At 37.1% G+C, this 144,179-nt stretch overlaps 3 pseudogenes; all 3 read left to right on the plus strand.

Moving 5' to 3' along the window:
* Positions 1–7,284: 7,284 nt before the first annotated feature.
* Positions 7,285–8,746, plus strand: LOC139039741 (rho GTPase-activating protein 17 pseudogene; annotated as a pseudogene).
* A 121-nt stretch (positions 8,747–8,867) lies between these two features.
* Positions 8,868–9,882, plus strand: LOC106834039 (rho GTPase-activating protein 17 pseudogene; annotated as a pseudogene).
* A 3,541-nt stretch (positions 9,883–13,423) lies between these two features.
* LOC106834040 (mitochondrial transcription rescue factor 1-like) lies at positions 13,424–98,935 on the plus strand (annotated as a pseudogene).
* Positions 98,936–144,179: the final 45,244 nt, after the last annotated feature.

The raw sequence follows: 144,179 nt of genomic DNA on the forward strand, positions 1-144,179 counted from the left end.
TTTTGTGAGAAGTAGCAGCGTAGTGATTAAGAGTAAGGAGCTAGATATCTAAAATTAACAACCCGGTTTGGCTGCATACAGCCTGGTAATCTGAAACTAGTTACTTAGGCTTTCTGTGCATCAGTTTTCCCTTCTGTGAAACTGAGTTGAAAATAATATTATTAAATTTATTTAGATTGTTGCAGGATTGCATGAAAGTTTAAATGGAGACATGATCAATGAATAGGTGACTGATATTGTCATCACAATAATCAAAGACACGGGAGGAAAAGCAGAAACCCTAAAGTGCGATTGTGGGATGAGGCGCAGGAATCAAAAGAAACAAATTGCTCACTTATTGACAGTAAGAGAGAAGACAAAATTGGGAACTGAATGAGGAAAAGTTTAATGCTGAGCCTTTGAGCTTTTAACTTAAAAGTTCCTTAGTAAATCTCTAACTGGAAAGATGAGTTCCAGAAGGCGAAATAAGTTTGAAATATATATTTGGATTTTGGTTGACTCTAATTGCAAAAAGCCAAAAAACTAGTCCACAGCGAATTCTCAGGAGCATAAAGCGTAAGACTAACCTTCATCAAGCACTTGATATATACTAGTCATTGTTAAAAGCTCTCTATGTACGTTATTTCATCTAATTCTCACTAACGTCATGTGAATTAATTATTTTTAAAAATACACATAGAAAATTTAATTAAGTCAGGGGAATATCGAATGGTAATAAGTGGTGATAATTATCATACTCTTGCAGCAATAAGTCACGGATGTGAGCTGGCCAGGAAAGTGTGTATGTGGTAATAGTATAATAATTCAAAGTGCTGAAATTTGAATTCAGATAGAGATGTATGTCATTTGAAAGCCTGTGCTGTTGTCGTTCACGTTGCATGTGTGCTAATATCGCTGCAGGTGGCCTCTGTAAGTAGGAAGGAGGACATATCTAAAGAAGAAGGAGAAATGAGAAAGAGAAGATACATAAGGGATACATTGGAACACGATTTTATTGACACCTCAAAGTAATTTACATATATAAAGTCATACGTAAATTATAGTACTAGTTAGAAATAAAAGTAAGTTTTGCGTATTTTCTGGTTTATTTTCTTAATTTCCATTAATTATTAATAAACTACATAGTGTTTATATGTGTATCTCAAAGTTCCTTTGACCTTACCTCACTAGACAGAAATGGTGGGGAATTTTCGCTGGCTGAGGCCCCACCCACAGTGAGCAGGATCTCGGCTCCCTAAGAAATCCCTTGAAGAATGCCTGTGCCTTTGTTGGTTCGGGTGTGTGTCCCGTGGGAATGGGCCCTGATAACTGCTATTCTTACAGCTTGTGCTACTAAGTGTGGTTGCAGCACTGTAGCAAAAAACAAAGCCAGAGTCACTTCTTCACTGGGCAGCTCAGTGCAGCCAGTCTCTGCTCAACAGGGCCACGGGACTCCTCCAGTCTTTCATTGGTTCTGCACGGTGACTCTCCTGCTCCGCCATGCAGCCCAGTCCTCATGCAGGCTGCTGCTGGCCTTCCTTTAAAGACCCGTGTGAGAGGATGGGGGGGACACTCCGCTACCTCCGGCTTGGGCTTCATTAGAGGATTCTCAAAGAAGGGCAACCTGTGCCCCAGTTCTCCTGGACTTTCTTATAAGACTCTCTTGTCCCGGGGCCCACACGGACTCCCAAGGTCCTGACCCTGGCAAGGACTGGTACGGCAGACAATATGCCCTATGACAAATCAGCACTTCCAATAATGAGTAAGGGCTCACACTGGGCTCAGTCTCCTATGCCTGGATGCTCCCCTCGGAGTGAGGAGTATCCTCAGTCTTCCTTCAAAAGGACCTGAGCCTCAATTCTCCCAGATTGAGCAAGAAATATGTCTAAACCCCAAGTCTGAACTGTCTGTGCTCGTGTGTGTGCATATGTATATAGTATAGTCAGCTGTCTTGTGATTCTCTTTTAATGTGAATAAAGAGATGCCTTGCTGTGGTTAAATTATAGAGATTCAACATTGCTATAAGCCTTTACCAGTCTAAAGTCATTTAAATTCTCCTGGATTCAGAACAGAGATTACAATTAGCATCACATTTGGGGTAATGGCATCCATAATGCTACAGTCACAGACATGCCACCAGAATGTGGGTGGCTTGATTGGAGCCGTTCATCGCCTGGCTCCATCTACACCCTGCGGAGCAATTTAGCTCCTTAAATAAGCATCCCCTACTGCTAAAAGCAAGGATGTGCAGTGCAAAGTAAATCAATATATAAATCATTTACTTATATCAACAAACCCTTAATTTGTCTCATCACAAGAAATTTCTAATAAATCTTAATTGAGATCTGCATATTAAGAAAGAATTTGATCTACCTTAAGATGAGAATATTCCCAAAGAAGATTTCATAAATGACATTAGGATAGCATCATAAAGTAGGAGTGCTAATTGAATTTTTGATAAAAGCTGCTTTTTAATCCATTTTAGAAGAAAAAAACTTCAATCAGGATCTAATTTATAAAGGTTTCCCTTGGAAGTCAGACTGAATAATTTATCTCCCTAGCTTACTCATGGAGGCTTCAAATCATTATTGTAATTTGTAAGGTATCTGGATTTACCCAGCTTTTTTGTGTTCATGGCTGAATTCAAATGCTTAAATTTGAGAACTTGGCTGTTAATTTACTGTCCATTCAAACATGAAGGCCGGAGTTAAAGTTTTAAATTTTGTAATTCAGTTACCCTTCATCTTCTCATATAAAATAAACTGACTCCATCATTCTTATATGTAAACAAATATGATAGCAATGCACATTGGTCTATACCAATAAGATAATCTCAGTAATTTATTAGCTTCAACTGCATCAGAGGTACAATATTATAAACAACTTAATCATATTTTATTTAGTAAATGGATTTCAAAAGTAGAAAATTGTGTAAAAATAATGTGTATATTAGGTTCTTCAACGAGACCCAGTGGATAGCTTCTCTTTTACACGGGATCTGAAAAAATTAAAAACAATACAAACAAGTGGTAGAGTGAGATCAACATAGCCAACGTTATTCGTACTAAATCTTAGGTTAGATGAAGTAGTAATTCTATCATCGAGCTCCAGAAACGAGCTAACTTACCCAGCTGACCTTGGGCAGTAGGATTTAGGGCGGGTCTCCCAGTTCTGGACAAGAAATTGTGACGATGAAGAAGAGGCTCTGTAGATTAAGTCCAGTGATTTTTTCCAGATTTAACGACTGGGTATATCATTCTCCTGTGGAATGAACAAAGAAGCTAAAAGATGTCACAATTTTTCTTAGAGAAAGTACCTCATCCTGATAACCAAGGGTAGAAAAAGGGCAATTCCTCTAAAAATTGGATTCCTAAGATGCGCTTTTCTCTTTAACAAAATAAAAATGACAATGGAGAATCACAACATTCACCATAGCGAAGTTTCTGCCTTTGTTCTTTCACAATCTAATCAATGTGATAATACTGAAATTCCTTGAAGAATCAGTCAAATAATCATTTCTCAAAATCTCTTTGTATCTGCCTAAAATAATTAATTTATTAAAATTGCATAACTTTAATTATTATCACATTATTGAGTCAACACTCAAGTATCAAGCTTGGAAATTCTGGTAGCTTATAGATAGAAACGAGAGTTGCTGCAATGGGGCCAGGATTAGCACCTGTCTCACAGAATGATTTTTTTTTTTGGTGAGGTAGATTGGCCCTGGGCTAACATCTGTTGTCAATCTCCCTTGTTTTGCTTAAGGAAGATTGGCCCTGAGATAACATCTGTGCCAATCTCCCCCTATTTTGCATGTGGGATGCCGCCACAGCATGGCTTGATGAGCGGTGTGTAAGTCCATGCCTGGGATCAGAACCTGCAAACCCCAGGCCACCAAAGCAGAGCGCGTGAACTTAATCACTATTCCACCAGCCCGGCCCCTCACCGAACGATTTTTGAGAAAGATAGAGTTCATCCATATAAAGTACTTAAACAGTGTCAGCTATGTAATAAGTAAATATTAAAATATTTTCTATAATTGTTACAAAATTATAATGATTAATAATCACATTACATTTGGGATCTATCATTTAAAGAAGATAATACAGACTATTATAAGACAACAGCACGAAATAAATGTTTTTATTATTCTATGAACTCTCAATTATTCATTCAAAAATAGAGAATCATTCAAGAGGCATTTATATTTTTCTTAAAAAATATTCTTGAAAATAAATCAGTTTGCTCTTTTTGTCATAAAACTCAGCACATTTGATGCATCCTTTTAATGACTGTCTTCTTCAGGAGACCATAAGCTCCAGGAAGACAGATCCTAGTCATCCCGGTGACCCAGCATTACATAGTGCAGGGCGACAGGAGGTATCTGACAAGTACCTGTTGAATGAATCAATGTTTTACCGAAAATAGTAGTAAAGTCAATTTTCTTTAGGTGAATTAAACCTAATATGCCACCTGAAATAAGGCACAGTCCTTTTCATGACCCTATCCATCTATGTAATCTTTGGAATGTAGGTGGGTTAGAAATGCAGATATGCATAAGAGCATGGCCAGCCAGAGAGGCTGAGTCCTTGACAGAAAAGCTCTCCAGAAACGGGGGTGGACTGGCTGTTCCCCAAGTCTGATGTAGGGCGGGCAGCTCCCCCAAGGGGCCTGCCAGGTAGAGCCTTTCTAACTGCCTATGGCCAGGCCTGAACAATCACACATGGGTTTTTGACTAGAACATGGACTCCTCACCCAACAGCGCTATATTTGAATCTGCATTCCCCTAGTAAGTAATAATGCTGACTGCTTCTATAAGTCTATAACTTATAGACTTATTGGCAAAATGTATAACTTCCTTTTTGAAGTCTTTATTAAATTACTTTGCCAATTGTATGATTTACTCATTGATTTGTGGGAAGTTTTCATATATTCTGGAAACGTAGTTGTGTTTAATGCCCATGGTAGACGAATAAAAAACTACTGAGCCCAAGAGAAGGAATAAATAACTACTTAAAAATAAAATATATTGCCATAGTGGGAAAGTAGCAGCAAGACCCAAGCTACCTTCCACACAAGATGTGTAACGGTCAAAACAACTGACATTTTAAAACATCAACGTAAAACGTGAGTCTCCAATGAAATCTACTTAAGCAGTGCCTGTAACTTTTCTCTACTGTTACATAAACTGTTTGCCCTATCAATCTAGTGTTTTTTATTCTATTTTATCATTTATCCCTGACTCATTCCAAATAGACGATTTATTATACACAATATTTCAAGTTGAAATCATTTGAATGAAAACAAGGAAGCAAAAGTTGAGTAAGTTTTGTGCACACTGTTTGTACACTGAGGTTCTGCACTTTCGTGGAAAGAGGTCCACTTTCAGTGCAAGTTAGCCAGCAGCTAAGAGCCAGACAATTATGTAGTTCAGTGAATTCACAAGAAAGAACACAAACAAGGATTTTTTTTTTTAAACTTTGAAAAGCATTGTGAGACTTAATAACAAAGAAAATAGCAATGTAAGATGAGCATATATTATAAATGTTTTTACATTACAATAATCGAAACAACGTGTCATGGAATGTGTGTCTAAGGTGCTCACAGCACACGAAAGCAGAGCTGAGTTGAGACACTCGATAGTGGCCCACTGTGATGAGAGGCAGCTACAGGATTCTGTTTGATTTATAGAGTTAAGCAGACTTGACTATCTCCTCATGCCTTTGAAGTTTTCCTCATGCATCTCCTATTAGAGATAGGATCAAAATCAAAAACCAGTGGCTGTACTTTGTCCTCAAACAATAGCATCTTTTTATTAAGGAGGACTATCGCGTTTCTTTATAGAAAACCAATTTATTTATGCTTTTTGACAAACAAAACATTATTTACACAACTGTAATATGTTTTTTTCCTCTGAAAAATTGATGTAAGGATGTAGTTGTTCATCTTATCTTTGATAAAATCCACCAAAGTTGCCTGTGATTTGAAAAAAATGACAAACTTTCGAGCTGATTTGACTATGTGAAAAGTGATGCCAAAATTTGTTCAGGAAAGACATTTAATAGAAAGGAAATACTCTATAAAACTCTGTCAGATGTGTAGGTTAAAAATGACAAATAATGAAATTAATGTGATTTTTGATAAAAATCTATACTATTGGTATGTGGTCTGTGAATCAACAATTAGCATGACTGTAAGAGAACCAGTGAAAATGCTGCCTAGAAAATATTTCCCGAGATCCCTCTCCTTTTTGGTGTGTGAATTAATAATTTATTCTTTTTTATGCAGACTTTGTCAATTTAACTGTCCATTCCTCATTCTTGAAGGACTGACTGATAAATTTTCCTCCAGTAACCTTCATTACTCAGCAATGCTGAACTTGCAAAATAGCAACAGACTCTAAATCTTTTCCCAGATTTGCATCCATATCATTTCCTTCTATACCAATTCAGTTTGTGTAAAGCATATTTACTACTCCACTGCATACGACCATTCAAATTCTGTGTCACATAAGGACTGAAACTAACCCTCATAAGTTCTCTTTGTTTTATGCATAAAGTAGTGGCATTGGTGGCAACAATAGAGTAATTACTAGAGACAGTATTAACTGAAAACTGTTTGGTTAGTATTGGATAGACTGCATAGAAGTTAGTTATATTTCAGACACAAAATCCCTTAACTTCCGCTTTAATATTGACTTTTTACTTTTATACTGTATATTGAGAGTCTGTATGGGAAGGTTTTGAGAAGGGGCTTTAAAAGAAGAGAGAGTAAATTTGTATTTTAGTAGCACATATCTCACCATTTCCTTTGCTAAAGAGACTAGTTGCTTTCAAGGTCACACTTCGGCAATAACCTACTTCAAATTAAAATTTTCATCCAGAAATGGCAATTAAGTGACTACAATTATTTCTTACAGGAAAGAACAATATACATCATAAAATGATTTTCTCCTACAAAGATTCAAACTCTATGAATAACAAATGTTTATATTTGAATTATGCAATCAATGTCAGACTAAAGTAATATCATATACATTCCGTAGGTTTCCATACTTCCACATTTCACCTGATAGAAGCACCATCTTCCATGAATTCCATGCAGCTAACGTGATGATTTAGCCAAATTCAACTTGGAGATCCTACCAGAGGTCAACTTGAGCTAAGATGGCAGAAACAGAAACATAAAAAGGAAGTAGGGATGTGTTACTGGAAGTGACACATGACACATGGTCTGAAGAGCCACTGTTGCTGCCCCTCCCTGTGGGGTCCCAGCCCCTAAGGGCAGGCTGCCACTGCTGCAGTGATGAAGTTCAACCACACGAGGCAGCTGGCCAAGCAAACCATGGGCAGATCTGAGAAAACAGAAGTCCTCCGTGAAGATGTTGCAGCTCAACCTGCACATAGACATGGTGCAGTCAACGTGCCACCATTCCCACGAGCGCCTGATGGTGTGCTTCCAGGGCCAGCACAGCACCGACGTCAGCAGAGGAGAGGAAACACTCTTTGACAACTCTTACTCAGAACATGCAGGAAGCATCAGCTCAGCTAGAAGACTTCCTCTTGAGGAAGATGCTGGACACATGGAGATGCTGAAAATCAACTGGTTCTAGAATTTTCTCAGCATGAAGTCTTTTGTTGAGAAAGAGGTTGTGGACTTTCTGTAGAGCATAGCAGAGGTAGAGATGCCTAATCATCCAGAAACGGAGAAAACAGCTCTTTAGATGGGTGTTAGACTGGAATTCGGTTAGAGCCAGGTGGAACTAAGCTCACAAATCTTCAGAAGTCAACTTTCAGGGGCTTCCATCAAAAATATATACATTAAAGAAGGAGACAGCTGAAGTAGGAAATAAAGTAGAACAGTGCCAGGATCAATTAGAAGCAGACATGTGCAACTGCACAGCCAAAGAAGAACAGTGCCTCAAACTTTGTCTCATTATTAGAGGCCATGCACATTACCGCGGAAGAGCATCAGCAGTCTCAGGAAGGGCCCTCCCTCACATGTGGTTGATCAAGGTGGGTGAGTAGAGCACCAGCTCGTGGGACCGCTCTGAAAGAATGAGTGAGTTCTGGTTGAGCCTGGGTCCGTTGCTGCTCGTGGAGACTAACATGAAGGAGAAGGGCATTTTTTATTTGGGGTTGGGGCCTCCAAGGTAAAGAAGTTGAGAGCTGCTTTCTACTGTTCTGCTTCTCACCTGGACGAGTTCTCATCAGACCCCCATGCTGTAGCAGTCGCTTTAACGAGAATCGCCTGAAATTTTCATATCTTTTAATCGGTAAGAATAATGGACACAAGTTGCAAGTGTGCAGGATTAAGAAAAAAACTTCAAGGTTTGTGGAGAACATGTCAGAAGTTGCCACCACAAAATTCTCTTAATTAGGTATTTAATCAAGTCCCTTGTGGAGCTTGCTTGTAGCAGCAGCATTAATAAAATGTTCCCATCAGCACTGCAATCATTTTAGCGCCTAACGTATGGGCTCCAAATGAAGGAATGCTTGCTGAAATGGTTGTAACCACATCCATTCACACGGTTGTAGTGATTGAACTGATCATTGAGCAGGCCAAGTGGTTCTTCTCTAAAAGGTGAAATTTAATGTCTCAGAAGCATTTGTACCTCTGCCGTCCAAATTACAGTCTCTCATCCCACACTGGAAATGACTCTAACTCAGAGACCATGGAGAAGGAGTGAACCAACATGGCAGTGATGAAAGGGGAGTTGGTTAAGAAGGAGCACTTTAGATGTGAAGTTAATGGCTTTCTAGGGTGACACTCAAAGAAAACACATGACCCTGCTTTCCAGGCACCACTACCACCCACAGTAGGTCACATCACCTTGGCTTCATTGGGCCAGAACACCCTCCCACAGCTCTAGGGCTGAAAGCGGTGCAATGGATAGGACCTTCCCTAACTCCATGGACACACTGGAGCAGTGGCCAAGCTTGGACTATGGCAGTCCTCTGAAACCCAGGGACTTGTATCTATAGCTGTACCCACACCAGAGAGACAGCCGAGTCAGATGACTATTGGTCAAAATCAGGCTCAGGTAGCTGGCGGCTCCCATCCTCTTTCTGTTAGCCCAGCACAAAATTTCTCTGGTCTTAGCATCCACACTTTGCTCTGAGCTATTAAAAATATGTTCCAGTCACCCTGAAACCAAGAAAACCCCCTTCTAGTTATGGTGGGGACCAGAGATGTTTGAGAATATCTTAGCAGCAGTTTCTCACCAAAAACATGCACTAGAAGTCCTCCCCTTGCATTCAGGAGAGGATTGGCTCTAGGCCAGCCCTCTGCTGCCTCCCAGCCCTCTGCACGCTGCAGGTACTCCAGCAGCCTGTTTCCTATCCAAGCTCACAATCACCCATGGACACAGCCCCAACCTAGGCCAGACTCCAATACATACCAAATTGGGTAGTCAGGGCCCTCCAACCCCTTGGCATTGCCCAGGGAGCATGGACTTAAGCAGCCTTCTCACACTTTTCCCCAAAGTCCAGTGCCCCCCATATCCTACCCAAAGAGGACAATCATGGACTTTGAGCTTCTTAGACCCAAGCTACAAGTATCCTTGAATCTGTGCAGCTACATAGTGGAACTTTACTAAGACTAAGACCAGTACCAAAGCCAAGACACTGATACGGTGTGCTCCACCCCCTCATCCTACTGATGCCCACTCAGCTGGGGTTGGCAACATCACCAACACAGCACTGACAGCTTTCCAAATAGTAATGGATATATGATCTTCCATATTTAGTAAGAACTGAAATTATAATAGTTGGTGACAATTCTAGGTTTTTAGAAGCACTTGGCAGCATCTTTCCTTGAAATGCACTCATACTCAGCAAGCAAAGATTGCCCATCTGCGTTTTGCTGGATATGGACAATGATACAGACAGGACAGCCTCATGAAGAAAGCCACCTACTAGCCCTTGACCTCTATCCTGGCAACTGGAACACAGGCAAGCAAACATTTATCTTCACAGACCAAACAATGAAAACCTTTCATTAAAGGGAAGAAGAAGACCTTACCATGAAGGAACTTGCCTTTTGCCCAGCTGGAGGAGAAAGCAGGGGCTGACTCTTAAAGCCAAATGACTTGTGTCTTGAAGAAGTTGATTTTCTTTAAGTGGGAAAGAAAGCATGCCAAAAACAAAAGCAAAACAAAATACCTCGACTGGAAAGAGCATTATTGCTGAGATGTGTTTAAGAATCTTTAGTCGCAGCTCTAAATGCAGGTAGAACCAACAGCTGAATTCAATTTGAAATGAATAAGAAACAATGTTAACTATTTATCTAATAAAATAAATTAATTGTAAGTTATCTACTTCCTTCTACTTGTGCTTTCATTCCTATATATTAGGAAGGAGGCTTCTCTCCTTCAGTCTTGCTGCAAAGTCATTTTGTATAGGCTGTTTCTCCCCAACCTCCTCAAACCGGAACCCTTGATGTTGACTTGGCTTTCACTAGTTGCTCCTCAGTTGGAAAGTGCGAAACAACCAGGAAGCCATACTATTCTGGGTCAATTTCTGCACAAGTTGTAGTTTGTCTTCCTGGACTAGTTCCTTCAGAGGTTGTGGGTCAGAGTTTCCATTGTCATATCTGATCCAGCCACTGTTTGTATGTGTATTCAGTCTCTCAGGCCCTTTTTTGATCATGCTGTCACTCGCAAAATGTTTACCAACTGGAGGAAGGCTAGATCCGGATCTTCACTGCTTGAGGATTGTACATTGTGTCCTTATGCAACTGTATGACAGGCTCTTCTTGGCCATTTTGTTGTTGTGTCGTCATGGTAATCATCTAACAAGAGGGAAGCTGCACAGAAGCATTTAAGATTCTGGATAGAATGCAATGAAACAGCATAATGACTGCTATAACAAAAACAATAATTAATAGTCTGTGTAAGACGCTTTGCAACCAGGAACCCAAACTTCCCAACCCAGGCCAAAAGAACACATCTCACAGGCCATGAGGATCAAACTTAGACATCCAAGCATTTTCTTCCTTAAGGCAATTTTAGCCTGTTCTACTTTGCTTGTTTCATTCATCCAAATTCAGCAAGAAGTATCAGCAATGGTGTAGATGTCATTATGATTTGCCAACAAGAAATCAAGTGCAATGCAATTGTCCATGTCATTAGTCATGTCAATGAGTTCAGACTGACCTATATTCCATCTAGGGCAGAGGTGACACCTTTAATAACTTCTGTCACAGTTACTGATAAGTTTCTTTCAGTATTTTCTATTTGTATGATTGGCACCAGTGAGGACAGTATTCTGATTGTTCATATTAAAAAATGAATTGGTAATTTGCACGAGTAGAATGTTTGAATAATCAAGAGCGACTTTGTTCCGAATATTGTGCCTGGGTCAGAATTGCTAGACTTGGTTATCTACAGAATTACGGTCACTGTGTATAGACAAGTCCTCAAATATTATTCCTAAATTTCATGAGGTACTTGTCTGAGGCAAACAGGGCCAGGAACTTGGCTACAAATGAAGTAGTGCTTACTGGGGGAACTTAGAGAGGCAGAAAAAAAGAAGCTGTTCACAACACAGTCAGAAGCAAAGACTTCGATTAGCTTTGTTACATATTTGGGTCTCTATTAGTCCCTTTAAGGTGGCAAACGCTTGGCTTATTGCCCTAATAACATTGTTGAATTCAAATTTACAATTGCCTATGATCTGATCACTAGATTTGTAATGATTCTTTTCTTTGTCCTGGAGGGAGTGGCACTAGAAAAGTCACAGGTTATTTATTTATGGTCATTTGTCCATATAGTTGCCAGGGAAACACTGTCCAGCTGTAATCATTTAATGAGAGCAGAATTGGCCAGAAATGTTTATCATGGGGATCTGGTAAAATTGAGGGCAGTAACTATGTTTGGGATAATCTAACAATTGTGTTAGAATGTGTATGCTTTGATCCAAAAATTATAAGAATGGAGAAAAAGTGTCATTATAGATGCACAAAAACCCGGGGTCTATAGAAAATGAGAAGAAGAATGATTATAAGCAAGAAAAGAAGAAACAAAACAGGACTAAGATGTTAGTCTAGGTTTGATGTCTTGAGGGGAAGCTCTCCACTATCTGGCATCATCTGCTTGTTCTGAACATCTTGGGTCAGCTGTACACTTTTGAAGATGAGTTGCTTCTTTAGGATAGCTGAAAATCCTCACTTTGAGGTCCCCTGTGGGAATACCCTTCCAGCGGTGTGCAATTCTAAATTGCTTCTGTAGTTGTGAAATGTAAACCCAAGGATTGACTCCCTGAAACTTGCTACACTGTTGTTAAAAGGATCTGACAAAGTTGCCCCCAAGAAAGCTTAAGGGCAGTTTTTCTCTGATGTCTCTTCCAATAAATGAAATGTCCTTGTTCAAGGACAAATATCCTTGTTCAAGATCGTGAACAAAGAAGGCAATCTTAACTTGCTGATGAGAGGATAGGGTATAGTTCATGAGTTCCTTTCAATAATTTGCCACGTCTGTATGTAGCAGCCCACAGTCTAGCATAAAAGATAAAAATCTCTAAATGCAGAGACATTTCAGTCGCCAATTCATAGAGGATGATGTTTGTGTCTGTGAGTGAGTGGACTGTATGGTCATTAGTGCTAACTGGAGCATCTTTGACCAAAGAAATTCAAGGGTTTCTGAAAGTTTTACTAACTTTAATTTAAGGATGTCATTGGGTCTTTCAACCTTTCCAGAAGATTGTGGGTGATGACAGTGTGGTTTTCAAGTAAGGGTAACATGTTGCAGAGTTCTTTTATAATGGTTTCCGTAAAGTGTGTGCCTTGATCACATAATATAAATGTTCAAATGTCCCCAGTTGCAACGTAAAATCAAGCAGTATTTTAACGACCTTTAGGGTTTCAACTTTTTAGCAAAATAATTCTTCAACCTATTCTGAAAATAGACGTAAAATGACTAAAACATATTCAAATCCTATGGAGAGGGGAAATTGGATAAAATCAGTGTCAAGATCCTCAAACAGTTCTTGTGGACTTGCTTCCTGGTCATGTCCCACATTTACATTTTTTCCAGGATTAAGTTGTTAACAGGTGATCCTTGACACAAAAATAACCTCAGCTGTCTTTTTAAAGTCTCCCATCAATGTTGATTTGAGATAATAACCAATATGTCTGTTCTATGATGAGTACTTTTATGGATAAATATTTCCAACATTTACTAGAACTCATCTGGTGCCAACAAGAGGTTGATTTGGGAGCACTAGAGATTATTCAGGGGAGGGTACAAGGTAAGTATGAGAAACTGCTGGAGGTCTCAGTCTCGCAGGGGGGTTGTGTCCTGTTTTAGGGGGACTCCACTCTTCTGTGAATTTTTCCTCTGAGAATCCCACCAGATTCATATAGTGAGGATTTGGGAAAGATCTCCTCGTGGCACTGGAAAGGGAAGGGAAAAGTAACCATCGTGAGAATGAGCTGAGCCTTAACAATGACGGAGACCTGTACTCCAAGGAAAGAACCTCACCGGAGTGCCACTCTGCAACCATATCCCACCTGGAGGAAGAGAATTTCTCCTAGTTACAGACTCTCCCGTCTTCCTGGAGGTAAAAAAACAAAACAACAACGACAGTCTCCTCAGGAGACAGGACTTTGAAGAAATAGATTGGGAATGCTACAGTTAGAGAAAGGAGGAGGACATGAGGAGAAAAATCTAAACCACTGGAGAAGGGGCAGAAACACTTATGAGAGCCACCGCCCTGAGACACAGGGCTGTTCAGAGATGGGTACATAACTTGAAGTTTACAGGACGCTCCTACTGACCAACACCACACCACCACTCCAACAGGACTCAGGTTTAATGACAGGGATTATGGCTGAAAGAGTTACAAGATGCGACTCTCCTCAGGAGCAGTGTATAGGGGAACCCCCGAATCAGAAAGGAGACAAAAGCAAAACACACTAGAGGAATAAGTTGAAGCTTCTTGTACCTAAAGCTGAAAGAACGATTAGACATGTTAACCATTAAACAACAAAAGCACTAGCCAAATTAGCATAAATTTTTACCAATGACTTATGTACCTCAGTTCTATTACCTGATACAACTTGTCCAGTTTTCAACCCAAAATTAAGAAGCATGCCAAAAGGCAAAGCAAAATACAGTCTGAACAGAAAAAACAAGCATCAGAACACATTTGGATATGAAATAGCTATTGGAATTGTGAAACCAGGAATTAAAAATACTCCAATTAATATGGTAAGGCACTAATGGAGAGAGAAGGCTGTGCAAGAAGAGGTGGGTGAGGTAAACAGAAAGAGGGAAAGCTATGAAGCGATGCAAAGGCAGTGCTCACACAATTAATTTTTTTTAAAGGCAATGGTAGAAATCAAATAAACAGTAATAGAAATGAAAAATGTCTTTAATGGGCTCTTGGTAAACTCAACATGGCCAAAAAGAATTAGTAAAGAGTAAGAAAGATCAACAAAAACGTTACAGACTGAAGTGCAGAGAAAAAAAAAAAAAGAATGATTTAAAAAAAAAAAAAGCAACAAAAGAAAAAATAACATCCATAATGGCTTAAAAATAGCAAAAGACGCAAACATACACATAAGTGGAATACAAGAAGAAGTATAAAGAGAGATGGAGCAGAAGAGATATTTAAAGAAATAATGCCCAAAAGCTTTCCAAAATTAACAACAGACAGCAAATCATCTATCAAGGAAGATCGGAGAATATCAAACAGGAGGAATATCAAAAAGATCCAAACCTAGCCATACTATATTCAAACTCGAGAAAACCAAATATAAAGAGAGAATCTTAAAAGAAGCCAGGGGAGGAGATGTGACACCTTACTTACAGGGGGAACAGGGTAAGAATTACAGTGGAATTCTCACACAAACTATGCAAGCAATGAGGGGAGAAAATGTGTTGAAAGAGAAAAAACAAACTTGAATTCTATCTCTAGAATTATCCTTCAGAAGTGAAAGAGAAATAAAGGCTTCCCCACATATGAATGAAAACTGAAGGAATTCATCACCAGCAGACCTGCCCTGCAAGATATGTTAAAAGAAGTTCTTCAGGGACAAGGAAAATTCCATTGATCCGGCGCTGGATCTGACTAAAGGAAGAGCACCAGAGGAGGAATAAATAAAAATGAAATAAATATTTCATTTCTCTTACTTTTAAATGTTCTAAAAGATAACTCTTTGTTAAAATAATAATGATACGCACGTATTGGGCGATTACCACATACAGATGCATGAAATGCAGGAAAGCAAGGCCACAAAGGATGGGAGCGAGAGGGGGAAGACTCTCTAATAAGGTTCTTGCTTTACCTGAGAGGCGCTGTGCAGGTATTCAACAGTGAAGTTCGGTTGTTTGAGATATACACTGTAAACGCTAAGGCAACCACTAAATATTTTTAAAAAGACATATAAATGATATGCTAAAGTAAGAGAGAAATGGGATAATATCAAATAGTTAAAATAGGAGAAGATAGAAAAAAGGGGAGAGGGAGAAGCAACAAAAAATGCAGTGAATAGAAACAGATAGAAATATGATAGGTATTAATCTATATTAATAACCTCTGCAAATAGGAATGTTCTAAACACATCAACTAAAAAACAGATGCTAAATGAATAGGTAAAACAGGACCCAATTGTATGTTGTAAGCAAGAAGCCCATTTTACATATGAAGACATAGATGAGTTAAGAATCAAAGGGCAGAGAATGATATACCATGATAATGCTAGTTAAAAAAACTAAAGTACCATCCTATTCAAAATGCTTTTATTTATTTATGTTTTCCTGAGAAAGATTTGCCCTGAGCTAACATCTGTGCCAATCTTCCTCTATTTGGTCTGTGGGTCACTACCACCACGTGGCTGCCGATGAGTGGTGTAGGCCCTCATCTGGAAACCAAACCCAGGCCGCCAAAGTAGAGCACACTGAACTTAACCACTAGGCCACGGGGTCAGCCCCAAAATGCTTTTAATATTTATGTTAAGGTTTAATGTTACAACAAAAATTCCTCTATTAATGCTATAGATTGCACATTCAGAAACTATAATTCCTACCTAGCAAATTTATGTAACTTTTACTGCTATTGAATATTTGTCTTGAGGTTTTGTACATTTTATTAAAAGCTTTGGAAACTTGAATAAAAAAAGTCAATAATACTTTTGGTATTGGTGCTACACTTTGAAAAAAACTACCTTAATGATTACTTTGGCTTTTGTTTAAAGACTAAAAGATACTGAATATTGCTTAAGACGATGTTTTAAGGAATATTTACTTTCAGATTTAACTTACCTGTTAATTCTTCTAGGATTATTTTGATTTAACAATGAAGATGATATTTCAAGAATATTGACAAGGCAAAAGAAACCTGTTTCTAATAAATGTAACTCAAAAAGCCATACATACAATTCGCTAAACACTAGTGTTCACGTTCTGCATGGATATATTTTAAATCAATTTTATGCTAATGACAGATTACATGCCTGGGGCAAAGTATAATGTTGTTTTATTCAAATAATGAATTAAAATGCACATCAGAGAAATATTCTTTTTCAATTTCAGAGATTGGTTCTACAAAGGAGGTTTTTGAATAAAGAGTGAAGGACAGCAAAGCAACTTTTATTAGAATTGGTTGATAATGTTTCTTTATTTTTTAATCTTCATAACTTTATCCATTTTTACATATTTTTGTGCAATCGATGACAACTACATTATTACGTTATACTGATTGAGCACTTGCCACGTGCCACGCTTTGTATGAACACTTAATATAGAGTTTTCCATTTAAAAATTTAAGCCATAATCTACATGCAGTAAAACTCACACTCTTAACTGCCCAGGTCTGTGAATCTTTACAAAAGTATACAGTCTTATAGTTACCACTAAAATCTGGATATGAGAAGTGTATCAGTCCAAAACATTTCTCATGTCTCTTTGCAGGCACTCCACCTTCCTCCGGACTCTGGCAATCGTTGATCTGTTATCTCTTCCTAAAGTTTGTCTTTGAAAGGGTGTCATATAAATGAAATCACACAATATGTAGCTTTTTGAGTCTGGATTCTTTCTCTTAGCGCAAAATATTTGAGATACAACTGTCTTGTCACATGTTGGTAGCCATCGTGCATTCCTTATTGTGGACGAATAGTAGTGTATTGTTGGGATTTAATGTATCATAGTTCATTTATTCATTTCACAGTTGAAGGACACGTGGTTGATCCCAGTAATTAGCAATTATTAATAAAGCCTTTACACACATTTGTGTAGAGGTTTGTGCGGACACAGGTTTTCATGTTACTTGGTCAAATTTCTGGAAGTGTGATTACTGCGTCATAAACTGACTGCATATCTAGCTTTATCAGTAACTGTCCCTAAGGGATGTATACTTTGGCACTCCCCTGTCAATATGCGAGTTCCAACTGTCCCATATCCTTTGTCAGTACTTAGTATTGCCTGTATTTTCAAAGACATTTTAATAAGTATATTTTATTTTGCATTTCATTAATGAATAATGACTTTGAGCATCATTTAATATGATCATTTGCCATGTATATTTCTTCTCTGGTAAAGTACCTCACCAAGTTTTTAATTGGGTTTGTTGTTTACTTATTACTGACTTTTGAGTATTTGTTATATGTTTGGTATGCAAGTTCTCTATAAGACAGGTCATTTACAATCATTTTCCCCCAGTCTGTGCTTCAATTGGCATTTTATTAAAAGTTTTAATTGCAGTGAAGTCCAGTTCATCAATTTTATATCTTATGGATCATGCTTTAAGTAAACTAATGTCATGCGAATTTCGCCATATTTTCTTTGGGAAATTTTACAGTTTTAGCTCCTACCTTTAGGTCTACGATACAATTTGAATTAATTTTCAAAAATATTTGTATGTAACTATGTTTATGTGAATGTCTCTTCAGAAAGATGTCATTGGTCAATTTTTTCTAAAAAGAGTGAACAAAACCAAAATTTTCAGATTTTCTATGGCATTGTCAGTAAATTTTACTGATTTTTAAATTTAATGAAATATGATCATGTATGTTTTCTGAAAGTGTATTTAAATTAAAATATTAAATGCAATTATGAATACAAATATTATATAATTATCTGGTGAATTCAGGAAGAATCTTCCGGCTGAAAATATGCTTCCTATTAACTATAAATGTATAAAAGTTTAAACATAAAAAATATAGTGATGTTTATAATGTAATTGGACACAGATATTACAATTTTTATGAAACACTAAAATGTAGATGTAAATAATATGTAAAATTGCATATCACAAAGTTAAGTTCTATGTAATTGTAAGCTTGAAGAAATTCACCAGGGTTAAACGTATGCACAGCACATGTATTCAATGAGTGAAAATGTTCTAAAGTTGTTTATCACAGCTAAAAGCATTTACTGTAGTTTTAAATAATATTCACTTATTTTCTCATTTGAATTTATTAAAATATAGAAACATATTAGAAATAATGTCTCTATGAAGTCCACAAAAATCATTTTAGTGAGATTTTTGTTTGTTTTTGTTTTTTTAGCTCCCATTTGCCTACTATGAGGAAAATTATTGCCAAATAAGCATACCAGTGATATTATATAAAGAAAGTGGAAAAATCAATAAGATGTGGATTATTAGAAAGTATTTTACATTCTCTTTTGACATTTTTTGAATGAGATTTTTCTTACTAATTTCCTTAAATGGTTACTTTGACTAAGATGAACATGAATTTGTATATTCACAGCAAATAAAAACTTTATGAATTCTATTTATTGTTACCCAATTAATTAAATGATAATATCCCTCTTCTTTTTCAAAAGATCTGTTTTACTCTCCAGCGCACTTACACATCCATTATTGTGTTGAAGACACCCACACAACTCCTCTGCTATTGGGACGTCCCGAGCGCGCGGCAGTTCCATAAATGCCAGGTTCCGAGCATTGCGTGGGAAAGTGCAGCGGCGCAGTAAAGCATCGCCTGGCCTTTTGGCAATCACCAGATTATTACATTTTAAAGGTCAGATGTACATGATTATTTTACCTGAGCCATTTTGTTGAGGGGGGAGGGGCTGAGTCACTCACGACTTGTTCAAATCTCCTTAATGGTTCAAGAGTTAAAGGTAAGAAACCTGGAAATATAAGGTGAAAACTCCAGACATCAAAAATGTAAAATGAATTATCACAAGACTGTAGATAATACATATGAGTACTTGGTATTAAAAATTGGAGATGATATTACAAATTTATGTTTAAAGTATATACATGATGTAGCTTTTTAAATTTTCTGTATTTATTCTAAATAACTGCCTGTGAAAATAATGGCATAAGTAATTGCTGTATATCTTATTCTATACCTCCATACTTTTACATACACTTGACTTTTACTTTCTATTCTTCCTTTGCATAGGATTCTGTCTGATGAATTTCAGCTTCCTCAGCTGTGTAAACTTGCCCCAATTCTCCTTCAAAAAATTCGTGGATGTGCATTTTGAGATTCACTTAACTGTGACAACATTAATTCTTTCAGGTCATCGTGAATAAGTGACACATGAATCCATTAGGCATCTATTTGCATGTACAGTATTCTTAGTATTGTAGTGAAATAGTTCCATTTCATTAGAAAAGATCCCTGAAAAACAATGGCATTATTACCTGTGAATATTTCTCACGTTACATGGTCCACAGTAGAGCTACAAGACTATAACCCCACACCAATACGCAGGACCCAGGATAAGTGGACAAGTAAGGTACAACACCGTATACTTATATGAATCATCATAGTTAGAGCTAATTTTTTTCTGGAATTTATTAGGGAATCCATATCATATGATTCATTTATATACTTTTCTTTAAATATTCAGGAAAACAAAGTCTAAATTCAAGTAAAAAATACTAATTCTAAACTCATATGAAAAATATCTTGACAGATTTTAACAAAAATAGTGTAGCTAATGAAGACCATGGCATCCACTTAAATGTATTAGAACACAATATTTATAGATTAATTAAATCTTCTATCTCTTTTAAACAATGAGATATTGATGTGCTCAATTTACCTTTTACCACTATCTCTAAATCTTCCTATGCATTATTTACACATATCTTCAATATACATGAAAATTTAGGTTTAGGACTAGTCTGAAAATAACCTAAGAAGAGCCTAAAATCTAAAAGGGGATGCAGATTGAAATTACCAATGTCCACTAAAAGTGAAAATTTTTTATGAGACATTTTGCTTTCAAAATAACATCCAAAAAGACACACTTCCAGAACGGCAGAATAAAACCTTCCAAAATTAGCTTCTCCATAAGCGTAACAAGATTACTGGCAAATATTGTCAAAATAAATTAGTAATCAAAAACCTTCCCATAGAGAAAAGTCCAGGTGCAGATGGCTTCACTTGCGAGTTCTAATAAAAGTTTTTAAAGAAGAATTAACATGTACTTTTCACAAACTAAACCAAAACATAGAAGAGGAGATAGCTCTGCCCAACTCATTCTCCGAGATCTGTATTACCCTGATACCAAATCCAGACAGATACCACAAGAGAGGAAAACTACAGGCAAATGTCCTGTGCAAATACAGATGTAAAAATCCTCAATAAGATGCTAGCAAACTGAATCAAGCAACATTTTAAAAGGATAATACACCATAGCCAAATGGCAGATAATACACCACGATCAAATTTATATCAGTAATGCAAGGTTGGCTTTAGATACAAAAATCAATCACTGTAATATGCCATATATATATATATATATATATACACACACATAGAAGAAAAGAAAAATTTATGGTCATCTCAATAGACCAAAAAAAAAAGCACTCGATAAAATCAAGCATCTTTCATGATAAAAATGTTCAAACCAATAAAAGGCATCCATGAAAAATCCTCATTTAACATGACACTTAATAGTGTTTTCCTTTTTTTTTTAAGATGTAATGCTTTATTATATCAACAAATGCAATACTTTATTTATTTATTTATTTATTTTTAAAGATTGGCACCTGAGCTAACAACTGTTGCCAATCTTTTTTTTTTTTCCTGCTTTATCTCCCCAAACCCCCCCATACATAGTTGTATCTCCTAGTTGTGGGTCCTTGCAGTTGTGGCATGTGGGACGCCGCCTCAACATGGCCTGACGAGCAGTGCCATGTCCAAGCCCAGGATCCGAACCCTGGGCCGCCGCAGCGGAGCGTGCGAACTTAACCACTTAGGTTCAGGGGCAAGACAAGGATGTCCACTTTGACCACAATTATTCAACAATGTCCCAGAGGTTCTGGGTGGGACAATCAGGCAAGAAAGTGAAACAAAAGGGAAAAAGATTAAAAAGAAGAACTAAAATTATCTCTACTACAGATGAAGTAAACTTAAATGCAGAAAACCCTAAGGCATCCATACACAAAAATGTATGAAAGCTAATAAAGGAATTCAGCAGCGTTGCAGAATATAAGGTCTATAGATAAAAATCAATTGTATTTCTATACACTGGCAATAAGCAATCCCAAAATATATTTATGAAAGAAATTCCATTATGATAACATTACGAAGAGTCAAGTAGAAATAAATTTTACAAAGAAAGTGTAAGAGTTCTACAAAGAAGATACTCAGGTAAAGAATTAAATTGGACCTCTACCTCAGACCATATGCAAAAATTAATCAAAGCAGGTCAAGTATCTAAATGTAAGAGCTATTCTTAAAAGAAAACTTGAATAAATTTTCAAGACCTTGGATTTGACAATATTTTATTAGATATGATATCAAAAGCATGAGCAACAAAAGAAAATATCTATAAATTGTAATTAGGATGTAAAATTTTGTATTTGAGAAAACACTATCAAGAAAAAAAAGGACAACTCAGAGATGGAAGAAAATTTTTGCAAATTATATATCTGATTGGGGCATAGTTTCCAAAGTATATAAAGAACTCTTATAACTCAACAATAAAAAGACCAAAAAAGAAAATTTTAAATGGGAAAATAATTTAAATAGACATTTACCCAAAGATACATAAACAACAATGAACACATGGAAAGAAGCTGAACATCATTAGTCATTGGGTCAATGCCAACCAAAACCACAATGAGATATTACCTGACACCCACTAGGATGGCTAGTCTGTAAAAGGTAAATAATAACACATGTTGGCAAGAATGTGGAGCAACTGGAACTCTCATATATTGGTTTCGAAGTTGTAAAATAAGGCAGTCACTTTAGGAAACATTTTGGCCGTACCTCAAAATGTTATACAGTTACCATATGACCCAAGTATTCAAGAAAAGTAAAATCATATGTTCACACAAAAACTTATACATAAATGTCTATAGACCTATTATTCATAATAGTCAAGAAGTGTAAACAATTGCGCATCAACTAAACAAAATGGCTAAATAAAATGTGGTATATCCATGTAAGGGAATACTATTTGGTAATAAAAAGGAATGAAGTACTGGTGTATGATACATCATGGATGAATCTTGAAAACATCATGGTAATTGAAAGACGCCAGTCACAAAAGTCCACATATTGTTGAGTCCATTTATATGAAATGTCCAGGATAGGAAACTTTATAGAAAGAGAAAACAGATTAGCAGTTGACAGAGGCTAAGAATAGGGAGAAATGGAGTGACTATTAAGGAGTCAGTGTTTCTTTGTGACATGATGAAAATATTCTGAAATCAGTGGTGATGGCTACAGAGCTCTGTGAATATACTAAAAACCACCCAGTTGTACACTTAAGTGGGTGAGTTGTGTTTTATGTGAAGTACATCTTAAAGCATTGCTTGAAAAACAAATCTAGGCAGATCATCTTAAATTTGGAGCTATATCAAAGACTCTCCTTCACGTAAAAAAGGAAGTTTAAATAAAATGAATAAAAGATGCTAACAGACTAAGTTTAAAAACAATGCAGAGGAAACAGTGCAAATAGTTCTACAGCGCAATTATCCAGGACTCTTCCAAATATCCACGTCCGGAAATAGCCAAAAATGTAGTAGAACTCTTCTGAGATTTAAAAGAGAATAAAGAGAACCACCAACCAAGTGCCAAATGAACAAGTGCCATCCGAATGGGTTGGGTCCCATTAGCCTACTCCATTTTTTTCCTCAATGTTTCAAAACTTAAAAGAAAGAAAAGTGAAAATACAAAGGGAGCTACCATGTATTAAAAAAAGTGGAAAAATAAGTAACAAAAATATTTCATACAATTATTATATATGATAAAAAATATCTGCCATTCTATATAAAATCAAGGTATTTACACGTGAGGTAAATGTGGTCATTTTTTATATGATAATAAAAGGGTTATACTTTCTGTAGCCCCAGGATAGAAAGAAATCTGTTTAAATAAGAAAAGGAAGAATAAACAATAATCTAACTCTCAACAAACAAGGCATAGACAAAATTGGTATAACTCAACTAGTCGGAAATGTCACATCACCAGATTACACAATCCTCACCAAAGACAGACATCTCACTGTTCTTTAGAAGATGCACCACGGACAGAAGCGCACCGCCTTCTGGCCAAATCTATTCAGTAGAGTCCATCTATCTGGAAATCAGCAGTTAACCCAAGAATTATAAATACGGATTGCAAACAAAAGCAGCACAATGTTTCTTAAATAAACATTGTTACTTATGTGGATACATTTGCTAATTTTATACAATCCGGCATTTCTTCTGTCTGGAGGAGGAGCTTGAAAAAATGAAGAATGAAAGAGATAATACATCATCCTTTCGCCATTATTACTGTTCAGATAGTTCTGGTCTTCTTTGGTTAGAGACTCTGACACTACACAAATTGGAAATTATTTGAATGTCCAGAATCCATATGTTTAGCATAATGGTTGGAATGCTCATGTTTTCTATTTATAATGGCAGAAGTCATTATAAAACTCTTCGAAGTTTAACAAAATTCTTCAATTTAAAAAAAATAATTCAGAGACTAATATAATGAGTATACTCATAGCTTTAAATAATGCTAAGATTTTGACAGATTTCATCACGTCTTTTAAATAAAAAGCTGTTACCTACAAGCTTGAAACCCTCACCCTGTCCAGTTTTCTCCTTTCTTACATTATATACAAATGTTTCTGCTATGATGCCACACACATGCACACATGCGCATTCGTTTCCTTTAATATCAACTAAATCAAGAAACTAATGAGAAAAGTGTGTTTAGGGAAAATCACTCAAAATCTTTATATCCAGAGGAAAAGTTAACAACCTTACTATAATATTAACATATTTAGAAAGACATATTAAATACCTCCAGGAATTGCTATAAGACTTACAGAAGCAAACGCTGTAGCAAAAGAATGTCTTATCCCACATTTGGTATATTTATTTTAGGAATAGTTTGGCTGGAAATATCAGAAAATCTAATTAACAGCGGCTTATAAATCAATATTGTTCATTTTTCTTATAAAACAAGACGAAGAAAGGCACTTCTTGGTTTTGTTTCAGCTGCTCAAAGACTAAGACCCCTTGAATCTTTCTCTTGGCATCTAGTCCATTATTAATCTTTCACATGTGCTCTGTAAAACAGGAATATGGGTGCGAGTTTCTATAAATGTGACTTTTTAATCATGTTGTTCAATTCCTTCATAGTTTGCTAATTATCTACCCGTCTCTTCGTTCCTGAGAAACAGAAATGACACCGAACTCTTTTTCAATAATGCATTATTTCATCCAAAGTTGCCTAATTTGGGAGTTTGGTTTGGGAGTCTGCCTGTAATTACTCTTGTAAAGAGTATATAGCGGCTGGATTTTGTACTCCAGTTATCATATATGTTGTCCAAACTGGGACTCTCTATCTTAACGAAAAATTTTTCTTTTATTTATCTTTACTGCTTTCCTTTCACTGATAAAAATAGAGAATGGTATTCTATATTCCGTATTTTTATTCCTTCAAAATGTTTCTTTGTTTCTTTTTCCTCTCCTTTACTCCTCTGGATTGATTTCCTTTATTCTATTCTTTTTTCTTTTTTTTACCTTTTTCATAGTTATCTATGAGTATTTTTAACTTGTGTTTTTAATCTGACAAAGCCAACTCAATCAAAATTCATATTTTCCTGGTAAACAGTGCAATTATAGTTAGCTCAAATAGAAGTTAGCTGCTGTTACAGAGATTAAAAAAATTTTTAAACATAACCATTCAGACACGTGGGATCACATCTGAGTGGTTAAAATGATGCTCTGCCACACACGTTTCCCAACTTTATGGGATCACAGAAGAACATGCCTCAGGGTCAGCAGTAACGGGAGCTTTCCTAGTGCACATCCTCATCTCTGAAACAGCTTCTTCTGAGAGATTTCTGTCATTTATAACACCATCAACAAATATACACAGCTGAATACACATAAATGCAAACACAAATATAGCATGATGAACAGATGTGCAGTTAAAGAAAAGACACAGAGAGTTCCACTTGGGGCTTCCCAGTTTGGAAATTTTTTTTATAAACCACAGCTTCCCTGTTTGCCTTCTCATTCTTTGTCTTCCTCTGCTCACCTCTTTCTGTGCATAGCCTCTTGATTTCATTCCCCAACACCTGAACTCAAGCCCCATCACATTATACTAATTTTCACACACACACACGCACACAGACACTACATCACACCGAAGGATTTAATGAGTTAGTAACTATCCTGAAAATTTGGTAGTCTACTTAGTCATAAAATATTAACATTGGATAATATTTGGTGAAAGTAAAAAAGCAGATCATTGAGCTAATTTCACATTTTCATAATTGTTTAGTAATTTTATTCTGTGTTAATGTGATGGTCCATCTGAGCAGCAGGGCTTGAAATATCTTATTTTGTATAACACGGAAGCTTAATTCCAGAATGTCTTCAAAATACAGTTGACTGCTTTTATCACTCTGTACAGCTGTAAAATTGTTTTAAGGTGGGTTCAAGAAGAATACAAAAATGTCTCAGTTTTCATTATTTCAAACTCTTTCTTTTGGAGGGTGATCCTGGGGGAGGAAGATAGGCTGGGAGCTAACATCTCTTGCCAATCTTTTTGTTTGAGGAAGATTTTCGCTGAGCTCACATCTGTGCCCATCTTCCTCTATTTTTTATGTGGGACTCTGCCACAGCATGGTTTGATGGGCAATGTGTAGGTTCATGCCCGGGATCCCACCCACGAACCCCAGACGCTGAAGCGGAGCATGCAAACTTAACTCCTGTGCCACCAGGCCAGCCCCACAAACTCTGTTTTTTTAAAGATTTCTAAGTAAAGTGAAAGTGTTGTGATCAAATGGTATTATACATTTGTACTTCTTAAATTCTGATACTAGAAAGTAACCTCTAAGAATCTCCAGAATAACAAATTATTTTACAGAGGTTAAGATCGCAAGTTATTGATATAAGCCTCTATTACTTTAGAATAAATGCTCTACCTGACACGGTCAATTATATTTCTTTAGCAAAAAATACACACATATATATTTATGTCTATATGTATACATGCACATACATATATGTCTATAATAATATAAAAATTAAGTATCTTGGGTAGTTCTTGACTTAAGCAAAATAAGAATATGATTCTGAGATTTTGCTTACACATATTTTTAATCTGAGTTCAATTTGCTTATGTTAGCAGAAAAGCTTGCTTTCGTGATATTCAAAGTGAAGAAAGATGTATCATTTGGTCTTAAGCATAACATTCATCCCCAAGGTTAGAGGAAAAGGTAATTGTGGGTCCTTGAATTTCTGCTCTGAATATATAAAATGTCATTCACAGAATTACGTGGTGTGGCACGATACTTAAATACTTCTGTCAATGGTCAATATTTTCCTAATTATTGTAAAGAAGTGATAATCTATTAAAAGTGTGAAAATTACCTTAAATTTTGTTATTTAAGAAGTATGGGGTAGTCCACAGGAATTAATATGTCTTTTACTTTTTCTACTATAATTAATCGACTTTTAAGATCATGAATTAGTCTCTGGATATCAATTGTTTCAATCTATTTGTAAGTGGACAATTGCTAGACATTAAAATATTTGGTTTTTCATACTAAAACATTACAATTTTTATACATTGGTAAAAATCTGCTTAACTATATATTGTGTCTGGGAGAAAATATTAGTATGTAAATAGCACAAAACTCCACTACAAGTTAAGGTCATTATATCAAGCAATTTTTTAACTTTCACAATTTAGAAGACTTCTGCAGAGTCACACAACAGAGATTGGCTGTAGTAATAATGACACAAAGTTACTGGTAAATGCAGGAAAGGTTCATACAAACTTTAGGATAAACCATATGTATCAAAGGACTGGCTAGCTCCTTGAACATTTCTGTGAAATGTCTACAAAACATGCAGTGCCTCTTTATTAGGCAAACTAATAGACAGGTGTTTACTTTGGCACCATAACATAATTCTGTGAGGTGATTAGCTATGAGTGCTAATAACCCTTAGAATTGTTTTAAAGTAAATCCAACTAGTAAAAGCCTTTGGCTAAAATGAGACCTATTATATGCTCCCAAGCAATAATGTTTAGAATTTTGCTCCAACACTAGTGAAAAATACAAGCTGTATGTGATGTCCTCAAACTTCATCACGTGAACTGTGCCAAGATATTTTTCCTTAAATGAAAATCTGATTACCCTAACTGCTCAATCTAAAATATTTTAATCTCTCCATCAATCAACAGGATAAAATCCAAATGCATTAGCGATCTTTGAGACTGTTCATGGTCTGACTGCACCTGATACCCAGGCCCTCATAACAGCGCCTCCATGCCAGTTGCATTGAACAGGCCTCCAACTGCATGATGAGCCCGATGCCTGTAAAAGTGGCATATTATGTCCTCTCTTTCAGATTCTTCTTCCAATACTCATTTCTATGCTGGAATACTTGAACAGTGTTCAGAGTTCAGCTGAAACCCTACTCTTTCTAGACATCTTCCCCGTATCCTAAACTTTGGTTACTTTCCTGCAACATGAATATTTTATGATAACGGTGCTGGCCAAATGCACTGTTGAGCTCTAAATTTGTGAATTTACTGTGGTAAACATTTTATATACATTATTGCAATTAATAATCACAAAGTTCTCATTTACAGATGATGAAATTCGGGCTTAGGGAGAATATAGAGATCAAACTGACTCAACTAACGTGATTCAATCGATGCTTGAATTAGACGTATCTGAAGTCAAATCTCTGTGCTAAAACCATTGCCTGGCTGTGGGGCACACACAGTGCTGCACACACTTAATGGAAACATCTCTCTACTCACATGTTTCTCACATCGTACTGCTTTAAGGCACAGTTTGTTCATACTTGTTTTCACAGATTCTGGAAAATAGTATATACTTAATAGATAAGAAACGTTTGATACTTTTATTGTCATTATTTCAATCTAAGCAAAAAGGTATTTTGTATTTATGTATTGTTATGCTATATTTTTTTTCACATAAATACATCAGCAAGAGTACTGCGTCCAAAGACAAATATATGAACCACCATAAAAACTACAGCTTGGACTCCCGGGATGATGGCTGATTAAACTGCGTCTTCCACTTCCCTTATTGGAAGTTACCCAAAAAAAGCAAAAATAAAAAATGATAATAATCATGATCTTAATAATATACACTCCATTTTCAGGAACTCTAAGAGAAAAGTATGATCTTAAGATGTCAAAACTCGCAAGTGCAGCTGAAGCTAAAGCCGTGACAGTAGGAAGAAGTGGAGAGAAGATGCACAGTGAGAGATCTAGTTGATGAAAAAGCTCAACAGGAGCAGAATTAAATATTTACCAACAAAAATGGAAAGCTCTGTCTGGCTATTGTTTACAAACCTCTATCAGATAAACTATCCACCAAGGACAAAGGCTGGAACAAAGACAGAAAAGAATGATGTCTTTTAGAACATTTGAGAATTACCCACAAAGCTAGGACATGATTGACCAAGGAAGTTGAAGAGATAAAACATATTGTGTCAAACCCAACACTGTGCCAAGCTTTTCTCCTCTAGCTATTTCAAAGACTGCTGCCTAGAAGCTAAGAAGCTGAGCACAAAGCCGTGGCTAACATGCTGGAAGCTGGATAGAGATTTTGGTGGTCTTAGGGAGCTAGAGAGACAAAAATCAGAACTGAGAGATCTCAAGACATGTAGGGACTTTTGAGGCCAATATCATGGGAAGACAGGAAGCAAGGAGAAGTGATCTTGACATTCAGTGTCAGTTTTCCCCTTGAGACATCTGACTACTCACAAGCAGCTGGCAAACTGCTGAGAAGCCAAGCAGAGCTTTTGACCGTCTTCTAGAGAGCGGTGGCAGAATTTGGATTTTTAAGGTACCTGAAAGAGTGTGTCAATGACTCTGGCAAAAACCGGGCTTTCACCTCAGAATCCTCAAGTACTATGCTACAGGAGTAATGGTTGAGTAGCTTTCATAAAGACTGAAACTTAGCTCTAAATCAGCTCAAATCTCATGCTAAGTTTATTTATCTTCCCTTACTCTCAATGCCTAATGTAGAAAAACAATACACAGTGTAGGAAGATAACACCAAGCAGAGCATCTATGATTTTTAATACAGAATGTCTAGCATTCAATAATAAATTATAAAGTATACATGGAGGCAGGAACAAGAGATATGAATAGAAATAAAACTACAGGTGATATAGATAATGAGGTTTTTAGACATGGACTTTAAAATAATTGTGACTAATATGTTCCGTAGGATAGATGACAAGATTTTTCTATTTCATCTGGCAACTGAAATATAACATATCAAGTGGAAATTATGGCACTAAGAAAATATTTTTCAAAATAAGAATTTAATAAATGGGTGTAATAAGCAAATGAGACTCAGAAGAAAGAGTTAATAAACTATTTGAAATGTAAGTCATTGCCAGATCAAATCAGGAAAAGAAAAATCGATAAAATACAGGAAAAAGGAAAAGAATCATATGAGGCAAAATTTTTAAAATTTCCCATAGAGACAGTAGAAGCCTCAGAAGAATAGGTGAAAGAGAATGGGAGGAAAGCAATTCTTGAAGAGATAATGACCAAGGATGATGAGGATAAGGGCTTCACATGGCTCAGTAACACAAACTTCCAAGACTGACCTTGCTAATGATACTGTTAAGTGGCTGTTCTATCAACAGAAGAGATCAACACCGAGCCCTGATATGGCACCATTCTCTTGGGAGATCTTCATCAGGCCTATTTTATCACAGAGCGGACTAAAATTCCTCCTCATGTGGATGGACACATATTCTGGATATGGATTTGTCTTCCCTCCCTGTATTGCTCCTGCCAACATTATCCATCATCCTGGTATCTGCCCTACCAATACCATCTGACAAGGAGCTCATTCACAACAAAATGATTAAAGCAATTAGCCCTTGGTCTTATTAAAATATGGCTTACTGAAAACTCTGGTATGTTGCCAGATGGGAGAAAATACCCTTAAAGGATAGAGTTCCCTCTTACAGGACAGAGTATACGCTTCAAATCAGAGACCATTACGTAGTGATATCTCCGCCACAGCCAGAATATGTGGGTTCACGGGTCAAGGAGTGGAAGGAGAAGTGGCTCTTCACTATTAAACTCAATTCCTCACAGAATTTTTGCCTCCCATCCAAGCAAAATTGAACTCTCATGGTTTGGGGTCATTAATCCCTGAGATGGTAATGCTTTAACAAGATGAGACTACCACCTGGCCTTTTGTGTTTCCTATGCCACTAAACCAACAGGCAGAAACAGGGGTTATTCTAAAGGTCAAGTGATTAATCCCAGCTATCAAGGGAAATTGGGTTGCTCCTATACAATGAGAGCAGAAAGGACTATTTCTGAAACTCAAAACTTCCAAGAAAACTTTTAGTACTTCCATAGCCTAGAGTTAATGGAAACCTACAGTTAAAAAAAAAAAAAAAGAAAAGAAATGTTGAGGATTCAGAGGCTTTGGGTCACTCTCTCAAGTAAGCAAACTGACCATCTGAGGTTCTGGCTGAGAGGAGAGAAGTATCAAATGGGTATTTGAGTAGAAGGAAGCCATAGATGTCAGTTACAGCCTGCGACCAATTACAAAACAAGGACTATAGTCGCTTAGCATAGTTTCTCTTTGCTTATTATATGTTTGTGTTTATTTGTCTGTACTAACCACTGTATTTTTCTGTTTCCTTCTTCCTTTTTTTAATATAGAAGTTGGAGGTTTAGTCTTTAGGGAACCCAATATTCATTGGGATTGCAGTGAATTTGACGCAAGATTAATTTAGAGTGTAATGGCTACAATGACTATTGGGATTGTGAACTTCCTCATTTGGGAGCTATAGTGAGAACTTCTTCACTTGTTAGAAGGAAAGCTGTATCTTATTGTGGAAATACAAAACTATTTTATTAATGTGTAGAAGTTCAAAAGTATGTAGAAATGTACATACAAAAGCTGGGTATCCAAATAGGTGGACAGTGTCATTTATCAGTTTTTTGATTCTCAACTCCAAATGCACCTTTCATTGTTTGCTTTGAAAAAATATGGAGCTATAAATGTTCCTACTTTGCTAGCTGGCACAATGTTCAATTTTGTCAACAGAGGGCACCGAGGGACAAGGACAGAGGACGAGATTTCTCTCCCTTGTTTCTGTGTGCTCCTCTCATCAGGCAGTGAGTAGTTTTCTTTTGTTTTGTTTTCTTCAGCAACCTGCAACCAGGAGAATGTAGCACCTTACAAAAGGCAGCTTCCCCCAGCACCCACTAAGACAGCCTCGTAACAGAGTGGCAGAGCCCTTCTCCATGCTGACATCTCTTGGTCTACCCTATTCAGGTAATTTGGTGGCTAGTGTCACTGGGTGGGGTACTTCCCTGTGAAAAGCTTCCCCAGGTCCTTTCTTAGGCAGCTTTGCAGCAAAGTGCCACCATGAGGATGCCTGGCTCAACAGCTATTCCTAATAATCCAGAGGGAAATTTTCCAATGAATCCTACCAACATAGAACCTCAGGAAACATCTTTCCTATCCCTTGAGCTGTGGCTGTGCCCTCTAACTAGACCTGTATTTTCGTTCTGGAGTCTGTTTGTGAGCTCTTTCTCACTCCTGGGGGTAGTGGCTGCTGCTTACATCTGCTACTTTGTATTCTTTAGACTTCTCTTTTCCTCTTAGCAGCCAGTGCCCCACTACTCCAGTCTTTTGCTGATAATACCTCTGGTACGTTGAATTATGGCCCCTGAAGAGAGCCACATTCTAGTCCCTGCAACCTGTGATTATGTTACCTTATTCAAAACTCATTATCTGAGTGAAATGGGACTCAGCAGATGTGATTAAGTTAAGATTCTTGAGAGGGAGAAATTATCCTGGATTATCTAGGTGGATCCTAAACATAATCACAAGTAGCCTATGAGAGGTAAACAAAAGGATATTTGACTACAGATGAGGATAAGATAGTGGGACCAGGGAACAGAGATTGGGGTGACCCAGTCACAAATCAAGGAATGCTGACAACCTCTAGAAGCTAAAAGAGGCGAAGAATGGGCTCTCTTCTGGAACCTCCAGAAGGAACCAACCCTGCCAGTAACTTGACTTTAGTCCAGTGAAATTGCATTCTGCTTCCCAGAACTTTAAGAGAATATATTTCTTTTGTTAGAGGCACTAAGTTTGTGACAATATGTTTCAGAAGCAATAGAAATCTAATATAATACTTTATATTAAACGTTTCTATTCGAATACTGTGTGGTCTCCGTTGCCTAACAGGACTCTGACTGATACACTCCTGCATGAATGTAACATGTTCCTGATCCTTCTCCTTGACAGGGATGGGAAAGAATGCAATTTACACATCAATGACTGCATATTGTGTATTGAAACTGTTAATCTGTTCTTCAGAAATGCCACATCTGGCTTGGAAGCTCCAGTGAGAGATACTTCTAAACTGATTTTGTGGCATACACTCTATATGGCAACATCCTTTTGGCTTTTGTAGGTTATGGACAGGTGAATTAAATGGGGTTATGATGGGACTACCATGCCTGTCTCCCTCAAAGATGGCACTGTTCTCTGCCATACCCCTGGGCTGTGACATTTTATTTGATTTACTATCTTGGTTAGAGTGAAGATCAAAATCAGAAGCTGCCATTTGACTTTCTCCACTAAAATAGTTCTTATCCCACATGCCAAGGACAGATATGAAGTTTTTGCTAACTAACAAGTATGTAAACTCTAATTTTACATTTTAAGAACAGGGGAAATGACCACTGTGTGGGTCTATGATCTCTACCAAGGCTCCAATTACCTGTTAGAGTCCATTTCACATATCCCTACTCTACTGGGGGGCGGCACACAACAATACATGATATCATGATAATACATGATAAAAATTCAGATCCCTGGGTATTAATGTTGACTCAAATCCTGTCTTGAATTCTCAGAATGTCTGGATATTCCCACTTGGCCAGATATGGTTACCTAAATAAATAGCCATTAAAGAATTGGAGATATAACCGTATACAAGGGCTTTCATATTGTAAATAAGGCTACTTCTTCAAAGGTTTACAGAACCGTAAACTGGTTAAACCACAAAAACCAAGTATGGGATGAAAACTTCAATGGTATAACTGTCCTAAGCTGGCTGATCATCCATTCTTGACTTCTTTTTATTCTGTAAATTAAATAATAGCCCTGTTGGGTGCCAATCTATTCTTTTCCTAAATTCATCATGTCTATTAACAATCTCCATAATTGTCTTACATCAGGCTTGTCTGGCTGCCATTTTGAACTTGAAATTCATTACAATAATTGCTCCTTCATACCCTCTGATGACTGAGCACCATGTCTTGACCTCTATTACTTCAGCATCCTGTTATCTCCATTACAAAAAGGGAGTCCAGTTGTACAATAGCACTTCTGATCATTAGCCCTGGCCTACACAGGGCAGTTACTACTGAGATTCTCATTGCTCCTGGTGCCCCTCACTAGCATATTCCTTTTCTCTTTGATGAATAGAGTCCTCTGTGCCCTTCCGTAGGACATTTTCCAATGGTAGTTTCCAGCTCTAAGTAATGTCTTCAGACTAATGTGCCTGAGTATCTAAGCCTTGTGATCTCTTACTCAATTCTCTGCTACTGCAGTTCTGGCATTTCTACATCTTTTAACGTGGGCCACCTTTCTTGCTTCACTTCTTCCTTCTCTTCCTGCCTCTTCCTTTTCATTTAGTGAGGACCATTATAGGATTCTCCAGAGAAACAGAACCAATAGGCGATTTATTTACATAGCTGTTTTTTTTATTTATTATAGGGAATTTATTATAGGGAATCACACTATTATGGAGATTGAGAAGTCTCAAGAGCTCTGTAGCCAGCAAGCTGGAAACCAGGAGAGCTGATGGTGTATTTCTAGTCTGAGTCGGAAGGCCTCAGAAACAGGAGAACTGGTGTAAATTCCAGTCTGAGTCCAAAAGCAGAAAAAGACCCATGTCCCAGCTCAGAGACAGTTGGGCAATGAGAGAGAATGAATTCTTCCTTCCTAAGCCTTATTGTTTTATTCAGGCCTTGGATGGATTGGATGAGGCCCATCCACACTGGGGGTGGAAGGTGCCAGCTGCTTTACTCAGGCTACTGAGTAAATGTTAATTAATAAATGTTAATTAACAAATGTTAATCTCATCCAGAAACACCCTCACAGACACCCAGAAAAATGTTTAACCAAATATCTGGGTACCTCATAGCCCAGACACGTAAAATTTACCTTCACAACAGTGTTTTCTGAGGATGCTGCTGAAGCACTAAATCGTGTGTCACAGGGGAGCACTTCCACGCTATTAAATATTCTCTGACTCAACTTCATATTCCACCTCTCTTGACTGAGCACCTTAGTCCCATGCATACTCTCTCAGCTCCTATTGGCTGATCCTGCAGCTACTTCAAAATTTATAGTTCCTTTCTTCTCTTAGCAAGCAGAAATCTTCCATAGTAGTGTTATGTTATGACCTAGCTTAAAAATTGACCGTTTGGCAGCTGGGAGATGGGAATTTAGACTAGGTTCTTAGGGAAGTGCATATTTTTCTTACAAGGAATAAGCTGCGGCATCATCTTCAAGCATGGAGGGCTAGCCTGTAAAAAGGAGGGAGAGAGATTTGTGCAGAGAGATCTTCAGAGAGATCTGGAGTTTTGAAGTGACTAAATGCATTGACTCATATTTCTGTATCCCACATCTCAGAAGCCCATTCTTCCCAGTCCAGGCCAGACTTCACTCCAGGAAATTTCCAAGACTGAGACTAGGAACTTCTGTGGTTCTCTGATACCGTTATAATTAATCCTAGTGCCAGAGTCTTAGCTTTTTTGGTCCTCTAACTGTAAGAGAGAAATTTTTTATATGCTTCTAAGTAGAGCCTCTGTCATACTTCTTAAATCGGTGAGTAATCACCCTCAGCCTCTCATCCGCTTTTTCCAATGCACCATTACAACCAGCATCAGCCACCAAATTCCTAAATACTTATTTTTACTTCCAAACTACTCCCAAAATGGTGAGATACAGCTCCACCAGTTTTTTCTACCCATCAATATCTCCCCTTGGTCCACCTCCAGTGAAAGTTCTAACCATTGCACCACTACAACTTTCTTGGTGCTATCAGTACTCCACCAACACCAGTTATGTGGTCTTTATTGACAGCTGATCAGCAGGTGATCCCATACTAAAATCTAAAATAAAATTTAAAGTCTTCTTCCAAGGATCATTCATGGCACCAACTGGTAATAGATTGGGATTTCTGGGGAAGAAGTTCTGAGATAAAACCTTCATGCAAGTGGGGGCATCGGGTAATAAGAGACTGAGAGAATCAGGATAGTCAGAGGTAGAAATTGAACTGGGAAGCCACTGCAACATAGGCCTTATTCAATCTCACGGAGAGCTCTGGCTGGTCTATCCACTCAGAGTTGTCCCTGATGTGAGATAACGGACACAGGCATTTGTATACTCCATATCAGCCAGCCATTGGGTGTAGGCTTCCCGTGGAGAAAGGATACTTCATTAAAAAGGATATTAAAATTAAACATGAAAAGGTTCTCAACTTTATTGGTCATAGGGTAGAACGCAATTAAACTTATAATGAGATAGCAGTACACGCTACAAGAATGCCTAAAATTAAAAAGGCTGAGACACCAAATGTTTTCAAGGATGTGAGCAATTAAGAAATCTTATTCACAGCAGATGTGAAGTAAATTTGTACAACTACTTTGAAATATTATTTGGCAATATCTACTAAAGTTGGATGAACGCATAGGGAATGACTCAACAGTTCTAGTCTAAAATATATACCTGATAGAACTGTTCTCATATATTTACCAAAAGACATATAAAAGAATTTGCCAGCTACACTATTTATAACAGCACCAAATTTCAAGGAATCCTAAAACCATTCCTCATTTGAATGGATAAATAGATGTTGGTACATTCATATTAATGAATATCTGGTTTAGATAAGTGAGAATCAATGATCTACAACCACACAAACAACATGGATGATTCACACAAACTTTATGTTGAACAAAATAAGTCAGACATCAACGTGTGCATAATGTATAATTCCACTTATATGAAATACAAATAAATCTATGCTGTTAGAATATGTAAAAGAACTATGAGCACTTTTTAAAGATGTGAAAAGATGTACAAATAAAAGTTAAAGTGACGTTTTCCATCTACCAAAAATCTCAAAGTTTGATAATACCTTGTATTATACAGGAAATGTATTATTGAAAAAATGTAAATTGGCGCCAACCTTCAAGAAGGAGATTTGCCCATAATGTATGGAAATATTTTATTTAGGTCAACATGCATAAGTATCACCTAAGGTGCTCATTTAATACAAATTCCAGAGTCCCACCTCTGGAAATTTGAATTCAGTAGGTTTGAGGTGGAAAGTAAGAATTTTCATTTCTAGCAACCTCCCAGATGTTACTAATATTGCCTCTTTGCAAACTACGCTTTAATAAATACTGCCTCAGGCTCAATTTCACTTATAAGAATTTATCCTATAGATATGCCCTTATGAATGATGTTTGTATCAGGGAAAAATTACACATGTTGAAGAAATCATACTTTTAAAAATGTCTTGTTTGAATGGGAAATAAAATCACAATCACAAAGTTTGAAAACATTAAAACATTATGAAAGACTGTGTATTGAAAACTTCCTCATACTGATCTCCACTAACTGTAGAGCCGCTAATCTCCCCACACACCCCTCAGCACAGCAAGTAACCTTCGGAATTAATTTCTTCTGTCTTTTTTCATATAGTTTTTTTTTTTAATTTTTTTTTTTAAAGATTTTATTTTTTCCTTTTTCTCCCCAAAGCCCCCCGGTACATAGTTGTATATTCTTCGTTGTGGGTCCTTCTAGTTGTGGTATGTGGGACGCTGGCTCAGTGTGGTTTGACGAGCAGTGTCATGTCTGCGCCCAGGATTCGAACCAACGAAACACTGGGCCGCCTGCAGCGGAGCGCGCAAACTTAACCACTCGGCCACTGGGCCAGCCCCCATATAGTTTATTTTTAATGAGAGCAAATATAAAAATATTTTCTTTTAATCCCTTTTATTAAGCAAATTTATGGACATTACAGAGAGTGGTTACCTGATTTATTTTAAACCTTATGAGTGTTTATATTTCCTCTCCAAAATATAAACTTTCCTAAAGGAGTGATTATTGTAATTTTCATAATTATTCCCTGACACTTCAAAATGTACCACAAATTTGTCAAAGTCAGCACGCTTTTTTTACTCAGTTGCCAGATATTATTTGTTGCTATTTGGTATCATCTACTACAGAAAAATAAATCTTTCAAGTTTATCACCCAGAGTTAGTTTCTAGTAGGATTTGAGTTCATTCTAGTCAATGAGAAGTATTCACAAGATATAGAAAATGGAAGAAACCATTGTTCTCCTAAGCACCTAAAACAAGGACATGGGTTTCAGCAAATGGACAATGAGAGCTTGTACCCAGAATCCTCAGGTTCTACAGGACCACTTTGGAATTACAGGCAACTGAGACAAGTGGCGGCCTGCCTGCAAGCATTGCTCTTCCATTCCCTTCAAAATTCCTGACTTAAGCTTCTCCAGTCTTCTAACAAGTATTAAACTATCATTTTCCTCCCCTAACTCACTTACTCTAAGTGACTTCTGTTTCTTGACTGAACCCTGAATGATTCCTGGAAATACTCAGATGCCATCTGTCTTTGTTCTACAAAATTAGAAGGAATTTTCAATTTCCACTCCAATGTTCTCCATCATTTGTCTCCCTGTGTTATATCGTTACTCCTACATAGCACAATGTGTGTGTCAGTGTGTGTGAGAGAAAGAAAAGGAGTTAAATATAAGATGAAATTTTGCATTGTCAAAAGTCACGCACGAGTAATTCTACAAAAGCTCAAGGAGTTTTTACCCCTGTGATCTCACTACTCTCACAGCTCTGGCAGGATAAAGGTGAGTGTGTTTTGCACTAGGTATTGTCAAGCTTTGGACTTGTCACATTATTCAAATCAGACAATAAGAATTACTAATGGGTTTCATGGAAGAATAGAACTTTAGAGAAAGATTATTTTTCAACCAGATAGTCTTTCCATTCTAATAAATTACACAATAGCCTCATGGCATGCGATAGCAGCAAGCTTTACCAGGGAACTGAGATAAACACGGTAGTACCTGGAGAAATGACAAATTATTATCTTGAAGTAAGAATGCAATTAATTGTATCCTTTATGCATTTATGCTACTCTTGAGCCTCTCTAGATGTGTGAGATAAACTTGAATTAATTTTATTAAAAAAGCATTGGATACTTATTTCTAAAAATATTAAGTCATTCTTTCTATCTCACCATGAATATGCATTTTATATCTAGGAGTCTTGTTAAGGTCAATGGGAATATGACCCATTTCAACCAACACAAATCAGGTAAGTATAAATAGCCATTAAAAATAAATAGTATTCAAAGGAAAAATTTTAATTTATATTCATTTAGTTAAAATCTTAAAAAAATTTTGGAGCCCATATTACCTGAGTCCTCCAGAATACTGTAGTCGTCATTTCATTAATATTTAAGGTCAGTATCTTCAGTCCTTTTAGGACAGCCACGTGTGACAGAGAGTGACTTTTTACCTTGCATACACAGGTTCTCAGAAAACTTATGGTTCTCCGAAAACTTATGGTTCTCCCAGAACTGTTATGTTCTATATTCTGTTTCCACAGAGTGCCACATCTCTGTTTTGGTCTCGCTTCTTATAAATGCATCATTTCCCCCAGGAGTTGTACCTCTTTTCTCCCTCTTCTACTTTATTTAAGCAATAAATTCAATTATGTTTGTTATTCCTGTTTGGAGAAACTCTGGAGGATTAGAGCATTGCATAGTACAGTCTTACTCATCCATGCTTTAAAAGTGTTCACCACAAAGACCTTCCAGCTGGCTGTGTACATCTTACTTCTGTGCCACTCTCTCTCTTTCTTGTTCCTTGTCTCTCACTGACTTTCTTTTTATCCCTCCACCCCCAAATACCTCAAAAGATCCTTCTCTGTTTCTCTTTCATGCAGTACGTCTTGAACTCTCACTAATTTCATGTCTAAAAGAGTGTCCATTTCTTCCCTAAGCCCCAAACTATTTCTTAGCCTATCAGAACATTGCAAAGCCATTAAGATGCTCTCCTTAACAAATCAAAATCTACTCGGGATATTTTCCGTTAGTATTAAGAGATTTTAATTTCTAGCCTTTTATCACTCCATCCCCAAGTGAACTATAAGGAAAAGCATCAACCACTCACTCACCAGAGGAAATTCCTAAGCTATCTGGAAAATTTATTCTCTGCCTTGTTGAATGTAGGACTGATCCTAAGCAAGGTTATTTAGGGTAATCAATTCTATTCCAAAGGTCTTCAAATGTTAACTTATCACAAATGTCTTCACCGTTTTTCTTTCATTGCAGAACTTGAAATTTGTATCATGACTGTTATTTCTCCTGAAGGCACTATATAAAATACAAAATGTACCCTATGAGAGCTTGTGCTTAACCTACTATCACTTTCCAAACGAAAGCATCTCAAGACCCACCAGAAAGGAAGGAGAAATGAAGGGGATGCTGCGCATCTTAAAATACACTGACTCTGTTTATATAGACGCATGCAGGTCATTTAGGGAGAAAGCGTGACTGTGATTGCATACAGCCTGGACACTCGCCCGTACGAGTGTTGACCATCTGCAGACAGCAGGGGAAACACCAAGCAAATCAACAGACATCCATCTAGGACTCCTGCTAATTTCTACAAACCTGGACAGATAAGTCAGATTTCACAGTCTTGCAAGGATCACAATCATCAGATTTCTTCATCAACCTTGACTATTAGACCATATGCTGAACCCCACTAAGAAAAAGCTTTTTTCCTTTCTGCTCCTATCTTTACGTTGCCTGCAAAACTATGAGATGAGAGTAGCTAAGACGCTTCAACATCTTAATATTCTCCCTAAAATGTTCTCTTTTGCGATGTCCTCAACGTCACTATGATGTTTCAAATGTCAAAGAGTTTTAAAAGAATGGTTTTGGTTTAATTAATTGATCATTTAGGAGGATGCTGGAAAGATTTCCTCCCATTATAGGCATGAAGATTTTATTTATCACTCATTTGGGTTTGTTTTTTTCAGACATATTAGAGTAAATTGAAAATATTTTCAAGAAATAAAGATTAGAAAGGAGTTTAAAAAAAATTGGTTGGGGCCGGCCCAGTGGCATAGCGGTTAAGTTTGTGCATTCTGCTTTAGTGGCCTGGGGTTCGCGGGTTTGGATCCCGGGCACAGACCTACACACTACTCATCAAGCTATGCTGCCGTGGTGTCCCACATGCAAAATTGAGGAAGATTGGCACAGATGTTAGCTCAGCAACAATCTTCCTCACCAAAAAAAAGAAAAAAAAAATCAAAAAACACCACTTAAATAGTCCTTAAGCAATGGTCCTGGGCGGCAATCTTAGGAGCTTTAAATAGCAGATTATTTTCAACTGCAATTGGCCTCATTAGTACAAAAGTACAACAAAGTTTAAATGTAACCATTTATCTTTGCTGGTGTCATTATTATTGCCACCGACTCTGGGATTTTTACTAATTTCATTACATTTTTATTTCGGTTGTCCTCTTTTTCACTTTCTTCCTTCCTTCATAATTCCATTTCCAAAAATCTATTTTGCCATATGCTTATATTCGTTTCCCTAGGTCTATAAAATACGTGCTGATATTGGTTTTTTTTTTCAGTTGCTTTTGGTTTACTGCTACCCATTTGAGAAAACCTTATCTTCTACTTAAAAAGAATAGGTGTCAACATTTTCCTATTTCTTCCCAATAGAATGTTCCCAATGTTTTCTACTAGAACATTTTTTAACCAGCTTCTGAAATATGGCTTCAGAATTTGATATTGAAAAGTATGACTTCAGCCTCAATGGCATGTTATAAACTATTCCTGGAACAAAAAACAATAAATTTTTTTCTTTGTTCTTTGTGACATATATAATAGCTAAACTGAGTCATATTCAATAAAGTTTAAGTAAAAAATTACTCACTTCTTTTTGTACCACTAAGTAGGCCTTGGTTCAATCAGATTTTATATAATTCTGACTTTTTTAGGATTTCTTACCAGTGGTTTAAAAAAGGCAATCCAGTGAGACATATTTAAGGGATATAATTTGAAGAGAGATAGTAACAAACTTTTCCTCAAGAATAAAGAATAACTAAGACAGTGTCTCTGTCTTGCTTTAGAAAAATCCTCTGTCTTTTATCATGGCTATCTTCGAATTGTAGAGGCATGCCTTCTGAATTTATGCATCATTCAGCTGTTGTTCAGGTATTTATTACTTAAGCATTTTTTCCCATTTGTGAACGTTTTTGGCCTGTCTTTGAATGATTCTCACTTTGCTTTGTTCTTCTTTTTCTGAGGGTCCTTCCCCCTTGGGTGGTTTTTGCATTTCATCCAGGACAGCACATGCCACTGTGTTTCACTTAAGTGAAAACCATTGAGATGGTAAAACTGGTTCAGTGAGCATTTAAGAAACTGAGTATTTATGGAGGCTGATAAAGAATGTTGGGATGAAATTGATAGCTAAGATACAAAAGAAGCTAACATAAATTAAACCATAAACATTATGATTATCTTTTCTACTGGACAAAAATCTACAATTAGCATCTAACTTCACGGAGACTGAGCTTAAAAAATAGTAAATATCAAGTTAAACAGAGGTCATAACCTAGAAGATTAAAATCTCTTTGGATAGGCTGAGTAGATAATGCCCTGACCACACCCAACACCACCAGAAGCCTGTGGATGGTAGAAGCATGGAAAGTCTATCAAATACCTTGACTTTCAGCCTAGTGCTTGGTGATATTTACTATAAAAGTCGCACTCTTAACAGACTGAAGACTGGAAAGCAGAAAACGAATGTTAACACAGGTTAGTTTCAAGAACCACAAGTATGTGGCCGGTGTTGATCAAGGAAAACTTCACTACAGTTCAAACAGCAGATATTTATTTGGGCAATGAGATTTGCACTTCAGGAGACACAGATTCAAGTAGAAACTCAAAGTGTTCTGAAGAAGAAAAAAGGGGCAAGGGTTTTAAAGGCAAGGAGATAAATTACAAAGGTTGTTTTGCAAGATTTGTGATGCGTGCTGGCAACAACTTTTACTTCTTAGCTATACATGATTGGTTGCTAAGGCCATCTCTAAGGATAAAGTTCTTATCTATGGGACTAGATACATTTTTTGAGAGAAGGCCAAGATGGCAGCAGTGAAGCCCGGTTCAGAAGTTACATTCCATATGGGTAGAGATATGATATGTGTGCATAAGCCCCATTTCCTTAATAGCCTCCCAGCTCCATTTTAGAAGCCTTGACATATGCATTTTATTATTGCTGTCCACATCAGAATCAGCTGACTGGACTGTAATAGCAACACCATAACTTGAACAAGTGTCAATAGCAAGCAGTATGACACCATCGATAACCTGGAGACTGGTTTAAAGGTTCAATGTAGTCAATCTGTCAGAGTGGGTAGGGTCCATGCCCAGTATAATGTGGCCTCCTTCACCACAAGACAAAACAAAGCCAAATTTGGCATAAGCCATAAGATTTTCATGTAGTCATAGCCTCTGCAACAGAAACATAGAGTCCTTTATTTTGTGTCCAGTCTACAATGGTGGATGCATTGCCAAATCTGGGGTGATGATGGATCCAGGCAGAAATACCTGCAATCTGCTGTGTACAAGCTCAATCAGCAGCTAGATTCCAGATGGCCTCATCAGAGAATGGGCCTGTACCAGGCATCTACATGAGTGCCCCAAATGATTAGATCAACAGCTGTGATATTTCTCCCCAGCATGTGGCCCCAAAAAAGAATGTCTTTAATGTGCTAGTCTGTAGTTTTCCAAGTGGCAGACTAGGCCATTGGTAACAACCCAAGAATCAGTAAAATTATGATAAGTTTCATAGAAGAATATTGGCCAGAGCAATAATAATCCCTTGAGTTCTGCCCAATGAGCAGAGCATTTACATCCATTTTCAGTTCTGCAAAGCTGGCACTGAGTTTGAATAGTCATACCAGTACAATGGATACCATCTGGTTTCAGCTTAGTTGAACCATCACTAGACCAGGACCAGGCACTTATGGGAATATCTGTGACTTGAAGAGCTCAATGAGCAGCCAGCTTTGCTTCACATGACAAACTGGGGGAGAAAGATTCCCCCAAAGGATATCTGTCACTTTGTTTGCTTTCTCATGTTTAGCAAAGATACCATTGAGACAAAGCTGGCAGATCCTTCACACATACCATTTATTTTCTACAAGCAAGACTTATTGGCTCCTACCCCCACCCTATTGGTCATTGATTCTAAGATGATCCACCCCATAATGGAAATATGAGACCAGAGGCTTAGCCTTCATGGAGTAGGCATTCAGGTTCAACGAGAGCCCAGTAGCAAGCTAATAACTGCTTTTAAAAACCAGTGTACCTAGTGGCTATGTCAGAAAGGTGATGAATCCAAAACCTCGCAGGGCATCCCTAGGGGAAGGCTGCCTCCCCCTTCCAGGGTCTCCAATCAGCAAAGTAAGCTGTCGTGGAAACTTGTATCTTGGAGGTGTCATTAGTGCTGTAGGGCCCAAGTGTGCTAGCACTTCTTTGTATGTGGATTTTCCAAATCAGGAGAATCTCTGCTGTCTTTTACAAGGCCCACAGTATAAGCTTAACACGTTAATTCCTACTATACACTCATATGTAGAAGAAATAAGAACAGCACATCAAATTGGCTTGTAAGACCACACTCACATTGTCATGCCAACTTCTCTTCTCCACTGAGAACCCTGCCTAAACATTACCAGATTAATTTTCATGCCCCTTGCTCTCCACAGGACCCGGTAAAATAGTGACTTGGATGTGTATATCAAACAGAGCCCTAAAAGTTTTATTGGCTTCTTTCCTCCAAATTCTTCTGCATACTCAAAAGGGTGCATATGGCCTCCAGTCCCCCTTGGGTTTTAGGAAACTTCAACCTCACATGTATTCAATTTCTTCCTTAAAACAGCTGAGTTAGGGATATTGGAGGAAGGAGGCATCAAAGGTTACAGAAGAGAAACTGTGGATTTGGGGCACTGCGGCGCCTGCTTGTGGCTCAACCACAGACTTGCTATGTTTTCAGTCCACCCAGACCTCTGTAGCTGGCCGAAATGTCACCGTTACTGAAAACTCTGGGGACTCTGTCACAGTAGACGTAGGTGCATTACGTTCTGGCTATAGCTCGGGATTTGTGCCCTTTGACACACACAGGCTTGACTTGCACAGTGGCTGCCTTGTTGGAGGAGTCCGTCTTACCCAGGCATTGGCTCCCTCTATTATCAAGATAATGTTTATTAGATTATCTCTCAGATTCAACACAAAGGCTGGCAGAGTTTCCCCAGATGTAGGACTAACTGCAAAAATTGGGTCAATTTCTCATTCTTCAATGATTTCCTCTCTTCATCATTGAAAACCGTATCCAGGGCAGTAAGAGTCTGAAGAGCAGCCATCGTTTTATTTCTGACTTCCCTGAGGCTTTACAGTCTCAAGGAAATCTCTCTCATAAAGCCAGAAACCACTGAAAAACACTCTTGGACTTTTTACTATCATCTCTGAACTGATCTAAGGTTAACACGATAGACTTCGGGAGGGGCTGGGCCTTAACACAGCGCGCCATTGCTATTTTTCTTAACAGTCGTTACATGCTTGCCCCTCATCTCCAAGTGAAGCGGCCAAAGTTCTAACGATTCTCTAGTTTTTGCCCATAGCACAAATTTCCCTCTTTGATGCTCAGTGTAGCAATGTAGGCGTGAGTATCTGTAAGTGTTGTTTGAAAGGGGCCAGAATCTTCTGCCTATCAAGGATGAATCTTAGTACTAGTTGTTACAATAAAGTGCACCTGAGGCTGATCACCAGCTGACCAGAGAGTTGCCTAGGTGAAGGGGAGAGTTAGCAACAAATTGGACACTTTTTGGGCAACTGCCTTTGAACCTACTTCCTAGGGCTCAGGAAGCAACCTCTCCCCTACTCATCCATATTAACAGACAATAGAGTGCAGGATCGTTTATTGCCCAATTGACCAGACAGTTTAGTTAATGTGTTCACTACAAATTCACGTGGGCTTCACTCAAATCCTTTTTAATATACTTTCACTTCCTTCCTCTTCCAGAAAATCTCCACTTAGCTAACAAGTTAGTCTGACACTATTTCTTAGAGTCTAGTAGAAGAAACAAGAATCTTGGGTCAGAGACAAATAAATTTATTATACTCACAGCAATAGCCAGAATAGCAGCATTTTCTTGTGCTGGTTCTCCAAAGCTCAATCCCCACAAGGTGACATAAAGAGGGCCAGGTAGCACCTGCACACACAGCAGTTTCTGTTACAAGAGAGGAACTCTGAGTTTAGGAAACCTGAATACTTTAAAATGGTAACTAAGCATTCCTGCCCTTTGTGCTAGAAGAAGACACTATCTCCACCTTCCAAGGCCATTTGCTATAAAAATATCCTTGAAAAGAAATCCAGAACAAAGGCAGCCGGTGCCTCTGCTCACAAGGCATGTGGAAATGTGACATCCGTGGAGATTATCCCCCAAAAAAACAATAGTCAGGATATGACTCTGGGAGTGAGTGATTGTGGTGAAGGCACAAAAGGTTTTCAGCTATTAGGAGCACAAGAAACTGGCAGACGCAGACACTGGATGGGTCATTTATATGGATGTTAGCTCATCACGGATAGCACGAGCTTGTGTGCAGTGAGAGGCTGATTGGATTCTGATATCTTCAGTGGATGAAGAAGAGTGACTGGGAGGATTGTAGGAATTTATTTCTAGTGGACTTGTTCCAAATCATTCACTTGATGGTATAGAAAATTCCAAGACATCTGTTCCCTTAGTTTGTCCATCATACTATAATACATAAGAAATAAATTACATTTTAATGGCTTCAACAAGTTGATTTCTGATTAAGGAAACATTAAGGTAAATTATAAATGGTTTTTAAGGTTTGAGGAAAATATGTTAAATGAGAAAGAAGAGTAGCATCTAATTTTATATGTGTGTATGTATGCATATGTATGTATATATGCATGTAGGTATATACACACAGAGTCTGTGTGTGCATGTGTGTATGGACATATGTATATATATCATATACACACATGCATAAATACGCCTGATGTTATATGTATGTATATGCACATAAAACAGGCAATAATATTTGGAATGATATAGTATGATATATTTTGTATACTATATTATAGTATAACATGTTTATGCAAATAAGAATGTTTTGGAGAAATACATTAATAGTATTTATAATATGGAGTGATTTTTAATATCTTCCTTATATGTCCACTTTGTTCCTTTCCACAATAAACATGAATTACATTTATGTAGCATCTCAGAAACGTTTCAAAATATGTTGCTTGGACAAATAGATAAGTAGATTTGCCTACCTTTCTTGGTGAGTCTCCCCAGTCCCAAGTAAGTTCTAATTTGAAAGTGTAATAAAAGATATAGAAATAAATGCTAAGGTATCAAGAGTATAGGAAGGCAAGCCGTCACTGACGGAGCCTTACTCAACCAAATTCTATCATATCTTTCACATTCGGGGGGAAAAAAAGAAATCCATAAGTAAATATACGTATATATATTCTCGGAATCTAGGATGAGTATCCATCAATTTCTATATTCCATGGAGAGGAATTTAAATGACAAGGTTCAGCCAACACAGAGTTAAGATTACCCACTTGAAGAAATGCAAATATTCCATTCTGAAGGATTATAATTTTGAGTGATTGCTACTTCGCAGGGAATGAGATACATAAATACTTTACTAAGAAAGACGTCTTTAAATTCTCATGACAAGTCAAAAGTAGCCATTAGCATCATTCCCACATTGATGAGGAGCCCAAGGGCCAGGGATTTGAAGCCGCTTGCCCTGGCGCACAGATTTGGCAGGTGGCAGAGCTATGGATGAAACCCTAGTGGCTCAAGACCGTGACCTGACTCTGCAGTGCCTCTCGAGGGTGTTAGGAACACTCCCACAGTGGCCCCGCAGTCCCCAGTGCAGCTGTACCCAAAATGTGGTCTGGGGATCAGTGGGGGCTCTTGCAACCCTTTGAGGAAGTTTGCAAGATCAGAACTATTTCATAAAAAATAGCAATATATATTTTTCTATCTTTTTCATTTCAATTCCGTCGCAAGTATAAAGTAAGAATTTTCAGAAGCTACATGGCATAATTTTGAAATCGTTTGGATGCAATGCTAGATATGAAAATCCAGATATTGTCTATTGAGCCAGATATTACATGTAAAATAGAGCTACTCGTTTCATTAATTTGCTGTTTGTTCTGGAAAATCTAATTATTTTTATATCATGTTTTAGGTTAAAACGTTTCTTACCAATATTTTTGAGTAGATTAAAAATTACAAAACAATAAATAAATATTTTGTATGCATAGATAGATGATAGATAGATTTGGTAGTTTTTCAATTTTAAGTTCTAAAGCAGTAAATACACATGGTAAAACCCCAATAGGCAAGGGTTATTTTGGGCCCTCAATTGTTTTTCAGAGTACAAAGGAGCCTGAGGCTGAAACGTTTCAAACCGCTGCCTTAATGTATCAAAGTAGATTCCTAAAAACAGACAGCATATTCTCCTCATACTCCCCGTCAGCACCTCTCAGTCAATAGCCACGTCACTTCTATAATCCCTAACACTGCAGCTGAGCTTGGAGCAGAAGAGAAGGACAATGGTGACTTGACTCCAGAGCCATCGCTTCCCAAGTGAGCAAAAGGGAAAGGCTGTGGGGAGTGTCTGCTCCAGTTCTGGCCAGGAGAGAACCACAGAGAGTTTCTGATAAATGATGACGAAACACCACTACAGTAACTAACAGGCCAGGTCCTAGGAGCAGGAGAGCCCCCCAGATTGTATTTTCAGAGAGATGATCAATGAACCCGAGAAATTCAAGTAGAGGCAACGGACAGCTAGGAGTGTGAAAGCTCAGCCACTGAGAAGGGATTCGCACAAAACAAAGTGACCATTTCCTTACGAACAAGCTCTGCAGCCCTCGTAGAAAATTAAGAGAATGGAGAGGAAAACCTAACCTAGGGCTTGTAAACATTTTCTGCTGCATTTATTCTGTAGCGCTGAAAAATAAAGAGAAAACATTCCTTTGAAAACGTTTTCCTCTAAGAAACAGGATAAAAAGAACATCGTTTTTGTTTACTCAGTGAAACTAGAAAATACAGACTAATGAATCATGAAAGGTGAGATTACATGACAAGAAAAGACGATTTTTAAAATTCTGGTTGAAAGAACAAACTAAAGCAGAGAAAAGGAGAGAGCATTAAAAAGTAGCATGCACTACGAAATGAAAACTTAGTATTAAATATTGTAATGTGCAGACTCATCAAGAAAAAGAAGTAAAAGTTATATGGACAGAAAGTTAGGAAGCTTGTTCACCAGAAGGATGAACGAAAGATGATAAAATAAAATTCACATAACAGGAGAAATCAAACAGTAGTTGTGAAAATGCCGTGGCGCTGTCAATGTGCTCAACAAATTGGCAATTTTTAAAAAAATGAACTAACCTCTGTATTTCCGAGAGAAATACCTGCATTTTAAAGAAAGAACCCATTATATAACATATCAGAGAAACAAAAAAGATAGCAAGATTCTTACAAAGGACGGTAATTCATGCTGATTGTACATTTCCTCTCCTCTACACGTGTTGTCAGAAAATAGTGGAGCATTATCTTTAAAGTACTAAGTAAAGAGTTTATAAAAATATTGTGAATGCACTACAATCTAGAAAGATAGAACCAATTTACCTTTCATGGAACAAATCTATTTCAGCTGATTAAAAATAAATCCAATAAAGAATGGAAGCACAGTTGCAGTGGAGAGGAAAAGACCCAAGAATACACTAAATAACATGAAAAATTCGCAATTCAATTATTTTCATTTAATGTATCAGGTAATGGAAACAAATATATACATACAAGAAACACGATTACTTCAAAAAGCACATAATAAAATATATTATTCCATTCCCTATAATAACTTGTAAAAAATAATCTCAGGATGAATTGACACCATAAATTCTGTTTTCTAAGGCTAAGTTGAGTCTTAAGAGTTGAGTATTAACAGAAGGGAAGGTGAAACGACATAGCAGACTTCAGAGAGTAAATATGTCTTTCTGTTTAATATTTCCCAGTAAGTTCTCTCACTCAAGGCCAAAAGAGGGCTTAACTTTCTATTTCTATATTCTCATGTTTAGATATAAATATTGAATGAGTGTTCTTGTAATTTCGACTTTATAATTTTTCATACAGATGGAATCTCAACACTACATCTGATGCCAAAAAACTGGTGACAATTATAGGAACTGCTAGATCTGCCTCAGAATTTAGAAGTTTGCAATTTGAATAATCATGTTGTCAACTACTATAGATATTAATTATAATTGCTTATATTTTTTATAAATAAATCTCAGGAAAATATTTATTTCTATACTCTAGTGGAAAAGATAATTGATAAACTGATAGTGCAAAATTCTGTATTGATTCCAGCCTTTGATGCCATTTGGCTGCATCATCTTGAATAAGTAGATCAGCCTTGCTGGCCTTGGTTCCCTGTTTCTTAAAATGAGGGTTTATTTAGTACATATCTAATGCCAGTTGCGGCATTAAAACTCAGTGATACTAGTAACACTGCCCTTTAGCCTCAAATACATTGAGTTATTCTTATTTAGTGTTTAGTGATACTTAGTATTGTTTAACAATATCACAGCTTGTGATCAAGTTTGCCTTTGTTCAGTGGAGAGATAGCGTTATTGAGAAAACAAAAATTTTCAATTCTGGGGCCAGCCCTGGTGGCCTAGTGGTTAGGCTTAGCACCCTCTGCTTTGGCAACCAGGGTTCAGTTCCTGGGTGTGGACCTACACTGCTCTGTTAGCAGCTATGCTGTGCTGGTGGCCCACATACTAAAAATCAAAAATAGAGGAAGCTTGGCATGGATGTCAGCTCAGGGTGAATCTCCCTCAGCCAAAAAAAAAAAAAAAAAAAAAGCAAAAAGAGAAAAAGAAAGAAATTCCAGATGTTACAATACGGACTGATACCAAATGTGCCAAATATTTTTCTCTTTTACCAATGGATAAATGCATGAAAGGGAAATTGCAAAAATTACTTCTAATTACATATTAGGACAGTATAGCCTTGGAACTAGAGCTCTAGGCTAGAAAAAACCTTGGACCATGTAGTCTATTTTTAAGAAAATAGAAAGGATAAGAAAATAAGCATTGAAGTGTGCAAAAGTGATCTCCATGAAAAACAAACACTGAAAAACCCCACAGTTGATCTTGCTATTCTGACATGGCTCAGAAATCCTTTGAGAAAATGTGATTTATGCCCCATAAGCATATTTTTAAATATAATTTTTTATAAATTCAGAGAAATATTAATAATAATTTTAAAGCAAGAAATTTTCAAATGTTCAAAATGTTATATTTCTTTTTGATTTATAAATGTCTAGGATTCTTCAATTGCTTTTTCTCAGTAAGAAAATCTTTGAAATCTCAACCCCATTTTTCTTTTTGTAACTTCCTTTTTGATTGAAGTATAATTCATATAAAGGAAAGTTAATTTATTTTGTTGGATAGTTTTATGAGTTTTGACAGAGTTAAGTAGCCTTATATCCATAATCAAGACAAAGATCAGTTCCATTATCACAAAAAATTCCTTTGTGTTCCTCTGTAGCCATTTCTCCTCTTCCCCAGACTCTGGCCAACTACTTTTTTTCTATCACAATAGTTTTGATTTTTCAAAATGCCATATAAATGAAGTGATTCACCCGGCAGACTTCTAGGTCTGGCAACTTTCATTTAGCGAAATGCACTTGAGACTCAAGCATACTGCTGCCTAGTTTGTTCCTTTATATAGCTGAGTATCATTCTGAAAGCTGGTTCTATCAAAGCTGAAAAAACATCAGGTTTTATTTGCTTTTTACTCTTTTTGGTGATTATAAATAAATATTTGCATATAGGTTTTTATATGAACATAGGTTTTTATTTCTCTTCAGTAAATACTCAAGAGCGGGATTGCTGGGTCATATGGTAAAGTAGAAAACAGTTAACATGGAAATGCCATACCATTTTCCAGAGTGGCTGCTCCTCAGTAACCTTAGTGAATTCAAGTAGTTCACTCCACTTAGATTTCTTTTCTTTTTTTTTTCTTTTTGGTGAGGAAGATTGTCCTTCAGCTAACATCTGTAGCCAATGTTCCTCTTTTTTTGCTTGAGGAAGACTGTCCTTAAGCTAACATCTCTGCCAACCTTCTTCCATTTTGTATGTAGGATGCCTCCACAGCATGGCCTGATGAGTATTGTGTAGGTCGACCAAAGCAGAGCATGTGAGCTTAGCCACTACGCCACCGGGCAGCTCCTGTACTTGGCATTTTTGATATTCTAGTATTTGTGCATTGTATCTTATTGTGGGATTAATTATATTTCCTTACTGACTAGTCATACTGAGCATCCTTCATGAACTATGTTACTATCCACATCTCTTCTTGGATACAGTATTTGTTCAAATCTTTTGCTCTCTTTTTAACTGGATTATTTTCTTATTATTGAGTTTATGCATGCTTTTTATATTCTGGACTCAAATCCTTTATCAGATATATGATTTGAAAATAATTTCCCCGGGCTGTGGCTTGTCTTTTCATTCTCTTAATGGTATCTTTTGGAGAGCAAGTTTTAAATTTTGATGAAGTCCAATTCATCATTTTTTTAAATGGATCATGCTTTTGGTGTTATATACATATATTTTTTTCTTATAGTCTCCTCCCTCTCTGTTTATTGGTGAGGAAGAGTAGCCCTGAGCTAACATCTATGCCAATCTTCCTCTATTTTGTATGTGGGATGCTGCCACAGCATGGCTTATGAGCAGTATGTAGGTCTGCACCCGGGATCCAAAGCCACAAACCCTGGGCTGCCACGGCAGAGCATGCAAACTTAACCACTACACCACCAGGACAGCCCCTGGTGTTGTATCTTAAAATATTTTTCAATTTCAAGATCACAAAAATTTTCTATATTTTTTTCTAGTATTTTATAATTTTAGCTCTTTTATTTAGGTCTCTGGTTCATTTTTAATTAATTTTGCATAAATGATTGATATGGGTCAAGATTCAGTGTTTAAAAAATATTTTACATTTAGTTGTCCAGTTGGCTTTGTTCCTAGGTCAAAAGTCAATTGGCTATATTTATGTGCATCTATTTCTGGCTTCTCCATTCTGCTCCATTTATCTATTTGTTTATAACTTCACCAAGCCAAACCAGCTCTTTCTCGACTCATCTTTAGGGTAGCCACATCATTTATGGTCAAAGTTTTGGGAACACACTGGGTTACTATTAATAAATACACATGAAGACAGTGAAAAACAAGATTGCCTCAAGAAATCCCAGGCAATCCTCACCGCAGGTCAGTGTTACTGTATGGAGGGTTCAGGGTTCTGTCCTTTGACTCTGTGGTTGGTGGATTAGGATCATAGCCCATACCCAGACTTGTGACGCCCCATCCCAATCCGGAAGTGGAAAAGTAAACTGGCACGGATGCAATGTGGCCTGTAGGGTGCGAAGGCCGTGCAGAGCCGAGACTTCAACTCCAACTGCAGGCCGTGTGGGGAGGCTTGCTGGGGTACCGGCAAAGGCCTGGGCCACACTGCCTAGGAGGCGGGCCGTGCCTGCGAGAAGAAGGGAGTCATCAAGGGGACCTGACGAAGTGCCCAAGGTTTGTGCCTAATATATCTCTGTTACTCAGGGGGTTGTGAAGCATGAAAATCTGTGTAATTATAACTGGAATAGCTAATCATTTATTGAATTATGGATTACTATGAGCCAGGTACAATTATAAATATTGTATGTGTATTTCCTTACTTAATTCCCCCAAAAATTATGAAGTGGAAACTATTTTAATTGATATTTTATAGACAACAAACCAAAACAAAAACATAGCCAGAACTTAAATCCACATACTTGGGTTCAAAAGCCTGTAGTTTTCATCATGATATTATTGAGATCTAACTTTGCTGTCCTACATGTAAAAAACCTTCATGAATTATCAAATATTACACAAGTATTAATACTTATGGTTGTTAACATAATAATTATTATCAACCCTGAACTCCCTAGACTGTTTTTTAAAGAAAGTTTTTCAACACTCATTTTTCTACTAAGAAGTCCCCAATATTTTTCTTTTTAATTGTCATTTATACTTCTCAAAAACCTACATCATTTGTGTATCCCTCTATTACTGTGAGGTTCAGGTCTTGGAAAATTCCTTAATTTCTTGGGAATCTCAGTTTTTAACACATAAGTTAGTTTTAAATGAGATATTTTAGTGATAATACCTTTTAGTGTAATAGGCACATTTTCATCCTCAATTAATTGCTATTGCTATCGTTATTTTTATTATCTTCTTTTGTGACTATTAACAAAAATAAGCCAACCTTAGTTGGCTAAGAATAAGATGAAAAAAAATTTCAAAGAATTGGCTTAATAGTGTTTATCAATAAGGAAAGAGACCATAACAAGACAGTAGAAATGTATTTAAAACAAAAACAACTGTTAGATAAAGTGCATTCATTGTTTTATCCAATTTTTTTCCTTTCTCATTTTATTAGCTATCACATAGGTCCAATCTGGACGTTAAGGTTTTCATTAAATTGAAAAACAAAGTGAGTGCTTTACAGTATTACGTTTTGATGTGGATTTTAACTGAAAACGTCTCCAAGATTTGTAAGATTGCCTCTGCTAGACTGAAAGAGAAAACTGCAGTGAATGGAAATGTTAACCTTCTTATTAATTGTAGACTACATTTGTAGAACAATAAACTTTATTTAATTTCCTTATTAGGATTTGAAAGTAATAGAAGTATGTGGTATAGAATATTCTACAGTGTCTTAAAAGGAACTGGAATCATTACAGGCAACTTCACACTTTCTTTTAATTCTTTTGCAATTTGAGGTTGTTTAACAGACTTGTTATGACTGGGGTTGTTTTTCACTTCCCTAGATTCTTTGCCTTAATGGATCCAAAAGCAGCACGTGCGCTGTACCTCACTTTATAACTAAAACTAGCTGGTGGACTATTTTGAGCTGGTTTTGGTAATGTCTCATTTTCTACTCCAGAACAAATTTTGGGGGGAGTGGGGTGGTTCGTTTACTATTAATATCATAGTTTCTATAATTCAGAACAAAGTATTATATTAAAGATATGCCGTCGATATGCCTCACTGACATGATAATATTTCAAAGCCTTTAACATAATATCATGCAAAAGAAGTAGAAAGAAACAAGAAGAAAAGAGGGAGACAGAAAGAGAGAGATGAATGGGATTAAAAACTGACGGGTGAAGTGTTTCTTAGAAGATTATAAAAAGTACACCGACAACTCTAGCATTAGAAGATAAATGGACAGACAGGAGAAAATACTTCTCAGAGAACTTTGGATCTGGTCCATTTGGAAGTGGCAAGCTTGAAACTTTTATCAACTCAATTGGCTATGTCTGTGGCCTGGGGAATTGATAGCAGATGTTTGAGATATTATTTCCAGTCTTATTATGCTCTGCCAAGCATGGGTTCTGTCCTTTTCAGTCTGTCTCAATGGGGCACTCCACTACCTTTCATTTTACGTTCATTTTGAGACGTCCAACTTGACAGATATTTCTTATTTAACAGGCCTAGAGAAAAAAAATCTTACACTTATCAAAGCCTTGCCAAGCATTACATATATCTTTACAGCAATCCAGGAGGCAAACAAGCACAATTTTTGTCTCCACCTTAAACATGGAGGAAATCAAACATAGAAATATAAAGTAGCAAGCCTAAGGTGACACCGCTAATAATAAGAATTAAAGGGAGAATTCAATCTGGGTAATCTTCCCTCAGCATATTCTTTAATTTCAGAATAACAGCTGAAATATTCAATTCTACTTTCATTAGGCAAATTGAAATGTATATTTTTATCCCATACATTTTGCCTAATACCAATAAATTCTTACTTGATAAATTTTCTCATATACAAATCCATAATCACATCACTTTCATATCAACTCTAAAGTTTAGATCATTGCGTTATATTGTGAAAACAATTTTTCAAACTCATTATTGTTGAAAATAAAACTATTCAGAAAATTTTCATACTATTTAAATTTTATTTTAAAATACACTTATACTTTTCTATTTGTAGGATAGGTGAGTATATGGATAAAAACTATTGCCAAACTCAATGCTTTCTAGCATTGTTTGTAGCTTTAATCAACAATTCAATATTAACTTGCAATATAAAATTCATTTAAAAAAGTCATAAAATTCAGGACTGTTTGGCAAACACTTTTGCCTAACAGTGAGGCTAACAAGTGCCAACATATTGAATGAATTTGGAAAATCCAAACAGCAAACTAAAAGTTTAAAAGCAGAACAGCAGATATTTGTATCAACCCATTTTGCCAATAATATTTTTATTTTGAATGTTTAATTCAATAATTTACTAAAATCACTACCGTGTGAACATTTAAACTTACAAAAAGAACAATCTTTTATCACGTCATTATTTCCATCTGCCTCCTGTATCACATCTTATGTTCTGCAATTTTAAGCCAAATAGTAAGAACTCCATGCCACGTTCACTTATGTAACAGCGCCTTTCATAAGTCTCACCTTGGGCCAAGTAAATGTCCACAGTTATAAAGTGGAGTATCTTCAGAGTGTGAATTTTCATAGAACATGGTAGGCAGCACTTCCATAACAGCACCTTTGAGTAACGAGGCACGAGGCTGGTATTTGCTGGCCAGTGCCAGGGCCAGGTGGATGAATTGGTTCAGGTGCAAAAGGGAGACGATCACTTATTTTATCCACCTGCTGGGGGAAAAGGAGAGAAGTCGATTGTGTGTTGGGTCACAGTTCAAATAGTACCTGGTAATCTGCCTTTGCTATAAAGGAATAAAGAGGAAAAATGGAGAGGCGCCTTGTCAACATCTGAATTAGAACTTTGTGTTTCTGGAAAGGATGGGAAATAGTACTGTATAGGGTAGCAGAGACACCAAGCTTGAGGGAAGAGGGATTTTTCATACTGGAGGTGTCAGGGAGGAACAAATTATGTCCCTATAGATTCTCGGCTGATGTTTTCTAGATCTAGTGCAATATCACTGCAAATAGAAGACACTTCTCCAGAAAGGAAAAATTATGTGTATGTGTGTGTGTGTGTGTGTATATATATATATATATATATATATATATTTTTTTTTTTTTTTTTTTGCTGAGGAAGATCAGCCTTGAGCTAACATCTGTGCCCATCTTTCTCCACTTTATATGTGGGTCGCCACTAAAGCATGGCAAGTGGTGTAGGTCTGTGCCCGGCATCCAAATGCAGGAACCCCGGCCACAGAGGTGGAACACACCAATGTTAACCACTATGCCATGAAGCCAGCCCTGAAAGACAATATTTTTGACAAAGTGCGAACATTGCTGGAAAAACCAATTATGGGATGGATTAGAGTTTTGTTTTTCCCAAAGTGATAAGTATTGGTTACTGCTACAAAAGAAGCCATAAAAATTGAAGTCTTTAGAAATTCATATGATTCAGCTATCCCACTGCTGGGTATTTATCCAAAGAACTTGAAAATGCAAAGGCATAAAGATACATGCACCCTTATGTTCATTGCAGCATTATACACAACAGCCAAGACTTGGAAGCAACCTAGGTGCCCATCAAGAGACAAATGGATAAAGAAGATGTGATATATTTACACAATGGAATACCACTCAGCCATAAAAAATGATGAAATCCAGCAATTTGTGACAAGATGGATGGAACTTGAGGGTATTATGCTAAGTGAAATAAGTCAGAGGGAGAAAGTCAAATACTGTATGATCTCACTCATAAATAGAAGATAAAAACAACAACAAACAAACACATAGCAACAGAGATTGGATTGGTGGTTACCAGAGGGGAATGGAGGAGGGGGGAGGGCAAAAGGGGTGATTAGGCTCACATGTGAGGTGATGGACTATAATTGGTTTTTGGGTGGTGAACATGATGTAATCTACACAGAATTCAAAATATATTACAATGTACATCTGAAAGCTATATAGTGCTATAATCCAATGTTACTGCAATAAAATTTTAAAAAAAAGACAGAATTTCATAGAAAACTTGGAGTACTTTGGAATATTCCAGACCAGAAAATTAGGAATTTGAGGCCATCTTTTCTAGGTCTCATGCAATAGGGAGGCCATAAATGCCCTTAGGCATACACACAAATGGTCTCCACTATATAATAAATTGTATTGGTATCAAAATGAAAGTTATACCTCCTCTCCCAAATTACCTTTTAAATAAAAGATCATAAGCATAATTTAATCTTTTCTGATACTTATTATCTAATCTTCTTTCCAATTATAAAGGGGGTACACTTATAAAATAAATGACTCAGTGGCCAGCTTGGTGTTTATTATTACTGATCCCTTATGTCACTGTACTGTTTTAAAAATACTATAAAGTCAAGGGCTTGTCCAACACAATTTATTCCTTTTTTCTCTTCAGCCTCTGTCTGTTTAAATAATAGGTTATGAATGAACTGAGAAGAAACTTAGATAAACTATTCTCCAACAAAAATATTCAGACTTTATTCCATATCTCACAGGGAAATTTACAACTGGAGAAAAGTATTTCTCAATTTCTTTCAGTTAGTTCACAGTTTACTCGTTAGGATGTGCATATCATTGGGCAAGGAAGAGGGTCGGGATGGAGATATCTTGTAGACTAAAGCCTGACTTTCCTAAAAGACATCAAGTCCTTTCTCACAAGCAGTTTCCAGAAGCGACATTCATTCTATATAAAAGAATCTAATGCTTGACCTAGAATAGGCAATGAAACCCCACAGGACATGCAAACCTACTTTGCAACCTTGAAAAGAGACAGTCTGCTTTGAGCTCTACTGCTTAGAAAATTAATGAGTGATTCATCCCAGTCAAGACGGAGTTAGAGTTTCTGCAACCCACTTTTCAGGCCCCGGTGGGGGTGTTATATATAAATAAGAGGTAAGAAGGGTTTTATGTTAATTATAACATTTAGCCTCTTAGCCCGAATTAAAATAAATAAATAATGAGTCATTGTAGGTCACTAAGTCAATCTATGTTTTACTTCAGAGACTGAATGTAGTCTTGGTAGATACAAAGTTTACCTGAAGGAATCTATTTTCTGTTAGATGTCTAGACATCCTATAAAGAGAAGATCTTGACTTTGATGGAAAATCAAATCGCTCAGTTGGCTTATACGCATCACGTTTCCATTTCTACCTTTATTTAACCAGTGAGCCAAGGCAGAGATGGAAGTCATTAGCTATGTACCAACCTGACTAAAGTTGTTCATTAGAGTTTTAATCAACCATCTGGGCATTTAAGTCAGGCTTACAAGCTTACATTTTATCTCGAGATGCCCAGAGCACATGAATTTTGGGAGTAAAATCGATTCAGTTTTAAGGAATAATTTAAAATCAATGAACATTTGAATAACATGCTTCATTTCTAAAAGTTGTGTTAGATGCCATGACAGCACGACCATGGAAGTGCAGGTTAAGTGTTTTCTTCCTGGGTTATTTACAAGAACACGTTTCCATCTTTCATGGCTTCTGCTACCGGTACAGTATTCATTGTTTGGGGAGAAACCACACCACTCCCCTGAATGCCAGCCAGCAGATGAATTACGATGAAGAATAACAAGTATCGTTTTAAAATTTATTGCTGACAAATTACAAATGTGAAAATGGACTTAGTTATTTTAGAGACTGCACTCATTCTCTGAGACCTAGATCATAAGTAAAAATTCTCAGGCTCCCCCTGTCGCCGGATTCAGCTTTGACTATGAGCTATCTGGAGTGGCATATTTTCTAAATGACACAATCCTTCGCTAATTCCCTTTTCTTCTGTGGCAAAGTTCTCATTCCTTGTAAAAAGACGACAGAGAAAAGGATTCTTAGATACATAATAGAGAAAAAAATCTGTGGGATTCAGACTTTGCCATTTTCTTCTTCCAGACCAGTGGTTTTTAACCTATTTTTCAACCATATATGCTACCACCAGACCCCGAATATGGTACATATTACCGACACAGTAGGAAACTTACTTCCCCTGTCCCCAGGCTCTGAATTATTGAGCTGAGGTAGTGGCCTCAGAGTTACAGAAGAGGGGAGACAAACTACTCCAGAGGATGTGCGAAGTAACATCAGAACTCCTCTATATATTGATTTTCAGAACTTTCTTTGAGGATGTTCACTTTTATAATTTACGCTGTGCATGTTATATTACATTAGTAAATGTGTGTATATATATTTTTTAATCAAAATTGGAGTGTTCATGTTAAAATAACTCCAATAAAAGTTTACATTAAAACTACCAGAGACCATGGGGACATATTTGACATACAAGGCATCTGTGCAGGTAGATTTCTGTAAGGACCTTTAACTAAAAACTGCCTGCATTGCCTTTCTAGGTTTCTTACAAGTGCTCTGCCAATGTCATGGATGGATCATTAGAAATAGGCGTGAAAGTTGTTCAAATTCATGTATATTGTATTGCTCACCATCATTATATGTCAATCTTGATAAGCAATTTGTGAAAATTAAGACATGTTTGCACTCAGATTACACAGCTGGTTTGGAAAAATGTACATTTATAAATATGTCCATGAGTGGAACACACTCACCCATGACCAAAAGCAATTCTTATTGACACCTGAAAGCCACATGGACTATATGTCATGGGTAAAATCTATAGAAAAAAGTGAATTAGGGCAGGTATATTAACATGAGAGGAACTGATATAAAAATATAAGGATAAAAAACATTGAAAATATATTTTAAACGTTATCTTGATATTTTGTAATAATCTGATGTATTAACCACTTAGTTCATTGTACTGTTTAAAATTATATTTTATTAATTTAAAATTTAATAATTTTCAGGCCTATGAAGTTTGTCATATATTTCTTCAATCTTCATATTTATAAAAATTTAAACTGAAAACATTATAATGATAATTGTTAATGTTAATATTATTTGCACTTAATTGTTGTCCTACATTAACAAATGCTTTATTATGAAAATGTAGGTTAACTTACATGACATGGCTTCACCTATACCCCAGGGATTTTAATATGAATTATTCCCAATATAATTGTAAGCACAAGAAAGTGCTTGCTTTGCATTATAACAAATGATGTTTTCTATGATTTCGTCTTCCTTCTGTCTCTTGGACTGAACTATAATGTTAATTTACCAACATTTGACTGCACCCTCCCCGTTCAGAAATAGTCTGTCTCTTCCTTTGCTATAAAAAAAGAACAAGCACCAAAATGAAGTTTCTATGAAGTACAGTGTTTGAAACATGGTAGGCACATCATGAATGTGAGTCTTGCAGTGACGGAACAATGTGGAAATGCAATTAACAGGAGCGGCTGTCAACAGGGAAGCTTCTATCATTCTCACGCTGCTCTAATTCTTATTTACATTATTGTGTACTAAACATTTTTTTAGTCTACTTGTGATTTTCCTTAAATTTACCTTTCCTTGTTATATGTGATAAAGTCGCAAAAGAAGTGAAAAAAGAAAGCAAGGTTTTACGTTCATTTTATGTTTCCACACAGAGTAAGGTCACTGGATTTCGGATGCATAGTAGGCTGCTTTTATTTAACTGAACATTTGTTTAGTTGAATGGATGAGGAGAGAAAAGAACGGTAATTTGGAGGAAAAGTACCTCTGAATAACAAACTTCCCCTCTAAGCTTTCCTTTCAAGTAAAATATTCAGATTATTTAAGTCACCCCTTTCTGTCCCTAAACGCACACAACAGAACACTTACCAGCCAATTCAGGTTGTAACTTGCAGATGGGCCGGCAGCCTCTAAGAAGCCATGTGATGAAGGAGAAAGGTAGAAATATTCTGTCAACTATCTCAGTACTAAACATTTCTGTGCTAGTGTCACCAGCCTGGTTAACAGTGATGTCATTGAATATTTTCTTTTTCACTTTAATGTCTATCATTTCTGCAAGTAAAAAATGAATTTGTCTTTAACTTCAAAATTCATTTCTTCTCTGGAGTTTGTATGCTTCTAAACAGTTTCAGATGGCAAAATGGCCATAAGTGTCATGTTCATGACTCAAATGTGTTTGAAAGTAGATTTGTTTGTTTACAATTTTCATATCAATCTCTAATTGATCTAGCTTCTCTCCTTTGAAATAATTTTGCTTATGAAATTTTTGCAGAGCTGCAATTTATTTTTGCTAGCTTGTTTAGGCTTGAATGTCTTTTTCCTCCCTATTGTGGACTCAACATTCAAAATCCTGTAATAAAATGGTAATTGCTAATATTTCATATGACTTCATTTTGCTCATATTTTTACCCCCAATATTGCTTAGTTTTCTTGATGCTTCTAGAGCCCATATACTTGTTAATTTGAATCCTCGTGAAGAGAAATATATTATGTCACCCTAAATGCAAATCCCTTTGCACACTAAACCCTGTAGAATGTAGATAATGTTGACATGTGCTTCAGGGGGAGAACACAATTCTCACTCGATGTGCATTTCTCTACAAGTATGAGAAAAACAATGTAGAGGAAATAATCTTCTAAATAATTATCATTTGTTTTAGATTTACCTGTAGCAAATAGTCTTATACTTAAGTATAATCTTAGAAATTATTTAGCCCAAGTATATCTGGGCCACGAGAGACCCAAAGAATCCAAGTGAATCACCTGTCTAGGATTTCATAAGGTTAAAGCTAGAAAAGCTATTTCTCAGTGTGTGCTAAAGTCCACTGTCTTTCTAGCTAAGGTCCAACGTCTTTAAACCATTTTAAACCGAGAACTTCCAATTTCAGGTGGAACAGGCATGAAAAGAGTCAACTCATCGATGTATGGTCATGTATTAAGAAAACTTGCATGTAAAGTAAAAGGATGACTGCGTGTCCGTTCTTTGTCATGACAGTCTAACACAGGGGTCAGCCAACTACAGCCTGCTCTCCACATCCGGCTTACCCCTGTTTTTATATGACCCACAGGCCAAGATTGTTTTTTAACATTTTTCAGTGATTGATAAGAAATCAAAAAAAGAATATTTGGTGACACATAAAAGTTATAGGAAATTCAAGGAATTTGAATCCACGAACCCATGAATAAAATTCATCCATGAATAAAGTTGTGTTGAAACCCAGCTATGCTCCTTTGTTCCTGATTGTCTATGTCTTTTTTGTGCTACAATGATAGAGTTGTGTGGTTGTATCAGACTGTATGTACCACAAAGCCTAAAATATTTATCATCTGGACTTTCACACACACAAATTGATGACCCCTCGTCTAACAGGCCTACTCAAGTATTATTTAATTTTCTATGGGATGTACCTTTGATTTACTATTGACTATTAGAGGCTGGTCTCTTGAAGTTATAGACTAAGATGTAGATTTTCATCAGGAGAGATGCAAATGATTTCTCTTGAGTAGACAAGGTAACACCAAAGGTTATGGTTTCAATGCCTACTGGACATTAATCAATTTGTTTTCCAACTTAAACTTTTCTCAAATGACTATAAAAATTTTCTCAGGTGATTTTTTTTGTGTGTGTGAGGAAGATTTGCCCTGTTCTAACATCCATTGCCAATCATCCTCTTTTCTTTTTTTTTGCTCCAGAAAGTTTAGCCCTGAACTACCTTCAGTGCCAGTCTTCCTGTACTTTGTATGTAGGATGTCTCCACAGCATGGTTGATAAGTAGGGTAGGTCCACGTCCAGGATGCAAACCCATGAACCCAGGCCACCAAAGTGGAGCACACAGAACTTTAACCACTCAGCCACGGGGCCAGCCCCTCAAATGATATTTTAAAGAGCTTCATATCTTACAAGTTCTCTCTTCAATGAGTTAAATAAAATTTTGATTAACATCCAGTTTATAATTGTATGAAAGGCATATTTAAACATTTTGAAAATGATGCTTTGACACATGACATTATTTTGCCTTTCCAGTAAAGCTAAAAGATATGCTCTATTAAAACAACTTTCCTTCTGAGTAATGACTTCCCTGAATAACAAGTTATTATTTGAGTAAACACCTATTACTAAGACTTAAACCTATCTATTTCAACATTTCAGTTTTATTTGATTCAAAATGCCACCCTCACTCACTATGAAATGGCAATGGCTCAGAGTCTTAGTGAGGAGAAATTTTGGAATATGCTTTCCCACACTCCCCCGACTTCCCTTGGTGTCTCAGGCTCCTGGCATTAGAGAATGGAAAATGGAAAAGTAAGGAGTTAAATGTAGTTACTTGTGCCCATGTGCATTGACAATGCTAGTTTTACACAGGTGGGATTATGAGCAGCTTCTGGTAAGTTGCGGCTAGGCTGCAGAGCTCATTCTCTTGGTCATCAACAGCAGAATGTGTGGCTCACGTGAACTTAGTTTTACAGACGTCCTCCACAGTCGTCAGCTGACCTCACCCCCCAGCTTCCTCTAGTTTTCCTGTCTCCTTTCTACCCCTACGCTTTATGTTGTCCCTTCCAAGCCCTCAGCACAGAATTTCTCGTCCATTTGAGGCCCATCAGCAGGGATATAGCTCACACCCTCATCTCACATATCTGTCTAGAACCAAGAACATGAGCAAGTAAGAATTATCTAATATCTGTGCACCAGTTCTCCTGGGAACACTTTCTATACCAGCCAGATAGCAAGTCTGATGGCTAAATGGTCAATAACCTAAGGCACAGAATAAGTCTTCTCTTCTTGAAAATACCCATGCCGAAACTCTTTTGTCTTTCCACTTTCAGCTCCAGCGAGAAGAACCAGTCTAATGCATCCATCCCTCCTCCAACACGGGGAAGGATGACATCCTACGGCAGACACTGAAACGCTGCTGCCAAGAGAAAACCTTCTTTCATGTTGACCCTCCCCCTCCCTGCCCCCACTCCACCAATCTCTGAAAGCACATATTGACAAAATTCAGTCCTTCAATGGTGATCACAAATGTCACATGTAGCTCTCAATTAAAGTTAAAAAATAAATTTACTTGTTTTGCAACCACAAACTGTTTCAGGTAAAGTTTAAATAAAAAGAATCACATGAGTAGAATTTAAATATTCCAAATCTGTTCAGCAAACACTTACAGAATACCTAAGTATGCTAAAAACAGTTACATATTTTAATATTTTAAGCATCCAGTACACAAAGCACAACCTTAGGTATTCTTCTTATACAGAACAATGATGCTTAATTTGGAAATTTCATTCACTATAACATTTTTAGAAAGATTATTATTATTTTTTGAAAAATAATATATCTATGTATTTGATGGGATAATATGCCCTTAAGGATTTTCTATATACTACAGGATAAAATACATTTTTCTATTAAAAATTATCATTTTAGTTTTTTTAGTTCACATTGCCTTCTAAAACATCCCTCAAATATAATAGTCAGATTAGACTATGAAGCGATTGAGTTAAAATTAGTTTTATTAAAAGGAATAATTGAATTAAATCATATACCAAATGAAGCTTATTCCACTTTCCAGCATTTATTTATTTATGGTCTTCCCTCTCAAGTCTGTTGTGTAAAATGAAATTATAGTCAAATATAACACATACAGAAGCTTCCATGGCACAGTGACCTTTCTAGGAACTTGACAGTCTGCAGTGACCACGGGACAGCGTCTATTACCTGTAATTGATCTTCTACACAGGGATTGCCATTTAGAAAGCTTCTGCCCTCATTACATGAAGAATTTTTAAATTAGCTTGATGAAATGCAACACAACAACATAATTCAAATGGGCAAATTCCTTATGTATGCCCAGTGGAGGTGGTTAAAAGAAGATTTTACTCTGAACCAGTTTATTGGTTTCTAGGAATCAATTTCACTAAGAGTTAAAAATACCTCTGCCCTGGGGTTGGCCCCGTGGCCGAGTGGTTAAGTTCGTGCGCCCTGCTGCAGGTGGCCCAGTGTTTCGTTGGTTCGAATCCTGGGCGCGGACATGGCACTGCTCATCAGACCACGCTGAGGCAGCGTCCCACATGTCACAACTGGAAGGACCCACAACGAAGAATATACAGCTATGTACTGGGGGTCTTTGGGGAGAAAAAGGAAAAAAAATAAAAATCTTTATTAAAAAAAAAAATACCTCTGCCCTGAAGCTAGAAAGAGAGTAGTTCCTCACAGGTTAATTTTATGCGTTTCACCAAATTGTTTCAGAAAGAACTTAGAGCTTAACTATTTAGGGTGTTTAAATGTATTTTTCTGTAATTAATGTATAGCTGAAAACATCATCTTCTTATAATGATATATTCAAAAATATGTATTTTAATGAGCATTAGTCTCTAGTGTTTTAATATTTTCACCTGAAAGATAAACCAAAATCTCTCTCAGAGGCCTCAATTAAAATAATTCCAATTCTCCTGGTGTAGTAAATACATTGAGGTCTTTTTGCTAACTCCCTCATGTCAGTTACACTGATTTTCAAGGTCTATTCTGACTTTAAGTAATTTTGTTTCTCCCTGCCCTTTCTTTTTTGACCCTTTCTCCTACTAAAATATTTGTTTTCACCTACCCTAGAGCACAGAGCAATCGAGAAGTCCTGGTGCGAAACCAATACAAACATTTGAAATTGACTTTTTATTCAGATCAGATCATGTATATCACAGTCTGTTGCCAATCTGTGTGAAGGGGACCTTTTTCCTAATAACTTGAGGTCACGCTGGCCTTGTGCTGGTTTTAGGAAGGGGGGACGTACGAGATGTCATGTTGTAGCTCTCTCCCCCTGGCTGAGAATCAAATCTCGGCAACTAGCTCGAAATGGATAGCAGCAAGGTTATAAATACACGCTAGAGACAAGCCCGTGGGTCGGCGTCAAAATGAGAAGGCTACACTGCTCACATAAAGAAGCCGACAGACACTTTTGAAAAATATCTATGTGTCAATGACAAAGGATATGGGAACGTCCCTAGATGTTCTCAAAGCCGGAGAAACCACAGCCTGTGACTCAGCTGAGCCATGCTGGGTTCTCAGAACTCCCCAAATCCTCACTGGGACGCACAGTAGCTGACAAGTTTGCAGACAGAATCTCCTCATGCCGCACAAACCCCCGAAACCCCTTGTCTCCTTTGGATGCTCTTTTTGATGCCCCCTGGACTGCTCCTGCCTTCTTTAATCTGGCCTGCTTTCCATGAGTAATTCTGTGTAGGTGAACTCCGAGTGTTTAATGAGAGACAGAGAGAATTTTTGAAAGATTTCCAAGGCCTTCATATATTTTTACTATTCCTTAGCAGAACCTAGCCTCAGTCCTGCTGGAAGCTATATAAAACTTTAAAAAGCACTGACATATTTTGATTTACTGGATAGGGTCTTTTGATATGGACCATAAAAATATTGTTTGCATGAAAATAATATTTTTAAAACTGAATTCGGTAAAAGCAAAATTGGATAGGGATACTTTTAATTGAAATTTAATTCATACAAACAGTGTCTCCTGTAAAAATGTACTCAAGTGGCATTTCTTCTCTGCCACTGCAAGCTCTTGGCATAGCCTAATTTGTGCAAATGCAATTAATCTTGAGAAAGAAATTAAACGTAGGAGTCTTATTGCCAAGCTGTCACTGTGCGCTTTGTACTGAACTTTTATAATGTTTTACCCCTTGTTTCTCTGCCTGATTGAGATAAGGGAGCACCAAGCACCCAAGCATGACTATGCATTTCGAGAGAGGAGTAGGGATTTCATGTTTGTGTTCAAAACCTGACCCAGCAAGTGACGGAAGGAGCACACAATGAACAGTCTCTTCACAGTCTGACCCATACGCCTAGAAGCCTGAGCTTGGCCTCTTTGCCTGATATTATGTAAATTAGGGCTGTCATTGTTTTTGCAAACAAGCAGGCATGGGAATCACAAAGGATGGCGAGGAAGAATAAACACAGATTTTAAAATTGTACTCAGGCGTCCTTTGAAAGGGGGAAGGCAGACGACCCAGAATGTGAGAGCATCTTAGGGCATGTGCTTTGGCACGAAGTTCTCTTAGACAGAGGCAAGCTCATCAACCCGGGCCCTGGGGAGATGTCAGTCAAAGCTTTAGTCTGTTTCAAATTTGTGCTTGCTTATTTAGTTTCCAGTATTCATGCTAAACTGCAGCAATGGGAACTCTCCAGAGTTAGGAAGGCAAGATATGTGTACCAGGACTTTGCCTCCTAATATTAAGATTTATTTGGGCAGAGAACCAGACACAAAAAATCAGTTGTTCCAGAAAAACAAAACTTATCAGCATGTATCTTATAAAACCGTGGTGGAAGTAGAGGCTGACAATTTTCTGTAGGTTAAGGCAGGGCACCCAGAAATGATCTGTAGAGTATTATTATTTTTTGTCAAGAGTAAAATTTTCATTAAATTTTGTCGCATTTGTGTTATGTTATTAATTTCCAGAACCTTCTAAGATCTGTCACAGTTTCGCTTCCACTTTGGTTTTGCAATCCTTGTGTTACAAGTAAGATATCTAGTCTGTCTACTGTGATTTCTCCTAACATATCAGGTACTGCTGAACCTCAGACATAACACTGGGAACACATCTCCCTCAGTGAAAGGACCGGAGCTTGGATCACTCCAGAAGACAAGGAGGGAGGGTGTCAGGATCTATTAGTTGGTTCTCTCTTTATGGGAAAGAACTGGACAAGTAGGTTCGAAAGGGAGTACCAGGAAAGAAACGGAATCCAACCGGGAAAGCGAGCCCAGCTGGAAAGAGAAAGAGGCTGGTAAGGCTGAGAGGATACAAAAGAAAGATCTGGACATTTTTTACAAATTTTGCTAAGGCTAACTCTGACCTTAGAGAGTGTTTGTAACCCAAAAAGAAGAAAATGTTGTCATTATTTTATTATAGCAAAAGTTACACTTTTATACTTTCTTCCTGAATTACCTTTATGGAAATGCCTGTAGGAAATGCCGCTAGTGCCTAGGCAAGCAGATTTCCACGTAGCTCTGCTTCTGCGGACGGCCGTTACATGTCAGCAGAAACCCACAGCCCGAGCAAGGTTCATTTTTAGGAACCTGCTAATGCAGAAACATGCGTAAAAGAACACGGAACACCATGCGGCATTATTTCCCAATGTGGCCCTGGAATTGAGAAACCCAAGCCTCTTACAAGGAAAACTTGCCATGGGAAATGTAAAATAGATTAATAGAGAAAGGAGATAAAAGAGAGGTAAGAAAAATACTCAGAATATCTTTGGAATAGTTTTGCTTTCAAGTATAAGAGGCAAAATTACGTAAAAGTTAGATTTGACAAAGCGTATATGGCAATACCTGCAAGTTTTCACATATGTTCCTAAAAAACCTCACATTATCAAAACAATTGTTGCATTAGACAAAATAGGTTGGTGGCCAGAAATATTAGTCTGATAATAAAGTTATTTTTCTGAAGGCATATTAAAATGATAAATTATTTGCTAGAGACTTTTAACTATAATGCCTAAACTCTACTATAAAAATTCTGGTTATGTTTACTCGCAGTTTTGGATAAGATAAGGAGACTTTCTTATCCTTATCCTCACAATGAGCCCAGCAGTTTTGGAAGAATCTTCCTCTCTTCTATAGTCTTGTGATATACAGAATCTAAGACTATTCAAAGTGACATGCTGAGTTTCTAGTACAATTTTCATGTTTTCTATATGTTTTACTATTTCCAAATCACTATTATATCATATAATAATCAATTCTTCTCTATCAAATTTGATTTGTGTTCTATAATTAATGGATTGGCTCCATTATGTCCATTTCCATAATGAAACACGTACTGTTTCACACGTCGAAATGATTGTACAAAAAACACTCTCTTGTTATCTTCCACAAGAACTGCAGTAGTTCGAGTTCTTGATTTCTTTCCTCTCTGACCAGAAAAGACGAGTGCAGGGGCTGTGCCAACAGACGGTTAGAGGAGAGGCCATGTTGTGAGGGGCCAGGAATAATACTTACAAGGGGGATAGAGTGTCATTTGAAATAGGAATGGTAATATGGAAAAGAAAGATATATTTTTTCAGGCAATGTGATAGGAGTGTGAATACCAATAATGTTTACAAGAAAGTACAGGGAAAGTTACACACCAGATTTTAAAAATGACTTATATAGATTCACATAAATATAATCAACTGATCTTTGACAAAAGAGCAAAGGCAGTTACAATTGGAGAAAAAACCAGTCTTTCCAACAAAGAACACTGGAAGAACTGGACATTGAAATGCAAAATAATGAATCTAGATACAGTTCTTACACCTTTCACAAATATTAACTAATAATGGATCAGATATAAATGTAAAACATAGCACTATAAAACTCCTAGGAGATAACGTAGGAAAAATCGAGATGACCTTGAATAAATATGGCAATGACTTTTTAGATAAGACACCAAAGGTACGATTCATGAAAGAAATAATCGATAAGCCAGGCTTCATTAAAATTGAAAACGTGCTGCCCTGCAAAAGATACTGTCAAGAGAATAAGCCAAGCCACAGATGAGAGAAAATACTTGAAACAATACACGCAATAAAGGACTCATACAAAATAGACAAACAACTCAAAATGCAAAAATAAGAAAACAAAAAACTTGATTAAAACCCATTTAAAAATGGGCAAAAACTTGACTAAACACCTCACCAAAGAAGACATATTGATAGTAAGTAACCATGTGAAAGATGGCCTGCATCACACGTCATTAGGAAAATGCAAATTAAAACAAAACTTCGATACCACTACACTCCTTTTTTTTTTTAAAGATTAACACCTAAGCTAACATCTGTCACTAATCTTTTTTGTTGTTGTTAATTCCTTTTCCCCAAAGCCCCCCATTACATAGGTGTATATTCCAGTTGTGAGTGCCTCTGGTTGTGCTATGTGGGATGCCACCTCAGCATGGCCTGACGGGTAGTGCCATGTCCATGCCCAGGATCCAAACCTGTGAAACCCTGGGCTGCCGAAGTGGAGCGCATAAACCCAACCACTGGGCCACAGAGCCGGCCTGTACATATCTTTTAGAAAAGCCAAAATCCAAAATACTGACAACATCAAATGCTGCTGAGGATGCAGAGCAGTAGGAACTCACAAAATGGAACAGCTGTTTTGGAAGACTGTCTAGCAGTTTCTTACAAAACTAAACACTCTTTTCATGTGATCCAGCAGTTGCACTCATTGCTATTTACTTACTCAAATGGGTAGAAAACTTATGTCCATACAAAAATTTGCACCTGCGGGTTTACAGCAGCTTCACTCATAATTGCCAAAACTTGGAAGCAACCCAGATGTCCTCCAGTAGGTGAATGATAAGTAAACTGTGATCTATCCAGACAATGGAATATTATTCAGCACTAAAAAGAAATGAGCTATCAAGCCATAAAAAGACCTGGAGGAAACGTAAATGCATAGCACTAACTGAAAGAAGCCAATCTGAAAAGGCTACATACTGTATGATTCCAACTGTATGATGTTCTGGAAAAGGCAAAGCTGTGGAGACAGAAAAAGATCAGTGGGTGCCAGGGGTTGAGGGAAGGGAGGCATGAACAGGCGGAGCACAGAGGATTCATAGGTCAGTGAATCTGCTGCGTATCAGACTGTAATGGTGGATGCGTGTCATTGTACATTTGTCCAAATCCATGGGATGCGCCACAGCAAGAGGGAATGTCAGGGTAAAGTGTGGTCTGTGGGTGATGACACTGTGTCCATTACATTCATCAGTTGTAACAAATGGACCACTGCTCTGGTGCACATGTTGATAGCGGTGGGGGCTGTGCACGTGTGAGGCAGGGGAGTATGCCACTGGCTGCTCAACTTTGCTGGAAACCTAAAGCTTCTCTAAAAAAAATAGTCTATTTAAAAGGAAAAAAAATAATTTACAAAATTCATCCAAGTCAAATACTAAATCTTGTTTATTAGATTTAAAATAAGAGACTTTTGAGTGTGAGCACATAATTACCAATATAAGTATTTTTCAATTAACAATTTTCTGACTTAATAAGGCATTCAGGTATATGAAATATGTTGGATTAATTAATATATATTTCTCTTATGACTGCATGCATTCTTAAATTTCACAACGTATTAGCTGTGAACCAAAGAAACACAATTAATATTCAGCATTTGTTCTTACTGGAATATGAAATTATATAGGATGTTACCCACACTTATTAGATGTCAGCATCTGAGAATTAAATTTTATAAGGTTGCAGATAATAAAATCAAATTTCAAACATATATTCCAGCCTGATTAATTAAATTATTTTAAGAATCAAGTCTTTCTTTTTGAAGACTCAGGCAGCTCTATTTCAAAATTTATACAAGTGAATATCCCAGGCTAAAGTAACATTTAGAACATGTCAACATAAAGCCAGACTGTTAAGCCAATATTGAAAATGCTATATTTTAAATTGCTAAAAATAGAACGGTAAATACATTTATCATTTCCATGTTTTATTATGTAAATTTAATTTTTGGAGGAAACTCTATTCAACATTGATTTTCATATTAGAATACCAATATCTATTGAAATATCTATAAATGGATCATATAACCTAATAACCTATCATCAACATGGAAGGAAAAATAGGAACAAATAGGAACACTTTTAATGTTTATCATTTGGAATTATTATAAATATCTTCTGCATGTTTCTAAATCAAACCTTAAAATGTCTTATTTTTGAATTATAAATATGAGATTCCAAACACCAGATAGTCAGATGTGCAGACACTATCACTAGCACGTCTGCTAAATGGGATATTTTTGTCTTCGTTGCTCATCAGTTTTATACATTACTGCATATCCCACAATTGGAATCAGGCTTGGTACATGGTAGACACCTGATATGTATTTGCTGGATTAATGTGTAAATGAATCCCTGAATAAATGAATGAATGTTTATATTTATAGTCAAAACAATCGACTTTAATATCTTGTCCAACTTCTAGAATATGAACTCCAAAGAAATTAAAATCATATTTAAACTTAGAATTTCTAGAAAGGCAATTTAATTCAAATGCTAGCAATATGGCATAGTGCACATTAAAGGAAAACTTTTGTTACCAAATACCTAGAAATGCTGGATGTAATAAAAACTCCTTTTAAATCTATAGGTAAGTCCATAATGAAATAAGGCTATCTCAGGAGCTATGATATAACGTAGCAGAGAGGATAGCTGAAGAAGTTAGAGATGTCCTCAGGGCCTTAGTCCATCCCATAACATACTATGTAAAGCCAACTGATGTTTTAAATTACGTGCATGTATAACTTTGATAAGATAAATGAAATTCAGTGTATTCAGAGTCAATATTTATTAAAAGGAACAGAAAAAGAAAGAAGGAAGGAAGGGAGGGAGGGATGGAGGAAGAAAGAGAGGAAAGGAGGGAGAGAGAAAGAAAGAAACAAACAAGGAGGTATAAAACGCTAAAGAAAGAACTGGCAAAAAAAAAAAGAGGAATATAGTGAGGATTATGAGAGGTTCTCAAGGTTTGGGGAAAAGTCCAACACCACATTCTGGTGTGGGATGAGCTGCCTGTAAAGAGTACAAATCAGGAACACCCTTTCCCAGGCCAAAATAAAGCTTGTTCCAGGCCAATCAGACCTACAGAGACACTGGGCTCGAAATCATGGAGGAGAGCTTGTAAATGGAGGGGAAATTTAGGGAGAAACTCCTGAGATAGAATGAGCATCAGTAAACTGTAATAGTCAGAGAGGGGGAACACCCACCAGTTACAGTGCAGTAACGTAGAAACCCCAGGTCTCGCAAATGGGCTGAACTGATACAGAGCAACAAAGGCTTCAGAAAATAAGTGAGAAAGGACTAAAGTGAGATCTTTGGATTATGTCATCAGTAGCCAATTGATTAGGAGGTTTGGAGAGAAATGTCAGTAGAGTGCAGAGGTAATACTGCAAGGAAATATTTAGTGAGTAATAATACTGTTGACATTTTATGCGTGTGGCATGCAAGGTGGCAGGCACTAATATAAGTTTGCTCTAGATACTAACTCATTTATCCTCCCAAGTATGCCATCAAGTAATCTATATTAGTTTCACCACTTTCTCAGTTCAAGAGATCAAGGTTTTGAGAGATGCTATGAAATTCAGATGCTACAAGGTGAACAAACAGAGATAATACCCAAACTGTTGCCATTATTAGCTTTGTCACTCATTCATTCTTTCAGCAACACTACACGTCTGAAACTGATCCTAAAGGCCACCATACACTACTGATTCAGCAATGCATACGACACAGTGTCCCTGCCTCAGATATAGAATGGGCTAACAGAGTCGAATATTTTATAAAGTATTTTAGAAATAAACATCTTATAAGATAAGTCCCAATGGCAAAGCTGTCTCTGGAACTGGTAAACTAAGAGTCTTTTCTGATTTGTCAGCGCCTGTTGATCCAATCATTTAAAAAACAGCTGAGCTTGTCTTACAGATTCTAGTGCTTCTACTCTAGAAGAGAGTGCTATCCTGGTTACTTTCATCCTGTATTGTATGTGTTAGAAATAAAGGTATCTTCATCATGTCTATATCCAGACTTATGAGTTTGGGACTACCTAAGATCATCTCTAACAATTATCATAGAACAAAGTCTAGGGAGAGGTTGGAAATGACGGACTTCGAGGCAATGGAATAGTGTTAGAAAATATAAAGCAAAATATCTTCTCAGAGTTTGGAGACAAACAAGAGCGAGGGTGAAAGTGTGGGGTGAGAGTCACAGAGGTCTGATGTTCTACTGGGGCCCTTCTTCAGACAGATGAGATGCTGCTCAGGTGACCTATGGAAAATGTGAACATTCAACAAAGTCACAAAAGGGGAGGTGAGAGGATGAGCATTACTCTACTGAGGGTGACTAGTGAGGAACAGGGTACTCAGCGTCAGCGGCAAATAAAATTTGTCAAATCGTGGTGAGAGATTAGATGAAATTGTATCGCATCTCTCTAATTCCAGAGACAATGCTGTGATTTTGCATGATGAAACAAAGAGTGGATGGAACAGACGGTGGACTCACCCAAGTCTAGCAACTGGAAAACATAAACTACAAGAAAAAGAGATGAAAAATATCTAGGATTATGTGTACCTTGCCGTGAAAGACTGTGGAGATTAGGTTTGGTGAAGCATGAATGGAAGCCACAATGAGATTAAGGACTGCTAATGTCGGTGACAGGCAAGTAAACAAGAGCCACCACGGACAAAATTATTGGGAATGAGAGTGGCAGAAAGACATGAGTGTATCGTGAGAAAAATTATTTCAGAATTGAAAATATAAGAAATAGAACATTTCTCATAAAGACATTTTAATGTTAGTTATTTGCTGGTTGCCTAAAGTACAGTGAAGTTTATGGTAATTAAAAAATTTAAGAAAGACCCGAATTTTAGAAGAGTCCTCACTGTGCCTTTTTAAGATTTCAAAAATGCTGTTAGAGGATGAGTTGATAAGAAAATTGTGATCCTTGAACTGAAATCATTGAAGGAAGTGGATGAGTGTCCTGGAGTTTGGCAGATGGCCCCAACGAGAAAGATTGTAAAAGTGGGGTCAGGACGCAAATCACATGCAAAGTGGTTATTGGGAGACAGAGGTTCCGGTGGGAGAGAGAGCCAGCACTTTTCAGTCCCTTTGCCAAAGCCATGAGTGTTAAAGAGATTGGAGGAAGAGCAGCTTTCTCTGGAGAGCATCTCAAAAGATAAAATAAGACTAGAAGAAATTACAACTGCTAAGAGATTGTATGGGAATAAAAAAGTCAAAATGATAAAGGAATTCGTTCAAAATAAAGGTATTATCAAGGAGTGATTCCAAAACTTAAGCATGAGACAATCACATTCTGAGGCACTTTATATTTATACTTCGATTTAGCACATCAAAACAAAGGAAAAGCCATTAAAATGTAGCAACTTGCTGTGCATGACAACAATATATTTATTTTTTATTCAAAGATAATAAGGGCATAGTATTCTGCCATGCTATTTGTAATGTCTATCAATCATTTGAACTTTGCCACTGGCAAAGTAAAAATTTAAATACACTCAAATAAATTCAAGGGTCCACAAAAAATAACACATGATTGTTTTTGAGGTTTGTGGATTAAACCTGCTTGGAATCACAATGATCTAAGTCTTGTTGTTATGAGATATTTACATTCAAGTCCATGTAAGTCATTAACAGAAGTAATCTCATTCAGTGTACTGTTATATAAACTTCAAATGCCATTCACCCGCATCTTGTGGTTCACTGACTGTCAAAATGACAAAAATAAAGTATTACTGTGATTGCTAATGAATGAATCATAATACAATGCTTAGTATGCTAGAAAATAGGTTTAATTACAAATAGCATTTATCCTCTTGTTCTGGAAGTAGTAGATTATATATTGCAAGGTTAATAAGTTAAAAATATGAGAATCTGAAGCAGCCTGATTGCATATTTACTTATAAGAACTAAAAAGAACGATCATAAAAGGTGTAAACTTATATTTTATTGAAAACATACGTTCAGTATCTTTCAGTAATAAGATATTACCTTTCTAGGAATCAAAGGCAAATTCATCAGTTCAAGTCAATCCATCTGTATTTCACACAACAATTCTATACATATGTAAGTGCTAACCCTGTTCCCGATCTTATCCTAATTGCCAGACATGTAAGAATAAAGAATAGTAAAGATGGTTTTTTGTAAATTATAAAAATTTTTAACCCTTTTTACATTAAAACATTTGCCAATATTAGTGCACTTAGAAAAGTTTAAATAAATGTTTATTAAATTGGCTTAGTGGGATTGTTTGATTCTTGCTTAAAGTAGTGGATATTAGCCCTTGAATATGCTGCCCCAGGTATAGATATTGGTTGCTTTTGGCGGTTATGATGCTACATGATGAACAGCCACAAAATCTCAGCGCTGTATAAGTTTTATGTACACTTATGGCTCTGTGCATTGACCAGGGTGACTCTGCTCTATACGTCTCATTCTAGGGCCTGGACTGGGGGCAGGAACAACCAGGGTTAAAGTCTTCTCGTGCAGGAGGCTGACGTGCGCATGTAACAGGTAGAACACACAACATCGCCGAAGACCCAGGCTGGGAATTGGCCCGCCATCACTTCTGACTACATTCTGTCGGCCCAGGTAAATAACACGGCCAAGCCCACCGTCAGTGGGCGGGGGCGTGAACATTACCCCTTGTGAAAGGAACCACAAAAGTCACAAGGCAAATACTGTAGGTGCAGAGAGAGGCAGAGAGATGGGGACGACAACACCATCCACCACACTCTGCTGGAACAATGTACAGATCAAGGTGGTGTACACTGTCTCTGCCTAGAGCATTCTCTGAAGCAGCTCAATTTAGTGAGAGAGAAAGCACAAAATTTAAAGACTGAATGATCGTGGAAAAAGATATATACACTTTAGATATTTATAAAACACTACCAGTTAGCTAGTTGAAGCTTCGGTGTAATCCTAAACCCCATACAGGATAATCTATAATAGCAATTTCCAAATTAGTTCGGGTCAGAATCACGGGAAGCCACGTTACATAAAATATTGATGTGCACACCTTTCCCTTGGGGATTTTTACTTAACAGGTGTTAGAGGACTCAGGTGTGTGCATTTTCAACAGATCCTCGTGTGATTCTGACGCGCTGCCCTGTTTCAAACTATTGGTCTGTGGTACACTTCACTCATGTTGTCATGAAATCTTATTAAAGTCAACTATTTTTCAAATATTTGTAAGAGAGTTCCCATGAAGTCTCATTTTAAATAAAAAATGATAATTTGATAATGGTTTTATATAATAATTTTTTATGGGATAGAATTTTCTATTGTATCTCCCAAAATAAAAAATATGCAAAATCTAGATGGAGTCAACTTAGAACCTTTAATATATTCAAAATATATTAAAACAATAAGAATTTTTAAAATAAATCATATACTGTAGATTGTATTATTTTCATAGACATGGTTAGTAAAACATTAATCATGTTGATAGTTTCCTATCAAAATGAGATTTAAGCTATGCAAATGCTTCACAAAGATTAATATATATTCTTTGTATTCTGAAAGCAACATATCAATTTCTATATTTCAGATAAAAAACAATCTGGGAAAATTATCTACATAAGTTAAGATGAAGAAAAATGATTTTGGCATAATTACTTACTGACCTTTTGGTTTCTTCAAAGAAACTACTATAACTTTTTCACATAATTATTTTAATCCACCACTTAATTGTGGTTTATTGGCCAGTTTCATAGAAACATTCATGAGCATGGGCTTACGAAGATATGTACAAAGATAGCAAGTTATGAAAAGGGAAAGCAGGAAGTGAGGTTAAAGTAACTGACATAAAATATCAGTGAATTTGGGAGTATGATACCATGTGCCTGGTGCTTTGCTGGATTCTGGTGATTCATTAATGTAAAGAGAGACATTGTTCTACCCTTTTCACGCTTTTGGGGGTGGGGACAGGAAGAAGATTGGCCCTGAGCCAACGTCTTTTGCCAATCCTCCTCTTTTTACTTGAGGAAGATTGTCACTGAGCCAACATCTGCGGTAATCTTCTTCTATTTTGCATGTGGGACACTGCCACAGCATGGCTTGACCAGTGGTGTGTGGGTCCACACCCGGAATCTGAACCAGAGAACACTGGGCCACCAAAGCAGAGTGCACAAACTTTAACACTGTGCCACTGGGCCGGCTGCTACCCTTTTCATTCTTTCTGGAAAAAAAGTATCATGTTGGGGATACATATTTAAGGGTCAAGTTCTCAAGTGTGAAGTATCCTGGATCCCAATTCTGCAAGTATTGAAGACTGTCTAATCCTAGGTACCTAAAACATGGGAGGTGTTGATCGTAATAAAGCTACACTAGCCTAATTCTTCCCACTGAATGTAGGTTTTTCATCTCGGCCTTTAGGACAATGAAAAGTCCTTCTTATGTCAGGATGATTTGGTGTTTTGAATAGTAGAGACATCTGTGTTTAAATGATCCGGACACAAACAACACAGTCAAACAGTTCTTACTCTGTGGAGAGTAAAGAAAAGCAAATTGCTTATTTGGGTTGTGAACACTGTGTCTTTTTTCAGCTTTCAGGGGTTTACCCATCAGCTTTGTCAAACATGATCTGGGCAACCGAGGCAGGTACTGCTTTGGCTGTACTCAAATGTGCTCTTAGAAACCGTAGGTTTTATATGAATTACAAAATGAAATGGCTTTTCCTGTGCGATGAAAATGGTATTTTCTTAAGTCACATCCAATCTTTTGTTTTCACTGAAATGACTTATTCTTTTTCTTATTTTTTTTTTTTTAGATTGGTGCCTGGGCTAACAACTGTTGCCATTCTTCCTTTTTTTCTTTAAGGATTGGCACCTGGGCTAACAACTGTTGCCAATCTTTTTTTTTTCTCTGCTTTATCTCCCCAAACGCCCCCTGTACACAGTTGTATATCTTAGTTGCAGGTCCCTCTAGTTGTGGGATGTGGGACGCCGCCTCAATATGGCCTGACGAGCGGTGCCATGTCTGCACCCAGGATCCGAACCCTGGGCTGCCCACAGCGGAGCGCGCAACCTTAACCACTCGGCCACGGAGCCGGCCCCGAAATGACTTATTCTTTATCCTAATATTCCAAATCCGTCCACTGTTTATTACAACAATATTGTTTTAAAAATTAATAATGTAAGAATTACAATTTACAAAACCCACGGGTGGTTTCCCTGGTCCTCAGAATAATTCTGTAACTTGCAGAGGAGGAAACTGAGGCTCGGAGAGGTTAACACACTGTCTAGGATCAGGGCTCAAATCCATGTCTGCCACATTGTTTCAGCGACATGAAGACAGAGCTTTCCCTGCCTGTACCTGGCTGAGGCGGTAAGAGCTCGTCGTTCAGGCAAGCAGGTTTGGGAGTGAAGTCTCAAGCTGTATGACCCTGAGAAGGTAACTTACCCCAACTTTTTCTTTCAATTTTCTCATCTGGAAAAATGGAAATTGCGGTAGTACCTACCTCATAGTATTGTGGTGAGTATAAATGAGACTATATATTCAAAAGCAATTAGAATACTAGAGAGTGGCCTGTGATAACTGGCAACAGTTATTTGGTACTTACTATAATCTCGTAGACTTTGAGGGAGAATTCAAGTGAGTGAACATAGGTAAATAGAGTCAAACTGCCCGGACATAAGAAAAGTTAATAAATCTAGCTCTACGCTTACTCCCAGAAAGAGCAATTGGATTCTTTTCACTGTTCCCTGCAAACTAAACATACATAAATTAAGCAATGATCATTAAGGAATCTAGTTATCAATACTAATATGACCTCACATACTTAAGGTGACTTTTATCATTAAGTTGTATTGGACTTTCCAGGAAAAGACAAATGCGCAGTAAAACATCAAAATTGTCAACTAGTGTTTAAGTGGAGGCTATCAATTGATTTAAAATATGCATATTTTCCCAAAAGTTAGGTTGTATAAACATCAAGACAAGAAATCCAGATCAGTACAAGAGGATACATAAATGCATAAAATATTAATAACGAGGTATGTAATTAACATCGTGTACAGAAAGGAGTAAAGAGCCAGAATAACTAAAATTTAAATCCAAAGTTAAGGTCTGCTAGTTGGATATGTCATGGGAACATTTGTGTACCTGCAATGAATACGTTTAAATGAATAGCTTCAACAGGAGTCACCGCGGCTTTCCCCTCTCTTTAGTTTTCAGAGTTGAATTGGTTTCTTTGAGAAATAATTTATTAAGGACCTAATCACTAATAATGGCTTACAATGGCTTCAAACTCTACCTTTTTTGTATCAAAGGAAAACAACTAAATTAATCAATTTGGTACATAAACACATAAGATGGCAAATACAGTGGTGAGACTGTTCAACAAATTATTATATTTCCTCATTTATGGTGTAAATGTGCATTACCAAATTGACTAGATTAAAAAGTCATTTGAGATTAGAAGAAAAAAGATACTGGATTTTTCAACTATGAGTTTATATTGGACTGGAAAATGTAAAGAAAATAAAAATTTAAGAAGAAGATTAGTGCCAGCCCTTCATTCATGTGTTTGCACATTCACTCAACAATTGTATCTAGTAAGGGTTGTAAATTAGGAGATGTCCAGGACACGGAGCAGTGAGTGAAACAGACACGGCTATTGTATCCGTGAATTTTTACTCCTTTACCAACCACCACAAAACGGAGGTGCTTAATAGTTCCCCTAAATCTTTACATTCGTTGCAGGTATGCAACGTGGCAGACATGGATTGAATCAAATTTAATTAAATAAGCACTTATTCATTTACAACTACATGAGAAACGCTGTTTTTCATCTTTAGATTTCATCCTGATGGTTACCTTTATCTTAGGAAATATTGTGTCATTGATATAAATTTCCATGGCTATCAATTATTAACTGATAGTTTTCATGGTTGCTAAGAAACTGAAAAACTGATTGGGAATTTTTATCTGAACCAAACACTATCCAGGAAATAGAATATGCAAATCTGGCAACAATGTAAAAGAATCCATGGTTAAAAAATACATAAAATTATTTCAGAAATACCATATACTTAGAACTCAACAAATATCTAGTGATATGAACGGTTTTTAATTGAGAAATAGTTTTTCATGGGAAATTAATATACATAGTCACTAAAACAGTTGCCGTTTTATTTCTTTCTTTCTTTTTTAAAATATGTAAAATCAGACAAAAGGGGGCGCCAGTCTGGTGGCATAGTAGTCAAGTTCACCAGCTCTGCTTCAGTGGTCTGGGGTTTGCAGGTTCAGATCCTGGGCACGGACCTACACACCACTCATTGAGCCCCGCATATAAAGTAGAAGAAGATGGGCACAGATGTTAGCTCAGGGCCAATGCTCCTTAGCAAAAACAGGAGGATTGGCAGCAGATGTTAGCTCATGGCTAATCTTCCTCAAAAAAAAAAAAAAGAAAGTCAGACAAGAGGGAGGATAAGCGATATGACATTTTCCTAGGAAAATCAAATACCAAGGTCTATTTTGTGCAAATATTCCAACTGGCATCTGTGAAATAATCTAGCTGAAGGATACCAGATCACCAGACTGAGCAGACAACTGGGAGATGAGTGACCTGAGTTTTATTACTGGCAGTGCCATTGTGTTATAGGGTAATGTCTGGCAGACCACTTATTTTTTCTTATTTTTATTTATTTTTTACTTCAGGTTAAAATACAATATTTTTCATTTTCATTAATTTGTTCTGAGGGAATATAACAAAAGTGATTACCAAATACAATTTTGCTAATGCAAAATGCTTCATAAGTAACACATTAATTATTGCTTTTGAACTGTGATTTGAAATCATATACTTCAAAAGCTATTATTGTGAGCACACATTTTAAAAGCTTGTGATTTTTTAAAATTAAATTTAAATTTCTTGTAGATTTTAAGGGGTGCTTTATAGAGGGGGAACGCTTAGTTTAATTCTCCAGAAATAATGCTTATATTATCGTTTTATGCAGAAAATGCTATTATGCCCATAGCTTCTCATTTGACTTTCTCAATTCTCAAAGATAAGAAAAGAACAAATGTAAAGAATTTAAAGTCACAGACAAGATTACTTCCGGATCTTCACATTTGCAAAAGCTTTAATTCCCATACACAATTGTTTCCCCTTTCGGTTTATATCCGCCTACACAATGGGGGGAACTGTTTGACGATGTACACAGAGCTGATGTCCACACCACCACCACCATCCCCCAGCACCGCACCTGCACTCAGAGACGCAACCTGAGTGGCTCTTCTCCCAAACACATGTTTAAAAACGCCTTTGGATGCCAAGGTCAGCTAGGACAATTTGATGATGGGGCTGATTATTGAGATCCTACTGATAGGTGGGGCTAAATAAGCAGGTAAACTCTGGCAATTTGTGTTCATAGGACATTGTTACTACCTGCAGACTGGGGTTACATAATTGGGTACTAAAATTTACTTATTTTTTTTCCTAAAGATCTCTCTACTTTATGACCACTAGTTTAAACAGAATATATTATATTATTATCAACATCATAGGGAGTTTTGGAGATTTGAATTAATCTACATAAAGTGCTTAGAACAGAGTTTGGAAAAGAGCTCAGTTACTATTATTACTATTATATAATCATTATTACTTTTATTTAATTTGGGCTCATGTTGCATATATTACTACCTAAGGAAGACAGTTATTATTTATTATTACGTTGATCTTGGACATTACCCATGTTTTGAGATAATAGAAATGTGTTTTATATGAATAATAGAAAATATATATTTAAGGCATTATTTTTCTTAAGATCATCAGTACATCTTTATTTTTATTTGAAGTCTATGTTTTTGGATGAAAAGGACAGTAGAGCAAGGAAGAACTTGTATTTACAGAAAGAGTCGAAGAACAGCTTCTCTTCTTTCTGGTCATTTCCTATGATCCCAGAAAAAAATAGCTGTCGAGAAGGAAAAAAACAAAAAACCATATCTCTAGGGAAATGTGGCACGTTTGGCAAGAGACTCAACTCAATTTGACTGATTCATGAGGCTAAGAAAACCGTGAAAGAAAATATTTTGGAGAACTGCTGCTTTGACATAGAAAGTATAATAGTGAGTGCATTGAAAAAAAAAATCAAGACAAATCACAGGGAAGCAAAAAGCAGTAGTTTCGAACTTACGTAGCTTTAGGCCAAAAACTGGATTTGAATAAAAAATGAGGCAGACTGGACATTTTAACACAAGAAGGTAAATATAACCTTACAGTTATACTAAGTATGATAGGATGGGATTTATAATTGAAGAATCCCATAGTAAGTCCAAACATTATAACAACAAATGGACAAATGAGGAGTAACTTGCTATGAAGGTACTACTTTTATGGAAAAAACATAAATCTGAGATTGCAGCGAGTAAAATACGCTGAAGCAAAGCCTGCCTTCCAATCCTATCTCCAGCACCTTCCAATCCTACCCCCGACACCCCATGGGCCAGTGACCAGGACCACTCCCTGTCCTCTGATCATGCCATAGGGTTTCACAGTGTCAAGCACTGCCATTGTATTTTTCTTCTAGAATGCACTGCAGCCAACAACTAGATGTCCATTCCTCTTTTACATTTGGGAGCTAACGCTCTGAAGGTTCTCTAAGGCCCTTTTCCTCCTCAAAACAAAACAAACAACCACCTTCCAGGGGATGTTATGTAGATTCTATTCCAATCTTTGATACATCCATAAGTCTGCCTCTCCTGCTCAATGGAGCTTCTAAGGGGCAATATTGTAGTCTGGCTATTTGCGTAGGTAGGTATCAGACACTCTGCTCGGCATGGAGGACACAGGAATGGGAAAGATCTTGGCACATGAGGCAAAGAGTAAGCCATTAAGCTAGCGGAAAAGAGAATACATAGGTTGGTGCTGGAAAATCATGGTAGGCTATGTTGAGGATTGGGAATTTTATCCTAGGTGAATGGAAATTTCTTGAAGTTTTCAAGATTTGAAATACTACAATCAGATTTGCATTGGATGATGAAAATTGGATTTAAGAAACGGAAGGGGAAAGCTCGATTATGGACAGATTAATTAAATGGTGATTTTTAAAAGGCTCTTAATTAAGAGGCTATTAGTTTAAAGAGCTGGGGCAGCATTGTGGCTGTATCAATGGAGAGACCTGGATGGATTCAAGAGTAATATAGTCATGTAGACCATGTGTTTTCTTATGACGTTCCCTCTGGTTGCATTTTCCCATGTCAGTTTGGTGAACATCTACTTATTCTTCAAGACCAACTTCAAGCAGCATGCACAAGATTCAGTTTACGCATTATTCCAGATCTGCACACTCACATTCTTGTCTGCTTAGATCTGCCCTAGCATAGGTTGGTGTGATTCCCAAGGTCATGTGAGTTATTGCTGCTTCTGCTACCAGCTGAGGAGTCTCTGAGGCCACTGCTCCTGATCCCTCTCCTTGCTTTTTATGCACACCCTACAGAGCCACACCTCACACAAATGCTCCTGCCACCTCTTGCCTCCAGATCTGGTGCATCCCTCCTACTGCTCTAACATGAAAAGTAGCAAGACCCAACAGGTGCTCAGTATGCGCATCTGGAAATGATTCAGAGTTATTACTCACGGTGGCAAATTTTGACCATTGGGAGCTAAGAGCAGTAGAAAAATACGTCTTCCTTTCTTCTCCCCCTGTTCCACTGACCTTTCATACGGCCTTTGTGAAGATGTCCTGGGAGAGAGAGAAAATGGCTTGTCGGGAAGGCGTGGTCAGCTTTTCCTCATTCTCCTGCCTTGCTTCACTCTCCCTTAGCTCCTTCCCAGGGACTTTGCTCCCTAAAAATGGTTTACCAATAAGCGTTTGCCCTTCTGTCTTTGTTTTCTGGGGATCTTAGTCTAAGTCCTCAACTCCTATTCACTGAAGTTCATCATGGCCTAACTCCAAGTAGCATGGCACATCTCTCCTTTGCTCTTCCTTCTACAGAACCCCACATGGATATCCAAGCAATACTTAGGAAATTGTGTTGTACCACTTTTTGATTAAATTACCTGGTTACTTATAATAAACTTACAGTTCTTTAAAGATGGAGACGCCTCTGACACCTATCACGGGATCCCCCAATACAGTAAAAATATTTAATCAATATTTGCAGTATAAAGAACAAATTCAAGAGCTAATACAGTCATAGAAAACATCACTCTGGGAGTTTAAGGTCTAATAATGTTTGTCTGACCTAAATAATCGTTATGCTTCTTAATATTGAAAACTCAAAACCATAAATTAATCATTCTCTTTTTTGTTTTCCCTTATTTTATCACCCCCCCCCACACACAATGCTTTCTTACTTTAAATTTCTGAACTTTCTTCAAACTTATAGCACCTTTAATCTTACTTTTCCTTATTTCCAATGCTTTTCTCCAATGCTTTTCTCATGTAGGGAAAGTAGAAATTATTAACATCGACCGTAACATTGACAAACTCAGGAGTCTCCTGGGATCATTAAATGTTGAAAAGGTCTGTAAAATAGGTCACATAAGGGACTGTTAAAAGCAATGAATATTTTCCCAACAATTGCTAAGATATGATACATTGTTTGTTGAAGAGAAATAAAGACATTAGTGTACTGTTCAAATAACAGAAAACACATAACATAATAACTATTTTTAACCTCAGGAAAAAAAACCCAAAGACGATATTAAAAATATTGCTGAGGTGTGTAAAGCCATTCTACCCAGTGTAGAAGCACATTTCATTCCATTTATAACATGGATGTTATTTTCTCCTTTATGATAATTTTGGCAATAGAGAACTTTCCACTATGCCCAGACTCAAAAATCAAAGAACCTGAAGCTCTTCAATATCTGTAATTATAATCATTAAATTTATTTTCTTTTTTTTATTAATGTTATGATAGATTACAACCTTGTGAGATTTCAGTTGTACATTTTTGTTAGTCATGTTGTGGGTACACCACTTCCCCCTTTGTGCCCTCCCCCCGCCCCCCCTTTTCCCTGGTAACCACCGATCAGATCTCCTTATCAATATACTAACTTCTACCTATGAGTGGAGTCATATAGAGTTCGTCTTTCTCTGACTGGCTTATTTCGCTTAACATAATACCCTCGAGGTCCATCCACGTTGCTGTGAATGGGCCAATTTTGTCTTTTTTATGGCTGAGTAGTATTCCATTGTGTATATATACCACATCTTCTTTATCCAATCATCAGTTTCTGGGCATGTAGGTTGGTTCCAAGTCTTGGCTATTGTAAATAATGCTGCGATGAACATAGGGGTGCAACGGACTCTTGAGATTTCTGATTTCAGGTTCTTAGGATAGATACCCAGTAATGGGATGGCTGGGTCATAGGGTATTTCTATTTTTAACTTTTTGAGAAATCTCCATACTGTTTTCCATAGTGGCTGTATCAGTTTGCATTCCCACCAACAGTGTATGAGGGTTCCTTTTTCTCCACAACCTCCCCAACATTTGCCACTCTTGGTTTTGGATGTTTTTGCCAATCTAACGGTTGTAAGGTGATATCTTAGTGTAGTTTTGATTTGCATTTCCCTGATGATTAGCAATGATGAACATCTTTTCATGTGTCTATTGGCCATGTTCATATCTTCTTTTGAGAAATGTCTGTTCATGTCCTCTGCCCATTTTTTGATCGGGTTGTTTGTTTTTTTGTTGTTAAGCAGTGTGAGTTCTTTGTACATTATGGAGATTAACCCTTTGTCGGATAAGTGGCTTGTAAATATTTTTTCCCAATTAGTGAGCTGTTTTTTTGTTTCAATCCTGTTTTCCCTTGCCTTGAAGAAGCTCTTTAGTCTGATGAAGTCCCATTTGTTTATTCTTTCTATTGTTTCCCTCAACTGAGGAGTTATAATGTCCGAAAAGATTCTTTTGAAACTGATGTCAAAGAGTGTACTGCCTATATTCTCTTCCAAAAGACTTATTGTCTCAGGCCTAATCTTTAGGTCTTTGATCCATTTTGAGTTTATTTTGGTGTGTGGTGAAAAAGAATGGTCAATTTTCAATCTTTTGCATGTGGCTGTCCAGTTTTCCCAGCACCATTTGTTGAAGAGACTTTCTTTTCTCCATTGTAGGCCCTCTGATCCTTTGTCGAAGATTAGCTGTCCATAGATGTGTGGTTTTATCTCTGGGCTTTCAATTCTGTTCCATTGATCTGTGGACCTGTTTTTGTACCAGTACCATGCTGTTTTGATCACTGTAGCTTTGTAGTATGTTTTGAAATCGGGGATTGTGATTCCGCTGGCTTTGTTTTTCTTGCTCAGGATTGCTTTAGCAATTCGCGGTCTTTTGTTGCCCCATATGAATTTTAGGATTGTTTGTTCAATTTCTGTGAAGAATGGTCTTGGGATTCTGATTGGGATAGCATTGAATCTGTAGATTGCTTTATGTAGTATGGACATTTTAACTATGTTTATTCTTCCAATCCATGTGCATGGAATGTCTTTCCATCTCTTTATGTCATCCTCAATTTCTTTCAAGAAAGTCTTGTAGTTTTCATTGTATAGATCCTTCACTTCCTTGGTTAAGTTTATCCCAAGGTATTTTATTCTTTTCGTTGCGATTGTGAATGGGATTGAGTTCTTGAGTTCTTTTTCTGTTAGTTCATTGTTAGTGTATAGAAATGCTACTGATTTATGCACGTTAATTTTATACCCTGCTACTTTGCTGTAGTTGTTGATTATTTCTAATAGTTTTTCTATGGATTCTTTGGGGTTTTTTATATATAAGATCATGTCATCTGCAAACAGCGAGAGTTTTACTTCTTCGTTACCTATTTGGATTCCTATTATTTCTTTTTCCTGCCGAATTGCTCTGGCCAGCACCTCCAGTACTATGTTGAATAGGAGTGGTGAAAGTGGGAACCCTTGTCTTGTTCCTGTCCTCAGAGGGATGGCTTTCAGTTTTTGTCCATTGAGTATGATGTTGGCTGTGGGTCTGTCATATATGGCCTTTATTATGTTGAGGTACTTTCCTTCTATACCCATTTTATTGAGGGTTTTTATCATAAATGGGTGTTGGATCTTGTTGAATGCTTTCTCTGCATCTATTGAGACGATCATGTGATTTTTGTTTTTCATTTTGTTGATGTAGTGTATCACGTTGATTGACTTGCGGATGTTGAACCATCCCTGTGTCCCTGGTATAAATCCTACTTGATCATGGTGTATAATCTTTTTGATGTGTTGCTGTATTCGGTTTGCCAAAATTTTATTGAGGATTTTTGTATCTATGTTCATCAGTGATATCGGCTAAATTTATTTTCTTTTATAAGCAGCTTTGAAAATAACTTTGGGCTGATTTATGCATTTAATTTCTATCCCACACTTTCAGGATTTTCCTTATCCTGTGTGACACTGTGAAAGTGTGAGATTACGGACATCGTCAGCAGGGTTCGTTACATTCTCTTAGTTCTCTGTCAGAGAATTTACGACCCACATAATTAAGGCTGATGGATATGGCTTATGTGTGGTAATAGGTCTTCAAAGAAAGGTTAAGAATTAAAATAATGGTACATTTTAAAATGGGAGAACAGACCATGCAATTATTTCCAATATTTCAATAAAAATGAGCAAATACATCTTTGCCATTGTGTTACTCTACTCACGAGTGGTCACCACATAATTCAAATAGTGGTTAGAATTTAGCATTAACCAAGTTGATAATTCACAATTAGGTCTGAGTCACTAAGACTCTTTCTTCTTAAGTTTCTTTGTTTCAAAAATAAATATGGTTGTTATAGTTTGACACCTCAGGATAAATAAGTAAAAATAAAAAATATTTTAATTGTGTTAAGCTTGTTCTTACGGTTGCCACTGAAACTTAATCATTGGCAATGATTTGCTAAATTAGTACAAATGGCCCTACATTTTCTGGCATTTTCCCCATCTCGCTAAAAATAAATTTTCCAGTCACCGAATTATTTCAAAATGAGGGAAAAATAAATAAATCAACGAATCAAAAGAATCTTTGATGCCTTACATAATACCTGGTTCAGTCTGAACTGGCTTTATTTTCAGTAAATTTGATTCCTTCAAAGCAACTAATTTTTTTCTTTGCCTCTGGACTCTCATTTGTTACCTTCTTAGCTAGCACATGACAATCCTGGTGGTGCAGCAGTTAAGTTCGCACGTTCCGCTTCTCAGAGGCCCGGCATTCGCCAGTTTGGATCCTGGGTGTGGACATGGCACTGCTTGGCAAGCCATGCTGTGGTAGGCGTCTCATATATAAAGTGGAAGAAGATGGGCATGGATGTTGGCTCAGGGCCAGTCTTCCTCAAGCAAAAAGAGGAGGATTGGCAGCAGTTAGCTCAGGGCTAATCTTGCACAAAAAATTAAATAAAATAAAATAAAAAATAAATAAAATAGATCATGAGAACCCAAATGTCTATATTGAAATGTCCACAGGACACTAGGCGCTAGTGGATCTGTCTCTAAACCAAGACATTATACTTGTTAGTTCAGATGTTTTCTCCTGGTGATGCTCCATTGAGATCACGTTCCTTCTATCTTCCATCTAGCACAAGTTAAAATGGATTTCTTGTTTTGAAATTACATTTGTTTGTTTTCATTTGGCAGTGCAGTTATTAGTGTTCATTTTATCAATTTAAATAAAGTCAGACAGTACTTGATAGCATGGTTAGACTTGATAGCCTGATAATTAAATCTTGATGAAGAATCATGCCTATATAAATGTGGAAAACATTAATTATTGCCCCTTGAGTGATTTTCACTGAATACAACTTCTCGTTTCTCTTAATAATCTTTTTCCTTTCCCATTTCCTTTATTCTTGATTTTTTAAATGGCATATAAAGGCAGATTGTAATAACTTCAATTACACTACACATGTACTTAAAGATCTTTTCCAAAAAACTTGCTCCCCTCCCAATCGTCTACCATTTCCACTGTATTCGATCAATTATTGATGTAAATTATTTTAAAAATCTGCTATTTACAAGCAGACTGCTGTTTTGGACTATGTGAAATTGATTTTGGTGAAAGTCTTTTGTGAAAAGAAGACACTCAACATTCCATGTTGATGTCCATAGACAAAATTTATGGTCAGATCAATATCTTCTTCAGAGCACGCTCTGGGACAGCACCTGCACCCACACAGAAGAGTTGCGATTGTAGCTCTAAGCATTCTCTTTCAGAGCAGCAACACTGTTTAGAGAGCATGAGACTTGCCAAGGTTACTTACTAATTACCCCCCATAGCCACAGAAATCCTTAACAAAAAACAGCAAAAATAACAAATATCTAATTTTACGAAATGTAATTATATCAGCTGTACTAAATAGTTACCACACAGTTTCAAAACTGCCTAAACTCTTTCTTCTTGAACCCGAATCCCACTAGTCTGTCTATACCCTAGAAGAGAGATCATAATTTTGCCCTGGTCATTCTCATTCAGAAATTTTTATAGACCAGCACTTACTAAAATATCACTAACCATCTAGTTTATAATCTCAATATCAAAAATTCCACATTACATTGAAAGTGACTTAAAGGCTTCTCCAAATGCAGGAAATTGTGTATAAATCTCAGAGATCGGGTTTGCTCCATGACCCCCCTCTTTAGAATTCAGATGTCACTTGATTTTACACTTCTTTGCGGCACATTAGGTGATTTTTGGGTGACCAGGGATATGTCTCCACAATTCCATTTGATTGAATCATCTTGACGCAACATGTCCCTTTCATAGCCCTCATCACAACAGTGAGAGTCTATATCATATCCTCTTGCTACTTTGGGCCATTTGTTTATTTGATATAACATGCTCAGGGCTGGGCATGCAAGCAAGATGGCAGAAGTTCAACCCCCTTCTTTGGAGTTTGTGCAACCTGGAGGAAACCCTCTCGTCCTTTCAGCTCAAAAAGGGAAAGCAGAGGCTGCCCCCACTGCTCTCTATCAGTTTTGCTATTTCTGCCATATTTCCACATCCTGGCATTATTATACCTATCCCATCAGTTTAGTTGCTCAACAAAGTCCCGATGAGAGATGATCACTTTTCCATTTTGTGAAGGGAAATACTTGGCTATTCATAATGAAAGGAATGGATCTACCATCATCATTATCATTTCAAGCAAGGGGGGAGGAAAGGCAGAGGACAATAAATATTTCTTATTGTGTATTTGTTTAAGTCAAATTCCGTGAAAACTCATAAGGAAGAATGTGTTAAGGGTATATTGAGCAAAAACTGTAATCTGTCTTGCACTCCCCCTTAAGTAGCAGTTGTCTAGAGGTAAATATGCCCTGGTTAAAGGTCTTCTTATTTTACCAAATTAAGTAATGTCCTACACTCAGCCATGGAGTGCAGACCTTCACAATTGTACGTTATATGAATACTTTTGATCTTTCTTGCAGCTGATATTTAAGAATGATAAGATTTCAGGGTTTTATCTGAAGTTTGGCAGGGGTGAAGGATGTAAACATCAAATCGTCATTCTAAATATCACAGAATCTAAACATTCTTCACGATAAGAAATCTAGAGACATACCAGGACAAATATCTTTGAAACAAGGGCCCAGTTTGTAGTGATAAACTGACTGTTTCCTGATAATAGTCTGATTGTCATGGTATTTGGAGAGACTTAAACTGGAAAGGGAATGAAACACTGCAATGAGGGAAAGGAGTCACACTGAATTACATAAGCCTCTTCAAAATAAACAACTTATGGTTAAGTAGGAAATCTTCATACTTGTGCTTTCAAAGATCTAACAGGTAAAGACGACACAAATAAATCTGACTTCAAAGATATCATTTCCCCTCTTTTTGCAGATGTGGTGGCATAGCGTACACTGTCTTCTGCAATATATAAAGATACATATTGGGGATAATGTCCAACAAATATATAAAACTCTTTCTCATGTTGCATAACATTATGTTATACTTTTGGTCTCTAAGTTCTTTAACTAAACCCCTATTGGGACACGTTTATGCTGTTTTCAATCTTCAGGTGTTATAAACAATGTTATAATGAATAGAGAATATAGTCTTGTGTTGCTTAACAATGAGGATATGTTCTGAGACATGCATTGCTAGGTGATTTTGTTGTTGTGCCAACAACAAAAAAAAGTATTATAGAGTCCACTTACACAAGCCGAGATGGTATAGCCTACTACACACTTAGGCTAGATGGCACTAACCTTACAGGAGCGCCGTCAGATATGTGGACTGTCAACTGAAATGTCATTGTGTGGCAGGTGACTGCATAAAAATTCCAAGAAGTAGAAGCTCTGATTAAAGAAATGCACAGTTATAATTTGAGTTGATTTTCCAAAATGTCCTACAAAGAAATAATATTAATTTATACTCCCACCAATGACATTTGAGAGTGACTTTTCTCCCACAAACTCAACAAAGAGGAGTGTTATCAAACTTCTTGATCCCTGCCAATCTGATAAGTTAAAACATGATATTTCAATGAAATTTTGATATGCATTTTCTTAAATTAAAGTGATATTGAGTGTCTTATCATATTTATAATATTTTCTGTGAATTCTTTATTAATATTCTTTGATGTGGTCATCTTTGGTGCTTATATTTTTTAATCTTTATTTACTTGAAGAAATGCTTTATGGATTGAGAAAACTGGCCTTTTTTCTGTGATATAAACTTCAAAATCTATTCTCCTATAGTCATTCATATTTACTTGCAATAGCTTTTGCTTTTCAGAATGTGTGTTGATGTAGTTTAAGATATTAATTTTTATGTCTTCTGGGATTTCATTAGTTATAAAGACTTTGCACATCATAATATTTAAAAGAATTAAAAAATAATTTTCTTACAGATTTTCTTAGTGCGTTCCTGGTTTTAGTTTTCACATTTATATTTGATTGATATGGTATATATTCCAATATAAGATGAGAGCTATGGGTCCAACCACATTTACTCTTCCACAAGGCTACCCAATTCTCACAAAAACACTTATAGGAAAAAACAGTAATGTGGTTGTTTATAAAACTAGCTAGTTAAAACAATAAATTTTGCATATAAAAAAGGCATATATTTTAAAAGAAAGATTCCCTTTACAACAGGAACCCCGAAATAAAGTATCTTCATATTAACAAGAACTAAGTGAATTCTATATAAAGATAGCTATATGTTCCTAAATCTATAAGAAGATGTGAGTAAATGGGAAAGTGTACCTTGTTCTGGACAAATAAACATTGAAAAGATACCAATTTCCACCTAACTAATACTAATAAATAAACATAATATCAAGATAATTAACTATAGGATATCTTTACAACTAGATAAATTTCTATGGAAAAATAAGCAAGCAAGTATAGCTAGAACAAAAATCTGAAAAAGAAGAGTGATAGAATAACCAAGATAACAAAGCATGCTGGAGCTATGCTGTGGAGCTGAAATAAACAAAACTGTGGCGTGGTCACATAACCTGACAGTTCAATGGAACAAACGCAGAAAGTAGAATTGCCCCAGAATCCCCTACAGGATTTTAAAATGAGAAAAGTGACTACTTGATTTGTGAGTAAAAACATGGACTACTCAATGTCAGGCTCCATTTCAGAGGCATATCATTTCAGAACTTTTGTATTAGTATATTTTTATGAATTTTAAAACTGATTTTTCTCTTCTGGTGAGTATCACTTCTATAGCTAATTTTGAGCTCCAACTAAGTACACTGCATTGTGTAGAAATTATCGGGGACCCAAGGAATTGGATAAACTATCTATTGAATGAAAACATCTGAGGTAGCCAAGAATTGCACAAATTCAGGAATTTAAAGATAAATTTACATGTTTAAATCCAATGCCATGAAAATATTACTGAACATGCTATTGTCAGAATCCCAAATTTCTTCATTTCACCAAATCCAATGGCTGTTTACATATAACTAGAATGGAATTTCTGGGTCATATGATAATATGTTTAATTTTTTGAGAAACCACTGTATTGTTTTCCATGGTAACTGCACTATTATACATTCCTACTAGCAATGCATAAGGGTTCCAATTTCTCCACATCCTTGTCAGCACTTGCTATTTTCTGGGTTTTGATAATAGCCATCATAAGGGGTATAAAGTAGTATCTCAGTGTGGTTTTGATTTGCATTTCTTTAATGATTAGAGATGTTGGCCATCTTTTCTTGTGCTTATTGGCTATTTGTATACCTCTGTGGAGAAATGGCTGTTTGTATCCTTTGCGCATTTTTTAATTGTGTTGTTCTTTTTTGTTCTTGTGTGCTAGGAGTTCTTTACTTTTCTGGAGATGAGTTCCTTATTAGATATATGATTTGCAAGTATTGTCTCCTATTCCGTGAGCTGCTTTTTTACTCTGTTGATAGTATCCTTTGATGCACAAAAGTTTTCAATTTTGATGAAGTCCAATTTATCTATTTTTTTCTTTTGTTACCTCTGCTATTGGTGTCATATCCAGTAATCATTGCCAAATCCAATGTCGTAGAGCTTTCCTCCTATATTTTCTTCTGAGTTTTATGGTTTTAGCTCTAAAGTTTAGGTCGTTAAGTATTGTAACATTTTGAATTTTTAATTTCTCATTATTTAATAATCTTTTAAATATCTTGTAGTGCTTCTTGCCATTAGAATTAATTGAATCTATTGTCAATAATGATACAACATCCCTCTTTAAGTTGTATTTGCTTGATAAATATTTTCCACTTTATTAATTTTAACTCTTCTGTGTTGCAATTTTTACATTTTTTACAAGAAAAACTAAAGTTATCTGGATTTTAGTCCATATTTTTGGTTTGCATTTTTTTTAAAGATTTTTTTTCCTGTTTCTCCCCAAAGCCCCCTAGTACATACTTGTATATTCTTTGTTGTGGGTCCTTCTAGTTGTGGCATGTGGGATGCTGCCTCAGCATGGTTTGATGAGCAGTGCCATGTCTGCGCCCAGGATTGAACCAATGAAACACCGGGCCGCCTGCAGCAGAGTGCACGGACTTAACCACTTGGCCACAGGACCAGCTCCTGGTTTGCAGTTTTTATATTCAATCTATTAAATTCCTCTCATTTTCAGCAGGGATTTTTTTCTATATTGGTTTGAAATTACGCATTGTATTTCTACTTTCAATACTTACCTTTAAACCTCCATGCATCAATCATTCTATAACATTATCCAGAAATATTTATGGAGCTCTTAGCATTTGGTGGCACCTTTATAGATGCTGAGTATGCAGTAGTAAATAAACCAGAAACAAATATCAGTACAAAACAGACCATTTCTTAGAAAAAAAAAAATGCAAAGATCATTTACTACGAGAGGGATAGGTGCTAAGGAGAGAAAAACAAGGCAGAAAATAGTGATATGACGTGTCAGTGGTGTGTGTGTATCTGCCATTGGTCCAGGGCCGGAGCAGCGCAGATCTAAGAAATGATCGGATTGTGGATACACTTTGATGGTAAAGCAGAGACAAGGCCAAGAGATTGAGAGCAGGTTGTGAGAAAAAGAGAAAAGATAATCCGGGTTTTAAGAATTATGGTCTGAGCAACTGTAAAAATAAAATTGTCATTAACTGATATAGGAAAGAATGCTAAGTTTGAGATGTCGATTAAATACTGAAATGGGCATGTCAAGTAAATACATGGCTATATGTTTCTGAGATTGAGGAGAGGAATCCAGGCTAGAAATACATATTTTTAGAAACATCAGTATATAGACTATTATTAAGAGTCATCATACTTGATAATATTACCAAGGGGATTAGTGTAGATAGGAAAGAGTAGAGATCCAAAAATTGAACCCTGGGGCCGTGCACTATTTAGACGTTGGAGAGATGAGGGGGCATATACAAAGAAAACTCAGGATATATAGCAGGTAGAATGAAAAATAAATGAGTATGGAGTCTTAGTAGATGAGAAAGGAGACATTTAGGAGAGAGTGACTAACTCTGTCAAGTGTTCCCAATTCATAAAGTAAGATGTGGACTGGGAATTGTGTATTTGATTAAGAAATGCGGAGGTCATTGTCTTGGATGAGAGAAGTTTCAGAGAATGGTGAAGTTGACTGAATGATTTTAACGAATGTAAGAAAGTATGAGAAGGGGGAAATTGGAGACAATGGGTATACTCAATTATTCTAACTGAATTCATAAAGTTTAAAAGTTATCAATGTATCTATTCTCTTCCAAATGTAAGAACCTTAGAGTCTCTTAAACATTTAACCAATCATTCTTTCCACTGTCTATGCTCCACTTTCTTAATTGTTTAAATTAGTCCGTATATGACTGTGTACCTACTAGTTAATTATATTTATTTTCCTTTATGTTGCTTCTTGCTTTGCATTTTGTCTTCTAGAGTTCAATTGTCTATTTACTTAAGATACATTTTAAAAATAATTTTCAGGACAATTAAACATAAAATCTGTCATTCTTTCTTATTTGAAAACAACCCTATTTTATCTTCAATCCTAATAGATAATTTAAGATGGTGTAGAATTCTAAGTTGGCAATTATTTTCCTTGGTTATTTGAAATGTCATTTCATTAACTTCTTGCATTTGCAATTACTGTTTTGAAGTCAGCTATCATTCTAGTTGCCTATATTAATTTCTCCTTTCCTGAGGACTTCCGCAAATTTATCACAGGGTCTATGAGTAGACTTCTTGGGTTGAGGTGGGTTTTGCAATCTGAGGATTCTCACTTTCTTCAATCCTGGAAAAATATCACTCGTTATCCTTTAAAGTATTGCCTCTTTTCTCTTATCTATTCTTTCCCCTTCTGGAATTGCTATTCAGACAATGTTGACCCTAGCATTCTCTTTCATATATACATATGGATACAAGGTAACCTTGTAATGTTTCTATTTTTATTTCTATTCAAGTTGTTATTTTTTTTCTATTTTATTTGGATCTCTTCAAATTTGTTATCTGTTTCGAGGGGTGTCTTACTCTTTTGTTCTGGCTTATGTTCCTTCTTTTATCTCATTTATTTTCACTGTATTTATGTTATGCTATTTCTGTTGGGTAAGAAATAGTTTAAGCTGCTTTTAAAAAGAGACTCACAATTACAGCTTTTCATATAACATAAAGCTGTATTTCCTTCTCACATAATAGGTCAGGCAGGGAGCGTAGGCAGCTGTATCCACAAGGTTGTCACAGATGACGCTGTTTTCTTCTTCTTGCTCTCTGCCACTGACTACCACGTTATTCTTGTTGGCATGTCTGGAGGGTCATTGCTGGCTCATCAGCACCGTGTCTTTGTTCTGGCTTATGGGAAGAGGTAAGAAAGTGCTGGAGAATAAGTACATTCCTTTCAAGGAAGTCATAGGGAAGATACACAAACACACCCATTCAAAACCATAGACACATTGCCAGAGCTATTTTCCCAACTAAAACTCATTGTGTGTGTGTGCTTGTGCATGCATGTATGCATGTGTGACTGTCATTAGAAAGGAGAAGGGAGAAAGAATGGGGAGGGAGGTGATTCCCAGAGCCGTAGTCTCTGCAGAATCTTCAATTATCTCAAGTTCCTAGTTTTTTTTGTTTTGTCTTTTTTCTGCATCAGCTTAATCTCCTTCATTGTATCATTCTCTCCTGTGACAATTATTTTTAGTGTGTTCTCATCTTTAACAAAAATTTTCCCCTTCTGTGGAGGTGTCTGGCACCCCCTGTTCTAGAAGTGTCTCTGAAGGTGGTAGGGTTTTGCTACTATTACGGGGCCCAGAGAAGCATCAGTATCACTCCAAACCTGCACACTTAGAGTATTGGGGCGTTGGGTGGATCCTGTCTCCTCCCCTGAGCTCCAGGAAGAGAAAAGATCATGTGCTGCTCTGCTGGACCAGTGAGCACAGCTTTTCTATCCCCTTGTTATGTGGATGAAGATACAATTAATTTTAAAAATAGGGACAATTATGCTTGGATAATAGGTGTAAATTGGAACCTGTCCTGGGAAAGCCACTATATATGATCACCCTGGGGCCCTCTTAAAGCCCCAGATCTTTAAAAGTTCTCAGTTCCATCTCCTTACCTTGCATATACCCGAACCTTTCAAAATTGTATCTGAGGGACAGGTGTGGCCCCGAGGTCAGCAGTGCTCAGGGGTGAAGGCGGGGAGGGGCAGGAGGCCCTGTCCTCAAGCTTATTATATGCATTGTATTTGGCTAGTGTCAGGCTGCCTGGTTTTAAGAAAGCCAGACTCTGGAGCGGACTCTGGGGAGTGCTCTGAGGGACACTTCCTTCCCACACACTCTGTGCCGCCTGGAATCCACACTTACATTTTTCTACTATCATGTTAATTGCATCAAATTATAAAACGCTGTGATATTTTCTTGTTGAACCTCCTAGGGCTTTTAATATCTCCAGAATATATTTTTCCATTTTCCAGAAGACTCAAAAGTACTATAAGCTCTAAAATTATCCACTAAAAGGATTCCGCAAGAGGGAGAAGATGAAGAGGACTCTGATGAAGAGTGATGGAAAGGAGACGAGCGAGCAGGAAGAGGAGACGCAGTACCACCCAGCGCAGGTGGAGATATGAAGACGTGGAAACAGCAGTGCAGCCTTTCCCGTGGGATGCTACCTTGAAGACGGGCCTAGACGTTGGGAGAAAATGAGAAAAGCAATTCCCGAAAAAGTCAAGCGACTGCCTACAAATCCCATGTGTCGTATTTTCTTGATTCTAAGACCCAGTAATATAAGATGAACCATGGATTCAATCACAGCTTCTTAAGGAGAAAAGGAATCACTATATTAGATGGCTATAGCAAGTGTGAAATGCACCTGATTTCACAAATGCTACAAGGTGAGAGGCAGAGCGGAAGATGCATTCTACAGAGACGAACTCAGGCTGAACCGGCAAAACTATGGAAGAAAAGCAGAAGGGCAAAAACGGGAGCTACGCTGGATCTTCTCACCGGAGAAGATAAAGAAGCAGGAACAGAGTGATAAGGATTATCCTGAAAAAGAAAGTGTTTGAAAAATGTATTTGTACCTAGAAATGACGATGTAATTTTCAAAAGTCAGAACATAATTTAAGAAATTTTTTATAGAGGGAAAACCCTATAATTCAGAGATATTGAAATATAACTGTAGCATCTACATGTAAAATAGTTTAAAACAATGCAGCTTTATTAATTCCAGATATGTGCAATATAATACATTTTTAATAAAATATTGCATGTAATGTCTTCAGCACGTGGGCCAACCAAAAGTCCTACTTAGAAAAAACTATCATTTGTATCAATGAAAGGCAAGACAAAGAATTCCAATTACATATATTGGAAAATATACATGAAGAGATCTAATGCATTTTCAGGCCTGAAGATACAAAATCTGTTTGATTATACTTCTGAGCTATTTTTGAACAAGATAAGATGCTTTTGGTAATCCGAGTTTGATGTTGGTAGCGTGTGTTTGATGTGTAGTATACACCTTGGTATAATACTTAACTCAAAATTTTTGAAAATTAGGAAAAATTTAAAGAGGTTCTGCTCAGATATTTCAAGTATGAACCAGAAAGATCAGTTTTTGTTTCAATTTATGTAATTTGGGTTTAGACAACTCTCTTTTCCTTTAGACTCATGCGGTTTCACTTTCATCATGTCAGTCGGCTGAATGGGGTGCACCGAGCTCCTGCCTCGCTTTTTCTTACAGCCAATTCTGTGGCCCATGTAGAACATGGTGAAATATGTATTTTCTCCCAAACATTTTATTTATAAGGAAACATGATAAAAAGCACCATATTCCCTAACGCAAAAATACCAATGACTATATTACTTTTTGTCCTGAGGTGTGGAAATATGTGTTAATTTGTTGTAAATTATAGATTGCACTTTGAACTTTTGCCTGCAAAAAATTTCTTGTAATCTCTCTTGAATAAGAATAATTCCAGATAAAGTTTGATGGTACCCTCTTGACTTTTTAAAAGAAATAGTGATATAAAATATATGCATAGGCACTTTCTGTTCCACTTCCCCTGAGCCCTTGATTCCATTATCACATAGGCATTGTATTCACTCAACTTCTCTCCAAGGATATTTGGCTCACAAACTAACGGGGGTCCCAGCATTGTTCCTTTCCTTCCTGAAATAAGTGAGAGACGTTGATCCTGGAGACAACAATCGAGATAAGCAGCACTGGGTGGGGTGTGTTCATGCGTGTGTGCGTGTGTGTGTACGCATTTATGTTAGAGACGGGATCAATGTTGAGATTCATTGAGTGTTTCTAGGTCCCTACTTGGTGAGGTAGCTGTGCAGTTGGGTGTGGTGCATTGGCACTGCTGACTTTTTGAGCGTGAGCATATTTGGCCTTGCAGATTGAGACATTAGCCTGGGAATACGTAAGAGATGCAGATAATAAGTGAGGATAGGTATGCAGCAACAGAGAAGGAACATGGAGAAGGTGGGAACCATAAGAGACAGGCTAGTTAAAAAGATAACGTCTCTCTGAGACAACGTGAGTGGCAAGTAATGGTATGTCAGAGGGAATTAGGGTATGACAGAGAAGTGCACAGAAGAATCAGGCTGCAGATGTCAGAAAGCCCATGTGCACAGGAAAAAGGTGAGAAGAAATAAGGTGAGAGCAGAAAAGAGGCATGTTTTATGGTAAAAGAAGAAGATAGGAACTAGAAGGGAAATCTAACTTCAGGAAATTCATTTTTATTATCATGACTTTTCAGATTAAAAAGAAGGACAAACAAAAAAAGATTTGTTTTTTGATGATAAGGGTAATTGATCTAAATTGCATGGGGAATTTTCAGGAAACAAAATTTTAGAAGTGGTAAACACAATGACAGAAGTCATGTACAATGTTTTACTATCTCTAATCATTTCCAATCACCCTGCCTGATGGGAAGGTGTCATGGAAGCCAGAAAAACTGAATTTCTGTCCAGTATTTACACATAAAGGTGTAATGTTTGATTTTGGAAACACAGCATTCTGCCTTAGCCTTTCAGAGTGAAACAGATTTGCTGCCTTGTTTCACTGGCCAAGGAAATCAACGTCTATAAAAGCTGGTGCCCTTTGTCAGTGCTCCTCAAAATTGTGTCTTTACATCCACTCCAGCTCAACACACATGCTCAACACAACTGTCCATGTGCTTTCTTTTCTCTGTTCTCCACTTTACCTTCCACTACTCCAGACCGAGGACTGTGACTTATTCACTATTAGATCCTTGGAGCCTCGGAACTGATGAACGGAAGAGGGGAAACCCCATTAGGTCCTGGAGCTGAAGATTTTGCCTTGACTGTGAGACAGACCCTGCCCAGAGAGTGTGGGTCCACATCGGATTTCCTGCATACAAAATCATTGCTCCCGGATGTCTGTTCACATCTGCCCTGTAAACTGGTGGCTCTGAGGGGCGTTCGCTCTTTTGGACTAGTCCTCTGTTCACAGCACACTCAAATGTGGAAGGCTTCCCTTTCAGAATTTCAGAAATTGTGTTATAACATATTCAATCTGTAATTTTCCAGGACTTATAACTGAACTTGTTTACAATAAAAAATAAGTAAAGCTGAGAGTGAATCTAATTGAATTAGTGAGACATAAACTCCTCATCTTTCCCCCATGATTTTTACATGTAGATAAAGGGAAATATATGCCATTGATTTATTAACTTGGAGCCACTATGAAATATTACATATTCACACATCCAAAAAGTTATTTTTTGACAGCATATTATGTGCCAGGTAATCTTCTAGGAGCTTTGGGTATACAGCAATGAAAGGCTAAGTTGCTCCTCTGTAGAGAAAATAAAAAGGTAGACATTTAGCAGACTATTATATTTTTGCTTAGATTGAGAGATACTGTTTGTAATGTCCTATAATTACAGACTTTAAAATTTATTTTCACTATGTATAGAATAAAAGAAAAAATTTCAAGTGCTTTCAACAATTTTTGCTTTTTGCAAGTGGCATAGTACTTAAACTAACAGGATTTTCAGAGAACAAGGTCATGATTTTTAAATGACTTAAAAAAGGTTTAATTCAAGAGGTTTGGGAAGGTACCCAGGAGACAGGAAGCGAGGTCACTAGGCTACTTTGATGCCCGGGAAGCAATGAAAACATCAAGACCTTTTTCATTATATGGTCTCATATTTCAGGTTGAACCACTGCAAAAACAATTACAGATCACTAAGAAAGGAAAAAGGCAAGACAAGAAAAATAATTTGGTTATTGCTCTCAATTTTGCAGAGTAATTATCGTATTTAAAATATAGTATCCTCAGGCAATACTGCTAAAGCAAATCACTGCTAAAAGCATCTTTGGTATCACAAAATCGAATCTCAGCCCAGTTTTAAATTTATATGTAGTGCAGTGGCTGCACAATGGATTTCCCTGTGCTGTGTGGTGTAGTGATTGCCCGGGCTGTGCACTAAATAACGTGCTAATCGATTTCATCTGAATGCCACTACTTTTCTTCATTTTGTCAGTTTCCTGCTTGGTATTACTTCTTAAGCTTATTCTGGAATGCGGTCATGTCAGTAATATTTGATGGCACAAGGAGTTTATTTCATTATTTAAAAAAATATGTGTCCCTTTTAAAGGCAAACATATTCTTCGGAAAATATTTGACTTTAGGACATTTCTCTTTTCCTTTCACCTCTTTGCTTTCTTCTTTCTTTTCTCTCTCTTTCTCCCTCCTTTTATCTTCTATCTCTCTGTCCTTCTTGGCTTCTTCCCTCTTCTTTTCTTTTTTTCCTTAGCATTTTCAATGCCATTCTTATTGATCACTCTATCTTGACTTTACCATCTCACTTGTGGTTTAGCTTTATTATCATACCCCTCAAAGATTTTCTGCTCTTACTTTGTCTACTGCTGTATTACAATACACCTTTTCTATGTGTATACCTGGTAACTTTTCACTTTAATTTTTCACTCTGTTTACTACAACAAACAAAGCATCTTTGTGTGTGTGTGAGGAAGATTGGCCCTGAGCTAACATCTGTTGCTAATCTTCTTTTTGCTCAAGGAAGATGGTCACGAAACTAACAACTGTGCCAGTCTTCCTCTGTTTTACATGGGATGTCTCCACAGCACGGCTTGACAAGCGGTATGTAGGTCCATGCCCGGGATCCGAACCCGCAAACCTGGGGCTGCCGAAGAGGAGCACGCAAACCCAACCACTATGCCACCAGGCTGGCCCTTCAAAGCATCCTTTATGCCTCCACTATTCCCTGCAATGAATAAAATATTCAGTCCCAGAGAAAAGAACTAGCGTGCGCAGGTGCAGAGTTAGTTTCCGAAGCGCGCACGTCATGGATATGACATAAGAATAAAGGCAATGGAGATAAATCCTCTACTCTATCTCCTCCTCCTCCACACATAGTAGAAAACAGTCAAGGGCAAGAAATTTTGAAAGGCATCAGAAGAAAGGAGAAAAATGGAAAGTAAGAAAAGAAGAGGAAACTCAAGGAAAGAAATATTGGAAATCTTCCTTTCAGATGTCTTCCTTCCCAGAACAATAACTGTCTTGTTGTTCTAAAGCCAAGTGCTTCTAACCACCCTGGGTTAAGGGGCCATGGAGGACACACCCAACACCACATTTGGTCTTTGAGTTTTAAGATTAACTCTGTTGAAGAATTAAGCTCGCGTTAGCAGGACAGGGGAAGGAGAAGAGAGGCCGGTAACTTGACTGGAAGAGGAGGAGTAGTCAGCCCCTCGGGGAAGATTCCTTAGAATGGACACTAGAGGACCAGACAATTCCAAGACTAGGATGAGCCTCCCATGATTCTGCCCTTGGTAGGAACTGAGACACTAGCACAAAGTGCCCCAAAGGCGGGGCCTCTCACACAGGGAGAGGATGTGTGCATGCACGCTGAAGCAGGTCCTAAAGCCCAATGACCGTGGGTACGTGGGTACGTCTGTGAGGGAGTAAGTGGAGAGCACAGAGTCCAACAGATGGAAAACATTCTCAAATGGCAGAAGCAATGCTGGTTAATACCAGCAACTGCTGTACCTAAATACTAAACCCTTCTAGTCTGAGTGAGATCCATAGACCCTTCCCCAAAATGCCCCTATGCAGATTCCTAGGACCCATGAATATGTACGTGGCACAGGGGAGTTAAGGTTGCAGATAGAATTAAAGGTTATTAATCAGTTGAATTTATAATAAGGAGATTATCCTGGATTATCCAGCTGGGCCCAGTGTAATCACAAGGCTTCTTAAAAGTAGAAGACAGAAGAGGTCAGGGTGATGGGATGTGAAAAAGAACTCAACCTGCCATTGATTTTGAAAATGGAAGAAAACGTTTATGAGCCAAAGACTGCCAGCAGCCTCCAGAAGCTGGAAAAGGCAAGGAAACGGACCCTCCCAACAGCCTCCAGAAAGGAGAGCAGCCCTGTCAGCAACCTGATTTTAGACCCATAAACCTGCATGGGACATCTGACCTACAAAACGGTGAGATGACATTTTATTTCTTGTTTTAAATGACTAAGTTTGTGGTAAATTATTACAGCAGAAATAGAAAACTAACACCTCAAAATGGAAAAGAGAATGCTGACAATTTACTGTTAGCCTTCACCATCCAATTTAATTTGACTCATAAAAATAAGAGAAGTAGTATTACACGTGTGTAAGCATCATGGAGCAAAACTCACACCTGTTTTACAAATTCTCGTCAAAAAGAGGCAGCCACATGTAAAAGCCTCACTTAATGTAAGGTCATATGAATACACCGCCTTAGGACCATCAACTCAGATGTTTAGGTTAAAGGTGTGTGTGGATCTAACAGAGAGAAAAAAATTGTCGACAGCAAATGAAAGGCTGCATGCGTATGATGTGTCCTGGAGGGAGCTGCACTGGCAGGTTAAACCTCCCGAAGCCGAGGCCGCGTGTAATGGAGCCCAGGAGAGCGCTCAGCCTGACTCAGCTCACCAGGTCCGTGGCAGGACTGACCCCAGTCAATTCTGCAAGCAAGCCCTGGGGAGCCATTGGATCGTTCAACCATCGACTGCAGAGAGCTGAGCAATATCCCGTAAATGCCAGATAATGAGGAGATTTTGTTCTAGAGGGTGCCTATTACATGGACAAGAACTACAGAAATCCTGTGTTTATATTGGAGGTCAAATTCTCAGCAAGTAAAGCTTTTAGTTACCACCTTCCTAAGCGTGAAAAAAGGGAAATACTCTGCACTTCCTGCAATACATTTTTCCCTCTTGTCAGGTTTCTGCCTGAAATACAGCTGAGTGGCTGACATTAAACCACATCCAGGTGCTAATACTGGCAGAGGGCTAAAGGTAATAAAGAAAGTTCCACCTGGAGCAGAGCCGCGGGGCAGCAGATGGAGAATGATTCCATGCAGCTCCTGGCACAGGCCCCTTTATATACAGCACAGCACAGCACATCCCAGAGGGATGAGCCAGAAGAGTGAGAAATATTTGCTTAGGTCCAAATGTACTTGCCCATAAACTGATGCTTAATAAGAAAAAAAAAATTCTGTGATGGGAGAAAAAGTCTGTGATATAATTCTATCACATACATGATGGAAAATTTATAATGCACTATACACAATTTTCCTCTTATTTCATTTTTCTATGAAAAATGTTTTAACATTTACCTTACCGAAATCCATTTGATGTTTCACTTTAATCAAACTTGGTGGCTGATGGAGTCACATCCTTAAGGGCTGCAAAGGGCCACTCCATGTCAAGAGTTTCACTCTGCTGATCCTCTCCAGCAAGACACAGTTGAACTACTTTTTCAAAAATAGAAAAAGAGGGTCATAGTAATGTTTTTCTTTGCAAGGGGGAAATAGAAGTATTCCTCCCCTGGGGAAAACTCATATTGCTAATCCCCCTCACATAAGAACACATATCCTTTATTCTTTGAAGTTAATACTAGATAATGGCTTAAGTTTAGATATTCATTCTATACCATTTATGAGTCCACATGGGGCCCTGAAGACCAATTCCAATTTCATGTGAGGAAGATGTAACCTTGCAGACTCTGTTAGCTCAGCAGCCTTTCTAAGTGGCCCCAGGGGTTCACCAATCTATGCACTCTTCATATCAAAGCTCGTGTCAACATAACAGTTATTACTCTGTACCAATGGGGGTAATTCCTTCTTATCTGAAAATTTTGTTTCGGGTGACTAGGAAATGAAAAATTTGTTGACACATTCACAGGGAAGGTATATGATAGAATTCCCTCAAAATAAGATTACAATTTAGAGATACATTATTTAATGAGGAAGGGTTAGCCTTCAAGATGCAGTGGAATTAAACATCTATTAGTAATCATTTTTCACTAGTGCAATTAGACAAACATGAAATCTGTAACCTGCTGAAAATAAAATATATAAACAGTTATACTGCAATGCCCAACACCAGTGAATTATTGCAGAAAGCAACTCACAACATGAAAGAAAATATATCATTTCATAGGAAATTGATCTTTAGCTAATGATACAACCAAAGGCCAGGCTATCTTTGTATGCACATATGTAAGCAATCATTCTCTTCGATACTTTTTTTCATTAATCAATGTTAGTAGAAAACATTATTGCGTTTCAGTTTATTTTCCTAATCTATCTAAGTTTTAGCCAAACTTAGCACAAAAATAAATAAAACCTAATTATTTAATATTAAAATGATACATGTATCAATGGATAAAAACACAGATATGTAGATTGCTAAGGAAAATGATCCAATGGAATTATTTGTTCCTTTTGTCTACAGAGAGCTTGCATGAAATAAAGATGGGAAAAAGGCCTACCAAATATATAGTTTTAAAGGCTTTATATGTTTGGAGCAGTTTTAGGTTCACAGCAAATTTGAGAGGAAGGCAAATATTTTGATGATAATGATGAGTATATGAAAAAGCAAACAAATAAATAAACGCACACAATAATGCCTTCTCGACTATGGCTTCCCACGTTTCAGAAAATCAAATCTACTTGGACTCATTAATATACGACTTGTGGCACACAAAATAGTTTTAGTTTCAATATATGAAAACAAGCTGAGTCACTGCATTGATTTACTGTGCATCTAATGTAGCCTATTGGAAAGTTTGTGTGTGTGTATGTGTATGGTGGATTTGTTTCCCCTATCACACAAACATCAGGAAGAAACATGGTTAGAAGGAGCCCTAGTGCTCACACTTAGGAGAGAACACTGGAGTCAACACAGACACACTCTGTGTGGAAAGGCCTTGCTTCTCTAGACAGGAACCTGAACCAGGAGAGCTCACGACCCTATGGTCATGGGTGAGGGGGAAGGGGTGCATTCATCACAAGGTCTTCATCAGCAGCTGGAGCTCTGGAGGCCTCTTTCTATGATTTCTAATCACCTGCCCTGCCCAGCTTTTACTCCAAGATCCGAGAGATGAAGAATGGACTTTCAACCCATCTGGGTGTTAGTGCTAGAGCCTTACACTAAATTACGAAATGTGGCATTATTTGCACTCCAAGGGCAAAGGATCAAGCAATTCTTGCCTCCTAACCTTACTTGTGCTTCTTAATTCCCTTCTGGAGAGCCCCAGCAAGAGTCCTGCCAGAGGCTGTCCAGCACGTCATTCGTCATCTTCTTCTTTTTATATAAAAAAATTTCTCCCCTTTACCCACTTTCATGACAGGCAGAACTTTTAGAGGAATTTTATGAAAGACTCTTAGCTAAAACGTCATTCATGCTTTTTTATCACTTTACTAGTTTGGAGATAGGAAAGCAGGGTCTCTGTCAATGAAAGGAATGACGTACTTGGCGTGTTTTTAAAAATATACAGAGATCTCTCTATCTATCCAGCCAGCTCCTGGGGTCTAGGAGGGACTCGTGGTTTGCAGACAAGGAGATAAAGAGAAACTCACATTTGGAGAAAACACGATCTGGACAAGAACTAGAAAAGACACTGCCTCCTCACATCCTGTCTTCCGCTCTGTGACTCTTAATTTTGTGTGTCAGCTGGACTAGGCTGAGGGATGCCCAGAGAGCCGAGAAAGCATTTCCGGGTTTGTCTGTGAGAATATCTCTGGAAAAGATGAACATTTACATTTGTAGACTGAGCAAAGAAGATCACTTTCACCTATGCGAGTGGGCGTCATCCTCTCCACAGAGGGCCTGAATAAAACAAACAGCTGCAGGAAGGGCAAATTCACTCTCTCCCTTTGAGTTGAGTCATCCATTTTCTCCTGACCTGGGACATTGGCACCCCTGGTTCTTGGACCTTCTGATATAGACCAGGATTGACACCATTGGTGCCCCATTCGTGGGCCTTAACACTTGGACTCACACCTTTGGCTTCCCTAGATCTTAGGCCTTTGGAATCAGGCTGAATTACACCACCAGCTTTCCTGGTCTCCAGATCACAGACAAAAGGTTGTGAAACCTCTTGACCTCTATAATTGCAGGAGCCAATTCTTATTTTATGTCTATAGATAGATAAGTAGATATGTTACATCTCTCTCTATATATGTATCTCCTGTAGCCTATATCCTGTTGTTTCTGTTTCTCTGAAGAGCCCTGACTAGTACACCCTCAATGTGACTTTATTTTGTTCTTCTCCACCCCCACTTATTTACAGGCAAAAACAGAGAGCTCTGCCGAGGGAGCAGGGGAATTTGGTACCACCTGGGAATTTTTTGCAAGGTAGAATAATTCATCCCGCCAGCTAAAATTGATAAAATATACATTCTCTGATATTTTTGAAGTTTAATGATCTTTGATAAGAACGTGTTTTTCCCTTGTCATACATATATATATACAAACACGTACACACACACACACACACACACACAGAGGACATAAAATGTAGGCAGTTTGACATACTAATGTTAGATTTAAAATATTATATTAGATGCTAGAAAGCGTTATGCATTCATGTCATCATCCTGATTTCTTTATTGGCGGTGCTACACTTCATGGAATATTAAAAATAAGAAGATACTTGTAAAGACAAAAATTTTGTGAAATGACAGTTGGATTGTTCACTGTGGGGTCTAGGTTGTTTGTGATATGATGGAAGGAGATTGGGAAGAGATGGGAGATGGTGTAATGACGGCCGAGCATTCATTCTTAAAAAGTGAGTTAAAAGTTTCTTCTTTGAAACAAGTTTAAATGTGGTATATTTTTGATTCATCCAGCAGATAAAACAAAAGTTTCTACAATTTTTATTTATTTATTTATTTTGTGAAGAAGATTCATACTAAGCTAACCTCCATTGCCAATCTTCCTCTTTTATTGATTTTTTTTTTGTTTTTGCTTGAGGAAGATTCGCCCTGAGCTAACATCTGTGCCAGTCTTCCTCTACTTTCTCTGTGGGATGACTCCACAGCATGGCTAATGAGTGGAGCAGGTCCACACCTGGGATCCAAACCCATGAACCCAGGCATCCAAAGCAGAGTGCATGAACTTTAACCACCCAGCCACAGGGCCAGCCCCACGTACCACTTTTTCAGATTCCTCACCCAGGCCAAATGGAGCTTCTCTGCATCCCTCCAGCACTCTAAATGGATGGTGTTCTGGTTCTGATTAGCGGTACTCGCTGTTCGTTCTTTAACAATGTGTTATGATCAAATAAAACACTTTCCATATTAATAAACAATATATTGTTGAGAATGAAAGCCTCCAGATGCTGTAGACTTCTCCTTGAGGAATACAGTAACAAAAATAATGCCTATTTCCACAAGTGATTTGGCTGAATAAGAATGACACAACAATGAGCCAGGTCAATTTACATCCTCCAATATTGTCAGTGATGACGGTCATTAGACGATGGAGGTGGGTCCTGGATTGTAGCCACAGAAGGGGTCCAAGATCTCTTCTTCTGAGTTAAAACACATCTTCCTTTTTTTTCCCTTTCAATACTATTTTTATTCAAAATGAATATAGGCCTGGATATACTGAAGTTTTAGAAACATAAATGAAGAGAAACATGTTGAACTCAGCTGAAGGATACAGCTTGCAGTATTGTAGACGATGAATGTCGGCGGGCGGGTGGGAGAGAAATGCAGGGATTGGAGGAGATATGAGTAATGCCTCTACCACACTCCTGAGATTCTCTAAGGAGAGGAAGCTGCCTTAGTGTAACAATACTGACTCAGGTCCCTCCTTTCACCTGCAGCACAGCAGGAAAAATAAAACGGCTCATGTTGTTGGTGAGTTTAAAAGGAAAGGAAGGGCATCTATTGACTAGACACTTCCTCATCGCTCTCAGTAGTGGGGTCACCCACATGGAACATGCTTCTGCTCTTCTCCTCCGGATTAGGCTCTGTCCTTAAAAGGAGATGCCTGTACCAGTCTGACCCTGGAGGAAGTGCAAGTCTCAACCGAGGACTCAGTATGGGGAAACCAGTTGCTAATATCTGGTTTGTCTTTAACACGCATTTTTTGTCGTTATGTTTCAACTAGTTGAGCACTTGAATGCGGGAGAGTAGTGCTCTGAATTGAGCCTCTCACACCCCAGCAAGCGGCGTACGGCTGCCAACTTTGAGAAACGCTGTGTATAGGGAGTTGAACAAGGAGGAGCAAAATGAAGATTGTAGAGAGATTATTGTTGGGATTAGGGCACGTGTGTGGTGCCTAGAGCTTTTTATTTGGGCACGCCATTTTCAACTTGCTGTTTGAAGACGCCTCTTTTGAGCCATGAGACTGTTTTTCACAATTGTATAAATGTAGAGTTGTTACAATTTGGCTTTTACACGTTAGCCTGGGCAGGAGGTATGAAGCCTTAGGCTTCTTCATGTTTTTTTGCAGCTTTATCCCCAAATGAGTGGCTATTTCTAGGGTCATCAAGAGTTTCTTCATATGTAGGCTGAACATGTCAGACCCGAAATAAATGGCCGTGGGTCTCAGCAACTGGAGAGACCTATAGACTTCCACAGAGGCAAAAGCGTACAGGCTGTTTGAATGTGGGTAGGGGTTGGTTCAATCAAATCTGAAGAGCAAGTGTGACCTCAACAAGTGCCACCCCAGGAGGCTTGGCAATTTACTGGCATCTAGGCGGGCCTCAGCTGAGGGGTGGCCTTTAGCAGGTCAAATAGCTTCAGGGTACAGACGACTGGTGCTTGATCATAAATGAATTACACAGTTACAGCTTTTCCTGTTGCAGTTATAAGGAACAGAATCTTCTGCATAGAAGCCTTTCATATACTGGGAGCTAAACATACTTGCTGCTTTAAAACTTTAAGGCACCTAAGTTCGGAGTGCACTATAGAATACCTAAGAGATCCTAGCTTTTAATGGTTAATATCATGCCTTGCTAAGCATTTATAGATTGGTTATCTCCAAAATCCATTCTCCATTTAAGCCATGCAGGATTTTTGAACATGTAGCTTACCTACATGCTCAAAAGTCAAAAGAAATTCAATTCAAAGAATTGAACAGCAAGTTCCAGGGCCACACAGGTATTTTAAATGAGTACAGCAATTTCTTGTTCCCTAAGAAAAACCATAAACGTAATTCCTGAAATTAATAATCTAAAAGAAAAGAACGAAGGGGAAGCCCATGAAAGGAGAATATGGAAGTATCTTAATATATTGAGTCTAGATCTCAATTCAATGCTCGTTGAGATTTCTCCCCTCATGAAACTGAAAGTAGATAAGATTCATTGTCAGTAGTAACTATTTTGTGCAGATCCCCTGAGACAAAATCTAGGATGTTATGTTAGTGGTATAGGTCAGTAAGAAAAGGAAAAGTAAAATAGAAAATCATTTTGTAAATGTTACTAGCTTTATATATGTCATGGAAGGTAAAGGACAAAATTAAGAAATGTATTAAACTGCTATTCAGGAAGTCTTTCTGAAATGCATGAATGAACTGTAGAAAGAAATAAAATATGACACATATACCACACTGCTGCCAAAAGAGAAGTAACTAATAGAAATGCAGCTTTTTGCATTTCATAAAATAAAGAAGTGTTTTAAATACTGCTATGATATAATGAAAGTGGACAAAAGAAAAGTATACAGGAGTGTGAATAGTAGCCCAATATATCAATTGCTCGTATATTTAAGAAATATCTTTGGGGCAGTGCACAAGAAATTGATAACCTAGACAAGGAAAATGAATGCCTGAAGGAAAAGGAAGGGAATGAGTCTTTTCACTGTGTATACTTTTGTACCCTTTGCTTTACATAAGAATGTTTATTGAAAATAAATAAATACCCTAAAGAACCCATGCAAAAATCTGTTAGAATTAATAAACAAACTTAGCAAATTTGCGAGATCCAAAATCAACACCCAAAAGACGGTTGCATTTTCATACGCTAACAATGAATAATTTGAAAAGGAAATTAAGAAATCTATTCCACTTCCAATAATATCAAGAAGGATAAAATATTTAGGAATAAACTGAGCTAAGGAGGTAAAATACACATGTATTGAAAACTAAAAATATTGCTGAGAGAAATTAAAGAACATGCAAATAAATGAAGATATCCTGTGTTCATACATTGGAAGATTAATATTGTTAAGATCTAAGTACTATTCAAAGTAATCTACAGATTCGATTCAATCTCTACCAAAGTTCCAATGATGTTTTTTAAAGAAATAGAAAAATACATCCTAAAATGTATTTGGAATATCAAGAGAATCTGAGTAGCCAAAACAATCTTGAAAGAGAGTAACAAAGTTTAAGGACTCACACTTTCTGATTTCAAAACTTGCTACAAAGAGACATTAATTAAAACAGTGTGGTACTGGCATAAAGATGCACAGCCCAAACGAGTGCAATAGAGATCCCAGAAATAAAAGCTTGTGTATTGTGTATATGTGTATTTTGACAAGAGTGTTAAGATCATTCAATGGGGAAAGGACAGTCTTTTCAAAAAACAATGTCAGGAAAATTGGATAGCCACATGCAGAAAAATGCAGTGGATCCTTTACCTATCACCATCTACGAAAATTAACTCAAAATAGATCAAATACCTAAACATAAGAGCTAAAACTATAAAACTCTTAGAAAAAACAGCGGAAAAGCTTCATGACATTGAGTTTGGCAATAACTTCTTAGATATGGCACCAAAAGGACAGGCAACAAAAGAAAAAAATAGATAAATTGGGCTTCGTCAAAACTGGAAACTTCTATGCATCAAAGAACACTAACAACAGAGTGAAAAGGCAGCCTGGGATAAAATACTTCACATCACACATCTGAAAAAGAAGTAGTATCCAACATATATAAAGAAATCCCAAAACTCAACCTCAAAAATACAAACAACTCAATTAGTAAATTGGTAAGGAACTTGAATAGATATTCCACCAAAAACAGTGGCCAATAAGCAGAAGAGAAGAAGCTCAAGATCACTAATCATTAGGGAAATACAAGTCAAAACCAAAACAAGATACCACTTCACACCCATTAGGATGGCTATTATCACAAAAAGGGAAAACATCAAAGGTTGGCAAGGATATGGAGAAATATGAACCCTTGTGTATTTCTAGTGGGATTGTGAAATGGTACAGTTGCTGTGGAAAATAGTATGGAAAATAATACTCAAAAAATTAAGCATAGAATTACCACATGATCCAGCAATTCTGCTTTTATATGCACAATAGAATTGAAATCAGAAACTCGAACAGATATTTGTACATCCATGTTCGTAGCAGTATTTATTCACAATAGCCAAAAGATGGAAACAACTGAAGTGTCCATTGATGGATGAATGGATAAACAAAATGTGGTATTTACAGATGATGAAATATTGTTCAACCGTAAAAAGGAAGGAAATTCTGACGTGCTGCAACATGGATGAATCTTAAAACATTATGCTAAGTGAAATAATCCAATCACAAAAGGGCAAATATTGTATGATTTCACTTATTGAGGGACTTAGAAGAGTCAAATTTATAGAGAAAGAAAGTTGAAACCATACAGTTATGGTTACCAGGGGATTTTGGAAGGTAAGAATGGGTAGTCATTGCTTAATGGGTATAGAGGTTCACTTAGGATGTTAAAAGTTCTGGAGATGAATAGTGATGATGGTTACTCAACAATGCATACTTAAAAATGGTTAAAATGCTAAAATTTATGCTATTTTGCCACAAAATAAACAAATAATAAATAAAATTTACATTTAAGAAAGGAAAAAAATCTATGAAGCCTTCTCAATACTGGGTTTTTTATTTTTTTTGGTTTGTTTGTTTGTTTTTGCTGAGGAAGATTCACTCTAAACTAACATCTGTGCCGGTCTTCCTCTATTTTGCGTGTGGGTTGCCACCACAGCATGGCTGCTGATGAGTGGTGTAGGTCCGTGCCTGGGAACCGAATCCAGGCCACTGAAGTGGAGTGTGCTGAATCAAGCCCCATGCCATGGGGCTGGCCCCCTAAATCCTCTGTTTTTAATACCCAATCCAACTTCTTTCTTCTGAGGTAACTACTGATAACCTTTTCTTGGATGATTTTTCAGACATCTTTTCTGTGTGTCTATTTCTGTGTGTATTTAAGAGACAATGAGTGACAATTATCGAATTCCAAAGAGTGAATCTCCCTCCCTGAGTAAGGGAGGACATCAAAATCAGCCCTTCAAATATCCATTCTCAACACCAAAGTCCAGTCTACACGAGAAGTTCATTGAGGAGAGTCTCAGGATCCTGGAGAGTGCTGTGATGTCTCCTATAAAATGACCTTAAACAAATGGGTATTTGCAGGAGGACAGTGAGGGAAATATAGTTTAAAACAAAATTTCCTCCAAATTCAGCCAACCTCTCCAGAGAGGTAGAAGACAAAGAACACAATTCTGTATTGAATATGCGTTAAACCAGACCGTCATGAGCATCACAGGCATCTGCCAAGAGATGGCAAAGGCAGGCTTTTCCCATAGAGGGTAGTTCTGCAACTTGGAGCTCCACACCCTGAGGAAGTTAGGCTTCTACTTTCTCACAGCAACTGGAAGATACAGCACTGTCTCCTTTGATGTTTACATTTAAAAGAGATGGTAACCCGGTCCTTGAGAAGGGCATCCCCAGGTCATAAAGCTGGCGAGAGGCTTATTTACATTTTTAAAAGTTTTACCCACATTTCAAAGATTGAGATAAAGAACTTACAATTGCACCTTTTCTAAAGTAAATGCTCTAAAAAGGGGGAGGGGGAAATCTTGTCCATTACTTTGCCTTATTTTCAACTGGTTGAAAAGGCCTTTTAGTTTTAATTTGTATTTACCCTTACAGCTGGCATCAGAATCTGAGGGCGAACTCTTACCGAATCTCAAAAATTGGTAGGCCAGCACCATACTGGTCTGGAAGCAGAGCACCAGAGATTTCTTGACTTTCGTATCTTGAGAGACAAGGTGCTGGACTCTCACTTAGAAAAATCCAAAGGCAGGAGGGTGGAGAGAGTAATCTTCAATGACAATGTAAAAACATACAGGGCTATAGTGGTATAATGCATGTTTTCACGTGGATGCCATTGTGAAATGCTAAATGCTAGGAAAAGTAGATGCCGGGCAGGTAACAACCAAGTGAGCCAGAAGAGAGACCTCTGAAGTGGTCCAGCGGAGGAGGCAGCACTCAGGGATGGTGCAGCTTGGAGACTGAGTGTTGGTGGAGTCCTCCAAAGAACCCATTGGCGCACCTCATTGAAAAGCTTGCATTTAGATGCCTCTCACAAAAGAGAGAATTCAAACGCAAGATAAAATTACTAACAGCTAAATAAAAAACTAACAAACTACGCAAAAAAACCTTTCCCTGTGGAAGTTTTATCCCTCCCATTTTCATCCTGGGAGTTGAGTGGCAGAAGCAAGGGAAGAAGGAGACAGAGCAAAGGAGGTGAAAACCATCATCTCCTTCCTTCTTCCTGGTCTTCTATCCACTGTCTGAGGGAAGGAGGGGAATGTTGAATTGGACATAAGATTAAAGACTGATATAAATTGTGTGAAATGTTTTAATGCCTCAAAATGGCTAGAAAGCCATAAAATCTTGCCAAGAATTAGGTGAAAGGGAGTTACAAATGTTGGCAGAAAGAAATCCAACAAAACGTCTGAGAGGAGGTAAAGGGTTCGTCTGTTTTCCAACAATACCATACGAAGTCCAACCCATTTATTAAACCATGGCCTATGCTATATGTCTACATCCAAAGCACATACACAGATTTTACAGTAGGAGAAATGCCAGTATAAACTCTTCCTGATATTTCCTTTGTTTCTTTGGTTATATAATCCATTTTCTTTGTTTTGTTTTGGGGACATATGTGGATGTGTTTTGCCATCTGTAAAGTATACAGATGTCTCTTAGTCCTTTTTTAAGTTATATTCATAACATAAATCATACAATTTAATTTGCACACTACTTTATCCCATTTTATCTATTTTTGTTATTACATAACAACATAACATTGTATTGTCATGGGTTGTAACAATTTATTCCCTTGTATGCCATGACTCTCGCAGTTGCAGGACTTTTCCACATTTAAATGGGTTCATTGCTCAACAGCAGCTATTCCATGACATGGTTTCTGTATTTCTGAATTTTTTATTTCCCTGCATCTATTTGTGGGCAGAATTTCATCTTCAAGTCATACCTTTTCAGAGTCTATGGGCGCTATGCTCTCTGAGCTCTGGCATTATTTGTAAAGGTCTTACTTCTGCCTCTCTACATGAGTGACAGCTTGCTTGCATTTAATATTTGATTCACCCTTTGCATCACTTAGAATTCAGTTGCCACTGCATAACTGTAAATTGAAACTGACTGTATCTATTGAGACTTCTGAGCGAAACCTGATTCTTTCCTTTTTATTAGTTGGCTTACTTAAATGTTTTTTCTGCCTGAAAGAAACGTGGAAGATAGTTCTTCTAGTTGACATAAGAGAAGACTAAGTAACAACGTGAAAACATGTAAAAGTATAAAACTCACTGGTAAAGGTAAATATATAGTCAAATTCAGAACACCCTAAGACTGTAATGGTAATGTGTAAATCACTTTTATCTCTAGTATAAAAATTAAAAATCAATAATAGTAGAAATAAATATAGTGACACTAATTTGTTAACGGACACAATATAAAAAGATGTAGAGAGTGATATAAATAGCATAAAATGTTGGGGGAGGAGAAGTAAAAGTGTAGAGTTTTGTTTTCAATTGCAGGTAAGTTGTTATCATGTTAAAATAGACTGTCATATATATAAAATGTTTTGTGTAAGCCTTACGGTAACTGCAAAGAAAAAATCTGTAATAGTTAAACAAAAGATAAACAGAAAGGAACTAAAGCATACCACACAAAAAATAAATTACAAGGGAAGACAGTAAGAGAGAAAGGAATAAACAAAGGAAAATTTTTTTAAAGGCAGAAAACAATTAAAATAGCAATAGTAAGTCCTTCCCCATCAATAATTACTTTAAACATAAATAGACTAAATTATCCAATCAAAAGACACAAAGTGGCTGAATGGATAAAAAAACAAGATCCAACAATATGCTGCTTACAAGAGGCTCACTTTATCTTTAAGGACACACACAGGTTGAAAGTGAAGAGGTGGAAAAAGAAATTCCAAGCAAACGGTGATGAAAAGAGAGCAGGAAGGGGTATACTTACATTAGATAAAATAGACATTCAGTAAAATTGGTCATAAGAGACAAAGAAGGTCATCACATAGTGATAAAGGGGTCAATTTATCAAGAGGATGTAACAACTGTAAATATATACACACCCAACATCAAAACACTTAAATATTTAAAGTAAATATTTACAGACCTAGAAATAGACAGCAATACAAGAATAGGAGAGGACTTCAGTACCCACTCTCTCACTGGGTGGATCATCCAGAGAGAATATTAATAAGGAAACAAATGACACTATAGGCTGAATGGACCCAAGAAACATATAAAGAATATTTCATTCAATAGCGCCAGAATACACATTCTTCTCAAGTGCACATGGAACATTCTCCCAGGTAGATCATATGTTAGGTCACAAAACAAGTCTTAACAAATTTAAGAAGATGGAAAGCATCTCAAATATCTTTTCTGAATACAATGATATAAAACCAGATATTAATAACAGGAGGAAAACTGAAAAATGCAAAAATAAACAAGTGGGACTAAATTTAATTAAAAATGTTTCTGCATAGCAAAGGAAACAATCAACAAAATGAAAAGACAACCAATAAAATGGGAGACAGTATTTGCAAACCATATATCTGATAAAAAGTTAATATCTAAAATATATAAGGAACTCAATTCAATAGGAAAATAAAAACAAAAACACAAATAATCCAGTTGAAAAATAGGCAAAGGACCTGAATAGAGACATACAAATGGCTATCAGACACATTAAAAGGTGCTTGACATCACTAATTATCAGAGAAATGCAAATCAAAGCCACGATGAGATATCATCATTCCTGTTAGAATGGTGGTTATCAAAAAAATGAGAGATAACAAGTGTTGACAAGAGTGTTGAGAAAAGGGAACATTTGTACACTGTTATTGGACTATAAATTGAATAGATAAAGAAAATGTGGTAAAAATATATACAACGAAGTGTTATTCAGTCTTAAGGAAAAAGGAAATCCTGCCATTTGGTGCAGCATGGATGAACCTGTAGGGAATTATGCTAAGTGAAATGAGCCAGAAGGAGAAAGATAAATACATATGGTTTCACTTACATGTGGAATCTAAAAAAAATTAAAACAAACTCAGGAAAGCAGAGAAGAGAATGGTGGTTGACAGGTGTTGGAGGCTGGGGGAATGGAAGATGATCACAGGGTACACATTTTCAGTTATGAGACACAGAAGTTCTGAGGATCTAATATATAGCATAGTGACTACAGTTAATACTATCATATTGTATACTTGACGTGCTAAGAGAGTAAATCTTAAGCATTCTCATCACACATGCGAAAATGTATGCTATGTCTGTTCAAACTGTGTTTCTCCTTTAGTAAATCTTCTAATTTTTTTCTTGCGAGCTGAACATGACATACTGGGTAAAATGAGCTGCTGTAAACAAGCCTTTAGTGTTACAGGGGTAAGGTGTGAGGGGAGGGGAAGCATTCTGTCCATGTCTTATTGGCTCTCAGTCTTCAGTGAACTCGTGCCTCTGGACTATGAACTTAACTGTGCCTCTGAGTGCACCCTCCCCCGAGGGAGACAGGGTGTCCAGGGTGGGCTGGATTTGGGCATGTCCCTTCCTCCATGTGGAAGGCTAGAGCCTCTGGAATTGGTTATTTCTCTTCCCTCAAGTCAGTTAGGTTCTGATAAAATCCACAGTAGTCAGGATGTAGTTAAACGCTTTCTCCTGAGGGCATGCCTTGTTAAGGAGAACAGCTTGCTCTAGCAAACTTCAAAATGGTTCGTTTTCCCCTCTTCCTGGTGGCAGCAGGAAGGAATTTTTCTCCACTGTTCACTGTGAGAACCTGAGAAAACTGCAGGAGGTGAAACTCAAAAATGTGTGAGCCCCACCCCCATGGCTTGACCCCCCTGGAATTTTTAATTCTCTGAGCTGTCCCCACTGAGCCTCCAGAAATTCGTGATTGCAGTTCAGGCTTCTCTCTCCCGACGCTGGGTCCCATGGGGGCTTCGGCCTGTGGGCGTCTGCTCAGGTGAGCTGTGAGCCTCTGTACCCGCTTGTCAGTCACTCCACTTTGGGGGGCAGCGTTTGCCTGTAACCTTACTTCTCTCTTGGCTCTAAGAAGAGTCGTTGATTTTTCAGTTTGTTTAGCTTTTTACTTGTTAGGACAGAGAGATGATTTCCAGGCTTCTTCTATGCCTGACTGGAAACCAGTAGTCCCTGCTGTCAGCTTTTGAGGTGATTCTATGATGTTACTTTACTTTTAATAATAAGTTAAAGTAACTAAGGGGATCTCACTTAAAAAAAATAAAAGCAAAAAGCTAGGCCATTCAAAGAATGTTTTTTCTTTTAATTTTCTAGTATTAAAAGATCACATTTTATGTAAAAATCTCTTTTCACTTCTCTTCCTGTCCCCAGAAATGAAGGCAAGCCTTTGGCCATGCTAATCTTCATATTATTTTTCTTTTTTTTTGGATTTTTTTTGAGGAAGATTGGCGCTGAGCTAACATCTGTGCCCATCTTCCTCTATTTTGTACGTAGGATGCCACCACAGCGTGGCTTAATGAGTGGTGTGTACATCTGCGCCTGGGATCCGAACCCACAACCCCTGGACTGCTGAAGTGGAGCGTGTGAAGTGTGTGAACTTAACCACTGTGCCACCGGGCCAGCCCCTTCAAGCCATTTTTGATCAACCCTCCAGACTGTCATGACTGTTTCTGATCCCTCCACAACCGCAAAGCATATCTGCCAATCCCTTATTACCAGCTGATAACTATTCTGCGTCATCTTTAGCATTTCCTTGAAGGTGTTCCAAACTATTGTAAACCTTACACTGCAATATCCAGCAGGACACCCCTTATTTCTCTAAAACAAGTCCAGCACGATCACGTGCAAGTCTTTTATAGTTATTATGGGTCAAAACTGTTAGCCCAAAGGCACAGTTATGGAAAGAGTGAAAGTCGGTGACGTAAGGAACACAGGTTTTAGAACACATTGCAGTCAGACTAGTGTAGAAGAGTGCGGAGATCAATGTCACACACATGCACGAGAAAGATACAATCTAAATGGCAAATGCAAACAAATGATGCATTGGGTAGCGTTAAATTTTATAAGTGTGGAGTGTTTTCTTATTACACTTATTTAGCTGAGACACCGCCTCTGAAAATTTCCTGGAAACCTCCTTTCACAGTCCTGGTGTGGGCTCTGAAGCCGAATTCCTCAGTCTCAGGTCCTGATCCTCACTTGCTTTTGTGATTTTGGTAAGTTATTAATTTCTTTCTTCCTCAGTCTCCTCATCTATGTAATGAGGGTCAGAAATTTTTATGGTGATTGAATAAGGCAAAGTAAAGAGAGTGTGATCTCTTCCAGGCAGAGGAAAGAACAATGAGGAAAATGAAGACTCAGTGAGTTAAAAGTACTGAGAAACGATCAGCAGAGTCAGAGCTTAGATGCTGAGGGCAGGGCTGTGGAAGGAGGTGGCAGAGGGAGCTGACGTTTGAGATTATAATGAGCCCGGTAACCTACCATTTAAAAGTAGTACTTCTTTGTGGGAGCAAAGGAAGGCCACTGAAGTTTTTGAAAGATCAGATCAAATATTTTAGTTTAGAGAGATTTTTATAACTGAATTCTGGAGGGTGAATGTGAAAGGATCAAGAATGGAGGCAGAGAAACCAGGTGAGAGAGCAGAGATGCTGGTGGGTATATACGGAAAACGAGACGGGAGGTATTTGAGTAGAAAATAACAGGGGATGCTTTTTGTTTTATATAAGGTTTCATTAATCATATATTCAATTAAGTAAATTGGAACACACTAATGATACTTATGAAAATAAATAGTAAATAAAATATCCCCTCTCTACTTAAAGCCATTTAACGTTACTTCATTTTCTGCAGCAAATACAACAAAGCACATTTACGAAGCTGGTACAGCGCTTCATAATCTGCTCTAATTTAGCTTCTTGCGTTTATTAACTATAGTTTTCCTTCTGTAACCCTTATATTTAACTACCTTGTTCTGTTTACAAGCTTTAAATCACCAAAAGTTTCCAGTCCTCTGTTGCTAATGTTATCTCCTGAGTCTAAAGTTAATCTTTTCTATTTTCATTTTTAAACTCTATAAATTACAACTTAAGTATGTTCTCTTTCCTTCCTTTCTTGCTTCCTCCATCCCTTCCTCTCTCTCATTTCTTTTTTTTTTTTTTTTTTGAGGAAGATTAGTCCTGAGCTAACATCTGCCACCAATCCTCCTCTGTTTTTGCTGAGGAAGATTGGCCCTGTGCTAACATCCATGCCCATCTTCCTCTACTTTATATGCAGGACACCTGCCACAGCATGGCTTGAAAAGTGGGGCATATGTCTGCACCCAGGATCTAAACTGGTGAACCCCAGGCCACCAAAGTGGAATGTGCGAACTTAACTGCTACACCACCGGGCCGGCCAGTCTCTCGTTTCTTCTTTCCTTTTTTCTTAAAATTTATTTTATGTTTGTACTGATTATTTTTATACCTACCCTCCCCCCAATTTAACAGTCGCGTCTCTTAATAGAGTGCCTATCCCAGTGTGACATGCGATCATTTGTCACTCTTGTTTTACTAACATATTAGAAGAGTCTCAAGTTTAGGGCTGAAAGTTGCCTCAGGCTGCCATTCAAAGGGTTATTAAAAGTGTTTACTTCTTCAGCCTTGTTCTTTTCCTATTTGAAAAAGATTAAAACACAGGCAATGTCAGCACTGACTCTGCTAAGACCTTTTTAGTTTGTGTTTCTACATTTCTACAGCTCTATCATTATTGAACTCCTTGGGACTTGTATTGTAATTAACCAGATAATTCAGAGAAAACTAATGCACGTGTATGATTTCCCCCACCTGGTCAAATGGCTATTGGGTAATCCTACAACTAAGCATTTGGAAATACTTGGACTAGGTATAGTGTGCTGTCTCAGTGAAGAAGCTTAGAAAGGCTCGAGCAATGGTGTCCTGATATGGACCCATAAATCATGGCCTTCTCCATCGGCGGGTGTCCTCCCTTCTCAGCCCTTAGAGCCCAGTTCATTAACAAACTCCATTCTTTCCAAGACCTGCAGCCCTTGCACATTGTAGTGCTTGCCTGGTGGGAGGTTGTTCTGCTCAGCAGAAATCTCAACATCCCGCAAAATCCCATTACATGAAGTTATTGTGATTGACATTTGACTGTAAAAAGCTGGTTAATTTTCAAATCAACAGAATTAAAAAATCGGTACATGTTAGATTATATAATGTTTGTGCCAGTGTTATACATATATCTATATAATGTTTGTGTCAGCTCCAATGGGAGAGGGACATAGACAGAGGCACACACACACAGAGAATGAAAGACAGAGAGAAAAAACTAGAACGTAGAGTTAAAATAGATTAAATTGAGGAGATATGTGCAGCATAACTAGACTGAGAGGTCACAAACTGTACATTTTGGGGGTTGTGTCTTGTGCACGTCAGTGAAAGGGTAAGACTGGACAAAGTCGCCCCTTCAACAAACAGCGTTGACAACAGAAGCCAAGGTTGCGATTGGAAGTGTTACAGGGGCCTTAGGAGGAGTCCCAGCAGGAGCTCAAGCTCAGAGACATTCACGCGCAGATGTGTCAGCTGCTGCTTCTCCTTAGACAAACACCCTGCTCTCAGAAGAGGTGGGCCTAGACGCCACTGCTAGGTGTGAGGCCTAAGAAGACTGTCCTTGCAGCTGCATTTGTCGATTGATGGCATTTGCTCCTCAAGACTTAGTACAAATTCGCCCTGCTCTTAAAGACTCTCTGTCAGTACCCAACTATCCTTAAACCTTCTCTATTTAGTTTCTCGTGCACTTGAGCCTATAGATTAAAAGGAGAATAGCTTTTTTCCTGCATATAAGACCTCAGAAAATTTCTCTGTTCTTCGCTAAGCAATGACCATTATGATTTTAGTATCAAATATAAGGCCCTTTCTTGTAATGCCCTTAACTAAAGACTGAAGGCATCAAGATCAAATGAACTTGCATCAGCTCTCCAAGGCACAAACTCAGCGCCTGTGTAGGGTAATCAAGTTATTTTACCAGATTAAAAATTAAATGTAAGGTTATGAATGAAAAAGTATTTCCTGTGTATCTTTGGGTAAAATCTCTATACCATTTCTTTAAACTGGTGCTTTGATTAGATGGGACAGGAGAGCTCCAGGTGGTGCTGTCCAGCTGTTCACTGAATCGCAGACATTCTGTGTTACAGATCCAGGGCCGGGACACATGCTCTCACAGTTACCAGATGAGAGTCGGACTGAAATAACCCAATTCATTTTAGACTAAATGAATTAACCAAACTATTGGTTGATTGATTCATTACTTCAGCAAATGTTCATTGAATGCCTAATGGAAAACACTAAATGTTGGACTAAAATGTTAAGCAAAATGCTTTCGTGTTCATTTCTTAATGGCGATCCTCCCCAGTCAGTAAGGATGTGGGTTCTAGCAGTGCCAATGGAAAGGTCCAAAATAGTCCCTGGGTTTCTGAAGGCTCTAAGTTCTATCTTGTGGATCATGGCTAAAAGTTTTAATTGGATCTTTTTAATCTTGGAAGTCCAGTAATTTATTAACATATGTTTTGATGTTGAATGTACTGTTAGTTTTCCCTGGGACAAGGTACGTCTATTCCATCCAAAGGTATGTCACCTAATATCTGGAAAGTTTTCCTAAATTTCATTTTTCAATAATTGATATTTTTTTATTTAGCTTTTTTTTGGAGAGGCCCATCGTGTTTATACTAAATCTTAATTGATGGCCTCTATAATTATCTCATTAATCATTTTAATGCTTACTTCTCGCCATATCATTTTACTCTACTTTTTCATTTTTGTCCTCTCTAGGCTTCATTGCCAGTGATTACAGAGGCGTCACAACCGCTGGGTGCATTTTCTAAAGTTTTCTATGATTTTTTAATGTTTTCTCCCCACTGTTTTATGGCTTGTGAGGACATACATCTCCTTTTGTTACCTCAATATTTCTTCCTTGTCACTTATTTCTACTTTGTATTCTTGTCCCATAGGGGCCACTATGCTATTGCTCTTTGTTTTTCTTTGTTTACACTTCTCTTCTTGGCAATATTTTCCTGCTAAGTCTTCTTTTCTAGAGAGTACTTTTTCCTTTCCTGCCTACCTGCCTGACCTCCCTCCCTCCCTTCCTTCCTTCCTCTTTCTAGTATATTAGTCTAGTACCTATCCTGCCTCCTTGTTGGATTATTTATCTTCTTTGAAATAGATGAGCGTTTTCCAGTACTAGCTGTTTGTAGGAAACAAGTGTCTGTGTATGGTTAAGATGTGTGTGTGAGAGGTGGGAAGAGGCGGGGGGGCTGGTTTCCAAGCTGGAGAACGCGTGTCTTCCTGATGCCGGGGAGTTTCTGTGGAAGCCTGCAGAGTGCACTTAGCCCTCACTGCCCACCCGCCGCAGTGACCTGAGTTATGTAGCTGTGGGCTGTTCAAAATTTAGTTTCTCTTTTTCTCCCAACTGCAGGCACAAATTTGTCCTATAAACCAAATAGAGTCTGCCCACGCTATTTTTCCTTTAGGTCCATTTCTGCTCCATCTTAGGCCAAAATAGCGTTCAGAAAATCTCTTACATGGGCCAGCCTGGTGGTGTAGCAATTAAATTTGCACTGTTCTGCTGTGGCGGCCTGAGGTTTGTTGATTTGGATTCCAGGTGTGGACCTACGCCCTGCATGTCAAGCCATGCTGTGGCAGCATCCTACATAAAATAGAGGAAAGTGAGCACAGATTTTAGCCGAGGGCCAGTTTTCCTCAGCAAAAAGAGGAGGATTGGTGACAGATGTTAGTTCAGGACTAATCTTCTTCTTCTTCAAAAAAGAAAATCTCTTAAAATGCCCACATCTGCTGTGAACATAGGCTATACCCTTGATTTTGAGAATGGTAGCATTCCAGCTCTTTTTGAGAGCCTTGTCCAGAAATCCTCTCTGTGCTTCCCCCGCCGTTTGTCTTGCTTTATCTCCTCTGTTTTGGCAGCTCCGCCACCTAATTGTGTTTTGTGGTTTTTAGTTCTCTTCATTTTCATTGAAGATGATGCTTGCAGTTTTTATTTCCCTCCTGTATAAAATAACATTTCTCTCTGTTTATAATACTTGGAATATGTAACAAAAAGTGCTATCAAATCATGATGCAAAAACAGTGGTTTCAGAACACATTTATGTTTTATCCTGTGTGAATTTTTTAGCTCACCAGGCAAGAAACCATTTCTTAAAATTCTCTTCCTTGAAATGCTACTACTATTAACATTCTTCATAAGTACAGTAACCAGGGCTCCCTGTCTTATCTTTCACAATCTCTAAGTAACACGATGCAAATTTTTTGCATGCTTTATCAAGAATAATGACTTCATAATGCTTTTTTGTATTAGCATGTCTCATTCTCTTCTAGGCTATGAAACTCTTTTGTTAAAAACAACAGTTTACACATTTATATGTCTTAGCAGAGAGCCAGGCACATATTTGGCATGTAAAACATAGCCATAAATTAAAGGTACATAGATGAATGTTAGAAAGCTAAAAACTACTTTAACGAAATATTTGAGATGGAGGACATTCATATATTCAGAGCCACTATTCTACGAAATTAACAGGAATAGATACATAGTGTATGATATTTATCACAGAAAGTGTCTCAACCCGATCGTTACTCTCAGGGATCTTTAAGGTTCAGCACTATATTTTTATAGTGTTTAATCTAATGTCATGCGTCTAAAAATTATTTTCCAAATTGCCTTCCAGGTGTCATTTCTCGTCTCTCTTCATCACAGTCCTTGTGACTCAATGACACAGTGGATATTAGGGCTTGGATAGTACTTTTACAACAAGAGATAAAACAAAGCAAAATGAATAAATAAACATATATATGTGTGTATATATATATATATATATATATATATATATGATTAAACTGTGTTGGCTTTCCAAAATAGCTACATTTGGGTTTCAGTAAATATCTTGGAAATCATAGCAGATACTGATTGAATCACTTACACAATCTTTATTTTCATTATATTTTGGTTGAGTAAATCTAATTTTGCCTATATTTCAATACATGATTTTTTCAAAAAATATTTTAATATTTTTCTGTTCATCTGATGTATCTTTCCTCCCCTCCCAAAAACTTCCCTATATATTTCCTTACTTGCTAGTTGTTTCTGACATGATATAGGCATAAGTGTGAACCGTCCAATAAAAATACCATAGCTCATAAAATATATGTAATGCATCAGTCAGCCATTGCTAAACTAACAGCTCTGCCCTGATTACTTGCCTGATGCTGAAGCTTGTTCCACTTGGGAGATAGGCTCCAATGTCCCAGATTCATAGACAATTACAGTCTGGGGGTCTAGTACGCAACTGGGCACCCAGACCCCCACTCGACCTCCCCAAAACCCCATCTGAACTGGTGATGCCTTCCACCCCATCAGGAGACCTATTTGTAGCAGCGCTTATTCCTTCCCAACTTCTTTTATTTGTCCCAGACCAAAAAAGATCACAATTTTGGACCGGCCCAGTGGTGTAGTGGTTGGGTTCATGTGCTCCACTTCAGCGGCCTAGGATTTGCAGGTTTGGATCCCAGACACTGCTCATCAAGCCATGCTGTGGCAGTGTCCCACAGACAAAATAGAGGAAGTTGGCACAGATGTTAGCTCAATGTCAATCAACCATGGGGAGAGGAGCCTTCCTGGGGAGGCAACTCCAGTTAGTTAAGTCCAGCTAGCAGTCCATCATGGAAGAAGGGCAACCATTAGCTGTGACCACACTCATGGCAACTGGTGGATGGGTGCACTGACCCACTAACAGAGAACTGAGTGGAGCATTTTTGTTAAACATGTTTTACTTTAATATTTTATTTGATAATTTTGCTGAATGCTTGCTTTCATTCATAAGTCCTCAAGGGGTAATCCAACCACACATCACAGTGATGGAAATCCATAAAATAGGCATTAATTCAGGAAGAGGTTACAAGAGGATCGTTAATGAGGCGCTCAGCAAAACTAAGATAATACACCAAGATCTCATGCATGTCGTACAAAAACCGTAAACTTCAAACCTAGCACCCAATGCCACCATGCCCTCACAGCACACATGATTCTGCATAGCAGAGGGCAGGGGACAGGTCCTCAATCAATAAAATACGGACAAAAAACAAAAAACAATAAAACATAAGACCAGTGAGGACAAACAAAAAGGACCTGGGCTATGTGAACTCAGAAGGGAGTCCACAGTGTTGACAATAAAAAGACTTGACACAGGAACAGGAGTCTGAGTCAGATAAGTAATTGTGTGTTCTAGAATTTTTTGAGGAAATTGATGCTTGCTTTTTAAAGCTAGCCATGTTACAAAAGCAATTTTTTTAATGGACTTATGAAAGGGTTTATACTCAGAAGACAGAGAATAAGTTTAATGTAAAATGTAGAGGGACCAGGCAAAGAGACACAGGGAGCTGTACTTGGAGATGTGTCCAGTCAGATTGCAAGGTAACCATAAAATGGCTGCGGTCTTTTCATAATCAGAACGATGAGAAAACTTGTTTCAAATTGGAAACTTAAACTGATTAAAACATGGTGATCTCTTAGAATATGAGTTTTGTTTTACTAGACTGGGAATTTCATTCATGTGTTAATATTTGGGTTAATTCAAATTCTGTAGTTCACAGAATGAATCCCAGCAAATAATTTGTACGTGCACATAATGCAATTGTACTCATATCTTGTTTTAAAACGATTGTGTTAACATTTGTTATTGAAAGATAATAAGGTTTTATCTTATTGGATGTTATTGCTAAGAACCAAGAGGAAATATGTTTTTATATTTTTATCATAGTGACCAAGATAATGATTTTTTACCTATAATTTAAAAAAATAACCTCCATTGTCTTTCTTTTTTATGTGTTAACACATTATTTATAAATTGTAAATCTTTATTTAAGTCTACTCTGGGGCCAACCCTGTGGCATAGTGGTTAAGTTTGGCGCACTCTGCTTTTTGTGGCTGGGTTCACAGGTTCAGATCCTGGGTATAGACGTACACCACTCATCAGCCATGCTGCCGTGGTGACCCACATGTAAAATAGAGGAAGAGTGGCAACAGATGTAGCTCAGGGCTAATCTTCCTCAGGGGAAAAAAAAAAATTCTACTCTGGAAAATGTATTCTTCCTTTAGGCATAACTTTGTGAATACTTGATGGAAAATTTAGTCAAATGATTGTTGAATCATTTGCATCCAAGTATATTGCAAATCTCTTCTTGATCTATGGGTAGAATTTGAAGACTCTGATCACTCTCACCCTGAGGACACTTGATAAGGCTTTCTAGAAAACTACATTTCATTTCCCCAAGTTTCCTTCTGTCCTTGCTGACTCCCTTTATTTAATTATCTTTGCTTATTTCTCCCTATCTTCTCAAAATTTATTGCTGCTATCACCACATTTCCAATCTTGACCCTCTTCACTTGTCTATGTCATTTAATCTCTTGCTTATCTCATCCAGTCTTATGACATTAGAAATCATTTATCTGCTTGTGAATCCCAAATATTTGTCCCCTCCCTTGATCCTACTCATGAATGTGAGACTCATATTAAGTGACCACTCAATATCTCCCATCCATCTCAAATTCGCCATTTTGAAGACTGAGCTCTAATCTTAGCCCCTGCCTGCATCTTCCAACATCTCTCCATTAACTCATGATTGCTCCATCTTTCTGGTTGCTCAGTCTTGATTTTGGAGGCATCCAGAACCTTTTTCTTCTCTCCTATCTGACCTCCAGTCATTCAACAATATTTTATTGACTAAACATTTAAAACAGAACTAGACTCTTACCTCTTCTTGTTGTCTCCACTGCCACCATCTCAAATCACAGTCATCTCTCGCATGGGATATTGCCAACACCTCTTAAAGACTGGTGTCACTCTTGGTCCTCTTCTGTTGATTTTCAGCTCAGCTGCCAGAGGTATCATGTTAAAAAGTAAATCAGATTTTACCACTCTGCTCAAAAGCCTCCTGAGTTTCTAGTATCACTCAAAAGAAAATACAAGTTTTAAAAGCTGACAAGGCCCTGCGTGATCTGCAATCCACCTACCTCCCTAAAGTTATCTTCTAACACTCTCCCATCCCTTCCAGTGCCCATCACATTGGCTTCCTTGCTGGGTTTCATTGCTGCTTCAGAGCCTCGGCACATGTTGCTCCCTGTTGCTGAAATTCTCTTTTACTAGTTAACCACGGGGCACATTTTCTTGTATTCCTTCTGCCTTTATTCAAATATTAACTTCTCAGTCGTAAATTGTCCTCCTCCAATACCACCTATTCTTTTCTGATTTATTTTTCTTCATAGAAAACTGAACATCTAAAGCACCAGGTACTTTTATTGCTTATTTTCTTGTTTATCTCCCTCTCTGGAATATAAGGTCCAAGAAAGCAGGAGAGTGCTTTTCTTTTCTCATTGCTATATCTTTGCTTCTAGAGCAATACTTGGAAAATATTGATGCATTTAAAAATGAATAAAATTATTTGTTATAGTGCATTAGTTCTAAAGTGATGAATATTTAAACTGCATTAAATACTGTCAAATGCATCTATAATTGTGTGCCACGAAATAAACAAAGAGGTACTTGAAGTAGTTAATACAACTACGTTCATCAGGGCATAATTTATAATATTTATTTAAACATTTGAAACAACTTAATTTTTAAGCATTTAAGTGATTGTCCCTGTTTATGATGAAGTACGATAAAAGCATTATCATATTATATTTATAAATAGCAAGAGAACATGGAAAGTTCTTCAATTTCTCTCGTGTGTGTGTGTGTGTGTGTGTGTGTGTGTGTTTAATTCAACTACTTTCCTTACGCTCTCACTATTTGTAAATATGATATGTTAATTCCTTAATTGTACTTCATCATAAACATGAACATACATGTGCACACATATATGTTTCTCTTTATTTCAGTATATTTATACATATAAAGAGGGAGGGAGAGAGGGAAAAGTCCCTCAATTATTCATAGCGAGTGTTTAAAAGTAACTATAGATTATATAACTAGATAGATGACTATTGATAACTTCTGGATATCTTACAATTTGTCTTTATGGATTTGCACTGCTCTTTACACACACGCACGCACATATATATATACACACACACTGGAAAATATGTGAGTTGTTTCTTCACATGTTTAGCACATAAATAAATTTGGCAGACCCGCTACACATTGACTTCAAGTGTAAATTATTTCATTTAGCAGTGTTCACCTGGTTGGAATAAACTGTTTGCAGCTAATTTGAATCCGTGTCAGGCCTTAGCACCTACCCGAAGCCGTTACAGTCTTTGCTTTACTGCTTGTCAAGTGTGTCACACAGCTTTTCTTTCTGTTATACAAAGGGAGGTTTTGTGGGAAATATTAAATTTCTCCACTGGCACATTGGGTCACAGACCACGTTAGTTTACTAGCATCACACTAAAAATATCATCTCAATTTTTAATCATATACGTGATGAGGAAAAGTAATTGAGGCCAGTTAGAAACACAATAAAGCTAGTGCAAAAACAAAATCCAAAAAGTTGACTTTGAAATATGCAAAAATGCATTTCATTCAAATGTTTTTTAAAAGAGCTCTTAAATATCTGTTTCTGCTAAAATATATTTCATTATTTCACATGGCTGTCTTCAGACAAATACATCATACAGTCTGCGAGTACCGTGTGACCTTTTAGTTTCTCTCATAAGCACTGAGGTTAAAGAATCGTTCCTGCCCTGGGTGATATCAAGATTTTCTGCATTAACATGTCCTTTTGCCCTTTAACAGTGTCACTTAATTTTGCCTTACTAATTCCTTCTCATATATATTTAAAATATTCTATGCTGTTTTATTTCTAACTCATTTTCAGATCTTCTCTTATCATTTTTTTATACCTTTGAGGTGTTTTTGTTGACGTGTTTTGCTTTTTACATTTTAACCACAGATAAATGTTTCACCATTGTACAACAATACTTCAAAGACAAATTTTTTTCCACCAGGAATAGCAAAAAGCTTTCGGTGTCTACAAAGGAAGAGGTAAGGTAGAGAAAAAACTTTCTCCAAAGGAGTTCAAGTTAGTTTAGAGACATCCTCCTCCACATTAACTTTCATTACACCCTGGGAGCCTATGATCTCATCTAATTCCCATTAACCAAGAGGATGATCTAAAGGTGACAGGCCAGGAAACCTGCAGGAAGTCATGAAGAATGCGATTGAGTAGTCTCACCTCTGTGTAGTAAATGATAAGGTTAGAGAGGAATTCAAATATGAAGGAAAATGATTTCATTAGCAGTTGAAGAGTGGGTCAACATAAAGGTCTAAAATCCAATTTCTTCTAATTTTATTACACAAACCACTCTAAAATCTCTTTGGAATGTTGAGACTGAAAAATGTGATCAACCACAATCAAGTCTGCGTCTCCATAAACAAAGTTGGAGGAAGAGGTGAACACTCTGTAATGTCTTGTTTTATGATCTGGAGAATTTTATTTTCCTTCAGTTTTTTTTTATAAACTTGGCCTATTTAAACTCAGCTATTGCGTCCTTTCACATAAACTAAACCATGAAAATTATAATTGTAAATGCTATATGTAAACAGGTATGAAAGAGGTAAACCTTGAAGCATAAGACCATATAGGAGTTACACGACATGTTCTCTCTTCCTTAAAGTAGTCCTCCTGTGTAAGACAGTTCAGAAATATATGCACATCTAAAACAATTCTGCTTATCACATCTAACAAATAAATATTGATTACAGGTACGACACCAAAAAAGAGACACCAGAAAAGATATCATTGGAGGAAAAAAAGAGAGAAACTAATTAACAATCCAAATCAATTCAACCAGGACATTTTTTAAATAAATTTATGAAATTCAATGATATCACTATCATTGAAGAATAATAGCCTAAAATGCTGGCTCCTGTTTCCAAATCTACTAGTTTAGATGTCTGTCCTATTGTATACATATCAAATAGTATTAATTACCTTGAAATAATGATTATTAACGTTTTGTTGGTTGCGACTCCATTTTATAGCCTCATCTTTTAATAATTGTTTTACCAATACCAAGCACATCTCCTGCCCTCTGGTAGGAACTGAGAGGAGGAACTAATGGATAAGACAAGGAACCTGCCTGCTATCAAGAAATTTACCATCTTTTGGGGAAGATAATAACACGATGTAAATTAGAATGCAAGGAAGAAAGAGCCAATCAGGAGTCCGAGACAAAGGCTTTTGGACTTTAGTGAAGGAAATAATTATTTCCTCTTAAAACTATGAGTTATGGCATTGTTTTTGCAGGACCAAGAATCATATAGAAAATCTAAAACGCCATCATAATCAAAACTTGTGTTTCATAAATCTTGGTGTTGTAGTGTGCTTCATGCATTTATTCTGTGTTGTAGTCCTAAAAGATTCAATAAACATTTGTTCAAGTTGAATGGCTAACTTAAAAGTAACGATAATAATAAAGTTACTAATAGGTGATAACTATTTCAATATGAGATAATCTGGTAAATATAGTTTACATAATTCACTATTTAGAGGCTGGTTTCTCAAGGTAGTTTCTTTGAATAAAGACCATGATATGTCTTAGGGCAATTCTGCCTGTTGTATAGGAAAATATGGAATCAAATACTTTGGTCATGTTTTTATTTTTTAATGTTAATTTAATATCAAATTTTATAGTATTATGTAATTTACTTTGTAACTTTTTTACCCATTAATCTTTTTAAAATTGAGATATGATTGACATAGAAAATTATATTACTTTCAACTGTACAACATAATGATTTGATATTTTTACATATTGTGAAATGATCACCACAATAAGCCTAGTTAACATCCATTATCATACATAGTTACAAATTTTGTTTTCTTGTGATGAGAACTTTAAGATGTACTCTCTTGGCAACTTTCAAATACACAATACAGCATTATTAGCTATATGTATCATGCTGTATGTTGCATTCCCAGGACTTTATTTAATAACTGGAAATTTGTACCTTTTGACCTCCTTCACCCATTTTACCAACCTCCTGCCCCCCTACCTCTGGCATCAACCAATCTGTTCTCTGTATCTATGAATTAGGTTTTGTTTTGTTATTCTATTTATTCATGTATAAGTGAGAGCATATGGTATTTGTCTTTCTCTGTCTGACTTATTTCACTTAGCATAGTGCCCTCAAGGTCCATCCATGTTCTTGCAAATGGCAAGATTTCGTTTTTTATGGGTGAGTTATATTCCATTTTACTTATACATCATGTTTTCTTCATCCATTCATCCATTAATGGACATTTAGGTTGCTTTCATGTCTTGGCTCTTATAAACAATACTACAATAAACATAGAGATGCATATATTTTTTCAAGTTAGTGTTTTCATTTCCTTTGGATAAATGCACAGAAATGGAATTGCTGGACCATGTGGTAGTCCTATTTATAACTTTTTGAAGAATCTCCATGCTGTTTCTCATACCATACCAAATATATTAACTTACATTCCCACCAATAGTGCGCAAGGGTCCCCTTTTCTCCTCTCCTCACCAACACTTCTTATTTCTTGTCTTTTTGATAATAGCCATTCTGACAGGTGTGAGGTGATAGCTTATTGTGGTTTTGATTTGAATTTCCCTGGTTAGTGATGTTGAGCACCTTTTCAGGTACCTGTTCACCATCTATTTGTCTTCTTTGGAAAAATGCTTATTCAGATACTCCACCCATTTTTCAATTGATTGATCTTTCTTTCTTTCTTTCTTTGTTTCTTTCTTTCCTTTCTTTCTTTCTTTCTTTGTTTCTTTCTTTCTTCTTTCTTTGTTTCTTTCTTTCCTTTCTTTCTTTCTTTCTTTTGTTCTTTTTTATTTCTTGCTCTTGAGTTGTATAAGTCCTCTATATTCTTTGGATGTTAACCCAATCAATATATATGATTTGCAAATATTTTCTCCCATTTGGTAGGATGCCTTTTCATTTTGTTAATGGTTTCCTTTGCTGTGCAGAAGTTTTTTAGTTTTGTATAGTCCCACTTGTTTATTTTTACTTTTGTTTCCTTTGCTTTTGGTGTCAAATCCAAAAAATCATTCCCAAGACCTATGTCAAGGAGCTTATTGCCTATGTTCTCTTCTAGGAGTTTTGAGGTTTCAGGACTTATGTTCAAGTCTTCAATCCATTTTGAGTTAGTTTTTGAGTATGGTGTAAGATAGGGGTCCAGTTTCACTCTTTTGCATGTGGCTGTCCAGTTGTCCCAACATCATTTAGTAAGGAGACTGTTCTTTCCCCATTGTATATTCTTGGCTCTTTTGTCATAAATTAATTGACCATATAAGCATGGGTGTATTTCTGGGATATATATTCTGCTCCATTGATCTATGTGTCTATTTTTATGCCAATATCATACTATTTTGCTTACTATAGCTTTGCAATACAGTTTTAATTCAGTGAGCCTGATGCCTCCAGCTTTGTTGTTCTTCATCAAGATTGCTTTGGTTTATTAGGGCTTTTGTGGTTCTACGCAAATTTTCAGATTGTTTGTTGTGCTTGTGTGAAAAATGCCATTGGAATTTTGATAGAGATTGCACTGAATCTGTGGATGGCTTTGGGTAGTGTGGACATTTTAACAACATTAATTCTTCAATTTCTTTCATCAGTGTCTTATAGTTTTCAGTGTACAGGTCTTTCACCTCCTTGATTAAATTTATTCCTAGATATTTTATTCTTTTTAATGCAGTTGTAAATGGGATTGTTTTCTTAATTTCTCTGATACTTCATTATTAGTGTATAGAAACTCAACAGATTTTTGTGTATCAATTTTGTATCCTGCAACTTTTCTGAATTCTTTTAATTCTTAACAGTTATTTTTGGTTGAGTCTTTAGAGGTTTCTATATATAATATCATATCATCGGCAAATAGAGACAGTTTTGCTTTTTTCCTTTCCAATTTAGATGACTATTAATTCTTTTTCCTGCCTAATTGCTCTGGCTAGAACTTCCAATACTATGTTGAATAAAAGTGGCAAGAGTGGGGAGTCTTGTCTTGGTACTGATGTTAGAGGAAAAGTTTTCAGCTTTTCACTGTTGAGTATGATGTTAGCTGTGGCCTTGTCATATGTGGACTTTATTATGTTGAGGTGCATTCCCTCCATACCGACTTTGTTGAGAGTTTTTATCATAAATGGATGTTGAATTTTGTCAAATGCTTTTTCTACATCCATTGAGATGATCATACGATTTTTCTCCTTCACTTTGTTAATGTGGCATATCACATGGATTGATTTGTGGATGTTGAACCATCCTTGCATTCCTGGAATAAATCTGATTTGATCATTATGTATGATCATTTTGATGTATTGTTGAATTTGGTTTCCAAATATTTGCCGAGGATTTTTGCATCTATGTTCAACAGGGATATTGGTCTGTAATTTTCCTTTCTTGTAGTATCCCTGTCTGGTTTTGGTATCTAGGTACTTCTGACCTTATAAAATGCTTTTGGAAATTTCCCCTCCTCTTCTATTTGTTGGAAGAATTAGAGAAGGATTGATATTAAGTCTTTAAACATTTGGTAGAATTCACCAGTGAAGCCATCTGGCCCTGGATTTTCATTCGTTGGGAAGTTTTTGATTACTAATTCCATCTCTTTGCTACTGATGGGTCTGTTTGGTAATGTTGGTAGGTTATTTGTTTCTAGGAATTTATCCATTTCTTCTAGGAGTCCAATTTGTGATCAAATAATTGTTCACAGTAGTCTCCTATGATCCTTTGTATTTCTGTGTATCAGTTGTAACATGTCCTTTTCATTTCTGATTTTATTTGCGTTGTCTCTTTTTTCTTGCTGAGTCTAGCTAGTGGTTTGTCTATTTTGTTTATGTTTTAAAAAAAGCTTTTAGTTTCATTGATCTTTTCTATTGTGTTTTTAGTCTCTATTTCATTTATTTTCACTATAATCTTTGTTATTTCCTTCCTTCTACTAACTTTGGACTTTGTTCTTCTTTTTCTAGTTCCTTGAGGTGTGAACTTAGGTGGTTTATTGGGTATCTTTCTTGTTTCTTAATGTTAAAATATTTTTTATTCTAACTTGTTGAACCTTGCTTATTTATTGGTTGAGACTAAATGACTGTGGCCAATGGATTATGTGACCAATTTACTTGGTTAAGCTAGGAATTACATTTTCCAGAATCCTTTTCTCTCTGCTTTCTGTTAAAATTGACCTAAAGAGGAATTTATATGGGATCTGGAAGGCAGAAGTTGAGCAGTGGCCATTGCTCTCTAAAGATCATTGCAGTTAGGTATAATGATGCAGTGGCAGACAGATGCAGAGACAGGTAGATTTCATCTTGGACTTTACTCTTCTCTGCTCTGTGTACTCTTCTTCCTGCCTACTGTGTGCATTGAACAAGTGCCACAGGCCCACAAGAAGAGTGCTGGCTGTGGACAGACAGAGGCAGAATCTACACAGTGGCAAGGGCTTCCTATAGACTTCCTCATCAGCATCACACTTAGGAATCTGGACTTGCTTGACATCTCAAAATGACCACTGACAGACACTCTGATTCTCCAACTCTTGTGGATCTTCAGTTCCCCACTCCTTCCACAAGTGTATAAATTCTAATCCCCATAATAACCTGCTTGTCCCATGATACAGTTAGTTTGCTTTCCTGAATGAACCCCAACAGATAAACAGCTAGCAATTTTCTACAACTAATATTTGTATTGCTATATAAGTTTCAATGACTATAAAATCAAATAGTTGTCACAATAGAATGCACTAAAGAAGCAGGTTAATGAATGTTCCATCTTGGTACTTTATTTTTAGGTGGATGATACAGGGAAAATGGTAGGATTTATTTTAAGGTAATAAAAAATAGAATTATTGATAGTGACTAAACCATAAATTCTATACTCTTTACTTTCAAAAAAACAAATTAAATGTAGATTCTAACTTACCAGGAAATTAAATGTTGGTGAAAATTTTCTTGAGTAGAGGACAAGAAAATAGGTTAACAAATTACAGACTTAAAAAAATTGAGATCAGTCTATAATAGATTTATCTTGAAGAAACATGCTTTAGGATATAATATTCTATAGTGTGTTCTTATTCAGTTTCTCATCTTTCTGTACACCATAATAATTTTAAGAATAGCCTTCTGACTTATAACCAAATACCCTGAACTGTAGAGTATTATTGTGACCCTATCTAGAACTGAAAGAAAAATATATACAGAATTCCTAAAAAAAACTTTAGATTTTTTATTTATCTAAACTAAAATGTGAAGTTAAATAATATCATTCATCAAATAGTATAATTTTGATGCATTCTCCTCATGGTATCTTTTCCTTAGTCTAAATAATAGATTTTTTATAATGTTTTATGGATAAAATGATACATATTTGGCAGTGTGGGAAGGAAAGCATAAACAGTTGGCCTGTGACATCTTCCCTCCCTACTTGGAGATGTTCAAAGAGACGATTGACATTGCAATGCCCAAGGGAATGAGTAATCTCCATCCAACCTCATCGTATACACTTTAATGACATTTATTAGTATAAAGATATTAGGGGATCCTTAACTTAAAATTTTCTTTTTAGCAAGATATTTTTAGGCTGTCCAAATTAATTTAAGCTGAAGTTCATGATTTGGGGTATGGCTGGCTGAAGGATGAATACGATTTAAACATTCCTTTTTTATACGTGTGACTCACAGATAAAACTAAGAAGCCACAAAGCAACTTCCTCAGAGGTGTTCAGCGCGTGCTGGTCAGCACTCTTCTGTTACTCGGAGACCAAAACACATCCCAGAGCAGAGAGAGTGACAGTGGGGAAGCTGCATCTGACATACTGAGGCCCCTTCCAGAAAGACGTGCTCTGTTTGTGTCTCTGTCTTGCTTGCTGACTTTGAATTATTTGTAGTGTTTGTTAAAATCTATAATTTGTGTGAGCCTGCTTTGATAATTCAATCATTTCTATATGCATATATTCCATAGTTTAAGCTCTCAAAAAGTAATAAGGTATAACTAAAATGAGGCACTGTTACCTCCAGCAGATTCCAGAAGTTTTTGGAAATCACGCCTTCTTTGGAGTTCTTGTTTTGACAGTATTCATTAAAGACTTAAGGAAACATTGCACTAAGACACCAATGGCTTAGACTATGCATGAGTTCCTGGAGCTTGAATTAGTGATTAAGGCCAAGCCAGATGATTACCATCCAGAGTTTGAGTAGCATCTATGTAATGAAATTTCCTGCTCTATTTTCTTTATTAATATCATCATATTTTGTTTTTACCATTCTTTGCCCCTTTATTTTCATCTTCCCCTCAAATTTTTTGTCTCCCTCTACTCACTTGGAAGCTGTAGATTAAATTCCTGTAAGAATTTCCCCTCAATTTCTCTCTCTCTCTCCTCTTCTCTCTCTCAGATTATGTATAAATATGTACCTATGTAATTGATAAAGTATATATAGTATACTTCATTTACAATATATATAACTCTATAGATACTTTACACATATGTCTGTAAATTCTTTTATGATCTATTTGAGAAGAATTGGAGACAAGTGCCTCCTTATTCCTAACTACTTCAAAAGTGATTTTCTGGAACTGCCCGGTGGCACAGCGGTTAAGTGCGCACATTTCGATTCAGTGGCCCGGGGTTCACTGGTTCCAATCCCCGGTGCGGACACGGCACCGCTTGGCAAGCCATGCTGTGGTAGGCGTCTCACATATAAAGTGGAGGAAGATGTGCACGGATGTTAGCTCAGGGCCCGTCTTCCTCAGCAAAAAGAGGAGGATTGGCAGCAATTAGCTCAGGGCTAATCTTCCTCAAAAAAAAAAAAAAGTGATTTTTCTTAAGAACAAGGACATTTTCTTACATAACTATAGTGCAAACAGCAAAATTAGGCTGTTTAACAAAATATTGTTATATAGTTCACAATTTGTATTCAAATGCTGTCATTTGTCTTAATGATGTTCTACTAACTTTTCTCCAGTCCAGGTTCCAATGCAGGATCACAAATTGCCTATAGTTTTCATGTTTCTTTTGTTTAATTTAATCTGGAGCAATTACTAAGACTTTCTTTGTCTTTTTCATACTTTAGCAATTTTTTGAAGAGTATACAGACCAGTTATTCTGTAGACTTTCTTTCAGTTTGAGTTTGTAAGATGATCCCTCATAATTAGATTCAGCTTACAAATTTGCGGTAGAAATACTACAAAAGTGATGTTATGTCCTTGGTGCATCACATCAGGAGCCAGAATGTTGGTTTGCCCCAGGGTTAGTGATGTCAATTTTGATCATTGAGTTATGATTCCGTCCACCAGGTTTATCCATTTTAAAGTTACTATTTTCCTGTTTGTAATGAAGAAACAATTTTAATGAGATACTTGAGACCAGGTGACTATCTGCTGGCTCTTGAGCAGTTGCTTTTCTGGATCCACTCTCTAGCAGTGTTCTTATGAGAATGCCTACATCTTTATTCTAAGATCTAACTTGTCCCCCTTTTCCAGCCACTGGGTATTTGGTGGAATAAATCCAGCCTCTTTTTACTTAGACTCACTTACCCCATCAGGGCACCCTGTTGAAAATGGTCCGTAGCAAACTCATGATGGCCAAAGATCCAATGGAAACCTTCAGTAATCCAATGACCCCTGGAAGTTATCTGTGCACTGTTGCTAAAGTGGTGAGCCCTGTAATGTTTCTTTTCCAGCCTAGAATTTCTAAGGAGACAGGTGGGAGTTTGCAACTGAGACTTCCATCCACAATTCCACTATGGCTTTCCAGGATGTGGCCCAGGTATGAGAAGTTCGTGTAGACTGCAGTGGGCATATTTACATATCCTAAGTTTTCCAAGCCCTTATCGGTAGGGTAATAGCCCCATAGAACTATTTTACAAAATCCCCCTTTCTCAAATTCTGCTCTCTTCTTTGTATTCTTGAGGGAGCTGCTAGAACTCAAAAGCAGTGGATCATTTTCTGTGAAAAACTCCATGTGCCTATTGGTCTCACAATCATTTCGATATCTAATTCTGTCTCACTGACATTTCAATAGAAAATGAGGAAGAATGAGTCCTTTCTAATGTCCTGTTATAAAGATTTAAAATGCAGGAAACTAGCATATTTTTGTATGTAATGGAAATGGTTGGAAGTGCTATATTTTTAATGGACAATATAAATGCAAATTGTAAAAAAGATTTCTTAGGGTTTTATATTTTACTTTTTATAAAGAAAGAGTACCACATTCAGATTAAACAGAGACAGGCACCATCACATCAGAGTTACTCCACAGAGAGGAAATTAGTGCCTGAGCATTCCACGTAAAAGGCACATTACAGCTCTTCCAGCACCTAATGCCTCTCCGTGGTGTGGGAGATGTAATGACAGGTAGCACTTCTGCAGTTAAGTGGCTCTTAGACATCATCTGCTTTTCAATAGCATAAACTGCTGTGCCGTTTTTAATTTTTCAATCTTCAAGGAAGTATAAGAGTAGAGCAATTATCTACATAAGATCATCTTACTTTTTTTAGTCTTTCAAAGTGACAATTTGTGACTCTGATAGTACAGAGTTGCATTTAATGATTTTGCAATCTGTTAGACTTTTTTTACTGGTTGGCAAAAATGTCTAAAAGTATTTAAATTTTTTCTTATGGTAATTTATACCTTTCGGCCCCATAAAATAAACAGGGTGTGGTCTGTTTGCCTTTAAATGGAAATGAAATGTGTAAGAGAAAATAATAGCTGGTAATAAAAATCAGTGACTTTATTATTTTAATATATATGTTATTGCCTATATGAAATAGCCTCCAATATTGTAGATGCAAAAAATTGTAATTTCTCTATGGTATCATCAACTAATGTAGAAAAATGAGACTGAAGATCTTTGGTACAAAAGAGTCAATCCTAAGGAGTGAGTGACAGTGATAACATATTTGCCCAGTAAGTCTGTGTCATACTGTAGATTTTACCATGGTTAAGTTTACAGATCTTGTCTTTGATGATACTTTAATTTCTATGGCAACTAAACATTTTTACCTAATTTGTGTTTTTGGACCAGAGTATGATGACCAGTTTCTTCCTTTTAGATCTTCAAAAATTTTGTTTTTGCCAATGCAAATTCTCCTCTCAATTTTGAAGACTTGGTACAAATATCTGAAAATTTATTAGAACTCTACTACGTACTAATGCTGGTATAGAAACACTAAGAAATATTAGGTTAAACCACATGAAAAGCCATCTCTGTAGGTCAAAATGATCAAATGTTAACCATGTCCCAATGGCACAAACTAATATGTAAAAGCATGTAGAATAGTCTCTGTCTTTCTTTGTGACTGCAAGGAGACCTTGGGAAATTAAAAATAGTTATCTAGTGAAATAGTACTGAAAGTAGAAAGGAGACAAAGCATTTTAACAGCTTAGAGTGAGGCCAGTAAATGTTAGACTGAGTAGACAGCACAGGCAAGGGAATTTTGAAAGTGTTTGGCAAATATAAAGGGGGAGGTCAGAAGGCAGTCAGGGACCACATCAGTCCTCTGGATTGAGTATTCAGGTCCTGAGTACCACAGCAAAGGAATAATGCGGAGTGTCCAAAAGAGAAACGTTGAATGATCAGAAGACTTGACAAGTGTTCTGTTTTCTTCTCCAGGTGTTTGAAGTTTTGGAATTAGAAATGACCATGTGAGCTGCTTAGCCAATGGCTGGGAAGTGTGATACATTCTGATGGAAATTTGAGGTGTCCGAATGCAGTTCTCAATGAACACAACCCTGTATTGTGGCAAATATGGAAAGCATATGTTATGATGCAGCTTCAGTCAGCCACCTAACCCTCTGGGCTGTAGTCTAATGAATTACATCGTTACTGCAGCATGACCCACCCTATCACGACAGACATGAGCAATGACACGTATCAACCAGTTTTAGGAAAGTATTTTTGATCACTACTCTAAGAATCTAACTGAAGATTCAAGGAAATATTTATGAGCCTAGTTGTCCATTTACAATTTGTTTAGACTACAAAAGGGAAAAAATTAAATGCCTAATAATAGGATATTCACTAAATAAATTACATATATATACATATATAATTTACTACTTAGCTGCTAAGCTGATTTTTTATTTTGACCTTATGGACATAGATATGCACTGACTATAAAAACATGTCCGCATCATCTATGACTGTTTTCTAGGGATGTACATCAAGGCACGAGCAATCCTTATTGTTGAATAAAGGAAAGGCTAGTATTGTTTGCTTTGTTCTCGTCTATGTATTTTTATATGGCCCAGAAATAAAGCAAATTGCTTTAACACAAAGAAAATAAAGCAAAAATATTTTTAACTTAGGCAACAAATCCATCTCCTGTAAATAAGTGAGGATAGGCTGAGAGTAGAAGAGTTTTAGTGGAGAATGTAGTTATTGTCTGCATTCATTCAACAATCAGAACTACTCCGTGTCCAACACTGTGCTTGGCACTTAGAATAAATCAGAGAATCAGATACGGAACATATGTTTCCCGAATTCACTCAACTTAAAAACTAAAAAGGCCTAGTAACCGGGACAATTTCTCCCCCACACAAATAAATATACAATGAGTTATGATAAATTCTGTGAAAAAAAATACTGAGTCAGAATGAAGGGCCTGATTTATATTAGAGCATCAGGTGAGTCTGTCTGCAAGAAAACCTAAAGGATAGCAGTGCATAGTCATGTCGAGATTGACAGTCTCGCTGGCAGTAGGACAAACTCATGCGTGTCTTAGAGGGAGGAAAACATTGGCATATTTCAAGATATGAGCAGGGAAACATAAGCATGTAGAGAGATTTTCAAGGGAATCAAGGGTTAAATCTTGAACATCTTATTTTTGTGATGAATACATGCATCTGAAACTTGGAAGAGAATGAAGGCAAGAGATATAAATCTGGAAATCAACAACATGGAAAGATTTTGCAACTTATGAGTTGTTATGAGTGGATGGGATCACCCAGGAGCTAACAGAATGAGAGGAGAATGGGTCCCTGAGGAGCTCTACCATATAGATATTCCAGAAAGGACACGTGTCATGAACTGGCTTTTTTAGATTCCACATGTAAGCGATATCACACATTATTTTTCTTTGAATTTGTAGGAACAGAGAGAAAATGGTGGTTCCCAGGGGCTGGGGAGTAGGGGAATTGGGAAGATGTTGGTCAAAGGGTACAAACCTGCAGGAGGAGGTGAGTAAGTTCTGGGAATCTAATGCACAGCATGGTCATAATAGTCAACAATACTCTGTTATGTAGTTCAAAGTTGCTAAGAGACTAGATCTTAAGTCTTCTCACCACAAAATGAAGTGATAATTATGTGACTTGGAGGTGTTAGCTCACCTTGTGGTGGTAATTATATTGCAATATATAAATGTATCAAATCAACAGGTTGCACACCTTAAACTTATGCCCTGTTATATGTCAATTAATAAAAAAGAACTATGAAGGGTCTGAGATTTTGCCCTACTTGCAAGCTAAAAATGTAGCCTGACAGTTTCGTCAACACTAGTAGAAGATATGAGACTCCGACTCCTGGGTCAGAGACCATAGACTTCATTACCCCCGTCTCAGCAAATCCTCTGAGTGTCAGCATATTGACAGCAGCTCTCCTTCCCCCGAGGCTCACGGGTCACTGTGAATGGGCCAAACTGGTGCCTGTATATGAACTGGACTGTGTTACAGGTCAGGAATGCTGAGATTAGGAAACCCG

This window comes from Equus asinus, chromosome 2 (assembly GCF_041296235.1).
Source record: "Equus asinus isolate D_3611 breed Donkey chromosome 2, EquAss-T2T_v2, whole genome shotgun sequence".
In the NCBI taxonomy this organism is placed as follows: domain Eukaryota; kingdom Metazoa; phylum Chordata; class Mammalia; order Perissodactyla; family Equidae; genus Equus; species Equus asinus.